The sequence below is a fragment of the Marmota monax genome, unplaced genomic scaffold, assembly GCF_021218885.2.
Source record: "Marmota monax isolate L192 unplaced genomic scaffold, Marmota_monax_Labrador192_F-V1.1 WCK01_AAM20220418_F8-fsc00050, whole genome shotgun sequence".
Lineage (NCBI taxonomy): Eukaryota > Metazoa > Chordata > Mammalia > Rodentia > Sciuridae > Marmota > Marmota monax.
The window spans coordinates 10,913,467-11,057,645 of NW_026694552.1; the positions used below are offsets into that span (position 1 = coordinate 10,913,467).

Sequence of the window (144,179 nt, forward strand, 5' to 3'; positions counted from 1 at the left end):
GTGTAAATGGATTGGGGACAAGTGGAAGGAAAACAATAACTTCATGCCTTCTAGTTTGGTGGTATCCATATTCCATAAGAAAACACTCAAAGCTAAACGTCAATGGGAAACCGAGTCATCTTTCACTCTTCTGTCCTTTGCATCTTCTTGGTAGGTGGTATCTCTCACCTTATGCCATCTCCCACATTTCCAAATTACAGTAGCTCATTATCATTTTCCTGCCTTTGTGTGGACCCCTTCCCCAAGTGAACTCCCAACCATCTCTTCCAATTCAATCCCACATATGTGTAAAGTCTATTTCAATTCTCTTCACCCCATGATTACTCTTTGGACCTATCTCAAGCTACAGGGATCCCTCATGCTTCTAAGTATCTGTGGCCCTGGAATGTACACCTTTGCATCCTTTTCATAGACTGCTCTTCCATCTTAATTGCTTTTATTTTTATTGTTTTAAGTGCACTTTCTTTTTAAATTTTAATTACTTTCATATTGATCCTAAATATGGAGTGATACAAAAGAGAAAAAATGGGCCATAATCTTCCCCCTCTAAATCTGTTGAATTTTTAATATAAAAGTAATATATGGAGAGATGGGGACTGGGGGAAATGTCCAAGGATACATGATTTCAGTTAGGAGCAATAAGTTCAAGAGATCAATTGTTCAATATGGTGACTACAGTTAATAACCATGTATTGTATCCTTGAAATTGCTAAGAGTGTATGTTTTAAGTGTTCTCACTACAAAAGTGGTATGTGAGTTAATGTATGTTAATTATCTCACTTTATTCGTTCCTTGATGGACACTTATTTCAAAATGTCATCAAGTTGTGTACCATTAATCTGTACAAGTTTATTTGTTAATTTAAAAATTTAAATAAACAAGTGGAATATACATGTAAGTTTAAAAAATCAAAGAATGGGAAGATACAAAATGAAAAACAAAAGCCTCTATCATCCCTAGTACCTTTCTCAGAGATTATTATAAATTATTTCATGTAGTATCATCAGATTAAATAAAAAATAACATAGACTTACATATACACATGGATCTATGGTAAACATAATCCCTTATCCCAAAACTTGGAGGATAGAGTGTGTTGGAATTCAACAGTTTAGGATTTTAACATAGTGACATAATACCTACAGCTTTCAATATATCATTTCCTGAAAGAGATTTGGGACAACAAAGACATAAATTATACATGTTCAGTATTAATGAAACACATTAAAATTTATGGAGCAAAGTGTTCAAAAACTCAATTTATGTGGATAAATGAAGATTACAAATAGCCACATGTCAGTTAATATGAGTTTTTCCCTGAACTAGTTTGTGCCACATTTAAGAAAATCTTTTAGGATTAAGAAAACTCAGCATGGGCATGGTGGTGCATGCCTGTTATCCCAGCGACTTGGGAGGCTGAGGCAAGAGCATCATGAGTTCAAGACCATCACCAGCAAACAAAGCCCAAGTAACTTAGAGAGACCCTGTCTCAAAATGAAAAGGTCTGGGGATGTGGTTTAGTGGTTTAGCACCCCTGGGTTCAATCTCTGGTAGAGAGAGAGAGAGAAGAAAATTGCAGATAAAGTTATTATCTTAAATTCATATTCTGTCTCTCTCTCATTATACACACATGCACATATGCACAAAGGGATGCAAAGAAGAGACACTGTTCTGCCCTTGCTTCTCTTTCCCCTGAATAATATATATAAGACATATTTTTGTATCCATTTATACAGATCTAACTTATTCTTTTCAATATTGCTCCTAACATTCCAGTTTCTGGCTGTACCAATATTTATTTAATGGACTCTATAGAGTGAGTGTTTTGACAATTTCTAGTTTTTTTAATTGTTGCATTATAATTATACATGATAGTGTTTAGGTTTGTATGTGTGTCTTTTGTCTTTTCTTTTCCTTTTTCTTTCCTATCACAAAGTTGCCCTGGATGTCCTTCATATCTCTGGTTGAAATACTGCAAGTATATCTTTAGAGGAAATTGTTACCAATAGAATTTAGTAATCTATTATTTCTTTGGGTCTTGTCTTTTTGGATAGACTGCAAGCTCCAAAGAACTGTTTGTATCTTTAAATTCTTTTAATCCATCTCAGAGATTTGACATATAGTAGGTGCTGGTAAATGCTGTTAAGTGAGTAAAAATAATGAAATAATAAAGGTAATTTTAAAATTGAGAATCCTTATGAAGGCCCTCATACAGATCTCAAAAAGCAAAGATAATTAGCAGGAACTTAAAAATATCATTCCATTTGCCCCTATAGTTCCACTTCTAGTGATATTTTTAAAGAAATCATATAAAATATAGATAAATTTATGAATAAAAATATCAGTTGGAACATCATTTATAATAGCAACACTTTCTAGAATGCCTGAATGGTCAAACTACTGGTGTTGGTGTGTGGGGTAGGAATAGGGGATTACATATGTACATATACATAACGTATACATAACTTGCAAAAAAGCACATTTGCAAAAATTTTTCATAATATGGAGAAATTTTTAAGATCAAGTAAAACATAAGCAAGCTAAAAATAACACTACACAGTTCTAAACTAAACAGAAATATTTTGAGGGCACTGGAATAAAACTGGACCAGAATATGAACAGCAGCTGCCTCTAGGTGATAGAATAATAAGAAATGTTTTTTATCGTCTATGTAACACTGTTCTATGCAATGTATGTTATATTTCTACTGTAAAAGTGTGTTATTTTGATAATCAGGATCAAAACATTTTTAAGTTAGCTATAAAAAAAAGGAGTCTCATTTCTCTCTCCCTGTAGAGATGAAGGGACATCTTTTGGTATCTGCTTATAACTTACACCATCTGATAGCCTTGTGGATTCTCTGACAAGGTCCCAGGATATATTGTTAGCCTTAAGGTGTGCTCTGTCATGTACTCATCTAAGAAACTCCAGTCTAGATCACATCATGCCTTTCCGTTCTTCCTCAGAAAGCCTCTTTCTCCCTTGCCCCTGCTCCATACGCAAAGACGTCAGTCTTTCTAATTCACTTCAGTCAGGTTGGCTACTTGATCATTTTAATAGCATTTTAATTCTTGAAATTGTCCCCATGAGAGTTGGCTGGTCTTCCTCTCAGGAGCTTGCTCATTTGAACCTGGGTAACAGTCATGCCATTTATCAGAAGGAGAAGAACCAATGAGTTACCTAGAGATTCTGCCTGTTTTGTGTCATCATTTGGAATTGGCTTTCTTTTGCTTGATTGGTTTCAGCTTGGTGTCTTTTTCTGGGTTCTTTCTTCTCCTTTTTTGGTTCTTTGGTAACAAATTTATTAAGATGGAATTCACATTCCATATAATTCATATATCATTCCATATAATTCATCCATTAAAAGTGCACAATTCACTATTTTTTGTTGTATTATATTCAGAGTTGTGCAATCATCACCACAATCAATTTTAAGGCATTTTTATAACCCCCAAAAGAAACTATGTATCTTTGGTCTTCATCTCCTAATCTCTCTATCTTCCCCATCCCTACCTTTGGAACTTCTATAGAAAGTAGAGGTTGTTTATAAAGCTGAGTCCTTTTATTATCCTGCCCCTCTCTTTTCAAACTGATGTCTTTCTTCAAAACAGTCTTGCCTTCCCATCCACCTCCAAGTCACCTAAGTCAGAAAGCAGGGAGTCATATTAGATTCCTTTCTCTACCTTTCCCCATCACAATTAATCACTCACTGTGTTCTGTGAATGCTGCTGCCTAATTACATCTGAAATCCATTCCCTCTTCTCCATTCCCATTGCTAATACTTGTCTTAGCTCAGGCACTCACTATTACTCATTGAAAAGGAAAGGGAAAACACTATTTATAACAACCGCTTCAAAGCTGATCTCTTTCAATCTATCCTCCAGGCTGCTACAAGACTGATTTTTCTAAAAAACAAAAACAAACAAACAAACAAACAAAAAAAACCCAAAGCTGTCCATGTCCCTCTCCTCATTTAGAACCTTCTACAATAACTCCCCAGTGCCAGTCTCAGTGGTACACACCTATAAGCCCAGCTACTGGGGGGCTGAAGCAAGAGGATCACAAATTTAAGGCAATTTAGCAAGACCCTGTCTCAAAATAAAAATAAAAAATAAAAAGGACTGGAGATACAGCTCAGTGGTAAAGCACTTCTGGATTCAATCCTCAATACCTAAAAAGTATAGAATAATTTCCCTGAGGGTAAAGTCTAAACCCATGTGGGGCAGGTAAGACTCTGACATGACATCTCAGTTTTGGACACTCCCAAGTACATTCTGTCTAAGACATCCCAAGCATTCTGCATTCCCCAACTCCAGATGCACCATGCTATTTCTCACCTTTGCCTGGAATGCCCTCCTTCACCACCACCCAAGTCCTATCATATGACCTTTCAGAACTTTGCCAGGTGACAATCTAGCTAAAGTAGCTAATATCTGAAAGATATTCATAATGAGATGTGTAATAGCTACATTTTATATATGAAAGAATAATACTAGTAACAACCAATATTTATATAATGCTAGCCATGTGACAGGCATTCTCTTGTTTTCTTATAGTAATCCATTTAATCCTCACAACAGCTCTGACATAGGTATTATTATCGTCTCTATTTAATAGATGGGAACACTGAATCACAATCACACAGCTAGTAAATGGGAGAGCAGATTCAAACGCAGGTATCTGACTCCAGATTGTGTGTTCTTACTCCATATTGTGGTATTGCCTTCATTGCGTCAACTCTTTGTGGAAGGCAATTTGGTTCAGAAGTTGAGAGTATGGCTCTTCAGGAAGAACTTGTTTCAAATCTAAACTTTGCTAATTACTAGATGTGTGAACTTGAATAAGCAAACTGATCTTTCTGATTCTTAGCCTTTTTTTTCTACAACGAAGATAGTTGTTACAAGGGTTAAATGAAATAAATGATATATATTAAGTGCATAGTACAGTAGCGGTACACATTTGGTCTTTCATAAATGCTACCATTGTTCATGTTATAGTGAATAAAAGTGATCACTCTGTAATGGTGGGGATTTCAGATACCAAAAGGAAAGGAATGTAAGAAAGTGATTAAGAAAAGGACTTTGACTCTTAGCTGTGTATCTTAATAGTTGAATTACTTAATATCTGTGTCTCAGTTTCTACACCTATACATGAAGATAATAATAGTATCTCTTTCTTAGGTTTACTTTGAGAATGAAATGAGTAAACAAAAGACAAACAAAGTATATTTCTTTGATTTCCTTGAGGACTTTTTGTCTTCTACCCTTGTATCTGCTCCACCCTAAAACCTGTGACAACCTTTTTTTTTAATATACTGGGGATTGAACCTAGGGGAACTTAACCACTGATCCATATCCCCAGCCCTTTTTTATTTTTGATTTAGAGACACAGTCTTGCTAAGTTGCTTAGGACCTGGCTATGTTCCTGAGGCTGACTTTGAACTTGCAATTCTTCTGCTTCAGCCTCCCCAGCCACTGGGAATACAGGTGTGCATCACCATACCAGTCTTACTGCTGCTTCTTGTTTTTAATCATTAGAGTCCCTAAAAATGAAGATTTGACTTCTTTATTATAATACCACAGCCAGTAGTCTGGAATGCAGTAGATAGATGAATGCATCCATGGATACATGGATGAATGAATGAATGGGTCTGGATCAAAATACAAAAAAACAGAAAGAAGGAAAAATTACTGAAGTTCTGTGGCTAGTATAACATCTGCCAGTGGGACCAATTTTCATAACCAAACAGAATGAAAACTCCCTTGTGAGAACTTATTAAATATTTGATAAATGACACTTTAAATATCAATAGGTGACTGGCATGGTGGTGCAAGTCTGTAATCCCAGCTACTTGGGAGCATGATGCAGGAGGATCACAAGTTCAAGGACAGACTCAGTAACTTAAAAAGAACCTGTCTCAAAATAAAATAAAAGAGCTGAATATGTAGCTCAGTGGTAAAATGACCCTGGGTTCAATCCCCAGTACTGCCTAAATAAATAAATAGGCAAATTGCATATTTATTTCATTTAGCTCAATGTACTACCTCACAGTTCTTCACCTGAGAGCAAGGACAACGGGTCGTTTATTTTTCTTACAAGCACCAGACTGAAACAGCTGCCTTTTCAAGCACCAGACTGAAACAGCTGCCTTTTTTCAAAACATGACAGCCTAAGGGGCTGGAGTTGATCTAGCTAAGGAAAGCTGAGGTGGGCTTTTGTGCCATTATGTCCACCTCTTAATTCTGCAGGCTCTCAAAAGCAAGCAAGGGTTTTCAACCCAGTTTGTGTGTCAGAATAATGTGGAAAGTTTGTTAAATATACAGATACCCAGATTACATATCAGATCCACTTAATCATATTTTATGAGAACAGAGGCCAAGGAATCTCTATTTTGAGGTACTGACCAAATGACTCCAAAGAAGTGCCCTAAAGATGCATGAGATTGGCCAGTAGATGTCACTGAATCCTTCCTAGCCTATACCACCCACCTGTCTTGTTGTCCTAACCTTTAAATACTTGAAAACAATGTCTGTAGAAAGTAGCTCTAATCATGTCCAAGAGGCATCCATAGCTCAGGTTACATGGACCATGAGAAAGAACAAGGGTCCTGTCATACATAGCATCTGGAAACCAAATGTTTTCCCAGGCAGCTTGGTGAAGAAAGGGTGGTAAGCAGTCTGGGCCTTGCAGGAAGTAGTCCCTAAGCCAGTGGTTTTTCATTCTGTCTTCTTGCATTGGCTTGTAAGGTGATACAGTCTGAAGGAGCCCTTGTTTCTCTGGATGCCTGGAAATAAATCTATTCAATAGAGCACCCACTAAGAAGTAGCAATCACAATACTTTAAAAGCAAAGTAAAGATTTATTTTTTTGTTTGTTTTCATTAGTGCATTATACTTTTAGACAATTGTGGGGCTCATTTTGACATATTTATAAATGCATATAACATACTGGGGATTAAAAAAAATTAAGTTTCAAACTGCCTTCAGTTTTAATTTACTTCCTGTTCTACAGAAGTAGCAGGGAAAAACATTCCAGAAGAAGATGCAGAAATAATCCCATCTGCTACAGAAGGCCTCCACAGAACTTGACCACTAAAAAAAGAAACAGACTGTTCTTGCTCTAGCAGCTCAGCTTCTCATGGCTTCATCTAGTCAGTCTTAGAGGTACAGAAGGATTCAGTAATTTGCTCAAAAATGTATCCTTATTTAAAATATAAAGGACTCCCTGCTAGAAAACAGTTGTTGATTCTGCCAACCCAATCCTGAATGTCAGCAGTCCTTACCTGGAGATACAAATACCCCTTGTTAACATATAACACGTGATTACTCCTGGTATTCAGGGTACTCAACTCAGGACTGGTTTATTTTCCCTTGACTTGTCCCATGGCTCCTGTGTTCAAGTCTGCATGTGCCTAAATGTGATGTGAAGTATCTTAGTCAGTTCTGGTTACCATAACAAATACTGTGGACTGGTGTGGGGGTGGATTGAACAACATACATTTATTTTCTCACCTTTTTAGAGGCTTGAAAGTCCAAGATCAAAGTTTTGCAGACAAGGTCTCCCTTCTCACTGTGTTGTTGGTGTATGTTTTGTGGAGAAAGAAATAAAGAGACTGGGTGATTTTCTACCTCTTAAAAGGTCTATCTCCAAATAGTTAGATTAGGAGTTAGGGCTTTAACATTTAGGGGAACACAATTCAATCCATAGCAGAAGTGTGAAGCAAGTTCACCATGTAGTGGTTACCAATTTCTCTGAGTCTGGTGAGGCAGAATACCCACAGATGCAGTAAGTCACAGGAAGCAGCTATATTATTTACTGATAGACAGCAAGTGACAACAGAGGCCAAGGATTCATTGTCGGTCATTCCTCTAAGGCTCAGAAAACCTTCTAGGGCAGATGGTGTCAAGAATGCTCCAATTTGCAGTATAGATGAGGAACTCCAGAAAGCATCATGCCCCGGGTTTTATACCTCAAGATCACAGGACTCACTGAGCTAAAATATTGAAGGACATCTTGTTATTAAAGGACATAGTGGGCCTTATGGGCAATACAATAATATGCAAACCTAGGTCCTTGATTTGAAGAATCAAATCAATGGTACACAAGCATAGGACCAAATAAATGTATATGAAGTAAGTGGAAGTAAAGTCGGTGCTATATTTTGAGGTGCTGTGTACCTAAGACCACTTTTGGTGCCTAGGAAGTGAATGTGGACCAGCACCTAGGATGTTCTAGTCAGCTCAACGTTTGTCTGAGGACATTACATTCCCAGTACATTCTAAAGTTATTCTTGAGAACTACAAGCCAGAAAGTAGAAAGTACTGGGTCAGTCGAAAGTCATCTATGATGTGAGTCTGGCAGGAAGGCAGTATAGGAAGACTGTGAACAGAAACCTAGGCTGCAAGCAACTTTTAGAAAGGCCCACCCAAGAAACAAAAACACATACCAGATATAAAGGAAAGAGTAAACTGCCAAAGTACCAATCAGTCTGCATTCACAACCCTTACCCTGCACCCCCACACCCACCCAGTTGCTATCCCCAATGGCCAGATGTACACCCTCTGCTGAAGGATGTCTGCTTTAGCCCACATTTTAACAGGCTCCCCAAACAGTAGATTCATGCAATTCAGGACTCAGTTGTCTTCCCTCCAGAGAGAAGGGAAATTGGATAAATTGGGGAGTAGTTATCAGCATCATCAGTAAGAACAAATGAATATTAGATATATATCACAAAATCAGAAACATAAAATGCTTGTGCAATGATGATCTAATGGCATTCGTAGAGCATGATTTACTTTGACTAACTATGTTCTAGTACATTACTTCCTTTGAACATAAAAGTAAACCAAGAGTTATTATTCCCATTTGACAGATGAAGAAACAAAATAGGCTATGACAGTGACCAAGGTCATACTATTGAAGTCAATGCTGAAGTCTTTTTTTCTTTTTCTTTTTTTTTTTTTTTTTTGTATTATGCATGCTAGGCAAGTACTATAAAACTGAGTTACACCCCCAATACATTTTTTAAAAATTTGAAACAGAGTCTCATTAAGATGCTGAGGCTGGCCTTGAACTCACAATCCTCCTGCCTCAGTCTCACAAATTACTGAGATTGTAGGTGTGTTCCACTGTGATCAGCTAATACTGATGTCTTAAAGAATGTTAGCAGTCATCAAAAGAGTAATAGGACCACATTGCCCCCAACCCTGGGCACAAGAAATGGTCTATGTACACAGAACTAAAAAATATAGCACCAAATTTACATCCAATTATTTCATATACAGTTGTTTAGTGTTCTTGAGTTGTTTCTCAAAATCAGGGACCTAGGCTTGTATATTATTGTATTGCTCATAAGGCCTATCATAGGACTGGGTTGCAGGGATGAACTCCCTGAAAACCTAATGTTGGTAATAGTACTCTTCAACTCGCAAAGTTCTTTGCATACTTTATTTCATTTTTATGGCAACCACAATGATAACATATTAGAAAAGTTTGCTTCATCTTCTTGTCCTCATGATGCTTAGTTTAATGCATTTATTTTATGACATATTTATTGAGAATTTACCATTATTTTTGCCACCAATCCACTAAACTGGTTAAGCACCTACTATGTACCAGGGATTATTTATTTGCAGTACTAGGATTGAACCCAGGTATGCTTTGCCACTGATCTACATCTCCAGACCTTTTAATTTTGAGACAAGGTCCCGCTAAGTTGCAGAGGCTGTCCTGGAATTTGTCATCCTCTTGTAGTAGGAATTAAATCAGCCATTGTAACAAATGCTGAGGATATGAAATAAGTGATGTGTGTTCCTGTGGATAGTTTTCTGAGGTTGATTTTGAGCTTGTTAACACTAGCATGGTGAGAGCAGCTATTTACAGCTGACGTGCTTTTTGATTGGTCAATGGCTGTGTTCTACCTATTGTTGCATGTTTTTATTGTGAATCCCAGGTTCCCAATTAAAAACTGCTTTCACTTTGAATTGGGAGATAAATGCTGTCTGTGAGTGAGGGTGGTGAATATTTACAGATGCGTGAAAAGAATACTGAGTGCAGTACAGATAGTCATGCATCACTTAATGATGTGGACGTGTTCTGATGAATGCATAGATTTTGTTGTTGTTGTTGTTGTTTGTTTTTGGTACTAGTGATTTAATCCAGGAGTGCTCAACCATTGAGCCACATCCCCAACCCTTTTTATGGGTCTCCCTAAGTTGCTTAGGGCCTTGCTAAGTTGCTGAGGCTGGCTTTGAACTTGCAATCCTCCTGTCTCAGCCTTCTGAGCCACTTGAATTACAGGAAGGCCTAGGCCTCAATGCAGTGTTAAGCAATTTCATTATTGTGCAAACATCAGTATGTACTTATATAAGTTAAGATAGCTACAAAGTCTCTGCATGACATAATCATATGGGATGACTATCATGTGTGTTGTCTATAATAAATCAAAATGTTTTATGTGGCACATGACTGAGGAGAATAACATGCTAGCTAAGGGCAAGTGTACAGAATGTTCCAGCTGAAATTGGAGCCCATGAATGTGTGGTGGCACTTATCTACACATCTTTCTCTAGCAACCACAATAACTCAGATACAGAAATAGGAAATGCAGCTTGCTAGATTTTCATTCATTCATTTATCCAAACAATGTTTATTGAGCATTTACTTGATACCAGGCATTATTCTAGACTTCAGAGATATAATAATGAGCAAAAATAGACAGGGTCACTTACTATATCAAAATGGTTGCATAAGTCAGCATTTTCCCTTTAATTTTCTAGAAATCATATAAGAACAATAAGAGGACTTGAAGAAAAATAAAACCCTACAAGCTCCATATAGCTATTAAGATAGATATGATCTACAGACTCAGAGATATCTGTCTTAGCTGCCAATGTGTATCTGTGATGGAAGAAAAGGGAATGGGAGGAAATGAAAGGAAGAATCATTGAGAGTATAGAAAGGACCACTCAGATCTTGGAAAGCATCTAAAAATATGTACTTCCTGAAGGTGAGTAATTCATAGAAGGTTTAATCTCTGTACCCTAGTTGCAACAACAGGTCTAGGAACTGGGGTGAGTAGAGCAGGGGCAGATGTTCTCCTGGCTAGGTTTGGTTTACAGAGCCTGAAGAGGTGGGATTAGACAAACACACACACACACACACACACACACACACACACACAGCCATATTTGTAGTAAGCCGTCAATCTCTCTGCTTGCAGGGGATAGCATTTTTATTCATGTTAGATAAAATTTATAAAAGAACATTGGTTTGGATTGAGCTCCTGAACTGGGCCTCAACAGACCAAAAGAAAATGGAATCACTCATGTTAAAGTTCTACACCAACAAACCAAATGAGAAACCAGGAATCAGAGGGAGAACGGCTAAATTCCCAAACAGGCTAGTTTTAGTAAACATGATAAGGACGTCTCCTGTGCTTTAACCTTTACAAAGAAAGTAACTTTTGGAATACTAGTCCACTTTCTGTTCCCTGTTCTTGCCTTCTTTGGTCTTTATCAATCTGTAGATACCTACTGCCCATGTTGCACAGTGGTGTTCTCCGAACCTCTTCTGGTTCCAATTGCTGCTCAATTTATGGGTTGTTTTTTGCTACATTAAGTTGTTGAATTTATTTTGTCTAAAGTTTTTATCAGGTTGTGAAGCATGGAAGTCTATCCTCGCCCATTTTCCATCACTGACACTTCCTACAAATAGCTGTGCCAGGACAAAACCAAATCATTCAAAGATGGATACTTAAAAAGGAACTGGCACAGTACTGATAAAAAGTGTACTATTTTTGAATAGACGGGAAAACACAACAAAAACCAAACACTAAAATCATTTTGTCCCTGAGTAGATGAAAAATGTGTCCAAACATTCCTCTATAAAATTAAAAATAATGAAGTATTCAACACTTCAAGTAAAGAACACAAAGCAAAGATTAATGGATCGTGGGGAATATGGTGATGCAACAGAAGAAAGTAAAATTTGAGCTGGTAGAACTGAGTAAAAATGGACGGACTCTTGGGGCTGGGGTTGTGGCTCAGTGGGCCTCTCATGTGCAATGCCCTGGGTTTGATCCTCAGCACCGCATTAAAAATAAATAAATAAAAAATAAAGGTATTGTGTCCAACTACAACTAAAAAATCAATTTAAAAAAATGGACGGACTCTTGGTATATTTTGAAGGTGGAATGGATGAAATTTGCTGGTAGATTGGATGTGGGATGTGAATTTCATAGGACCATCTTGATGTTTGGGAGGCTCCGTAAGAATAAGTTCAGATCGTTGTATGTTATTGTAAAATTGGAAAAAACAGGAGAACTCAATTTATTGGTTATAATTGGTTAAGATGACTGATTATTAACTTTATGTGCCAAATTTGCTAAACCATGATACTCAGTTGTTTGATCTGATAGCAGTCCATATGTTTTTATGAAGTTATTTTAGATGTGATTAACATTTAAATCAGTAAACTTTGTATAAAGAAGATCCTCCTTCATAATCTAGGTGGGGTCTGTGTGATTAGTTAAAGGCCCTAAGAGCAAAGACTAAGGTTTTCAAAAGGAAACGCCATTCTGTCTCAAGGTTGCAAGACCAACTCTTGCCTAAATTTCTAGCCTGTCAGCCTACTCTGGACTTACCAGCCACACCATCATGAGAGCCAGTTCCTTAAAATAAGTCAATCTCCCTCTCTCCCCCTGTAAACCCTGACATTCATTTTGATTTCCCTCCATAACATTTTCTCTCATGTTAGAGACCCAGCAAAGGACAACTCTAATTGGAGATGTATTTAGTTTGTATTTAATGAAATATATTTATGTGATTTTCTGTCAGCCCTGTGTATAGATAAATCATTACTGAATCATGCTGGTAAAGGAATGGATTCCAGAAATACCCCCACTGCTTACTCTGCTGACTTATCCGGCATGGCAATATAAAGGTGTAAAGCCAGAGGTCTTAACACTATATGAATGTGTCTTATGGCACTTGGCACTGAAAGCATGTGGTACTGGAGGACAAACAAAATTTGAAATATATTGATTAAGATGCTAGTTTGTAGAAAATTCCTTCACTCACCTAATGTGCAAAATGGTATGAAAAGTGTTCTGGTGTCAGTTATTAATGCTTAGTCACAGAAGAAGCTTTCATCTGTTAGAAATATACTTGATAATACAATATACACAAATGTGCACTGTACTTTTATCTATTCTGGGTAAGAATTATATAAAACATAATTTATCAGAATTCTTATGCTGTTAGACAATAAACCTAAATCAGTTCTACAAGCATTAAGAACATCAATATGTGAATTTGCAAATTTATTGTTCCAACTATCAACAATAATAATAAATTTGATCAATCACACAAGTGAAAAGACTAAGTTTTCTTTCTGTTCTCTTAGTAGAAAATGATATTGTAAAATCACAATGACGTGAAGCATCAAACAAATCATACAAAGCTGAAACTTTAGGGGAAAAGTGCTAAGGATATGTGTTTGGTAGTTCACTAAAATACTGTTAGTTGTTATTGTGATGTTAGAGGGATTTTAAAAATTTTGTCAACTTTTAAAAATTTGTGCTTAGTTGTGATTTCTCATTCTAAAGAAATATTTTAGTGTTTGGCTTTATGTTCATGATTTTTAAAATTATTTTTCCAGAGAGGCTTTCCAAATCATATAAACTTCAGGATTCAAAAAATGTGCATCTATCCCAGGGGTGTGAAAGAAAAAATAGTGTTGAAAGATGTGTACTCTTCTTTTCTTTTTCTTTTGGATCTTATAACTGTTGGGAAGAATACATAAGTTATGTTTATCACACAACTACTTTCTAATATCTGAGAGATCACAAAAGAGTTATTTCCCTTTCCTCTTTCCCCCTCTTGCTAGTATCATGGGTATCATGGTGGCTCAGCATCTGCCATACTTCTCTTGGTCATCTACTGCAACATATCACATACCTTGCATACTTTTCTTTTATTCTCCTTTGTTCCACTTTTCTCCTATAACTAGACAAATGCGAATTACATTACATTCACGTGTTCAAAGAAGTGTTAACTATCCTGTCTTCCCTCTGGTTTGAAGTCTCAGTTGCTTCTAGAAAATTTATTCTTGTGGACTTTTCTTCTTTGAAGAAATGACATGCATAGTGGGAGAATGGAGTAGGTATAGCCAAGATGGGAGAAGTGTGGACAGAACCTGAAGGAAGAAATTGAGATTTGGTAGATAGATGTGAAGGTCTGTAGAATTTTTCAGCATATGCACATTTAAAATGTCTTTTATCTGTGCCTCACAGTCAATTTTGGATCCATGTGAAAGAATGTATGATCTCAGAAGCAGTATTTAGTCTCATGGAATCATGGAGTATAAGAGCCAGAAGGGGCATTAGAGATCATAATCCAGTGACCTCATATTACAGAATGGTCATTGGAGCTAAGTGAACTGGCCAAAATCACAAATGTGGTGGTGTTGTTTCAAGGACTATAAACCAAAAACAAAAGTAACTAACAACATTCCGTGTTTGATCATAGCAGTAAATCCAAACACTTAGAGTCTTATCTGGTGAGAACAGGCAACCATTTCACCATAGGTACTAAAAGTGAAAGAAAATAAAATGGCTGACCACTGAAGTAAGGTACGTTAATACTCACAGTGGATTTATTCATTTAACCATATGCAACTGGGAGTCTATTATGTTACAGGGGAACTATTGAAGGGAAGCGAAGTAAGACAAATGTCAGGAAATCTTTGACAAGTGTTTCTCCAACTATGTAGTCTCAGGAGGAGCTAAAATGCAAATTAACGGGCCTGATTTTACTCTAGAACTACAGGATAAGCATCTTTAGGGACAAGGACAGGGACTGTGCATTGAATAAACACCTGAGGTGATTTTGAGACAGATGCTTAGAGAGGACTTCAAAATGCTGCTCTTGATCTCACTCATGTGGGATCATAAAATGATATCACAGAAGTTGAGAGTAGAATGGTAGCTTTCAGAGGCTATGGAGAGTAGCAGAGATGGAGGGATAGGGAAAGTTTGATCAATGGGTACCAAGTTACAGTTAGGAGTAAGAAGCTCTAGTGTATTATTGCACAAGAGGGTGACTACAGAAAACAACAATGTACTGTATAACTCAAAAATCTGGTAGAAAAAATATAGAATGTTTTCATTGTGAAATATAATTGATGATAGAGGAGATAGATATGTTTATCCTGTATCAAAAAATCACATTCATATGTACCCCATTAATCTGTATAAGTAATATGTTGGTTTTTATATTTTTGTGTACCAGTTTTAAAACATTTGAATTTTATTAAAAAAATAAAAAAAAAAAAATTGTGGTACTTGGGATTTAATCCAAGGGCACTTTAGCACTGAGATACATCCCTAGCCATTTTATAAAAATTTATTTTGTGATAGAGTATTGCCAAGTTGCTGAGGCTGCTCTTGAACTTGGGGTCCTCCTGCCTCAACCTCCCAAGTTGCTGGGATAACAGGTGTTTACTACTGTGTATGCTTTAAATAAATAAAATTTTAAAAACACTTCTCTAGGATATTTTCAGGAAAAAAAAATCATGATGCCATGTTAATTGTGTCCTTCAAGCATGAAAAAAAGAAGATAACTTAGAACAAAGCATAAGAACAGTTCTAATGGCTGGGTGCAGTGGTGCACATCTGTAATCCCAGGGGCTTGGGAGGCTGAGGCAGGAAGGTTGCAAATTCAAAGACTTAGCAAGACCCTGTCTCCAAAAAGAAAAAGAGCTGGGAATGTGGCTGGATGGTAAAGCACACCTAGGTTCAATCCCCAGTACAAAAAAATGATACTAATGGAACAGAGTCCAAGATACCAGTGTCCTAGTTCCAAATCTATCAGCTATAAAACCTTGGCTCAGTTGTTTTGCCTTTTGTAGTCCCATTTTATTTACATTGCAATGGGAAAAAGCAGGGGAATTATATGAAATACATTTTTTTTTTTGCTGAATAGACACTAGAATAAAAGAGTGGGTATAGCAGATCAATGGTTACGCTACTGAAATAGTCCAGACTGGTGGCTTTGAACAGGTTGTTGGCAGTAGAGTAGCAAAAAAGTAAATGGATTGGTTTTGAGATTTATTTTGATAGAATCAGTAATAGATTAGATATAAGCTATGAGGGAGAGTTTCTGACTTGTAATGAATAGTTGAGGCTTTAGGGGGTATAAATGAATTGAAGGTTTGGGTGATTAAGCATGAGGCCCACATCAGGTAGGTAAGGGCTGAAAGCCTGAAGAGAAACAGAGGTATCAAGGGACTTAATGGACAGATGGAGTCAGAGTAGAAGAACTGGGAGGATGGGACACTGGCCAGAGAGCAGGGCACTGGAGGACATGATGTGCACAGTGGAGCAGCGCTGAGTGATGACCAGCTCTGGGTTTGCTACGAACACAGAGGACTGAAGTGCAGTGGACGTGGAGGTCAGAGGAGATGGAGAGGCCAAGGAACTGGCAGAAAGGCCAGCATGCTGGCTGGGTCGTTTGGGGGTGGAGATATAACTGTGATCCATAGGCCAAAATCATCAGTGCACTTGGGACAGTGACCAAATCAGCAGATGAGTGTAAACAAGGAACAGCTGGATGACAGGAACATTAAAGGAGCCAGAGCTTTTTATATGAGTGGAGGAAGAATAATGACTTAGAAATTACATTGGGGAGCCTTTAAAGAAAATATACTGCCTTTTTGATATATGGATTAAGGGAGAATGAATCCTTGTTTTTGAGACCACTGGTTTTGGTTTAAGGCCTTAAGTTGAGGAATCAAACGAAGCTTTCTAAGTGGCAAACATAAACATGCTGTCAGTTTTGTTTGTTTAGTGAGTTGTTATTTTTGATGCCAGGTGTAGTTCTTAACATTTTTTTTTCATTAAAAATGTCACCTTACAAAGAATCCCACTTATGAATTACTATAATGCACCACTAAAATATGGGAAAAATTTCTTCTTTATACATACTAAAATATTTATGGATAAAATGTTTTGATGGGGGCTGGGGTTGTGGCTCAGCAGTAGAACACTTGCCTAGCATGTGTGAGGCCCTGGGTTCGATCCTCAGAACCACATAAAAATAAATAAATAAAATAAATGTATTGTGCCCAACTACAACTAAAAAATAAATATTAAAAAACATGCCTTGATGTCTGGGATGTGCTTCAAAATCATATAAGGTGAGGGGGTAGGGGAAATATACGAAGCAAGATTGGTAATTGTTGAAGCCCAGTAACAGGTTTATGGAGGTGCCCTAGCTATTCTGCTTTTTTATGTTTGTATTTTTCTTAACAAAACATCAAACCACATCTTCTTTATGGATTCAGCCCATTGTTTTGACTGCAATTTTTATATATATTATATACTGTCTCAAAAAGTGAGAGTCTCCTGCCCCCCTCTCCCTGAGGTCCACAGAAATACGTATTTATACCCATTGTACTGATAAACCTCTCTGATTCTGTTAGGGAACTTGTCCACAGGTAAATGTCTGTTAAGTGACTGATACAGGACTAGAACTCCATGCTCTGTTGATTTCTACACTAATACATTCCATAATCTGAATTTATAAGTGTTTATGAGGAGGTTGTTAAAATAAAGACCCTAGGGTGTTTCATCTTAGAACTGACAAAGTAAGATTGCCATTGCACATGCTGTCCCTCCTACATGTAATCTTCATCTCTGGTCCCTAGTTCATTAGATTAACATCTACACATCCTTTAAAGTTCAGGTTTGTTTCTCTTCATTCCCCCATGTGATCACAAAAATCATCCATTTTTCTCTCATGTGCACTGATTCTGTATCTTGTTCAAACTTTTGCCATTTGACAGATTGTAATGAACTCTGTGTGTGTGCGCACATGTGTGTGCATGCATGCATGCATGCGTGTTTTCTTTAATAAACCAGAATTAAGGGCTGTATTTTTAAAGTTTTGTATTCTAGGGATTATTTTCTACAATGGCAACATCTAGTAAGTAGTTATTCAGCAATTCTTGCACATGCTCTAATCCAATGGTAGGAGTGACTAGTAAATGACAAAACATGGGGAGCAAAATCGATATGCTGGGCTTCATTCAGTTGGTTCACCGAAGGAATGAGTACTTTGTGAGATGGTTTGACATTCTGGTATTGTGCATGATATTTTTCTTCTTGGAAAGGAAGTCCTGTCAGTGAAAACTCTTCATTCAAATACCAGTTGATGTAGAAAGTATTCTAAGACCAAACCATTTACATTCTTTTCCTCCAATAAATAGCTTCTTGTAGGGTAAGATGGAGGTGGAGGAGGTGGAAAGCAGGAAGTAATTTTCTGCAATAGTGCATCTCATAGAGGCTATGAACATCATTTTATCTCAATAAGAAAGCCTGCAGAGGGCTGGGGATGTGACTCAAGCGGTAGCGCGCTCGCCTGGCATGCGTGCGGCCCGGGTTCGATCCTCAGCACCACATACAAACAAAGATGTTGTGTCTGCCAAAAACTAAAAAATAAAATATTAAAATTCTCTGTCTCTCTCTCCTTACTCTCTCTTAAAAAAAAAAAAAAAAAAGAAAGCCTGCAGAAAGGAAGGTATAATAGCAGGCATGTACCAGATCAAATTTTCCTACTGAAAAATATTTAGAAATGCTCCTACAGTGTGATGTTGCAATTTTGAAGAAACACTTATTTTTTCTTTTCACAAGTGACTACTTGTTAATGACTGGACACAAGATGGTTCTGGAAGAAATGCCTTGCAAAGTTTTGTAAGGTGTGGTTCACTTAATACCATTTTCTATGTCCTGAAAAAAGAGGGGTGGGCTTTCATCCATAGAGTTTCCAAATACCTCACCATAAGTATGGAGGGGATGAAGCCCAACTTAGAAGAAATCAAATTTATAGTTGAATGAATTCTCTAGACCTGCTCCATCACCATCAGACCAACTTCACTATGAAAACATACCATTTCAAAGTCCTTAGAGGTTTTTTTTTTTCCCCATATAGGGTATTGAACCTATGGCCTTGCACATGCTAGGCAAGTGCTCTACCACTGAGGTATAACCCCAACCTTGTCTTTTGAGATCTTTTCCTCACCAGTCAGGTTTGGAACTCACTGGCAAACAGGAGGCCCAGAAAGGGCAGTGTAAAGGCAGCTTCAACATTTTCAGTAAAGAGCCAACTTGTTTGTGGTTTTGATGCGCTTTTAATAACAAGTTCCCTCAACCAAAACTGATGAATTGGCATAAGAACAAGGGTAAAAAAGGGCTATCAAGGGGCCTTCCAAAATGCTAACCAAAAATTGATTCTCTACATTGGGTGGCTATCATTTTATCCTTTGGAACTAGGAGATGAAAAGATGCAAAGCTTTTAATATATACTGCCTGATTATATAAAGAGACCAATTAAAGCATGTGGCCTGTGGTGTTGTCTTAATACTTTATAATCTATAATCATATCCCATCCTTCAAGAAAGTACAAATTCTACTGCATGCTGTCCTTGAAAGACAATTTCTCTGCAAACTGAATTGAAATTAATCACTTAATATAGCACAAAGAAATTTTCTGTCGGTAAACACCAAAGCATTTTCCACACGGTACTGCATGTTAAAACAGCTAACTTTATTGTCAGTGAAAAGATAGGCACAAAGTGGATTTAAACCTGCTTCACTTTATTGGAACTAGCTCCATTGATTACAGAATGGGATTACAATCATTATGGGATCACATACATTTAAAATCAAAAGCGATTCTTCTCTAGCCATCTGCCAACCCCAGCTATCCATTTTACAAACACATGCCATTAATCACAAGGGAGGCCAGAAGGAGGTTTGAGAGCTCCATGTAACCCATCGTTGCTACTGGAAGAAAATAAACAAACTCCCGACACTTGTCCTACTGATGATAGATGGCACTTGGAAGATATATTCCAAGGATCATGGAGGACTGAAATTGTTGGCAATTAGCCCACAGCTGATGCCTTCCCTTGAAAACACTTTCAGTAAGAAGGCACACATCTTAAGTAACATTCCATATATGAATGAGCATTTGAGATAACAGGAGATTGTATGGCTTATGGATGTGAGAATTAAATTTATCCAAGTTAGTATATATGCATAATATACTTCAAGCAGTCGAATGATTTAGGCTCTTCAGAAAAAGTAGTTTGCACAATCAATTTGTTCATTTCCTAATTGTTATACCCATCCAACAGTGTAACAACAAAAGGAAATCAGGATGGGTCTCTTGGTATATTTCCTATGCCAGATATTTCATGTTCCTGCTCTCCTGTCACCCTGAAGCTCAAAAGCAGCACTGGGATTAAATCCTTCATTAAGACAATAATCAAGATACATGAATTTAAAAGAAAGTTCAAGCTACTTTTCATTCCAGAACATTGTTAATAGGAATTTTAGATCAAGTAAAACTTGTTCTAATGAAGTTTTCCTGGACATGGGACATTGATGTACAATTGAAATCAAAGGTCCCCATAGACCACCAGGCAGTACAAGTTAAGACAACAAGGTCACCCTCTTGTTCTATGAGGTGCCAGTAAAATACATAGATCGGTGGATTCCAGAAAGATCCTTCAAATGTTATATCCACACAATGGTGAAAAGATGGCTAACTTGAGATCTCTCCCATAAACCTGAATTTTTGAAATGACACTTTCAGTAAAGACATTCTGAAAGGGTAGGGTCTATCTTTTGCATAAACAGGATACATCAACATGGTCTTATTTCATCTCTTAGATGTAAAATGTTATTTTAGCAAATTACCTAGGGCTGAAAACTGAGCAAAGAGGGACTGCCTCTATTGTGAAAGGGCAGAAAAGTTCTGGAAAGTTCAAAATAGTACTTAGGCAAGAACTTCCTCCTTTCCCCCAAACACACAAATCTAAAGAGATAGCTGCCACACAGTGTGATATGACATCTGTCGCCTTACAGAATGTGACTATAATCATGGCTCCCAGAGCCCCCAAAATTCAAGCAATGTGTTATAACCATGAAAGATTTATTATTTTTTAAATTTATTTGCTTGGATATAAAGTAGCTCTCCTGAAGTTTGTTATCTGTTGCTTCTACTATTTGAGGTTTGGGGCTCTTTTCTTAAATGGGTAGTATGAATGAGAATGGGCACAACTGCTCTTTCAATTTCTATTTGTCATTCACTTTATAATTGAGGACTAATGTGTAGGATGATTACTTTGTTACTGAAAATGTGAAAAGACTGGCTGAAAATCAAAATACCTTCCCTCTTGTCCATCCCTATCTCACACACACACACAGTAATTCCTTTGGAAGATAATTATGAACTACGAAAGAATACTGGTAAATACACCATTCCTATACTCACAGAGGAACCCTGTAAGATCACCCAAGATACCCAATGTCATAGAGAGAAAAAAAAGTGGAGTTGATTTCTTAAGGAGACATTTCACACAACTCAATATTGAAATGGGGATCAGGAAAGGGAAAATCTTATAGAAGGCACTGCAGGAGAGGCAAAAGAAAAATTCAGAACCCTGGACAAACTACTCAAACCAGGGATGCTTTAAAAATACATATATCCTGGACCATGAAGATGCCTTTTCTTAAAATAGGTTCTTCTTTTTTGAATAGGAGTTCCCAAAATAAGCATGGCAATTGGGAGAATGGACAGATGTGCTATCTGATCCTGAAAGAGTCACTGAACCTCTCCAAGTCTCATATTCCTCACCACTAAAATCAGGGGGTAGAGCTACATTGCTACAGTTCCTTCCCACCACTGTGGCTCATGACATAATACATCAGGCTACCCTTCTATTAGTCTGGATTTTAAGTAATACATCCCCAAACATCTACCCACCCCTACCCTTACCTAGCACCCTCCCACACCCCCTCACCCTCCCTATACCCTTGAAAACTGATCTTAATGACACTATCTGCAGATCTGTCACCTTAATGAAAGGCAGAAAGGTGACACAGGGCAGGGACCTGTGGAAATTGGCATCCCTCTGTGTCCCTGGAGGCAGCAATATGGCAAGGCCTCCTTTGGTTCCTGCCCACATGCACATTTCCCACTGCTTCCCAAAGGGATTCCAAGATGGAGTCACTGGCACTGAGAAGAGGTAGTTGAAGAGACTGCTGCAATCAACCTCTCCCCTGACTGCAGCATGGTACTTTGGACTTCTGATGCTATTCCCTTGGAGGTGACAGTCACATATGCCTATGCAGACATATGCTAACAATTTAGGAAAACAAAATGAACTATTCTAAAGTAGTCACCAGAAATTCAAAGCATTCAACCTGTCAACAAAAATGCTCCTAACTTTGCCCATGACTGGCAATTTGGAGACTGGTGACCCAACCAGTGAATCTGTGCTGTAGAAGAAATAAACACTAAGCCAATTGATTGTATGAAAGGTCAGTAAGCACTGTTCATGGCTACACCCAGACCACAGAAGTCTATGTGCAAAATCTCATGAAACTCTCCATCAAGGCACCTGATATAACTCCCTACAAGACAGGAAGTTGTGCATCACTCAGTTAATTTACTCTCCTAGCATCTGAAAGCAATATATTAATTATCCAAATGCATAAATAACTCCAGAGTACATATATGAATGCATGAACCTCCAGGAGGGAACCAAAAAAATCCACTTCCAAAGCACCACTGAAATGAAGATCAATACAATCTGCTGGGGCAGGGTAGCTGGGCAACTCGGAGACAGAATTAGCTCTAGCACCCTTTCATACCCCAATACTCCCTACCTTTTCTCCAGCTTACACAGCTACTAAAATTATTCCATTTCATGAGCCTGAATCGAGAGTTTTCTGTGGCTGCTGTTTAGAGAAGACAGCACACACTCAAGTTCTCTCTGGCTTCCCACTTACAAACTACATGTTCCACACTGTCTTCTACACATACTGTGCTCATCAATAAAAACTGATCTCAAATAGGGACATTTTAAGCAACTTTAAGCACATTGAAAACATGGATGTGTATCTACCTGTTAACAGTCCCAATATTTCTATAACTCCAAACAATAAACTTTAGAGCACATTCTGATCAATTTATCTTTTAGAAGTACTTCCTAGAGAATCAAGAATAGACTGGAGTTCATATGGTATGACTAAAGTACTACTTTGTTCCAATAAAAAGTCCCTTTAAAAAACATCCCCTCCCCCCAACCCTTGTATTCACCCTCAAAATAAGAACAAACAAATGAAGAAAATGATTAATTCATTCTTGCTGAGAAACTGCAGCTCTTGATTGGGCTATTTAGATGAGATATTCCACCATCTCTGTATCAGGCTCCTGGGTCAGGATCTGAATGGGAGCTTTTCTTTCCAGAGTATTGGAGTGGAAAGCAGGGCCATCTGTGTGGAAACAAGGGATCAGAGAACATTAGGGACAGGTAAAAAAAAAAAATTCTACAAACAGATAGCATTAGAACCTTCATGAAGCGATAGCAAGGAAATTTGTTTGGCAAGTTTCTCATTTACATTACTAGAACACTAGCACCTACTCATGCCTGCTCCCATCTCAAACATTCTTCTTTTCCCTCTTCTGATAAATTCCCTTTGGAACATGAAAAGCTCAATCCAAATGGCCACCTCTACCTACACAGCAGACACCAGCAAATAAATCTGTACTTGGGGACAGAACTCGAAACTATGTGGTATGCAGAATTATTACCTGTCTTGTCTGGATTGCAGGTCAAACTTGTTATAGACAAACGACGTGTTCCAGAACCGGTAGCTGGGCTTGCAGGAGCCTCAGCCTGAGCCAAAGCTGGAGTTGGAGCTGGAGCTGGAGCAGGAGCCGCAGACGGAGCTGGAGTTGGTGCCTGAGCCTGAGCCGGAGCAGAAGCCTGAGCCGCTGTTGGAGCTGGAACCGGAGCTGGAGCTGGAACCGGAGCCGAAGCAGCTGGAGCAACCTGAGCAGCAGCAGCAGCAGCAGCAGCAGCAGCAGCAGGAGCAGCAGCAGCAGCAACAGCAGATACAGCAGCTGGAAACTGAGCAGCAGCAGCTGGAGAAACAGCAGCAGAAATAGCAGCAGCAGTTGCTGGAGACTGGGCAGCAGCAACAGCAGCAGCAGATGGAGCAGCAGCAACAGCAACTGGAGCAGCAGCTACCATGGTGGTGGTGTTGGTGGCAGCAGTGGCGGTGTTGGTGGCAGCGGTGGCAGTGATGGCGGCAGCAGCGGTGGCAGCAGCAACTGGAGCAGGAACAGAGATGGGAGCAACAGCTGCAGTTTTGTTCGGTTCGGTTCCACGTTCAGTTTGGGTGCTGCAGTCTCGGCTGCCTGTCTTGGAGTGAGCCGAGAGCAGGGGAGTGGAGGGGGGCACAGGTGAAGGCGTGGATGGGACAGACTCGGCACGGTAGTCTCCACCCAGAAGAATGCCTACAAATGAAAAACAATACAAAAAATATAAACAAATAAGAAACAATTGGTGATTCCAACCCAGATGTTTGATTAGCTATTCTCTCTTGCATGAGTTCAGGAGAAATTTGAATGAGTCTAAATCCTTTATTTTTTGCCTCCAGTAAAGTCCCAAATTGAGCCACCTCCCACCTTGGTGAAAACTTGTCTTCTGCCTTGGAAGATCCTTTCTGGTCCTCATTATTCAACTCTCAGCACACTATATTAAGTGTCCTGTGAATCTGTTTTGGTTTATTTTTCAATGGTGATTAAGTTCCACCGATTTATCAAAATTTTACTTGGTTCCAGTTTTAACCAACACCACACACTACCAGAGAGCTGAAAAGGATGAGGGAGGGGAGAAGCCTGTAGACACACATGGGAGTGCTAACACTGTGATCTATGGTTCAGACCATGACTATGGTTCCTCAAATGTTTACTCTAGCCAAAGGACACTTCAAGGGTCAGAGGACCAAGGAAGATATTAAAAACAACAAGGAAAGATCAAATAAAATATATATATTAAGCATATATATAAAGTATATATATATATAAAATATATATTTACTATATTGTGTATAATACATATTATATGTATTATTTATAATATATTATAGATCACAATATATTGCATATATATCAGCAGTTGCTGCTGCTCCAGATGCTGCTACTATTGCCCAGGAATCTAATGAAAAAGTACATTCTATTCTCATATCAGAACATTCTGCTAACAAAAATCCTGTCACCCAGCTCCATTTAGCTTAATAAGGAGTCTGGATCTTCCAAGAAACACAGAAATGCTAAAATTTTTTGAAATTTTAAATGACACAAAGGCCACATGGGCTTTGGTTAAAGACAAAGGTCCCATGCAGCAAAGGCCAAATCTGAGAAACTTTAAGATGAACTCCAAATTATCTTCCTTCCTATCCAGATGAACTCAGGATTCATGTTTGCTAGGCTTTGGTCTCAATGTTTTCACTGTGAGAATTCAGAGTGTGGAGGAACTCCTGATACAGCTAGCCCCTCGGGAGGAGAAAACCCCAATCTACATCATCTTCCCCTCTAGAATGTGGATAGTGGCCCCTTTTCCTTGCTATGTGGGTCACTTAGTCAGGACTCTCTTGAAATGTGTCACTATTATCTTCCTTATTTGCTGTCTTTACCTAGGCTCCCCTTCCAGCTCTTATCATCCCGCTTTTCTTCCATGATGGGTGTACCAGTCAGGGTGGATGAGTGGGAGAGCAAGCCTGACCCAGCATTGGAAATAGACATCAGAGACTTTGCTGGCCGCATGGATGACAGCTGTTCTGTCTTACTCGGCTCCTTCCGGGAACGCTGCTGGAGTACCTTGATCATGGCATCCTTCTCAATAATCTGGGCATGGAGGGTTTTGATCCTAGAAGTCCAAGATAAAGAATGTATAAAATACATTGGAATGAATCTGACATAGGTTTCCATGACATAGTTTTTCCATGTACATATATGAAAACAACACAGTGAATACCTACCATGTGCATCCATAAGAATGGGACTCTAACTAGAATAAAATATATTTCATGCTTCTATAATTATATCAAAACAGATTCTGCTGTCATATAGAACTAAAAGGAACAAATAAAAAAAACAACCTTGTTGCTACCTCTGGGCTCTGATCTTGCTACCTATGTGTATTTGAGTTCCCATTATCTTTCTGACTAAGGGATAGCCTAGTCTAAGTTAGAAGACAAGGAATGGTGTGCCATAGGGTTTTCTAAAAAAGTCCTTCTGCACATCCAACTGGATACAACAGAATATTCAGGAACTATCTCTTACACCTTATAATCAAAGTAGAGTCTTGGCAAAAAAAAAAAAAAAAAAAAAAAAGCGGGATATGAGAAAAGCCATGTATTTGATGCTGTCTCAAAGAAGTTGAGTCAATGGAAACGTGTTCAGTGAGAAGTTGAAGACCTCTATGAATGAGCCACCATCTCAGGTAATAAGTAAATAACTCTGAAACAAGGCGTGGTGGTGTATGCCTGTAATCCCAGTGGCTTGGGAGGCTCAGGCAGGGGTATCATGAGTTCAAGGCCAGCCACTACAACTTAGTGAGGCTCTAATAAAATTAGGGAGACCCTGTCTAAAAATAAAATACAAAAAAGGGCTGGGTATGTGGCTCAGTGGTTAAACACCTGTGGGTTCAATCCTTGGTACCAAAAAAAAAAAAAAAAAAGTAAATGGAAGTGCTGGAAGTTTTTCAAGCCAAAAAATAGAGGATTTAAGAGGCATCAGGTGGCCTACATGACAGTTTGAATGGATATTCTTTTGCTGAGTAGTCTGCTGTGTAACAGGGTTGGGTTGTGGTGCTAGAAGAATAGCTCAGAGTGAAAATGTCAATAATTCAACTCTGGCAGAAGGCAGATGGCAACCAATTAGGAAGGCCAGGGGCCAGTTAGTGGGAATGGTCAGGGTCATCACATCTCAAACTCTAAGTAACAAGCTGTCAGGGAAGACAGCAGTATAGCAGGGTGGGTAAGGCTGCATAATCATCTTCTCCAGCCATGAATAAAGATGCTTACCATTCCCTACTGACCTATCTGGTCTCTACACCAACTTCTCAGATGCATTAGGGTCCAGATCAATATTTTACCTGCCCTCCATGTCCAGGCAACGCTTGTTGGCCATCAAGATTTCTTCCTCTTCCTTCTGGATACGAGCTTCTAGAGCTGTGTCATAGCTAGTGTTAGGAGAGTGGTTGATGACTGTTGTATCCCTAGGGAGGAAAATGGCAATAATTAAGACAAGCAGGCAACAAAATCAACAGATGTTATTTCCCTCCTAAGTTGAAGGAGGCTTTCCTAGAAAGCCTGAGTTGGAAATCAATCACATTAGGAACTGTTGGGTTCCCTGAGTGAGTTATTGTGTTAAGAGTCTCCAAAATAGGAAGCTTCAGCTTCAGAGTAGAAGAAGAGGTTGTTATTATGGACATGGCTGCAAGAGTTAGTGAGGAACTCTATGAAATGTGCGCATGCTTGCTTCCAGAACTGGAAAAGATGTCCTCCCCAAACCTAGCAGATAGCCCATTCAAGTTTTTAGATCATGACCAAGTAACAGGAATTTGTACATATTCTACTTTAGTCTCATGACAGCCAAGAAAAGGGAAGAGTTAGAGTATAAAGGAAATAGGAGGGTTACTAAGTGGCTTATTTTTGCTGATGAATATCAGTAAATACACCTGAATGAGTGCTAGAAACAAATAATAGGCACGTCAACAGCTAAGATCAGGTAGGATGTGTGAGTGGACTAAGAGGGCCTTTGACTCACTGCCACCCGGTTCCTTATCTAATCTACATCTGGAACATGCTAGCACCAAATCAATGACTCTACCCCATCAATGTGACTGTTCTCTTGCCAGAATTCCAACTGCATAAGGGACCATCATGTTCCATCTGAAAGTGTCTCAGCCATTTACTCAAAACCAATTAATGATGAAAAATGGATGCATTTGAGAGGGAAATAGAGAGGGACAGAGACCCAGAGACAGGGAAAAGGGAATGGGAGAGAGTGGGGAGAGGAAGAGAGGGGGAGAGAGAGAGAGTCCTGCATCGCTACATTTCCCACAACAATGAACAGCGGTTGGGAGAATTCTGGGCACATTTTCTGCTGGCAGCCAGCTATGTTCTCTTAACTTCCAGATTGTGACCAGTGCAGATGGGGGTGAAGTGGCAAGAGAATGAACAAGCAGAAAATTGACAAAAAGGTTGGGGAATTTTGGCAAGCCTCTGCAAAGCAACTGCTTGCATCTTATATATGAGGCTGAAACCACTTATTGGAATGGAGAGCAAAAAATAGGAGGAATGCAATGGCTCTCTCAACATTTGCTAAATTCAAAATATTTTAGCACCTCAGAATTCTATGCTTCCTCTGGTGCGATTCACCTGCTTGTAGCCCTACTGGATAGATAGAGGAAACAATGTTGGGTAGTGTTTGAGAACAGGATTCTGACTACAGATGACACTGGGATCAAGTCCCAGCTTCCCCAAGTACCCTACCACTGACAAGCCTAATGAGTTCAGAAAGTCAGTTACCAGCTCCATGTCCCAATCTCCTCATAGGCAAAATGGAAACCATAATTGTATCTTCATGTCACAGGGGATAAAATAAAACTATGCATGTAAAATCATAAAGCATCATTCACTGTAAAGGCACTCAACAAAGCTATTTATTATTAAGTGAGAAGTGCAAAGGTAAAAAAATAACATACAGGAGAGTATGGCTTGAAAAACTTCCAGCACTTGGTAAAATCCCAGAGGCTATTCCTGCACTGCAGAGTGCCAATGTGAACTGATGGCTGAGGCTTTAGAGCCAGGCCTCTCGAAAAGAGCATGGTATCTACGGACACTGGGGACTTGAACGTACGGTTTGTCACTGCAGGAACTAGTGCTGGCCTACTGCCACTTTCATTGCATAAAAGACCATTTTGGGTACACAGAGCCCTGCCAGCTAATTGACATGGACACTGTGAACTCCTCAGGAATGGAGACTGAAAATGTGGGGCACTTAAATGAATTCCTACAGGGCTGCCAGGACAGCCCTCAGCATCAATCTTCCTTCTAGAAGACTAGGACTAGTAAGCCAATGGCCCAGGAAAAAGCAGGCAAGCATAGTGTTTGAAGTAGCTACTTACAATACTCTGAGAACATCCTTAAAAACATCAGGACAGAGATGCTGACTACTTTCTCAAAACACAACCTGCAAACACATATCCCTGAACTTTATATAACCCATCTCAAATTCTTAAGTAAACAGTTCTTGTGAATACCCCATCCTAGTCATCTTCTCTCTCCTTCCTTTCTTCAAAGAAGTAATCCCAATCACATTACTCAAATTCCTCTCTAGAATGACACCTATGACCTCATGATTAAAATACTTAGTGATCATTTAAACTTCAAGTCCATCTTGCCCTATGGGCAGGATCCTTTTATTTACTTAATACATGGACTCTACCATAAGCAGATCAGTGTTTGAAGTTACTGGGAGGCTGCTGAGGGGAGAAATGTGGAAAAGACTAGGCTCTGACTTCAGGAAATTTTCAAGGCAAGACAAAGTAAATAATTAACCGCTCTAGGAATGAACTTGGACTTTATTCCAAGAAGCATTGAAAATTATTACAGCTTTTCTAAGGGAATGAACTGATGTGTGCCAAGCTTTAGGACACTAACATTATCTCTTGCTGAAGTGTGATGGAGGGATTAGAGGAGAGAGACACTGGAATCAGACAGACAATTTGGGAAGGTGATTGCAATAATCCCATTGAGAGAGAAGGAAAACATGAACTGGTGAAGTGGGAAGGGAAATGGAAATGGGCTATAGGAGGTAGAATTGGAAGAACTGTGAGACCATTTGGATGTGGGTGTTAGGGAGAGGGAAGAATGAATGAAAATTTTATTTCTAATTACAATATCTAGGAAAGATGACATACCATTTGCTGTCATAGGAAACTGAGAAGATGATGTCTGGAAAGTGCTGTGACAGCTTGCAATTTTAGGGACATTGGAGTGTAAATGTCTTGAGACTCTAACTTGAATCCTGGAGATGCCAGGGTTAGTTTTACAGAGTTAATACCACTGTTATTATTAGAGAGAAGCCACAGTTAAAAACAGGGATGACTAAGATAGAAGGTAGAATGAGAAGAAAGCAGAGGATGGTATCTGAGAGATGCTGACAAGAAGGAATAGGTCGCCATGTGGGACGTGTATGAGGAGCTTCTACCTCTGCTCTTCCTGCCCTTATTTCTTCCTTTCCTGAATTTACTTTACCCAAAATTCAAATGAAACACTGTAAGTTTAGAGAAAGGTAATGACCAGATTCAGTAAATGCATACTAAAATATTATATGGTCAATCAGGTATGTTATCTTGTTGCCATTTTTGCTGCTCTTTAGAAATAAATTCACTGCCTAGTGCAGTGGCACATGCCTGTAATCCCAGTGGCTCTGGAGGCTGAGGCAGGAGGATAGAGAGTTCAAAGCCTCGGCCTCAGCTAAAGCAACATGCTAAGCAACTCAGTGAGACCCTGTCTCTAAGTAAACTACAAAATAGGGCTGGGATGTGGCTCAATGGTTGACTGCCCTTGAGTTCAATCACCAGTACCAAAAAACAAAAGGAAAGAAATTCGCCATTTGTGAGCTGAAACTCAAAATCTGCATAATTGGGCTGGGGTTGTAGCTCAGTGGCAGAGCACTTGCCTAGCACATGTGAGGCACTGGATTGGATCTTCAGCACCGCATATAAAAATTAAGCAAATAAAATAAAGGCATGCTGTCCATCTACAACTACAAAAAACATTTTAAAAATTTGCATAGTCAAATAGGTCTTCTGGGGATGAAGAGAGAATTTTACTGGATCATAATTTCCCTTATCTATGTTAAGCATCTAGAGAGGAGCCTTGATATAGGCATTATTTTGATTGTTTATAATATTTCCAAGGGAGTAAATAATAAATCTCAAGCCAGGCATGAGAGCAAACACCTGTAATGCCAGTGACTCAAGAGGCTGAGGAAGGAGGATTCCAACTTCAAGACCAACCTCAGCAACTTAGTGAGACCCTGCCTCAAAATAAGAAAATAAAAAGGACTTGGAATTTACCTACGTAGTAAAGCACCTTGGAGTTCAGTCCCTAGTACCAAATAATAAGTCTCAAACTGTATTACTGAAGAGCTAATGATCCCAATTTCACCATCTTTGAGCTATACCCATATCTAGGAGGCAGTAGAGTACAGCAGGTAAGATAACAAAAATATAAATTTAAATTCTGGTTCTTGCACCTGTGAGTAGCTGTGTGTGATCTTGGGTAAGTTATTTAACCCCTTCCTCTGTGCCTCAGTTTCCTCCTTTTGTACAATGGACAATAGCACTTTCCCTAAAAGTATTCTGAGGATAAGAAATAAGAGTAAAATGCTCAGAAGAGCACCTTGTATAATAAGCATTAGACATTTTTATAAATAATATAAATCACCATTACTCATTTGAAGAAAAAAAATATTTAAGTATCAAATACTAATTTTAAATAAGCAAAAAATCATTGATTTACTCTTTTCTCCCCCCTCACTAGCCATCTTAACTTTTCATCAAGTACAATTCACCTACTCATATGACTGTCCAATATCACAGAGTTGGTAAATCTGGTATCTAGATACATCTCAGGATGAAGGGCAATACCAACACTCTCCATATGGGTTAAATGCCTTCTCCTGGACCCTTTAAGGCTAAACTTAGCTTTCATACCCTAGTCCTGTCTGAAATCATTTCGTTGACAGCTTTCCCTGTGACAAAAGGTATTCTACAGAATCAAAGTGCTGGGAAGGATATAAAAAGACTACCTAATATATGTCTTCTCATTTGAGAAAAGATCAATTTGTCTTTTCTTTATGTTAAAATGTCTTTTATTGGGACTGAGGCTGGGGCTGGGGCTGGGGCTCAGTGGTAGATGCTCACGTAGCATGGGCAAGGTGCTGGGTTTGATGATCCCCAGCACCATATAAAAATAAATAAATAAAATAAATATATTTTTTAAATGTCTTTTATTATTCACAATGTCCCCAAACTGGAAACAATCCAAATGTCCATCATCAAGTGAATAAATAAATAAGCTCTGGTACCATGACACGCTATTCCACAATAAAAAAGAATGAACTATTAATACATGCATCAACCTGGAAGGGCCTCAAAATAATTAATGCTGATCACAAAAATTCAAAAAGAAAGGGTAAACACAATGTAACTCCTTTTATATGACACTCTAGGAAAGAAAATTGCAAATTTATGACAAAAAGAAGATCAGTCATTGTCTGGAGAAAAGGGGATCAAATTCAAGGGGCACAAGGTCATTTCAGAATGTGTCCTGGTGGCAGCTACACTGTTGTATTCAATTACCAACATGAACCAAAATGTACAACTAAATTAGACTTTTTTAATGTGTAACTAATAATCTATTGAAAAAATATTCTATCTTCTACCACTACCACTGACACCATCTAAGTAAGATTTCCTAATTGTGAAACTCTTCATTTACCTATGAGTTATTAGGTTTGGAATATATTAAGTTTGAGACATTAGTAGCAAAAACAGAAACTAAGCAGTACACTAAAACAAGGACTTAAATTTATGGATATAAATTATACATTTAGAAATCATTTCCTTCACTTCCTTTCTCTTATTTTCTGTTTGTCTTTCTTTCCCTCCTTAAACAAATTTGGAGCACTTTCCATCTGCAACCAATATCATAGGCACTTAAAAATTATTTTGAAAGAAAGCAAATATAAGCTTTTACCACAGAAAGGGGCAGAAAGCAGAACCTTGCTGAGTACCTACATTTAAGTTGGGAGGAAGAAAAGGGAAACGAATGGAAAAGGAATGGGAAGAGATCTTGGCAAGACAGGCAGAGGAGCCCACAGGTTCAGAAATAAAGTTTTTGAATGTTCCTCCCAAATTTTTTTTTAGATATGAAAAATTGTGCTGTATATGTAAAATATGAATTATAATGCATTCTGCTGTCATACATAACAAATTAGAATTAAAGTAATAAAAAAATTAGTTTATCTTTATTACAGTCTCAGTTAATTTTTTCTTTACAATATCTTTATTTTTTTATTTTTGTTTCATTATTAGTTGTTCAAAACATTAAAAAGCTCTTGATATATCATATTTCATACATTTGATTCAAGCAGATTATGAACTCCCATTTTTACCCCGAATACATATTGCAGATTCACATCGGTTACACATCTACTTTTTACTTACTGCCATACTAGTGTCTGTTGTATTCTGCTGCCTTTCCTATCATGAAAAACAAAAGAGGAAAAGGAGACCAATCTCCACAGCAAAGCAGAAGAGGTACTACCTTTAGAAAAACAGTTTTTGGGCTGGGGCTATAGCTCAGTGGTAAAGCACTTGCCTCACACATGTGAGGTACTAGGTTCCATCCTAAGCACCACATAAAAATAAATACATAAAATGGCATTGTGTCCATTTACAACTAAAAAAAAGAAATATAGTTTAGTCCTAGAAATAGAAGGGTCTGGAGGAATCACCTCGTTCAATTCTCTCATTTCATAGGAATCTGAATACAATCTCAATCTTTCAGTCTCTCCCATGGCATGAAGGCCTGGTGTGGTGGTGCATGTTTTCGAGTCCAGAGACTCGGAAAGTTGAAGCAGGAGAACCTTAAGTTTGAGGCCAGCCTCAGAAACTTAGTGAGACTGACTCAAAAGTTTTTAAAAAGGGTTGAGGGTACAGCTCAGTGGTAGGGCACTTGCTTTCACAAAGCCCTGGGTTCATGGGTTCAATCTTCAGCACCACTGGGAAAAGAAGAAACAAAAAAAAAAAGAAAAGAAAAAGAAAGCACCATTCAAATCTGGAATGTTTGCCTGTGCAACTATCAGAAAATGTTCCTATTAAATGGGAACTGGCTGTGTTTTCTCATGCTAAATGATAAGCACATATTTTTCCAAAAACATTGATTACATGAAAACTTTCTACCTGATAATTTAAAGGAATTCAATTTTAATTAATTCTACCCTTTATGGGAGCCAACAAATCCTGGTCATCCATCTGAAAGGCAGTTCCCTTAATAATCAATGCTTTAAAAGGAGAAAGGAGGGTAGTGTTTATATATATATATATATATATATATATATCCCACCCCCCTGTGATAAGCCCTATCCAGCTTTCCTGTTTTTTTGACCTGGAATCAGCACCCTGCTTTTTAGTATTTTCTCACACTACACACACTTAGGAGTTGAATCTTTCTAAGATTCTGTCCAACCATGACAAAATTACCCTATGTTTCCCTACCTCCCAATAATAACTGTTTTCAGTGTCATGGTTTCATGAATAACCTCTGAACAAGTGCTGGGCACCAGTGTTTCATTGGAAGCTAGAGGTAAAATGATACTTAATTGTTCTTTGAATCTGCCTACAAACCTTACGACCATCTTCTGGCACAGCTGGGGTACCTGGAATGTACTGAGCAAGTCTTTCTCAAGAAACAAAGCCAGGGAATGTTAAAATCAAGCCATTGGTAGCTTCTATCTATTAAAGGTCTATATAGGGACTATCTGAAAGCAAGCTGGTTACATTAGAGAGACGTAAGGTATTTTCCTAGAGAATAAGGAGTGAGTTTGACAAAGCACCAGTACAATTCCTTAAGCACTGATGTCCTATCCCATCTGATCAGGCATGAGAAGTACTCAAAAATAAATGTATCCATTTTCCCATTCCACACATATATTGCAGCCCAAAGTCTGATGGGCATTTTTCTAGGCTCTATTGGCTTACCACATACTGAAGTGTTAAGAACACTGTGGCTTTTAAAAACTTTCTGGATAGAAATCTATCTAGGAGCAATATGCCATAGCACACCTTTGATACCCAACTCCAAATCAGGAGCTATTATCAACATGACCAAAATCATCACCTGAACTGAACCTGAACTGAGTTTTTGTTGTTCTTTCCTTCTTTTTCAACTGATGATAATGAAGAGCAGCAAGACAAACTATAAGTTGTTTATAAGAACAACTATTTCCTCCAAAGGCCAATAATTTAGTTTTTATAATATATAAAGGAGGACAAATAAAAAATTGAAACCAAAATCCTCCCGCCACTTTCTCCCTGGTACCAGATGGAATGGGACTGCTCACATGTGATGATCTTAAGCACACAGAGAATGTGGCCTTCAAATATAGACCTTCTCAAAGGGCAGGGATGGATTCATGTTCAGCACAGCCTTTAACATACCCAGGACGAACCAGAGCTATCAAATGGCAGCAGCCACTACTGAGTGACATTTAGCTTCTGAGTGGCATTTCTCTGAAGGGGGGTTTCATTCCAGCCCTAGGGCTAAACAGTGTGCACATGTGGCTGAGAGAAAGTGGCTCTGGGGAGGGAGGTGTACAAATATTTAGCCGATCCCATCTGTAATTTTCCTGGCTTCTGAGGCAAGTGCTACTATTATTCTAGTAAGTCCATAAAACTTTGATTTTCAAATTCCCGACCCTCTGTCCCCGAAGCCATTCAGTCCCTGCATAACCCCAGATGAAAAAAAAAAATCACACACTTCAGAAGAAAACTGGAGGAAAGACTAGAGTATCAGAGAAAATCATATACTGGAAAATGTATGAATTAGTTATCTGTCAGTTCTTAGCAATCACCCACTTCAAGCAGTGGCCCTCTCAACCACCTCCTCACCTCTGAGCAGCCACGGTTGCTGCTGCATCCAGAGCAAAATGTCTCATCACATTCTCCTCCAAATACTTCTGTTCCCACTTTGTCATATCAGCTTCCAGGGCCAGAATTCTCTCCTCCTTTTCCCGAAGGAGCTCCATCAGGGCAGTGGCATTGTATTCTGAAACATTGGTAGGCTGAGAGTTGCCCTGGCGCTGTTGAGGGAGATACCAAGACCCCTCAGATTAACAAGAGAAAGAAACACAGTGTCCAAGTTCCACTTGAAGAAAGGCTACTTCAAGCAACTTCAGCTTGAATTTCTTTTTCCTTTGGTTGTACAGGGGATTGAACCCAGGGCCTCGTGCATGCCAAGGAAGTGTTCTTACCCTGAGCTACATTCTCAGTTTCTAGTTTGGATTCTGATTCAGAAAGAAGAAAGGGGAATTCAGATCTTCTCTTCAGACCGTGGGATTTGGACTTGAATGTGAGACTCCTTTGGTCAGAAAAAGAGCCTGCCATGTATAAATGTCACGATACTCAAAAAGTGGATCAATAGGGTGAAAACTGCCATCCCAGCCAATTAGTTGGCAGGAATAGGGATTTCAAAAATCTAGGATTTAGTTGCTAACTTGCCCCTAACTTCTGTGATCTTTTGTGAGTCATACAATCTTTTCTGGATATTGATTTTTCTCTCCTCTAAAGTTGAGGCCAGGTGATTTCTGAAGACCATTTCTAATTCTAAAATGTCTCAGAGTCTATTTGTATAGTAGTTTCACTTCTTACAGGGCCTACTGTTTTGGTTCCTATGAAAAATAAAAGGTGCAAGATCATAAGAAGCATTAAGAATTTTGCTGGAGCCAGGCACGGTGGCTCATCCATGCAATCCCAGAGACTTGGGAGGCTGAGACAGAAGGATCACAAGCCTGAGGCCAACTTCAGCAACTTAGTGAGGACCTCAACAATTTAGCAAGTCCCTGCCCCAAAATTAAAAAAAAAAAAAATGAGAAGGTCTGAGGATGAAGCCCAGTGGAAAAGCACTTAAGTAGCATGCATGGGGTCCTGGATTCAATCCCTACTACTGGAGATGGTGGGGGATTGCTGGAATAGGAATAGGAAGCTAAGGAAGCAGGCATTCTATTTATAATGGGGAGGTAGCCTTCAGCGAGGTATGTGGGGCAAAAAACGTAAAGATGAGCAAATATTTGCTTTTTTGTTCATGCCAAATGCCAACTGAAAAATAACCACAAATCATCTATTTCCTTCTCCCTTTCTCCCTTTTCCCTCTCCCCCTGCACCCCATCTTTATTAGATTCTTCATACCTGCTGAATTCGGAGGGATTCCAGTTCCCTTTCCAGTCGTGTCCGGAGTCGGTGCTCCAGCTGCTCACGTTTCTCACATGCTGCCTGGAGCTGTACAAGGGCCTGCTGCATCTTCTCCACTTTATCTACATACACTTGCTTCTTTTTCAGCTGGAAATCCCAGATGGGGAGATTTGCAAGATGGAAGTAAAGAAGGCAACAAAGTCAGTTATGCAGATCCCTGCAGTGTTTAGCTCCCTTCCTGTCCTAGAATCCAGCTCTAAAAAGAAACGAATGATAAAGTCCTTTGTGATGTGCAGCAGGCTGATTTATATTTCTCATACAGAGAATACAAAAAGGGAATGGAATCAGGAGCCCCTCTTTAATCTCCTTCTCCTTCCCCATCTCTATGTCTTCCCTAAGTCTACTCCCTTAAGTACAGCATGTCTTGGCAAGTTTTTCAGGTACCCACTTAATGGATGTTCTTGCCTCTGCTCTTCTTCTTCACTCTCAACCAGAATGTTCTTGAGGAAGGTATAGCTTATTTTAGTTGTTAGTGTAAAGAAGTGCTAAAAAGGGAGTAGGGGGACTCTTTGGGAAGAAAGGTTTAATTTGGTATGAAAAGGAAACCCATCTCATTGTATACTGCTGTTCCATTTCTAGGTAAGAAAGTCTGCAACTATAAGGAGGCCAGAATTATCTTTTTGAAGTCTGTCTCTGATAAGTTCTCAATATAAGTTATCATCATCACTTTCCTAGAAAGTTTCTTCTGCTTCTCAAAAGGAAGCTACGAACCAATGGTTCAAGTTTTTAGTATCCCCATTGACCAGGACTACTCATTCTTTATTAAAGACCAAGATTATTTGAGATTTCTATCTCATGAGCCTGAATTGATGACTCTGTACTATAGCCTCTCAACTTTTTATTCTGGGACCTTCAAAGATTCCTAAAGATTCAAATCAATCAATCAAACTATGCCCAAGTCAAACACAGTTCTTCATTTTTGCAAGCCTATATTTCATATACAAAAGTAAAAGTAGAAACAAACTGGGAATAATAAAGTGAATTATTTGTACCCATGTAACTCATAAGTCAAATCATGGCTCCACAGGAATGAAGGAATGAGGAGGGCCTCACAGTTCTTTAAAAAGAACTCGACACCCAAGAAGATAGAGGAAAGAACAGCTTTGCCACCTTGTTTGCATAAGAACAGATTACACTTCTCAGAATACCTTTGTGATACCCCTCAATGCTAATAAATCAACTAGTAGACTCTTTCTAAAGAGGAAATTCTTCCAAGTGGGGCATCTCTGTCACCACTCTCATGGAAGCTAAAGTTAGGGAGATAGACCGTCACTGTTAAGACTTCAGTTGAAAATGTTATCAATAACCTGAATTAAATTCAGGAATTTAATTCTGACTTTTCAACAAGTTCCCCCAAGCCCTTGAGCTACCTAGGTAGATAATTGCAATGTAAGAAATTACCCACCCAACCAGCATTACCCGTGTCCATTTAGCTGGGGCCAAGGCAAAGGACCAATCTGAATCCCCCACTGCAGAGACCAGACAACTCCTTTGTGGTCATGATTCCAAACTGCCACTCCCTAGAATTTCCATTCAGACAATATTGATGTGGACTGGTGAGGACATGCTCCTTGTGTTATACCTGTCCCTTCCCCAAATTTAGAATTGCTGAACTTTCTGCAGGTGAAAAGAAACTTATCTTATATTTTCCTACCAGACCTGTGCTATGCTTTGCCCAGGTAACTGGAAAACAAAATTAATTTATTTTCCAGACTTTCTTGACATTCCCTTTGATTCTAGGCCTTGTTAAATCTAATCTTATAAACCAGTTGAAACAAATTCTAAGCCTAGATATTTTTTTATCCATTAGATTTTTTCCTAGGAAATAAAATAAACAAAATCATCATGCTCTTTCTCTCAGTAAGTTTAAACTTTTCTTTCTTGGGATACGTGACTACTTGTAACAACATTGACCAGGGCAACCAAAATTTTAAGGTCATGGATGCCTCTGCCTTCCTATTTGCTAAGCTTTGAATAATTGGACAGCAGGAAACATTCTCTATCCTTCACCTTTGGGGTTCTATAATCCTCGCGAGCTATTTAAAGTTGAATGCATTTATTTGTGAATCACTCTGAAAACCCTAAGGGAGCAGTGCAACATTAATGTGAAGAATGTTAACCATAATTATGAAGGCTTACAGCAGTTATACTTAAAGGCAATTAAACTTAGATAGCATGCAGTTCTTGCCTTGATGGCAAAGTACTGCAATGTAAGCTAAGAAAACTGAAAAACAAGCAATCTAGAGCCATGTGGATTTCTCATGTTCTTCCTTTCTTGAAAAAGGAAACCTAAATATTGTAACAAAAAAAAACCTTAATAAGAGAAGTCACTGAGCCAACCACATGGAAGGGTAAATCAATTAAGGCCCAGGGAGTTCTCTGAGTGCCCTGAAGATGGTCATGCAGGTCAGACAAATTCCATAGAACAGGCTAAGAAAAATCCCATTACAGTTTACCACTGGGATTATTCTTCACAAGGTACCAGGACCATTGTTACCAGCATAATTCTTACACCTCCTCTTTAGAAAAAGAAAAAGTATAGCTCACCCAAAAACTCCATGATCACCTCAGAAATACTTAATGCCTAGATATGTCAGGATAGAAAAGGACAATTCTATCTGGGTGTAATGGTGCATGCCTGTAATCCCAGCAGCTCAGGAGGCTGAGGCAGGAGAATTACAGGTTTGATACCAGCCTCAGCAACTTAGTGAGACTATAAGCATCCTAGTAAGATTCTACCTCAAAAATAAATTAAAAGGGCTGGGGATGTGGCTTACTGGTTAGGCACCCTTGGGTTCAATCTGTGGAACCAAAAAAAAAAAACAAAACAAAAAAGGACAACTCTTAGATTTACCAATGCAAGACCTTATAGATATATCCAACAAAGATCTATACTGTTTAACTCCGCTGCTATCCTCAACAACTTAGTGAGGCCCTAAGCAACTTAGCAAGACCCTGTCTAAATAAAATATAAAAAAGGCCTGGGGATGTGGCTCAGTGGTTAAGTGTCCCTGAGTTCAATCCCCGGTACCAAAAAGTAAATAAAATAATACACACACACACACACACCATATTCTTTCCAAAATAGCATTATGTGGGAGAAATACTTCCACTTCATGACAAAGAAAGTATTTAACTGTGGTCCATATAGACATACATAACAAAAATTTCTATTTGACAGCACAATGAAAGGAAAAGGTAACAAGGTGGCTCTCAGGTGACTTGGATTCTAGTCTTAGTTCTGCAATTAACAAAACTTGCTTCCCTGTTCTCAGCTTCAGAGTATCCACTTGTTAAAAGGAATGTAGGGGGTTTCAGGAGTCAGCAAACCAAAACAGCAAGCCAATTGAAGCTCTGGAGAATTGTAGGTTCCATACCAGCAAAATGAGTTACATTTTGTTGATGGCTGTCTTCCAGGAACAATGGCTGAACTGAGCAGTTGCAATTGAACAGAAACTGCATGGTCCATTAAATTGAAACTATTTACTATCTAGTTCTTTACAGAAAAATTTGCCACTTCCTAGAAAGGTTTTCAAACTGTATTTCAGAGTTTTAGTGTTTTGCTGAGGTGCTTAAGGGGCTACCATGGCAGATGGGTTGCATTCACTGGCTCCTCTATTATGTGTTGTATGTATTAGGTATTAGGGTTCTACCAACTTCATTTGAAAAGGACTGCCACAGCTGTGTGTGTATTCATGTTGATTCTTCTTGTGTGTTATCTGTCTTCCCTAGCGAATGGTCTTCCTACCTTACCTCGCTTCATCATCTTTTCATAATTGATACATCAGTATGGTTCCCAAATAACTTTTGCTGTTTCACCCCTCACTGCTTTGGGACATAACATTCTCTCCTTCAACCCCATGAGGTTTCAAGAAGTTAAAAAAAATAAAAATAAAACATAGCTTGATGAAGCATTATGAGGAATGGTGATGATCTCTGTTCAAACTATTGTCATCATACTTTCCCTGTAAGCATTTCTCAATAACACTTTCTCTCTCTCTCTCTCAAACACACACACACACACACACACACACACACAGGGTTACACAGATAATTCAACCCTCTAAAGGTCTTTGAACTCCTAAATGTTTTGTGTATCTAGGAGTCCCTTTGACACCCTCAACACTTACCACTATCCAAGAGGACAAGGCAAAGAGCATCCTAGAATTCTGTATAAGAACATTCTTGGAGGTAAAAACATAAGTTGTGCTTTAGTGTGTGTGTGTGTGTGTGTGTGTGTGTGTGTGTGTACACACACAAGACTCAGACCGTGTAATATGTATACTCTCCATAGGATCTTAGATGATTGATTTTTCTGTCTTCAGTGTTCAAGGAAGTAAAGGTTCATGTGAAAATTCCCAAAGCCATGGTAATGGCTCAGGCCTTCATGTGGAAAATGAGTTTTCAAAACCACAGATCAGTCACTCTGGGTTTCTAATCAAGACTTGTAACCATGAGCCCCTAGGAAAATTCCAAGTAAATCCATCATTTCAACCAAATTCCCCCATGGATATTCAGTGAGTGGTGGAAATCATTCATCCATTCAATTTTTTTAACCAAATGCCAATTTTCAAAAACTTGTTAAAAAGACTCCCTTCCCTTCCTTTCCCTAAATCTATGTTCTCTAAATATGATTCCTCAAACTATTCTTACTCTTTGTCTTGATTTTTAGATCCACCTTCTCCCCCAACCCACTGGCCCTACTCTTACTGTACTTCAAAGATCCAATCTAAGATAGTTTACTTTTTGTGTCTCTATACCAATGATTCTCAACTAGGGGTTGAGAATTTGTATAGTAGACATGGTAGAATTTTAAGGCAGTAAGAACCTAGAGCATCAACAAAGGCATTTTAAATGGCCATACCAAAGCTGGAAATGGGATAGTGTGACAGTAGACTGGGTAATGAATGTCCCCATTTGCAGGGGACATTAAGCAATGTATGGAGACATTTATGGTGGCCATAGCCATTTATGGTTGCTACTCATGGATAAAAACCGGGAGTGTTGATAAATATCTTATAATACTAAATAGTCCCTGCCTCTCGCTATCATCAAAGATTTATCCAGTCCCAAATGTCATTAATGCCAAGGTTGAGAAAATTTGCTCAACACTTTAGCACTACAGGACAGCTCCTTTATACCACACTTTTAACAAGAGATTATATTCATACTTTAATGTTCTCATAGTGTCTTTAGTCACAGATCCCTACCTGACTGCAAGAAGTCTCACTGTGAAAATTTAACATGCCCTAGGACTGCTTTCAACTTTCCCCCAAATATTATCCTTTTGATGGTTCAGTCAACATCATCACTTTACCCATTTTCCAGTTTCAGAATCTTAGAATTATTATTCTTCCCACTTTCTTTGACCACCATATCCAACTATCACTATGTCTTAATTCTAATCAACATCTCTTTTATTCTCATTTCCATAGCCAATATGAATAATTTAAATCTTTATTTCACAACTAAATTATTACAATACCAACTTAACAGTTCTTTCAGTTGCTCTCCCCATCTATACACTCATGTTTTGCACATTCAGTCAATGCATCTTATATACAGGTGCTATAAAAGACTTCCAGAAGTAGGATATCATGGTACTATCTTATTTAAGAATAAAAGCAATTACTGTTAGCACTTCCATTCCATTAGTATTAGGTATTTCCAATATCCAAAGTAACTTTACACCACCTCCTATACTTTTTAGACCAAAGCTGTTCTTTCTCTTTTATTTCTCAAATTGCTTAATGCATTTTGATTCATTACCCAGTCTACTGTCACACTATCCCATTTCAAGCTTTGGTATGGCCATTTAAAATGCCTTTGTTGATGCTCTAGGTTCTTACTGCCTTAAAATCGTACCGTGTCTACTATACAAATTATCAAACCTTATATTAGTCTGATCATTTCCTTATTCTTCCTCACAAAATCACTAAACTCTCCAAGAGTTCTTTGAAATAATCTTTCCTGACCTTGATTGCTGCTTTTCATGAAAGCTTTTCATCATGAATATACTTTCAGTCATTTTAAAATATTTTATTCATGTGTGGATTCATTTATTCACCAGAAATTTACCTGATGTTTATTATGTATCAGTCCCTAGTCTACCTTTGAGAGCAAAAGTAATGTAGTGGGAAGTAAGACAAAGTCCCTGCTACATTGGAGATCAGTATACCTTCAATCATATATAAGGGCAGGTCCCTACCATTTCCCTTGATAGCTCTCTTCTAGTTCTAGTTCACTGGTCTACATTCTTGGTGACCAGATAATATTAAATAACTGTTATAGAAAAGAACAAAAATGAGCATAGTCTAGATTAGCCACAACACTGCAAATATACAAATAATAAACACACACCTTCACAAATGTATTTACTTTGCTTGGCCAAGTCAAGATAAGTGTTTTAAATCTTTCCTATTCAGAGATAAGTTTTCAAAAGGGAATCGTAAAAAAGGAGAAAGAGCAGCTGGAAGGCAACCTATTAAAGAATAAGGCAAATAGTCTTGAGCTCAATCAATCATATTTTTCCATCACACTTCTGTAATAATTTGAACCTGTTCCCAAGCATTTGGCAGATTCCTTAACCTGCTTCTGACTCAGGAAAATCTGATCCCTGCAATGAATACCACGTGATGACATCCCTTTCCTCCTTCCAACAACTGTGGGTGTCTTTCAAACTTATTTTTTAAAGGATAGCTATATACAAAATCATGTCTAGGGCTCCTAAAGAGAACCATTTGTCTCAGCCATTTCCAAAGAAGTGACTTAATCATTAACTCTATCATTTATTCACTGGTGGACAAAGAACAGGATTAAGTATCTTGAGTTTTCCCCTAGATTTATCGCTAACTGTATGGTCTAATCTGTTTGTACTTTAATTTCCTAATCTGCTGAAAGATAACACTTGCAAGGTTCCTAGAGATATAAAGTAAAATATCTGTAAATATTTTTAAAGATTAAAAAATACAGATGGGCAAGTAGAGGGGACAAACTATTAATACTAGTTGGATAAACACCCACATATACAAACACTCCATCTGAAGGGCAGTGAGGCTAATAACACAGAACTAAATCCAGTGCCTTCATTATGGCTGATTTGCCTCTTCCCTTCTACTGCCTAATATTTACAGTTTCACCAGCATAACTGTACTTTCTATGTTACTCCACGACAGCCTTTGGTGATTTTAGTTTGATCTGATTTAGTCTTACCCTGGAGCCTTTGGCTCCAAGTAAGTTTTTACACTTAAGCAATTTGGTAACACTACCCTGTTGTTAGTATGCTGCCTCTGTTCATTGCCAAGAGGCTGTGGTCCTCGGGTGGATATTAAAAGAATTGAAGAGCAAAATGCCACCTCTAAAAACTTGTTCTATGGGGAACAGAACTCATGTTATAAAGAAGACTAAAGAAAAATCCATAAGATTTCCAACTTGGGAATTTAAAAAGCCAGAATCATAAGACTGAAAGAATTGATCTCAGAGAGGTCACTCCATCTCTATTGAAGATGGGGACATGATTTCTTGCTTGCTTATTTGCTAGCGTATTAGATGAAGTCATACCTACTACAAAACAAATACACTGTCATAAATATGAGACGTGACATCCTTCGATGAAGTGCCCATCAAATAAATCCACGATTCATCAGCAGAACACCCTGGAAGATGCCAGGGTGATACAAACTTCATCTGAATCCTATCAATACTCTAAATGCACATAGAATTCACACCGGCAGAACTTCCATCCAAATCTATAAGCCATTATGACCACTTGTAAATTTTACCTTCACCAACAATATCCTATTGTTTGAAAATTATTTTTTAGCATTAGACGTATAAATGTCTATGCTTAAGACATGTTTCCCTATTGGGAAGAAGACTAGGTATGGTACTAATAGGTAAGTCCAGTAGCAGAAACTTATGCATCTTTAATACTCCCACTCCCCAAAAGGAGAGGAAAAACACATAAAGTAGAATGGGACCTAGAAATAAGGAAGAAATATCAGCCTTAAGAATGGTGGAAATGGAGTAAAACAAGATTAGGAAGTTTGGGAGAACAGGGTGGAATGGCAAAGGGCTCTGGAAAATGTTCTCAGTACTCCAGCAAGAGCTACTGATGGGATGATCAAATCATCCAGCAGCTACTGGATGAAAAGGTTAACACTTGGGCCCCTTCTTCCTGAATCTCTATGGCTTTCATTCTAGTGTAAATCCAAAGAACAAGGCTCACTAGATTTTTCTGCCAGCCCTCCCACATTCTGCTGTATCCTTTCCTGTGCACTCTCTGCTCAGTAACCACCCTCCCCCAGCATCTTCCCTCTTTGATCTTGCCAAGGCCTTTTTCCCACCATCCCCAAAACAATTACCCAAGCGATGGCTTCAATTCTGGATTCTCATAAGACAGCAGCCAGCCAGAAGCCTGGGCTGCCTTTAGCCTTGTGAGAGTATATGCCAGGCATCCGTTGAAACTCTCCAATGAGGTTAAATTGGTAGGGGGTGGGGAGACTCTCTTTGAATGAGAGAATACCGTGGTTGCTGTAGGACACAGAGCTCTTTTGACTTGGAGTTTAATGAGCCTCCACTTCAATAGGACCTACGTGTTCCGAAAGATAAGGGTGAAGACGGAAAGGCACCATTTACCTCGTTTGGCAGCCTGCTGTACAGACTGTAGAATGGTGTCAAGGCCTGGTCACAGTGATGCACCAAAAAACAGGTATATCCCCTCCCCAGCAAAATACCTCCCTGGGTATCAGCAGAGCTGCATCCATGAAAGAATCTACACTGAACTCTGAAGAGAATGGAAGTTGTGTTTCCAAGAGAAAGGTTCTCTGTGAGCCTGAGACCACATTTCTGTATAGGGCTCGGTGATTGCAGAGAACCCCAGGCAAGTGACTTAATGGGATTAGAAGGATGGAATGAATTTCAGGGAAGGCATCTAAATGTGGTCTTTCTAGAGAGGAAAACATAAATGAACACAAGGACCCTTGAACCACTGAAGTAGCTATAATCTTTCCCTGACCATCTTGATGCAATGAGAACTAGTTATCTGAGTGACCCTGAGCTTGGAAAGCTGAGAAAACATCCCTCACACAAAAGGCCTACTTTGAGAAATTTTCATGGACTGAAGACATTCTCACTGGAAGAACTTTGAAGGCCTAAGAAAAAAGGAGAATTTGTGGTTGCCATTTGTGAGCCATAACTAAGTTGTGTGTTTACACTGGATATAGGCAGATCATCTAGCATATCTTTCTGCCTCCAAACATGGCTTTTCTTGAGCCATCTCCATCAGACAGAGAGATAAGTCTTGTACTCATGAATACCTTTCTTGTTTTAGAAATGTTCACTGATATTTTGTACAGGAACCACAATGAAGAACCCTTACCAGTTCTGTTCCAGAATACATACCTTAAATACCTCCCTAATATTCCATAGCTGGAAATTTTAACTCATAATGACTGAGACCTAAAGGTGATTGAGTCACAGAACAAAAGCAATACTTTGCTTAGCAGTTCATACATTTGAGGATGATAGAAAGGAAAATTTTCCTTTGAATATATGGGAAACACAGGACAAACACCACCCAGGAGCAAATTCAGCTCTGATAGGCTGCTAGAACAAAGCAAAAACACAAGAACTAGTCTAATTTTCTGAAACATGATTTTGAAAGCTTAGAGATATGATCTGGCTTTGTTTTGGAAGATGTTATGTGGCCTCTGAGATTCCACTGGATAGAAACAGGGCTGTGAGCCTACTCTCCCAGTCAAAAGTTCCACCTCTTTTAGCAACAGCAACTCAGAATTCCCCAACAATTAGACTCTATAGGAAAGTACAAGTTGGATGAAGACTAAAAAATTAACAATAATTAATGGGCTCATTTGAGGTATCTAGCCATTAGACAACATTCACTCAATCCCAGCCAATATTTAGAACTTAATTAAATTGTAAAACTACATATTTTGGGGCAAGTCCCTGGAAAACTACTAGAAATCTTTGCAACAAATGCCCAGAAAAGCCTCAGAAGTCTGAAGCCAGATATATATTTCAGGCAACTGTTTCCGCGAGGGCTGCTCAGTGAGAACTACAGATGAACATCTTCTTCCTACACACATATTATTTCCATGATTAACAACCAGTTCCCACTGTATCCTCAAACAATGAAAACCAAGAAGGTTGCAGTATTTTGTTCATGTATCTCCAACTGGATGAGTACCCTTCCCAGAAGGGTAGCAATGCTGTATGTATGTGTGTATATATATATATATATATATATATATATATATATCTCATAATGTCAAAGCAGTTTGGACAAATTCTGATGGTAAAGTGGTAGAGGCCAGGGAGGGTACTGGAGAGGCAGGGATAGGGTTAATGGGTACAAGGCCATAATCAGATAGGAAAAATAAATTCTAATGGTCCTTCACACAGAGGGTGAGTACAGTTAACAATAATGTATTGTATTGGTCTCATAACAAGGAAATGCTATGGGATAAGCTAAGCATCCTGAGCCAATCAATACACAATGCATAAAATGGTTCAAAACATCACACTTTACCTCCATAAAGATATACTATTATCTGTCAATAAAAAGGTAATTTTAAAAAGATGCAGAGGTTACTAAATCTGAACAAGTATCCACATTTTCTTTTTGGGAGTTGAACCAAAAGATGATTCAGACAAGGAGAGAGGCAGCAGGGTCTATGGAAGGAAGAGTCATGAGATACCAGTTTTATTCCTGGCTCTACCCAAGACCTGCCATGTGATCATTAGCAAGCTACTTCTCAGCAGGTCTCTTAGTTTGTCCTTCTCTAAAAGAATACAGTCTTACTCTGGCCTGTAATTTTCTCTGGAAATCCCTTGCCAAAAAAAAACAAGAGGAAAGGGAATATATGAGGTGTACTGAGGGCCAAAGGGTGTGTTAAGCTCCTTACACACAGATATTTGGCAAATGCAAGACTTCCTCACTTTTCATGAAGCAACTTAGCATATTTCTGAGCATATATTATATACTGATGGAGAAAGAGTTCAACTTTATTTTATTTTATTTTATCCTGAAGTTAACACTTAATCAATCAGATTAAAGGATATAATGGATTAGATGGCATTACCTTCTGGTAAAGTATGAGCCCATATCCCAATTGCAGCAAGCATTTTAATACCCAAAAAGGAAAGCAGAGGAAATCTGTAAGTCAGGAGATCTCCAGTAACTAGAACCATTCTTACTGGGGGACAGGAAGCAAACAATGAATGAAGGCAGGAAAGATACCTCACATACAATAGCCAGAATGGTATTTGGTCCCTAACACTTTAATTTTGTATCAAGTTTATAAAGCTTCTAGCTTATTATAATGAAGGCATTTTCCACTTAAAACAACATAAATTTTAGAATAGAATTGAGATATAAAATTTGTTTAACTAAGTTACTCTTTAGCATCAATGTTCACTGAAATATATCCATTCCCATAAGCGCAAAGCATCTGGGAGTTAGTAGTACTTTAGTGCAATGTCAACTGACATTTAAGATTAATCAATGGACAATCCAGCAGCAAAGTTCCCTCTATTTGACATGAACAGTTTAGTGTCGCAGGCAAGTAACATTTCCATCAAGACTGATCAGATACATGAATTGTATGCGTTATAGTTTTGGGGATCCATCCTGATAGCTGACAGATTCACCCCCATCACATAACTATGTGCTAAAAACTAATCATTAAGCCACAGCAAAGATCATGGTCAGTACTCCTGACATAAATTTAGTCTTATCCTATCCCAGATTTCCCAAGGCGGCTACTTTTGCCAAACCAATGTGCTAAGTCCAAAAGGTACAGCCACAAAGATATATTTTTGACCTAAGAGGGGGACTTAGGACTAAGAGGGGACTTATTTCCCATTAAATGTGAATAGATGAGGACCATTCTAATTTCAAGATCCATGGAATGCTTTAAAATATCTGGAATCAATTTCTGGTTCTTCCAAAATAAAGCTTTAAAGCACTCTAATATATATCTCACAAGCAGGGTTGAGTATATAGAACTTGGAGTAGGAGGGCAGTTTGGTTATTATATAAATGAGTAAATAGAAATTGCCCCCTGACTCTAGTGATTTCCTATTCTGTAGAAAAAGGGGAACTTGCAATAAAGAAAAGAATTCAAAGTCCACTTACATCAGCACAACTATAACTAGAAGCAGCACATTCCTGTTGGAAGACTGCTCAAGCTACCACTAAGATAGAAGCCCAGTGTTCTTGTTTTGCCATTTCTCCCACCCTCAGGCTCACATGCTACCTGAGCAAAACATACCTCTTCTTCCAGCTTCACCACCTTGGCCTGGGCATTGCTCAGAGCCTGGTCTCGGATTTCAATATGTCGCCTTTGGTCCTCATTGGTAGAACGGGCAGTGGCCAGCTCTGCTTCCAGCTTCTCCTTCTCCCGCTGGCTTTCTTTATCTGTCAGGACATGAAATATCATGACTTCCATCCCAGAGTTGGCTCAAAGCCTTATATAAGCAAAATTGACAAACTGGACACATTACTTGACATGCTATTATTCTAGCACAGAGCTTCAAGAACCAGGGTACCCAAGATGTAGACTATAACACTGGCTCTATCACAAACTTTCTGTGTAAATTTAGAAAAGTCACCTAATGGTCTTTGTGCAGAAACAGTGAGAAAGTAGATATAAAATGTCATGAAAAATATGAAGCGTTATACAAAGAAGGATAAATACATACACATATATATCAGAAGAGAAAATTAGTCATCTTTTCAATTTTATTTCTTCAAAATTTTCTTTTTTGAGAGAGAGAGAGAGAGAATTTTAATATTTATTTTTTTAGTTTTCGGCAGACACAACATCTTTATTTGTATGTAGTGCTGAGGATCAAACCCAGGCCGCACGCATGCCAGGCGAGCACACTACCACTTGAGCCACATCCCCAGCCCTATTTCTTCAAAATTTTCTTGCACTGAAAAATGATCAATTGAGCCCAACAAAATTGTTCCCATTGTTTCCTCATCACAGTGTATCAAGTAGATCTTAAAATGATATTCCATAGCCAGGTATGGTGGTACATGGGTGTAATCCCAGCAGCTTGGGAGACTGAGGCAGGAGGATTGCAAGTTCAAAACCAGCTTCAGCAATTTAGCAAGGCCCTAAGCTACTCAGCAAGATCCTCTCTCTAAATAAAATACAAAAAAGGTCTGGGGATGTGGCTCAGTGGTTGAGTGTCCCTGGGTTAAGTCCCCAGTAGCAAAAAAAAAAAAAAAAACCAAAACTGATATTTCATAACACGGATAAAATCTCAATCCTACCCTTTACACACTAACATTTTTTCTAACTGAGATGAAGTTTATTTGACAACATGTCCTCTCCAGGGAACTCCTAATCCAAAATCATCCCTAACATAGCTCACTTTATCTCAGAATCTGCTTCTCTCGGGAAGTCAATGTCTTTAAACAGTAAGATAAAACTAGAAGCCATGCTATGCTCTTTCCCATTCTTTCTCCTGAAGCCTAGACTGGGTGTGGAGGGACTGTCAGAACCAACAGGGAAAAGTTAGAGGGAAAACATTGGGATCAGAAACATGAGGATCAGAGGAATACAGGCAGACATTTCACCCCCTAAAAATCCTCTACTTGAGACTCTCCCTTTCTGATAAATTAGCAGAATTAAGTCTACCTATCAGAGTTTGAAAGTTTAGATTTCTTTAAAAATAAGATGATATACCTGTGTATTTATAATATATAGACACACACACCATGTATATATATGTATATACATATATATGTGTGTGCATGGTATGTGTATGTATGTGTAGACACGATCTTTGACTTTAGAATGAAAGACTTTAAGATTATGGCTATTTTCACATAAATGGTTGGAAATAGGGACTACCATGCTAAGTGAAATAAACCAAACTCAGAAATTCATAGGTTGAATGTTTTCTCTCATATATAGAAGCCAGAGTAAAATAAAGAAAATGGGGCGGGAAGGATAGGATAACTAAAGAACCAATCAAATACAAATTAATAGATGAGTAAAAGGAGAGGAAGGAGAATGGGAGAGGGGAGGGAGGATAGGAGGGAAAAGCAGGAGCGAAAGGGGGGGATCAGGAACTGAAATTGGTTTCCAAGCATGTATATGTTTGTCAGGGTGAGCCCACTACTATGTATAACTATAAAGCTCTAACAAAAATAACATTGAAAAAAAGAATGAAAGAGTTTAGTGGACCCATCATGATCCTTTTGGCTTGGAGGATGAATACAAGTTAGCATTCTAATAAATTTATATAGGTTTATATGTAGTCTCTAAACAAAATCCATACTTTGGTCCATATATTATTCTTATCTCAATCTGCCTTCTTATATTGGATGTTCCTTGTTCTAGTACCCATAGCTGATCAGAACTACTTCAATATTCCCCTGGAATTTACTCTCACTGAATCTCAATGAGGTAATTCTTTTTTAAAAATTAATTTATTCAATGAAGTAATTCTTTTTTTTAAAGAGAGAGTGAGAGAGAGAGAGAAAGAATTTTTAATATTTATTTTTTAGTTTTCGGCGGACACAACATCTTTGTTTGTATGTGGTGCTGAGGATCAAACCCGGGCCGCACGCATGCCAGGCGAGCGAGCTACCGCTTGAGCCACATCCCCAGCCCAATGAAGTAATTCTTATTCCTCCCAATAATCAGTTAAAGATTCCATTGTTTGGTCCTAATTTTAGATGTCTTATTCAGACGGGCTCCTGAAAATGTCAATGCTATTTGTTCAATTGTTAGTCACATTCAGGAGCAGATTAGTATACATAATATGCAACAGGTAAACCACTAAAGAGTCTCATCAAGAAGGATAAGTGAAAGATATGAGAATTGAATGGGATAAAGAGTCACAGAAGTAGAGAAAATTTAAAAAACCCTAAGAATATTCTTTGCAAAACTGCCCAAATAAAATTGAATATCTGGCTGAAGTGGTATGCTTTTTTTCTGAGAATAAATAATCTGCCAAAATTTGTACCAGGGAATGATGTAACAAAATGAAATGGTGTTTATCTTGGTCATGCAAGGATGGTTCAATAAATATCTCAGTCCTGAAAGTGTTCTGAGAAGTTTAAACAGGACCAAGATTCTAGCCCTTACCATTCCTTAACTTTATTGACTTGAACATGTCAGTTAATCGAACTGTCAACCATGTCCTGATTTCCCTTCTCTTAAAACAGAATAACAGGACCTCAGGTCTCTGTTGTGGTATAAAAGGAACTTAGAAGTCACCACTCCATCCTAACAATAATCAAAAAGCTCAATAAACTGAAATATCAATAACTTTACTTAGATCCTTCAGAGAAGTGAATTCAAAGGGCAAACTCTTGTCAAAATTGGAGAGACAGACAGGTAGACACAGAGAATCACAAGTTGCCAGATTAGAATCACAGGATTAGAAACCTCTGGAGGAACCAGTAGAGATTTAGGAAAATCTGAACTATAATTGATGAATTGCTGGAGGCTCAGTGTGAACAAACCTGAGAGACAACTCCAGGGATGCAGTCATAATAGAACTTCTGTGCTTTTGTGAGCTCTTACCTCCAGGAGATTGACCAGGTCACAGTGAAGATCAGAGAAAAATCCTCTTGTTTTATCAGCAGAGTGAGGGGAAGCAACCATTATGAAATATGGCACAGTATTCTGTTTTTCTTAACCAGGCTTACCCTTGAGAGAAACAATTTAGCCTTGCCTAACCTACTGGATTTTTTTTTCCAGATTCAACAACCTAGGATAAGATAATACCCAACTCCAGCCTGTTCAAGCCTTCTGCATGAGAGAAGGAAATACCCAACTCTAACCTCTCTGGCCATCCTGCAACCTTCTTAGGGAGGGAACAACTAAGAAGCACTCATGAGGTTCACAATTCAGAGGTATAGGCCTACTAAAAGACTGATACCTAATAATAGGACTAGAGAACATTTACCTTCCCCCTCCAACTTACCACCACATCAGAGAGGTGTACTGCCCTCAGAACAATCTTATAAGGCAGGTGTTATTCAAGCATCTATTTACCACAGTTCCTCTTATACCATACAGCCTCTTATACCATGCAGCATGTCTGCCATTCAATAATGACAACAAAAATGACAAGACGTGTTAAAAGGGAAAAGAGTTTGAAAGTATCAAAACCAGAGCCAGATAGGCAAGAATACTAGAATTATAAGATCCTGAATTTAAAACAACTACGATTCATATGCTAAGGGTTCTAATGGAAAAAGTAGACAGAATGTAAGTAGACAGAATGTAAGAATAGATGAGTAATGTGAGTGTGAAAATTCTAAGAAAGAATAAAAATTCTAGAGATTAAAACAGAGATAACAATGCCATCTTATTTAACCTCATGATATTTGTTAAGGATCAAAAGAGATAAGTTTATTTAAATGAAACAAGCATCCAAAGGCAAAAAAGAAACACCAGAGGAACTTCTTCTTCTATAAAGATAATCATCATGATCTCATAATGAAAGGAAATCTGCAGTTTCAAAATATACCCTTTGCCAGGAACAATGGCACACGCCTGCAATCCCAGCAACTGAGGATGCTGAGGCAGGAAGATTGCAGGTTCAAAGCCAGCCCCAGCAACTTAGCAAGGCCCTAAGTAACTTAGCAAGACTGTCTCAAAATAAAAAATAAAAAGAGCTAGGGATGTGTCACCGTGATTAAGTGCCACTCGGTTCAAGTCCCAGTATATATATATATATGTCTTTCATTTTATATTTATATATATATATATATATATATATATATATATATATATATATATATAATGAAAGGCATATATATGTATATATGTTTTTCATTGAGATGTGACAGATGCATTATACTAGTTTTCAGGTTGAGAGGTTGACATTTGTCTGATCTACATTTCTGAATCTAGGATTATATTATAGTTACATAATGACATATACATAAACTACTTATGATATAAGTAGTTATGCATTTCTAGGTCCCTCTCCTCGTAACTAGAACAGACCTCTCACCAAAAACTCAAATAAGTAGTTGGATTTGGATTTGGAGGTTGAATATTCTCTTCTCAAGACTTTGAACCTTAAAAGAAACTTCCACAGGACAGCCTCACTCTACCTTCCCACTGTGACTTTACATACATCTGTGTGAGCAGATGTACCTTGGAAAGAAATGTACATTGGTTGCTTACCAGGTATTGTACTGACTTAATCCTCAGAACAACCATACAAGACAGGTATTATTCTCTTCTCTATTGTGCATATAAGGAAACAGAGATTTGGAGAGCATGACTAACTAGCACAAGGACCCACAATTGGTAAATAAGGAGTGGAGCTCTTATTTAAGCCCAAGTTATTCTATTCTTTCTACTATGCCGGACTGCCTTCTGGATTGAGTTGGTTTGAACTCTGGGATTGCTGGAGTGCACACCCCAGGGAGGCTTTTCAAAAGGCCTTTCTTTCTTTCTGCCATAGTTCCAACCATGCAGGGCCCTCTTGGTATCCAAAGGCAAAAGAAATAAAGGAGGCCAAGAGTCATGCTCTCTTCCCTGTCTAGTTCTAGAGCTATCTGACAGTTTTTCACCCTGCTGTTAAGGTAGTTTGATCTAGTAAATTATCACATTCTATAAAACTGTAGCAGAGCTCCTAGGACACCTGAAATACCATCTCTACACAGAGAGGAGTACGAACTATCAGATCCAGGGCAAGAATCTATACGTTTTGTTTTGTTTTGCTTTGTTCTGGGAGGCTGCCACCCTCTCTCTGTCACTGAACTAGCTTCCAGGGCAACTGTGACACCACAAAACCAACTTCACAACAATTCACACTGGGCATCAATGCCACCAGAAAAACGATATTCCTTGATCTAAGACTACTGACAAAGGAACAGGGGGCAGAAAGAAAAAGAGGAAGAAATACTCTGTTCTGAAGCCAGAGCACAACAGAGCAACCCAGGCAGGGAGGGGAACTTTGTAAGTGAAGATCAAACAAACTTGTAAAAGCTGACTGGAAGCTGCATAGAATGACTTGAAAGGGTCATTGGGAGGCCCAGCAAAGATGGAAGATTGACAAGTCCCTACCAAGCGCAAGTACAGCAGGGGCTGCACTGAGGTGGGCTGGGGAGGGGGGAAACCAAGTTTGGGCATCTGCAGAAATGAGGGCAGTTCATCTGTTTCCTCCCAGTTTACTCTCCCTGTGGACTCAATCTATTATGAAGTTTTTATTGCTGCCTTTATTATAGCAATTGGAAAGAATTAGGCATTGTGTAGCTGGGTGGAGTTCATTAGAGAACGATAAAGAAGAGGATTAATTCATCGTTAGGGTCCTAGGAGTATTTTCAGACAAAGGAAACACTATTCTAAGGAAGATGGAGTTCTGCCTGCCCTACACCCTTCAATTCTGCAACAGGAGTCACTAGTTCAGGCCATGGCCTCTAGCTACCCTTGCAAACTGTCAAAGTGTGATAGGATATGATACTAAGTGTTTAACTAAGGGAGTCCCAGCAGCAGGTTAGCTATTTCAGACACTAATCAATCTTTCATGTTAATACCATCCCTACCAGAGACAGCATATAGAACCTTCTAAGAACATCCCTTCAACATTAAGGGACCCCATGCTCATTGAGGTCCTCTCTTCAGCTAGCCATAACAATGGCAGGGATTCCAAGAAGTTCCTATGGTTTAATACAGAGGAAGCCATTTGATATGATTAGATGTTGTGTCAAGCTGACTTCTTGGCCTAGAAGGAATAGAATAGAATCTTCCAATTTCATGCTTCACCAGGAAAAAGAATCCCTAGATGACATTCGCTGTATCCTGGCTGTTCTTGAAAGCTAAGGAGAACCAGGCAACCATTTCACACACCTTGCTCCCATCCACCCACTCACACCGGCTTCTGAAGCTTTCAGACTTACTTTTTGCGAAGAGCTGAGAGATGGTTTTCCTGGTATCCTCGGATCCCTCATACTCCTTTTCCGCAAGTTGCTTGTTGGCTGTCTCTAGACGCTCTGGAATTTGGAGATAATCAACAGGGCCCCAAATATAAATTACCAAGCACATGTTGTTTGCCCTCTTAACTACTGACCTTCGGCAAAACAAGTTTGCATCTTCTCATCACGTAGTAGGAATGGATGACACGCACAGAGATTAACAAACAGGAATTCCAAAACAATAGCAGGGAAGAAGGGAATAAGGACTTAACTCTTTCACTCCTCATGACCTTTTGGTATAGATGTAGAATTGTACATTTCAATGAAATACTCCATCCTCAAATTTATAAAGATGACTTTCATTAACCAGAAAAAAAGAACATCACAGTTCTTGTGAAGTTCTCAAAATCATATAATGTTAAAGCTAGAAATGGCCCATGACAACATCTAGTTGAGTCCCTTGATTTTACAGATAACTGAAATCCAAAGACAGAAAATAACATCCCCAAGGGCAGCAGTTTTAAAGGTGTTGATGGTGATTTAAAGTAGAAACATTTGCCAGCATCTTCAATATCATCAGGTGAAGATAAAAATAAAAGAAAGGAGTGAGCCCCTAGCAAACAGCAAAGGGAATCACTATTTCAAGCTTGTACAGCCCAAAGACATACCTGTGCAAGACCTACAAAGGAAGAGAGGCTGTACCAATCGTAGGGGTGAGCTAGGTGGGTCTAGAATATCAGGAAGAATTGTTGCCCAATTAATTGACCGGAAGGCCAGTCAGATATTATCTCCCCACTAAGCAAGCTTGAGACCAAATACTTTTCCAGACACACACACACACACACACACCTTTAGCCTGGCAGAGTCTCTGCAACTTACCATTGACCACACCAAGAGGTTGGATGATCCTGAAGAGCTTGATCAGATCCTTGTCAGCCCTTCCCAGCATCACCTTGCAGCTGCCCCCACAAACACAAAAGTAGGCCCACCGGTTTGCTCACCTCTCAAATCCCTGTTGAAGTCATGCATCCTCCGAATCTCGCCCTCCAACTTGTTCCTCATGGCTTTCTCCAGAGCCTCTCTTTTGGAGGATGACTTCACTAGGTTCTCATATGCCTCTGAGACCCGCTGGATTTCTGTCTCCACCTTAACATAAAAAGCAAGAAAGGTGGTAATGATAAGAGGTTGATGGGGAAGATGGTCTGAAAACACATATGCAAAACCTCAGTGACAGTTTCTCCCAGATGGCCATGAGGCAATAAGAACACAGCCACAAGAGAAAATTTTCAAGGAAAACATTCCAAGTTCAATGGTAAGTTTGGTAAGTATATATTTCAAAAGACTTCCTGAGGTTATAAACAACATATGTATATATGACTTCTACCTTCATAAAAGGTGATAGGATAGAATGAACTTCATAAAAAGGGTTATAAATTTCAATTTCTGAATAAATATTTCCTTGATTTTGAAAATATTAATAATAAAGTATATAATATGAGGACATCTTAATTTCATAGCATATAAAGGGCTTTCACATGTTTACTTCAATTTATCCTGTTATCTACCTAGTGGAATAAACAGGCCCTAAAAATCTGAAACTTCAGTATTATTTTTAACAAACATTTAAGCAAGGGTCAAACAGTAATCAGAACTGGTTAAAGCACTGTGGTGTGTGAATATGAATGAGAACATTCTCTTTGTCCTCAAGGAGCTTCCAATCTAATCAAGTCAAAGAATATAGGGCAACATCCACTTTTAGGAAAAAGGTGGCACACTCTTTAATCCAAGAGACTCAGGAGGCTGGAGCAGGAGGATTACATGCTTGAGGTCAGCTTGAGCAACTTTGGTGAGACCCTGTACCAAAATAAAAAGGGCTAGGGATGTGGCCCAGTGGTAGATTGCTTGTCTGGCATGCACAAGGCCCTAGCACCAGAGAGAGAGGAGAAAAAGAGAAGTGCTATAAAATACAGAGAAGGAAGAAATAAATTATTCCTGGTGGGGGGAGGAGAACAATTTCAGGGAGTAGGTGGCATTTAGAGTCAGATCCTCAAAGCTGGGTCAGATTTCAATGGGCAGAGGTGAGGGGAAGGGTATTCTATTCTGAGTGAGCAAATGCATTCCCAGAATGACCAGTAGCCTCATTTGGCTGGACACTGTGGGGTACACAGAGGGAAGCTGGCAAGATATGGCTGTGAAGATAGATTGGAGTCAGATCATAAAAGGCTTTTAATGCCAGGCATTTGGACTTTATCCCATAGTCAGTGGGAAACCAGTACAGATTTTTGAACAGAAATTCATGATTAGAGTTGTATTTTATGACACCCCTGCAAATCTCGTAAAATGAAAGAAAAAAAGGAAAAAAAAAAGCCCACAAAGACAAAAGGTCTTGTCCTGAATCCACCAGAATCAGGAAGAAAACAAGAAATTAGACTCCAGAGTCTTTCTTTAACCAGGATAGCTCCACTGCACATGTAATAACCACAGAAATTATTTGCATATGATTTGTATAAGACAAATAAACCCCACGGCCTATTAGTCAATTTTCAAATTAAGTCTAATTCCTGAAACCATTCTGTGTTCCTTCTCAGTTTTCCACTAAACTCCTTAACAAAGCTCAGGGTGCTTTATGGGGAGAAATATCAGGGCCCCAGTGGGAGAGTGGGGAGAAAGGTAGGGCTACCAAACAACTCAATTCAACCTGCCCCCATCTCCAAAATCCTGCCTGAGACAGGACTGCCTACAAACAAATGAGGCTTATACCACTGAAAAGAGCAGACTTGAAAGTGCTTTTCTCCTTGCAGATGGCACCGAGATAGCAGCACAGAAGGTGAAAGCTGGTGAATGGCATTTAGAGACAAGATCTGTAAGGCCTGTGTCTGATGAAGCTTTTGCATGAAATTCAAGTGCTGGATACAGAAAATAAACATTTCCATTTGAAAGACCAGGCTTGGTACTGGCCTGCTCTGGACAGTCTGGAGGGAGGGAGGGAGGCTTCCAGGTTCTCACAGTATGCAACACTTGGAAGGCATTGGTAACTTCACTCAAGGTGTTTAGACTGCTGTTGCTGGTTCTGGTACTAATCCCTCCCCCAAGCCCTGTGGAGATATTGTACTCTTCATGCATTAATCATCTTTTCATTGCTGTGACCAAAATACCCCCAAAAGGCAACTTAGAAAACTTAAAGTTTATTTGGGGCTCAGTTTCATAGATTTATTCCATGGTGGGCCAACTCCATTGCTCTGGGCCTAAGGGAGGCAGCAGATCATGAGAGAAGGGCCCAGGAAAGGAAAGTTCCTCAGCTCCTGGCAGGGTCAGGAAGCAGAAAGAGAGCTCTGCTCACCAAGGAGATATACACCCCAATGTCACACCCCCAGTAACCCATCTCCTCTAGCCTTAACCCACCTGCCTACAGTTACCACTCCTCAGTCCATTCAAACTAGAATGGACTGATTAGGCTATAGCTCTCACAGTCCATTAATTTCACCTCTGAATATTCCTACACCAACACACGAACTTACGGGGGTTTTCTCATATCCAAATCATAACACTTCACAAGGGCAAGGCAAGTTTCCCATCAGTCAATAGGGTCTTCCATGACACAATTCACAGAAGGGCACATCCACTGACATGGTCAGGGGGATAGTGGGGACAGGGGGAAGTGAGGGTGATAGTGAGTTTCCAGACTTTGTCTACTTATTACCCTCATAAGCTTCTGCTTTCTTATTTTTTCCAGCACCATCTGGTATCTACCTTATTTCCCCCACTTTCCTTTTCCTCTTCTCCCCCCTCTTGTCCCTGTCCTTCACCTTAGTACTAGTTTGGCCTCCATTTCTCCTGATACTCAGGCTATGCCAATTACACTTATTTGAAATATATTTTCATATCCAGAGAAGCAAACAACAATAAAAACCAACAAAAATTCTTCTTTCTTGTCATCCAACCCAACCCCCCCCCCCAAATTACCATAAATCCTGTGGCAAGAGGGCTTATAGAAGATCTGGGTTCATCTTTTAGTGATGGGGCTGGGGTCACCTTGAATGGAGAGTGTGGGGAGGGGTGTCAACTATTAACCTAATCATCCAAACTGTGTATCTAGTGTATGATAGAATTAATTTATTGCATCAAAGTGATGGAGGAAGAGACACAGTTAAAATGAGAAGAGGGAAAAAGTACAAAACCAGGGACAAGTCAGAGAGAAAGAGGTCTCACTCCACTTTTCAGCAGGCCCCATTCAGGTTTAAGGAAACTGGAGGAGGGAGAGCTTTTTTAGCTGCATAAAAATGCTTAGCTGAAGATAAGCCTTCCTCTACTTTAGGACCCAGACCTGTTTGCAAATTCTCAGCCTCATCCAGGCCCCTGAAATTTCCTCCTGGTGTCTCCTAAGGACAGAGTTGCTCAACAATACAAGACAATGTCCCCTCCCTCCCTCCCTCCCTCACCTTTAGTTTCACCTCCCTCAAAAGTGCAGAAGATAGGGAAATCAAGCCACAAGAGCTCCACAATGACAAAACTGCAAGTGGCTGCCAAGGACATAAAACTCTATTCACCAACAGCCACTGGAGGCCAAGAACTAAGATTCCTAGCTTGGAGCACTCAAGAGCTAAAGTCCCGGCTGCAGGAGATAGGAGGGGCCCAGGGAAGAATGTGAACTGGGGACACACACTCCTTTTTCTAGTTCCTCAGCCTAGAACTGTCACCTGTCGCCCAGCTGTGGTGCTAAGCAGCTCCTGCCCCCCCACCACACACACACACACACACACCAGACAAAGAGAACAGATGTTGAATCTGAGTTCAGGGAAGAACCAAAGCAAAATAGGGGAGGGGGGTCAGTGTTGAAAAAAAATGATTAGGAGAACTCCCACTAGGAAGAATACTCTCAACCTTTTCCAGAACAAGGCAGGGCAGGCTTTAATTTCAGCTGGTGAGAATTTTTTGAGGAACTGTGAACTATGGTTTTATATTTAAGATTCAAATCCATATTGGCAAAAATAATCAAGACCAAAAGCCTTCAAGTGCTGGCAAGTTCTCTACTGACACAGGGATCCTGGCCTTATGAAGAGGTATCCCTGTTCACTTTGGAATTCTAGAGCAATTAAGTTTTCTTTAGGGCCATGACATCTGGAAAAATTATATACTTTTTTTCCTCCTAGTATAAATGTAAACTGTTACTTCTCTGACATAGAGAGGCAAAAGGCTTATGCCAAAGTTTGACCCATATCTGACCTTCAGACACAAAAATTCTGAACACTTGCCTGTCTTCAGACACTCACAAGTAGAAACTTTTAAGATTTTTGGGGGGGATACAAGGGACTGAACGCTGGGGTGCTTTACCACCCCTAAATTCCCATTTATTTATTTGTTGTAGATGTACACATACCTTTATTTTATTTATTTATTTTTATGCAGTGCTGTGGATCGAAACCAGCACCTCACACATGCTAGGCAAGTGCTCTACCACTGAGCTACAACCCCAGCCCCCTTTTTATTTCTTTTTTATATTGACACAGGGTCTCACTAAGTTGCCAAAGCTGGCCTCAAACTTGAGATCCTCCTGCCTCAGCCTCCTGAGTTGCTGGGAATACAAGTATGTACCATCACAATGGCTTCCTACTAGTAAGATTAAAATGGAGACCCTAATATCCCCCAATGGGAACCTTACCTTCTGCAACCTGGCCACCTTTTCATAGCACCCTTCCAACTCCTGCCGCAAGTTTCGGTTCTCATCCGAGAGGATCTCAACCATCTGCTGGGCTCTGGAAACAATGGCAAAAGGATCGGCTGGCATGGGCTGATAAGAAGCTGACTGCTGAGCACGAGGCATAGCTGAATAGGCTTCTCCTGACTGCTGCTGCTGCTGCTGTTGCTGATGGTGATGCTGCTGCTGCTGCTGCTGTTGCTGCTGACTCAGCCCAGGTTGGGAGAGACGGTAATGATCGCCCTGGTGAACCTGATTAGGAAGGAAATGCTGCTGTGGCCTAGGAAGGTGAGTTGAGTGGTCACCTTGGTTTGGAACCAAGGGATGTTGGGCTGGAGACAATCTGGTAGATGGTGGAGACTGCAGCAAGGGCAAGGAACCTCCAGATGTCAGGGAAGAAGTAGGGCTGTGAGGCTGAGAGTTCCTGGCCGACAATGGCAAGGAGATGTCCTGCGTTGGCCTGGAAAACACAAAAGGGAGCCTGTGGTTAAGTTCTCTCTGGAAGCACTGAAGAAAAAGGGAACAAGAAAGTAACATGAGGTGGGGTGCAGTGGCACACACCTGTAATCCCAGCAACCCAGGAGGCTGAAGCAAGACGATCTCAAATTCAAGGCCAGCCTGGGAAACTTAGCAAGACCTTGTCTTAAAATAAAACAATAAAAAGGGTTGGGGATATAACTCAGTAGTAGAGCACCCCTGAGTTAAATCCCCAGTAGGGCAAAAAAAAGTGATAGGAGGAGGCTTCTGGAGCCCCCAAGACACCTGCAAAATGAGAAGCAGGCAGAGTCAGACTATAGGATCCCTGCAGAAACCTCTACAGTTCTTTCGTGGCTCAACCTGTGAGCCAGACAGATACAGGTAAGATCACATGGATAATAGAACCAGATGACCTCCAAAGTCATTGTGAAAATCTAAGGAATGTACAAGTCTGATAAGTATTTTAAATGATCTTCTACAAGGTAATTTTTAAGTTATTATTTTAAACTAAACCTAATGTTAGAAATAACATTATGTATGTGGTCTAGCACACATAAAGATTCAAATTTAGAAAACATGTCTCACTTGTTTTGGAGACAACAGCCACCAAAACTTCCCTTCATCTTCCTACCTGGACCTGGCTTAGAGAATTCATACTTATCAAAAAAAAAAAAAAAAACACTCAAAAATATGTAGAATTTTACACTAAAAACACCAAATAATTCTTATTTATTCATTTCAGTTGTTGATAACTTAATGATGTCCATTAGTAGTAACAGTACCAAGACTTGGAGGAGGTTACAGGCAACATCATCATACTATTTTTGATGTACTGAATCACAAAATATAAGAGCCAGAAATGTCTTAAAGCAATTATTTCATGCAGCTCCATCCCTGGACACATGAAAAACAAGAGACGTGCTAAGTTCAGAGTGAGTTAGTGGTAGTGTCAAGGCAGAGCACTTCTTTCCTTATTCATATTTCCTGGCTATTTCTACTGCCATAATGCATTGATATGTATGTACTGATGTTCAGATCTACAGCTTATTGCTTATAGTTTCAGAAAGACAATTTTGGTACATTGTTTAATGTGGCTTTCCCAACTTTTGCATCTAATTACTAGGTACAAAATACTAATACCCAGGTACAAATAATTTGTACCTAATGACTATTAGCACTAAGAAAAACAATCAAGAGTTTGTAGATGGAACACTTCCAACCAAACACCACTACCAGAAAGAATATCTGTTGGTGTGCACCAAAGACAAAAAGCTTGTTCACCCTCCTTGCAGCACATGCCCAACTAACCTCATGTGCTCCCACGTCCTGGGGACGCTTGTCCTACAGTTGATACTTGTCAATCCAAGGAAGACAGATGGCTAAGAGCATGGAATTTGGATCCCAACAGGAAGAGTTTAGAGACCTTGCCTACTCCTTGTTTAAATTATTTTTTTTTTCAAATTACTTAATCTGTCTGAGTCCATTTCTTTCCTGAGATTCCAAATGAACTGCAAAAATACTGAGGAATTCATATTTTTTAGCTCAATAGAAATGACAGTCTCTTATCCAGCTCCCAATTTTGATGGGGTGACCTTGTTAACATAGCACTTATAAGCTACCCATTTAATCTTTGCATTACTATGCATAAAATTTATGATGGAACTGAGACAAATCACTGGGAGCCATTAACTTTTATTTCTTTTTTTCTTTCCAGTACTGGGGATCTAACCCAGGGCCTGATGCATGCTAGGCAAGTGCTCTACCACTGAGCCACATCCCAGCCCAGCAATTAACTTTTAACTGGCATTCCAGATGCTAAAGCACATGCCTCCCACACACACTCCAGTTACCACTATTGTTCATTTATCTATCCCTACAAGAGCTCCTCACTATAAGAGTTTTTTACAGCTACCAAATCATTCCAAACACTTGCTTGTGGATGTCAAATAATCTTGATGTTCACAAAAGCCCTCAAAACTGCTCAAACCCTGGTTCTTTCCCTTAGCTCCATATGCATCTGGTACATCCATATTCTTCCAATTTCATGTGTGTGCGCGCTCGTGTGTGTGTGTGTGTGTGTGTCACTATACTTGCTGAATATTAAAGAGGGCACACAATATACTTGGGCACAAACAACTGATATGATTGGTACTCAAGATCACAACCAGAAAGTTGATGCCAAACAGAATCTTTCTTTCCAAGAGCTGAAGATACTCTTTTCAACAAAAGCCTGGGCACCATTTATAAACTTATTTGGCAAAGAGTTTCCATTTTCTATTCTATGGACTTTCAGTTTCAACATAGGTAAAATGAAAAATGTCCTCTCTTTCTTCTTTGAGTAAGTGATGTTATAATGTGTATGTGTTCCTAGAGTTAAGATACAATGTCCTAGGATTTGCTGGGGGCCTTTGCATCTCTTGGGCAGAAGAGAGGGACTAAAATTTTACAATTTTAATTTCATAATTTTTGAAATTTAAGGGAAAAATCACTACATTAACTTTTGTCCTGGTTTCCAGGATTTGAAAGCCTGACCCCTGGGAGGTGTTCTCTTTTAAAGACTTACTGCCTAGTTCTGAACTGGGTTTACTCCCCACAGCTCCCCTGGGCACCATCAAGCAAATCAGGCCTTTATTTCAAATAGACTCAGCCATCGGCCTCCCTTCTGCCTGGAGGCTAGAAGGCTCTTCCAGGCCCTAGACAGTACACAGCCACCACCGGGAGCTCGGAAAGGAGGAGGCCACAAGGTTTCCTGGAAGGAGGTCTCCAGGGTCAGATAAGCCCAGGATGAAGATAAACAGAGAAAGGTGGCTGCCCCTCAGTTCCCCCTGGCTGGGAAAGGAAACATATCTCAGCACACTGTGATGGTGGGAAAACTAAGGTAGTCCGTCATTGGCAAACAAGCAAAGTCTTGGACAGTCTCAAAGGATCTGAGAAAGCCCTCCAGCAAAAAAATTCCATCTGGGCACCAGCAGTCCACCCACCACCAAAAAGCAGGACAGTATTAATATGGGGATGAGAAGAGGAAAAGTCGGGGGTGGAGGAGAAATATGGGCAATGTCATAGGAAGCAAAATACACTGAAGATTAAATAATAATAAGAGCAATAATAATAATAATAATAATAATAATAATAAAAGTGGCAACCACATGAGAGACACACTCTCCAGGTCCTTCCACCCCACAGCAGCTGGAATTGCTCCCTGCTGACACATTAACCAGGAACAACAAGCCACCCAGCAGACAATAGAATCACATGACCCTGTGGAAGACCTGGCCTGCCTCCCTGCCACTTCCCTCCTCCTTCATCCTGCTCCTTCCTAAAACTATCTGGGACTCTGGGCTCTACAGAAAAGGGGACACAGCCATTCAAGCAGGACAGAGGCCACCAACTAAAACTAGAGTCCTCCCCAAAGCCAGGGGCTGGGAGTGGTTCACCCGCTCCCCCCACCCCAAGAAACAGCTTGTGAGGACACAAAGGAAAAGTAAAAGACATTCCACCCATCTGATATAGTACCTTCCACCCTGCCACCTCCATGACTGAAGAGTCCCCACCCTTCCCAGACACACAAGTATGCATGTCCACACACACCTGCCCACACATCAAGCCCATCCCCCCCCCCCCCACACACACACACTGTTATCAGAGCAGGTGCCACCAACAGCCTGCAGTACAACTTATCCTCACCACCTGAATGATGCCTCTCCTGGGCTCTGTAATGGTGAATCTGTGAGTCCCGGAGCAGGCTGAGAATTCCGGATGGTTCTGCTTGCACAACCAGCTCTACTCTGAACTACAGTGTTAGGTCACCCTGAGATTCCACTCAACAAAGATTTCAAGAAACATCAGATCTGGGCATGATTTCAACAATTGAAAGGAGGTGGCTACTTTTGTAAACAGAAATGATTTAATTTTTAAAAGCAGTTGATAAATATAGAAACCCAGGATGTAGAAAAGGCTCAGAGCACTTAGAAACAAAAAGATTCAAAAATTGTAAAATGCTTCAGATGGCTTGGCCTTGTTTCCCATCTGGAGATTTGGGCATTCAAGATATTTATTTTCTAAGTAGGGAGGAGGACATAGGGAAGATGAAGTAATCAAAAGATTGTTTATAACATTTTGTTCATTTTTACAGCAAATCTTCAGCATTTCATTGCACCTCTAAAGGCAAACAAAAAAGTTTTGGGTTTTTTTAACAGCAATTTGTTCAAAAAGCTTTGCATACTGATCTCTAATTTGTGGATTAAGAACTAAGAATTTAGTCCTCTAAGGTTTGGTGCTAGCAGCAATTACTTGGAAAGGTACTCACAAACAATAAAGCTAGCTGGTTAAAGGAAATAAAGGAGGAAAAATATGTCACCACCTAACAGCAGTGTGCTTCTGGAAAGCCGTTCAACTACCTCCTCTTGCCAGGAATCTGTCAATAAGTGCCACTCCCTCACACAGGGTCAGTATAGAGCTTGCAGCCAGAACTTGCCTGATGCCCAACCAAATTTCACATAGGGGATCCTCTGACTTGGGTTGTTTTAGGTTTGATTATTCACCAAGCATATTAATCACTCTGCCCCTGTGCCATTGAGAAATGAATGTTAGAAAAACACTGCTCACGATGGGCTGTATATTGGGGATGTGGCTAAATGATAGCATGCTTAGTGTGAAGGCTTTGAGTTTCATCCCCAGGCCATAAGAAAGAGGAAAAGAAAGGGAAGAAAAAAAAAGAGAGGACATGTCAGCGTAGTATTTTTTGCTTGGGGGATAGTGAGAGTCACAGTCAATTTAGGAGGTAGGAGAAAAGATAGGCATCATTCTATAAGATCCATGGAGCTAAATTTCTCTGGTGGTTTAATCAGTATGGAAAGGAAAAAAAAAAACTTCTTTGTCTCATTATTTATTTAGGCAGATCAAAGGGCTTTTCCATCTAGCTTCAAACACTGTGGGCGTCATTTCAGATCACAAACAATACTGGTGAATGAGTTCTGAAAATAGCTTTCCTGGGAAGGCGGGCCATGTGCTGAGTGGGGCTTTGGCTTCTGCTCCACACCCACAACGCAGCGTCAGCCCATCCACAGACTGGAGGGAGTCCCACAGACTCTTCCATACTGATGGGAACAGCAAAACAAAAACTGCCAGCTTCATTGACATTTTTCTGGCTTGAATGGGTTTCCACCAAGCTCTGCAGTCCAACAGAACAGTCCCTCCCTGGGTCTTATGTTTCACTGGGCAGGTGAGAATTGGGTTCTTGCTTTGGTTTCAAGATGAATGGACTTGTCCTTACCCCATTTCCTGTTCTAAGACACTTATCAGAACTTAGGCCTCTACCCTTTGAAAGCTACAAAGGCTTTAGGAAATCAACCAGGGTTAATGGGGGGAATATCCTAAACTGGAAAAGTTAGGGGTGGAGCTCAAAGTAAATTGCCTCTGGTTAAAAAAAAAAAACAGGATGCAGAGGGGGAGAAAAGGAAATATCAGGAAATGCCAGGTACCTTCTTCTTACTTCTACTCTATTCTACCCCCTGAGTGAGTGTCTTCTCTCCTGAGTCACCCAGTGAACTTCAAGCCAAGAGGGTTTTAGGAGGGAAAGAGGTAGACATGAGAGAAATCACAGATCTAGTCTGTGGGTCACCTATGGAAGAGGGTCAACCTAGGGTCAGGACTTTTAACTTATGGCCACCCATCATTACCCATGTTCCTGACCTGTGCAGGAATAGCACACAGAACTGCCAATATTGTTGCCCACCACTTAAACTTTTGCCTGCTGCATATACTGAAATATGGATATCAATATCAGCAACATGGCCCAAAGACTAACAATAAGAACAATGAAGAAAACCATGAAATCATAAAATCTGGTGGATAAAGACATGGGGCAACTGGCTGGATATATAAGAGGTACATTTAGGGAGAACCAAATTTATAAAACAGAAATCATAGGAACATTTCTCTTTGTGCATTTTAGCATCTGGCAAACTTCTACAAGATATGATGTGAATTTAACTTAGATGTTTAAAAACACAACAAGCAACTAACAAACACTCTACAGAAAAAAATACAAAGCAGACAAAACTTCATGAGCTACAAAGTATATTCTGAACCTGAACATGTATATAGCTCCCCTCGCCATAATATCTGACTGTTTATTCAATGTCCAAAAGAATCATAGCAATTCTATGGAAAATGTACAACTAATGGAAAACAGATTTGTTCACAAAAATAAATGATGAGAGTTTTACGGATGGGAATGTGTGGAAGTGATAGGATGTTGCAAAGTAAAGTCCAAGACCATTTGCTTCTGCTTCTCAAAGAAGAGCTTAATAATGCACAAGAAGAGAAACATTGACCCTTCCTTCAGGATCCTAGGAGATAGGGCAGCAAAGAGCTACTGAAATCAAGACTTATGCTCCTCTTCATCCACTATGCGGTCAAGTCCATGCCCAACCTATAAGTCAAGGAAATGTCAATACAGTGCTAATTATGGTTCAAGAGACTAAAATTCTGGTTAACAGGCAATTTACTGAGCCACAGGTAAGCCATGCATTGCTATTGGAGTTCCTTACACCTGCGCATTCCTTCCCTTAATATTTCCAACACTCAGCAGAAGGGCTGGCTAGGGATGAGGTCAGGAAATGACAGAAAGGGAACTCTCTTACCTGGCTGCTCCATACTCAGGGGGATGCTGATACCTCATCAGTTGCCCCTCTGTTCTCCCTGGCTGGTTCAGGCGATGCTCACTATAGAAGTGCCCTGGCTCTTGGGGCTTGCACACTACAGACTGGGGTGGCATGCCCTTGAAAGGATATTCTGGTGGGGGGCCTCGGTGTTCCATGCCCTTCAGACTATGCTGGTTGGGAGGTGGCCCTTGGGCCTTGTAGAATTCACTGGAAGTTGTGGGATTCTTGTAGAGTTCATTGGGTTGTGGTGGGGAGAGGGGAGCACTGGTAACAGGTGGATGTGCCTTAACCCCACTGGTGGCTAGTGACATCTGCATTAGTCGTTCACTCAAGGAGCGGACATGTCCTTGCTTGAGGTCTCTTAGTCCTTCATCTTGGTGCATCTTCCCAGGATTGAGCCGCTGGACTGATGGACGTCCCTCGGTTCTCATCTTCTGGTTAGTGACTCCAGTGACATAGAAGGCAGCTCCAACACTGGCATGCTGTTGGCCTCGAAAGTATTGGGACTGGACCTTGGCCTCTTCATAGGTCGGGAGTTCTTCATTATTCTGCATTCGAGGAGATAACTGCTTCTCCATGATAATATTTTCTGATTGGATTTCCTGGCCCTGGGGTTCCTGCCGAGCGGCATGTGCCACAAGCTGTTGGTGGTGGTCTTGGGGACTCAACACATCATTCTGAGGGCCTGGGTTCCCACTGCCAGCGGGGAAAGGAGGGCCATTCCCTGTGGCTTGCTGATGTATGGCAAGCAGATTGCGATTCTCATTAGGATTGCCATAGCGAAGCTGCTCTTGTAGCAGACGCTGCAATACTGTGGTTCCTCCGCTTGGCTGTTCCTCAGAATTTCTCATCTCTATCGCTGGTGGTGCCTTGTGAAGAGAGAGAGAAATTGGGCACCTGGGCTGCCCTTGACCTGGGAAGGGGAAACAGGAAGCTTAACACCCAGTTGTTGGATAAATCAGTCCGCTAAAGGGGAAGAACATGGATATTTGGGGGTGAGGATTCCATTGCAGAAACAAAGTAGAAAAATTGAATTTAGAAATAACAACGTAATTGCTGGGTTTCCTGGCTCTAGCACTGATATGATGAGGGACGTGGAGGCAAAAGAGCTCTGTTTCCACTTTCACATCTAGCATGATTTAAGTATTCAATCTTGACTTAATTCCTGAAAGACGGGGGTGACCTGGAGTAGTCAAGCAGGGTGATGAGAGGGAGCAATTTTCCAAGGCCCTCATTCACAGGCTTCATCTCTCTGTGCTCTATTTAAATTAAAAATCCAAGTCTTATGGCTGTGGAGGTGGAGACAGAAGAATGGGAAGAGCTATCCCATAGCTGGGATTTGTAAAGCAGTTCAATGTGTGACAGGAGCTATAATATGCTAAATAAGAACTAAAATAAATTTAAGGTTAAGAGATCTTGGCTAGCACCAGACAGGTATGATCTCTGCCCTGATGCAAATCTTTTTTTCTCAATCTCTAAGACTTTGCAATGTATCTTTTTAAAAAAATACTTTTTTATAGTAAGCTGTATTTATTTTGCATATTTCTTTTTTTAAAGATGATCATTCAGATTTGTATTTTTTAATTGATGTATTATACATAAAAGTGGAGTTCATTGTGATATGTTAATGCACGGACATGACATAGTTTAGTTAACTTCATTCTGCTGTTCTGCCCCTTTCCCATCTCTCCCCTCCACCTCCAATTCATTCCCATTTCTCTACTCCAAAAAAATATCTTTTCCTGTATTGTCCACTTTTGATGCTCCATGGTGTAAAGAATGACTTGGTAAAATCATTACTGACAAAGTTTGTCTTTTACCCATCCAGGAATTGTCACTGAGATTTTTGTTGTTGAGTTGGAGTGTAAAAGAGAAGCACCTCTTTGATTTAAGTGAGCCTCTGTCAACATTAAAGACTTAAAAAATGAAAAGGTCATCCTTCTGGAAAGGATAAGATTACCGTCTCCCTCTCTACCACCACCAGTTCTTCTAAGGAATTATTATGGGTTGAGTAAAATGGGTAACCATAATAACACAACTTGAGATTCAAATTCTAATCATATTATTGGTCTAGAGGGGAACCTAAGTAAGTGATTTCTTATTTCTTTTGCCATTTGTTTCCTCATCTGAAAAACGAGTGGCAGGTGACACACAGCCCTTCTTTTCTTTTTCTCAGCACTATATAGTGTATACAAATGCATTACTTCAAAATTCTTTGGAGAAAATTAGTCTGTCATATTAAATATTGTAGTTAAATACTGATGCTAAGTAATGAAACTTTCATTCTAAAGATCTGAAATAATTTGTAACAATGGACACAATGTCACATGGAAAGTCATAATAAAGGTCAGCCTCAGGTTTCTGGATAAAAACTCTGAAATCCTGATTCCTAGGCCTTTTATTATAGCAGATTAAGCAACTTCCAGTATCTCTGGAAACATCAACCCCTGCCCTTAGTTGGTGGAGGGAATGATCCAGAATATATGTCTGGCAATGGACATGGTCATCTCTCCCTTACTTCCTAATGATTATCATTACTTGATTTCAAATTTTTCTACACAGCAATTTGCTCCACCCCCCCCCCCCCTTAAGTCCCATTTATCATTTTCTTTTGGGAAGTGCACACCAATCACCAACAGGCTTAGAACCTTGCTCTCTAGTCCTTTCCTTACCTCCCAGTGACCGTCTAGGACTCTCATGTTTGAATTATCAAATTGGGATTTTTCTAATAGGCTGGCAAGCATAACATAAAATAAATCTCTTTTGGTGCCTGAAACTGGAGAGATGACTACTGAACTATTTTTCTTCTTGCAAGGAAAAAGAAAAAAGGAATCAAATCAAGGCTGGGGTGTAGCTCTGCACAGTAGAGAAATGTAGACATTGCATTGTCCCAGACCCAGAAGAGTATGCCACCCCCTCCCATGCAACACCCACCCCAACCTGCACAAACACGTAGGCACATGCCTGCACATATACACACATATACACACACCAATGTCCATACCTATTTCTGCTTTCTTTTAGGCTTAAAGCCTTGATCAGGATAGGGAATTCTTGCTTATGAGCAGCTCCAGAAACCGCACCGGCAGATTCCCTCTCCCCTAAAACTCAGGTTCAGGGTAAGCGCCGCCAAGAGTCCAACCACTGGTCACTCTGAAATGTTCAGGAGGGGAAGGGAGGGAGAAATAAAAATGTCGTTTCTATATTGCCACCAACAGCCAGCAGTTAACTAAACCACTCCTTCCAAGGGAATGACTTGTTTTCCCACGGTGCTTGGCTTTTAAACGAGTGGCCAAAATCCATCTCCACTAGGAAAAGCAACCTCACTGTCCAGCAGCTGTTATTGAGGTCATGCTTGTCTCCAAGTGACAGAAATGTTCAGGTCTGACATTGAAAAGTATTGCCCCATCCTAACCTCATGGCCTAGGAAAGTCATCCCAGTTGGGATGCTGGATGACGACAAAAACCATAACCACTTTCACCCTAAGGTACAAGGTGAAATTGCTGTCAGTACAGCGGGGCAGGTTCATGAAGTTCATGGCCCCACATCCCAGAAAGGAAGATGGTCATCATAAGGCAGATTTGGGATCAAAAGAAAGAACATTTGTCATGTTCCCAATTTGACTTTCTCAGCCTCAGATGGGCAGAAGGAAAATGAAAACTTCTTTTCAGCCAAGTCATTTAGTATTTATTGCATATTGACCATTCCAGATATTTGTCAGCCTGCCCTCGTGGAGCTTACAATCTTTTTTTGTCTGGTTGGTACTGGAGATCTAAATCAGGTCCTTGCACATACTAGGCAGTGCTGAGCTATACCCGCAGATGCTCATGAAGTTCATAATCAGATCACCTGATCAATGGCTCATCCCTTCTTCTTGTTGTTCTTCTTCTTCTCTTTTGATGTTGTTGTGGTGGTGCTGGTTCTAGGAATTGAACCCAGGGGTGCTGTACCACTGAGTTATATCCCAGCCCTTTTTTTAATTTTTATTTTGAGACAGGGTCTCACTAAGTTGTGGAGGTTGGCCTCAAACTTATGATCCTCCTGCCTCAGCCTCCCCAGTAGCTGGGATTACAGGCACACACCACCATGCCTGGAGGCCCATTCATTCTTGTTCCAGTAGGAGAGATGATGGCCCTTCTAAACCTAGTACAGCAACTCTTCTCCAAGCAGAATGTTTTTTCAACACTTTCTCTGCCCCAGTGTCTCAGCAAATGGAGTCTACCAGACTCATCTTATAGAGATGAGATGCAAACATCCCGCAGATGTGGATTTGAGACAATCCTCATTTATAATTTCTGCTTTGACCTTCTGAAGATACCACCAGGTCCACTCAAAATGGTTATAAGCCTTAGGAGTTTGTGTTTAGGTGAGATGCACATGAACCACATGCTGACCTAGCCATGATTCATTCATATCATTTAAAGGAAAAGCTTTAATTCATATCACAGGTTCTGTTTGCAAAGCAAAGCAATTCAAGGAAAGCACAAAAGCATCTCTGTATTTTGGGAACATGTCCAAAATGTAAATTTTCTTTCTAAAAATCCACAAAAACCACACGGTGATTAATTTAACATTATTTCCTTGCAATATTGCCAAAAATAAAGTAAGCAGATATAGAGTGAACAAACATGGAAATTTGTCTTTCCATCTTGTTTTGGCCCAATGTATAATCACAGTTGAAAGAAGAATCATCTCCAATCTTCAAAATAATTATTTTAGGGTGTCTCCCCAAATTTCAAAGCAGAGAAACAACCTTTAATTGGAATCAAAGCTGGACTGTTAACAGAGCTATGGTAAATAACCACCGAGATTCTATTGTCAGATTCTGAACAAAACATTTGTCTTTTTTTCAACGGAAACATCAGAAAACAGCCCACAGCTTTTAAACCTGAGCCCCTGGAGAGAAACCAGCATACAATTCTTTTCCAGAACTACTTAGGTTCCTCATGCCCATTGTGACTGGCTTTCTTCTGACTCTCAGCTCCTCAGTGGGAAAACTACACTTGTCCAAAATCTCACTTTGGTCCCTTAATTTTGTCCTCTCTCCTCCACACCCTTTTCAAAACCCAAATCACTTTCTGTGAACTGGACACAGATTGTTCCCCCACCCACATCCCAGGCCTTTTTGGTTTGTGTTTAACAGAAAAAGAAATCAGCCTGAGAGCAAAACTTTGCAGAGTCCTCTCCAGTTTATCAATTTTTTTAAAAAAGAATTTATGTTCATCTATATTTCAAGAGTCACATAGTCTCACAAGAAGAAAAACACTACACCATTTATTTATTAGAGAAAAGAAAGAGAAAGATTTCTTGTCCCGTGCACAAAACTAAAATAGTATGAACTCTGCAACTTTTAATTTGCCCACAGCTTTCATCATGCCACTGCCAGGGTCTGACATCATCTTCAATCAATAAAATAACCTTGTTCCTTCTGGACACAGACTGTCCCTGAGGATACTGGAAAGAAGAAAGCATATTCATAGTTCTTTTTTTCAAAAAGTGTAGGATCAATCTTTACATCCACTTCTTCTATAACATGATAGCAAAGCAAACTAAATTCTTACTTCATTTGCATTCACTGGCCCCTCCCAGTATACCTGGGAGACTGAGCCAAAACACCTTAGTGAGAGCCCAGATGTTTTTCAAGCCAAGTCACAGAAAAATCAACATTACAAGGTGGCCAGGATAAACCTAATTTTCCCCCTTCACAAACATTTTGCAATATGCCTATAAGAACTTCCTCTCTATCCCTTGTTCTGCCTCCGTTACTCGTTCTGGCCCCTCACTCCACCAACCAGGATGGTGAATCTAAATCCAGAAAACCTGTTTCTCTGTAAAATCATAGTTAACCTGTTTTATACAATTATACTCCCAGCCAAATGGAAATGAGCCAGTTCAAAGTTTTCCCTGAAACAATGTCCATATATTTGATCATAAAATATACACTACAGACATACACACATACTCTACAACCTCTCACAGAAAGCAAGAGGCACCAGTGAATTCTCATATCCTTTCAGATTGGTCCATACTGAGTACCAAAATGTCCTACAGAAAATACCTTTCCCAATGATCTTGAAACCCAGGATACAAATTCATTTCCTTTGGGAGATAAGAAAGAATAGCCTTTTTGCAGGTTATCCCTAAAGGTTCAACAGGCAGTAGAAGCACTATGGTTAAGTGGTCTAGAGTCATACTGCCCACGTTCAAATCCTGGATCTCTGGCTCACTAACTACCTCTTGACATTCCCAAGTCCAATTTCATCATCTGCAAAACAGGGATAATAGTTCTCATACCTCATAGGGAATCTATGTGTCTAGAACACAGTAATGCCTCAACAAAAGTTAGCTATTTCCTGTAATTATTATTACAAAATAGCCTTTTCTAAAATGCAGTAGCAATTCTCTGAAGTTAAAAAAAAAGCCTTTACTTGCAACTCAGTCTTTGGTGTAGCAGTCCCTAGATCAAAGTCATGGAAAGACTCTTAGGAGATCACTTAATGGCCCACCTACCTCTTTCTATGAAATGATGATGCTAAAGAGGTCAGAACCAAAACCAGAAAGCAGTTTTTTATTTGTTTTTTCTTTTGTTTGGGAGAGGGTACTGGGGACTGAACTCAGAGGCACTTGACCACTGAGCCACATCCCCGGCCCTATTTTGTATTTTTTATTTAGAAACAGGGTCTCAATGGGTTGCTAAGCATCTCACTTTTGCTGAGGCTGGCTTTGAACTTGCAATCTTCTTGTCAAGGCCTCCTGAGCAGTTAGGACAAAATGCTAAGGTAAGAGCCCTTTCACTACAATATATTATCTGGTATTATTAGCTAGTACAGAGAAGATTCCTAATAAATATTTATTAAATTGAATATACTCTGGTTTAAGAGATTATAAATCTGGCTTAACATCACCACTAATTTTCCCAGTTCTGTGGGAAGTAAAACATTAATAACAAGAGAAGAAATTTTAAAAGGTAAGAGGAAAGTGTTTAGCTAGAATTATGGCAGAAGTTCCTTGCAAAATCTCTCTTCTTGAGACTTAGATATGTACATAAATCCCCACTGATCAATGCTCCCAGGTTCTTGTTCTAGATCTTGTAACCATAATACTATATTGGCATTTGCTCTTACTTAACTCTGCATTAGCTTAAGAAAAGGTTTAAGGAAAGAGTTGGCCCCAACTCTTTGCTCCTACCTCTACCTTTTCCTAGATTAGGCTGAAAAATTATCTTTAAACCACAGCTAGGGCTCGATATTTCCAAATCTTACTGAGGATCAGTGTGAGAGATCTGTTTCTAAGATGGTAACTCAAAAGCTTGGTCAATTTGGGGTCCTGGTTATACTTTACTGTGCTCTGAAGCAGTTAACTTGAACAAGTTAATAGGCAATGAAGGTGATCAACCCTAAAGTGGAAATGAGCCATGAAATACTGGGTTGCAGGGAGAATCCTGTTGCCACTCCCCCTCCATCCCCAACACCCACATCCATTTCAGAGGACTCAACCATGCTATCACATCCCATTCCTTATCACCTCAGAAAAAGTGTAAGGGGCCCAAAAAATCAAATTGAACATAAAATGAGAAAAGTTCAGGAATTCACCTAGAAAATGCCTTCTTTACCAATCTCTTGCCTCTGATGGCATACTACACACTTTTATTCTTATTTATACTTTCTTTTACAAGTAAAAGAAGCACAGTATGTAAATATTATAATAGAGAAAATAAATCATTTATTAACCCCAGCACCTCAATCCAAGCATAACATCATAGAATATTCCCTTCAGTTCTTCTTATATAGTTTTTAATTTTTTTTTAGTTGTTGATGGACCTTATTTTATTCATTCATTTATATGTGCTTCTGAGAATTGAACCCAGTGCCTCACATGTGCAAGGCAAGAGCTCTACCACTGAGCCACAACCCATGAATCTATGAAATACTAATGTACACAATATCTTGGATCCTTCGTTTCACTTTATCATAAGCATTGTAGCATAGACTTCATAACAAACATTGTAATGGCTGTGTAATAATTCATTAAATGAGTGCATCAAGATTCACTTACCCATTCTCCAATTATTAAGACATGAATGGCTTCCAGTCTTGTGTGATAGTCTAAATAATGTTACAAAAACAACTTTGTGATTTGTCTTTTTTGATATTTTGGATTGTTTCCTAACAATAGAATCCCAGAAGTGAAATTAATAGGTCAAGATGTATGAATGTTTTAGACAACCCACTAAAAAAACTACAACCAGTATATACCAAAGCCCCATAAAATCTCTAGCTCACTTAATGAAAAGTTCTCCTGCTCCCATTTCTCCAAAAGGGCAGAGCAGGGCTCTGTGGAGGGAGAGAGGCCAAGAGAAGCAGTGTAGTATCCCAGCAGCTTGCGAAATGGCAGAGTGGAATTTGGGCTCCCCTGGGAATCCAGCTTGCATGCACTTGCCCCAAATTGCCACTCAGCCAAGAAGCTAATTAGTAAAAGCATCAGGTGGGTGAGAACAGGTTCATGGCCTGTAATGGCTTATATCATCTTTCATTTTTGCCCTTGGAAAGATCTGACAGTCAGCTTGAAGACATTCAGTTCTAGTGAGACAGCCTGCTACATTCTGAAAATGGAATTTGTTAGTTTTTAGATCCCAATTTTCAATATATCCTAAAGGACATTTTACTGGATAGAACTAAACATACATGAGCCAGGCACCGTGGCCCACACCTGTAATCCCAGCGACTCAGGAGACTGATGCAGGAGGATCACAACATCAAGACCACCCTGGGCCTGGCTACTTAATGAGAATATGTCTCAAAATGAAATATTAAAAGGGATGAGGGTGTAGCTCACGAGTAGAGCACCCCTGGGTTCAATTTTCAGTGCCAACAAAAAAAAAAAAAAGAAGAAACTAAACATTTAATGACCAATAACTCTATTCACAGCCTCAGTTAAGGTAGCACTTTTAAGGTCAGCTCTATTTAATATTAAATGACTAAATGGCACCTGTATTAAATAGTCAATATGTTTTAGACAGAGGTTTATTTGTAGACTCAATCATAAAATTTATCCAGTACTAAGGCAGAGGAGGCAACAGGCCAGAGATGGCCCTGGCTTAGGGAGAGCAGCCATAACGGGCATTTTTTTTTCTTTCACTTCTTTGCCAGAACTCTCAGAAAAGGGTATTTTGCTTTCTACCATCTCTGTGTACCCCCTGTCCCAATTCTGCTCAATATGGAAAACTGATTACCTCTTCTCTAGGATCCTACTGGCTTTTGTATACATGATCATTACAGTACTGATCACAGTGTTATTTTCCATAGGCATTGAGGGAGCACTTAACTATAGCCATACCTGGTGTTATATAGGCCCCAGGGTGGGAAAAAAAGAGAAAGAAAACGGAACCCAGTCCTCAAGGAGCTCCCAGCAAGAAGAGGAGTCATAATGCAATGGAAAACAGAGGTATGAACAAACAGCTCTGACAATGTGGAGGACTCTGCACTCCCTTGAAAGCTTCCCTGAGGGGAAAACTTCCATGAACTGAGTACAAGACATGGAATGTGGGGACTAACTAGATTTCAAAGACAAGCTGAGATATATCTTTGGGAGTCATTAGCATATGAGTAATAGCTAAGATCCTAAGAAAAGGTTTGGACCATACAGAGTAGAAATGGAAGAGACTCAAAGATGAAACTGAGGATGGACCCTAGAAAAATTTATCATTCGAGGATTATACACTTTGCAAATGTGCAAGTGAGAGAAATTCCTTTATTTACTCCATGTTTCCCCCCTCCATATACCTTATTCTTTTTTTTATTTTTGGCAGTCCTGGTTTGCACACACTAGGTGAAAAGCCATTAAGCTACATCCCCACCCCTTTTATGTTATTTTGAATGGGGTCTTGCTAAGATGCCCAGGCTGGTCTCAAACTTGTGATCCTCCTGCCTCAGCCTCCAAAATAGCTGGGATTATGGGACTGAGTCACCAAGCCTAGCCACCATATACTTTCAATCTAAACATTGAAATAACACATTGCTCTAAGGATGGAAGCCCTCGGCTTCACACAGAGAGAAAAATAAAAGTTAATTCTCTCCATTTATGCTTCTAAGTGTCCAGGCAGAAATCACAGCAATGTATTGAGCTGGAAATGGAAATGAAAATGGATGGACTGGACTGTGAGATATTAGAGGACACAGACTAGGTGTGTGGTTTTTTTCACTGTATGTGCACAAACACCTAAAACTATATATATATATATATATATATATATATATATATATATTCCTTAATAATTGCATATTGAGTAAATAACAACTTCCTTCCTGAAGATTTTGCTAGAGGCAACAGCAAGAGAAGAAAAGATATGAAAGACATGGAATATATTATTATTACCTTTAGTTCTTCAGTCTTCCTTCTAAGAAGTCAAACACTCTTTCACTTCTGTTATCCTTCTCAGCAGCTCTGTGCAGAAATAAAGGCATATACAATTAATTCCATTTTACAGCTGGAGAAACTCAAGTTCAGAACAAATAGCTAATGATAACTAATTTGGCCAGGATGAGAAGCCAGGTCTGACTTTCGGCCCTATGTTCAATTATAAGACAAAATCCTCCACAGACTGCTTTCTGGTTCTTAAGAGGAGAGTTCACAAGAAAAATCCACTCAAAAAGCAAACTCCTTTAGCACTCCAACAATATCTTGAGCAAGTGAGTGAGCTGCACCCAGCAGAAAATATATAAGATGTCTGTGCAAACCAACACTGGGATGGCTAAATGTAATTCCCAGGGGAGCTCCCTGTTTTGCTGAACCTTTTCAAAGGGAGTCCCCTCCTCCTATGGTATGGTTTTTGTGTCTGAGTGGGTCTCAGGTGTGTAGTGCAGGTGTGGCATCCAGCAGGTGCATGGACAGGGGCCAGCATTTCGTATCTTCATGCCAAAGGGCCTGAGTCACTCTCCCAAGGCAGGAGCAGCCCCTCCTCCTGCTACTGGCCTGCAAGCACTAGCAACCTGGTTTGACTGAGCTGCCACCGCAAAACTAAATCTAGACTCTTCCTTCCCAAGGAGGACTATGGAGTGATGAGTTAAATGACAAATCACATAACCCAGACAACTTGCCCACTTGCAAACACTAGTGCAAACATATACCCTGGGGATAGCATCAGGGAACATATGTACAGAATGACTGGCCCCTACAAGTTATGGGACAAAGGAAAACCACAACAGACCCAAATTATATATTCTACTATAGAGCATCTACTGTACTGCAAATGGCCCTGAAACCTGAGAGGCCAGTACTCATTCCCCTAAAAAAGATGGAGTATAGTAGAAAGAATTTGCTAGGCTGGGCTGGGGATGTAACTTAGTGGTAGAGCACTAGCTTATCATGGGAGAAGCCCTGGGTTCCATCACTAGAATGGCGAGGGTAGGGGACTGCTAGCAATCTTGCCTTCCTATTGTCACCATAACCCCTCTCCTTCAGGCTATCAAGAGAGAAGTGCTTAGTCTGGTCCCAGAAAGCACCAGGTCAGAAAACTCATCACATTCCCCTAACCAAAGCCTAACTGGCAGCCTGAGGCAGACAGAATGCTCTTGGGGGTAAAGGGGGTCATCAATATTTTCTTAGCTCCCAAAATTGTTTGCTTTTAAAAAACAATCTGCCTCCCCCAGTCCCTCCCTCCCTTCTCCCTCTCTCTCTCAACACACACACAGAGCAGAGAGAAAGTAATTGTAGAAGGAAAGAAAATCAAATATTACCTTAATAAAATGGTTTATTATGATTAGTTGTCTTTCTCCAATTCACATGGGAAACTCAAATGAATACACTTTGGTTTACAGCCCATGATCCAGAAAGTTAAACTGGCTACTAAACTAAAATGTGATCACTGCATATAAACAGAGTAAAACAAAAATCTAAACTGAAAACCTAAATGTAATAAAGAGGAAATTCAATTTCTTTAAAATAGGCAATTTAAATAATTTTCCCCATCTGTGATTTTTATCTTAGTTTGCTATCACATGGAAAAAAGTCACTAACTCAATGTAAATCCATGCCCCTTAAAAAGAACCAAAATGAGTAAGGGATGCACTAATTAGCTTCCTAATGGGGAAGGTTTTAATTGAACTATTCTATAACAACCTTCATCAAAGTTTCCAGGACAACTTCGTAAAAGGATGTCAAACCTGGCCCATATTTCTATACCCTTAAAAATAATTCTCAATACACAGAAACACAGAAAGCTGATTTCTCTTCAATGCTGTTAACACTCAGGCCACTACATTTTCTGATGTCAGCAATCCCCTTCCCACAAATATTCCAAGTATGCACCACCGTCATTCTCCTTTCAATTATGTGGTTTCTCTGCTCCTTTACTGATTGAGTCCAGGCCTCTTGGATAATGAGAAGCATGTGCAGTGGGGGGGGGGGGGGGGGGGGGGGAGAAATATGCTCTTAAAAAACACATACATCAGTTTCATCTGCATTATAAAGGGGGGAGCAAATCATTTGTCCATATTAAAAGGATCACAATGTGAAGTTTGTTATTGGATATTATAAGGGAAAAATGAATCAGTATCCATGCCTAACGGGGGGGGGGGAGTTGGTGCGATCTGTACCAACACCATTAAAAATAAGGGAGAGCCCCCCAAATTCACCCTTTCTAGCTTGGCCACATTTATATTTAATGTTATCTTAATGTTGCCTTGGGGGGTATTTAAGTTCTGACATACACATGGAAATGAGCCACGAATTGTACAGCAAGCATAAATATTCCATCATTAATAAAAACCAGCTGTACAAAAAACACTACAATGGCTGGATTTCAGTTACTGGCTATCGTCAGTATTTGTCACAAGCAAATATTACTCAAAACTTTCTCCCTTAAAGCACGGACATGAAGAGATTTGCTTTACTCTAACATTTTGGAGGAGCTTTGAAGAACTCACTGATCACTATGGCACATTCCAACAAATGTCTCTTTTTGAAGCTATTCTTCATCAATCCAGCAGTGGCTGGAGTTCTTATTGGGTCCTCAATTTACCTCAGAGTCTGAAAATGTTTCATTGTTTTTCAAAAAGCTGAGAAGGTCAATAATACAAATGTAGGGTCAATCTTAATTATAGTCAGTAAGGCAATGGGGCACCAAAGGGCACTGTATGTTATAAGAGAGCAAAGCTCATTAAAAGTGAACACCTGCTCAGGACCCTATAATAAGCCTGCTCTGCCACCATCATGCAAACACCTTTCATCCAATGACCTCAAAGCATGCACCCAATATGAAGCATGCCTAAACACCTCTGTGAAGTATTAATATCCCTGCTTCCCAGAAGGGTAACTGAAGCTTAGAGCAGCTAATTCATCTACCCTTGGTCACATGGCAAGTCAGAAAGGACTGGGCAGAGAAACCCAGATCCTGGCTTCAAGTCACACAGGCTAATGCCATTTCATGGAGTTGGGGCAAGAGTGAAAGTGACTTTACAAATGTCAAGCAAGCCCACAGAGTTTTTTTTTTTTTTTTTTTTTTTTAAGTAGATTTTTTTTAAGAGTTGCTTTAGGAAATATTAGCAAATAGATCCATCTGAATTTTTCCCTGTGAGCACATATTACAAAAAATATTCTTGTACTTCACTTGGTACCTCATAAATATGAAAGATCCATACCTTGTTTTTCTATTTTAGAGAAAGTTCATTATTGACCCCATCAAAAATTGGAGATTTCATGTTGGCTATAACTTTGTTATCAAAGGAAAATTAAAGGTCCACATAACTGAACTTTCACTACATGGTGAAGAACCCATTGTGTGTGAGCCACTTCATTGCACCTACATATCTTTTATTTAAATGCCTTTAGTCCTTAGTTTTCTTGCTATTTTTTTCAGGCTGATTTAAACATATTTTTTTCAAAGCTATAAAACTAGCTTATCTGTGCTGGCCAGCTTCTTTCTCATTCCAGAGATTTCATAGTCTACCCAAATTTGTACCGTTTTAATGGGATATCATAATACAGTGCTTTAAGAATCATTGTCAATGATTTAGATAAAATAAAATGTGGTTCCTGGTTTTTGTTTGTGAGTTTTGTTTGTGTCTGTTTTGTTACTTTAAAAGAATGGGGGAAGGTAACAAGCAGTCATAAGAATAGAAGTAAAAGCCTTGTTAGATTTATCAACAACCCCCAAATCACAGAAAATTGTTTAGTGATTACTTATTAAAACAGAAACAAAACGTATGTGATGCTTCATGTGTACTCGGTCAGGTTCCAACTTCATTCCTCTACACAGGTTTACAAAGCAAGGACTTAGGACTTAGGTAAACTCTTATTTTAAAACAACATTGTCTATTTCTTTGACTTATAATTATGTAAAATTCACTTTAGTACAGGCATAAGGACTTGAAAAGAACCAGGAAAAATGAATGCAGGTGATCTGTTAGGATGCTGGGATTTCTGATAAAGTTTAGCTTTTCAATTTGATGTTGTTAAACTATAAAACAATGTTTTTATATTGATACATCTTTACAGGCTCTTTAAAAAAAAAACAGGATGACTGCATGATTGAATTTCTAACAAAGCACCTCATGTATTTCTAGAAAGCACCTCATTCTAGTAGCAATCATTCACATTTGCATCTAATAATGAAGGCTAGAGAGAGAACCAAAAATTTCTGAGAACTGGCTCTCAAAATCACACGGCCTGACCTCTGCAATTTACAGTGGAGGATGATTGCCAAGGGTGGTAAACCAAGTTATAGTTGGGCCTACAGCCCAGGTCATTCACAGCAATAGGCTCACAGGAGAACTTACCATAGATTCTCAGATTTAAAATGGCATCAGTTACCATTAGTTACTAGAAATGTTTTTCTAGATCCTTGTGTTAGTCAAATACAATAATTAAGAATAAAATCTATTACTGAAATGAAGTAGACATCCCATGCTTAGACTTGTTCAAAATCCATGAAATACAATTTATTTCCAGAAAGTAATCTTAGCTCCCTTCTCCAAACAGTTGTGGGCCGGAGCTAACATGGCCAGCATTATTACAAGTCAGAATGATTTAAACAATTAACTCCAACCAACATAACAAAAAAAAAAAAAAAAAAAACTTTCAAAGCCAAATAATGACCTCGTTTAATTCAAGCAATAATCATTACAACAATTTCTAATGTATTTCTTTATGCAATAAATATGTTCCTGAGAATATCCAGTTATAGTAATTTTTATGTATATATCAAGTTACCGTTTAAAGGCACTAAGTACGAAAGTTAGTTCTTTCAAAGAAAGCTGTTGGATTCTTCTATAAAGAAAAAGACCTATTTTCTTTCTTTCTTTTTTTTAAGATTGTGTGTTGTGTATGGAAGGGGCAACTTCTCTCCTTTCCCCGGCCTAAAAAGGGTCAGAAGCCCAGTATAGGGGAGGTAATGCAGTATGGCCAGCATGTTTAATGCCCCCTTAGTTCCTTGGACCAAATTGTAACCTCTGACTTGGGGGTGGGACCCTCGATTTTGGACCAAAGTCCACAAAAGGCAGCAAGGAATGAAAAGTAAGAAAGACTAAAGACAACACATCATAGTAAAACACCAACAAAAATTCCTGGGGACAGGAAATCAATGGATCACAATTCTAAACAAATTGGTTTAGTCTCCAGCTAATTAACTTGTCAAGCAGATCTCTAAATCCACTGAATCCATGGGATAAAGAGGTGATGTAATAGGAGATTTGGAAACATCTACCCATTTACCATCCTAAAAGGCTCTGCCACGACCACACACACCTCTCTCCACTCCTTTCAGTGGGTTTAAGCTGGGCTTAATGGGTGCAAAGGACAATTTCTACCAGACAGTCCCTAAGAATAGACTGTTCTCATGCATTCCAAATGCTCAGTCTCCATGGAGGAGACTACCTGGCCACAAGCATTTTCCAAGAGGGAATATATCCTCTGTTCTTCTTCATTGGTAACATCCCCCACACCCTGCTGCCCCAAACAAAACAATTTCAAACCATCCTGAGAACTTCAGGGGACTTTTCTGGGGTAAAGGAAAAGAAAACTTAAGAGGGGAGCAGGAGAGTGTGAGAAACTCCTCTTGTCTTCAAATGGGGAAAAAAGGCCTTAAAAAGCTGGATCAAAGGAAGAAAGGGGGATGGGGGAGAATGGCTGCTTAATTACAAAGACACCCTTTTAAAGAAGGCACAGGCCCTGGGAGAGGGCTCTTGGGAGAGGCCCAGAAGCAGATGTACCCACTTAGGATTCTGGCACTCAATGGGACCTCAAAGTCAGAGCATCCATCCCTCTGCCGTCCCATTAGAAGGTTCTTAAAACATTCTAGAAAGAATCTGCTTCATTCTTTATAAAACTTCAGAAAAGGCAACTCCACAGAATGCCCTAGTTATGCATCAGTCTAATAAATCCTACTTCATAAACCAGAAATGAGATTTTAAGTTCCAAATCCCAAACGGTATTGAATATGAATTTTTTAAATTCCCTTTCTAAAACCTTTTAAAATAGGTAAGCAGCCCCACAACATTCACGTGAAAGTTACTGTACATACAACTGTGGTCCCACGTTTACTTCTCGTCCAGGCTGTGAAGTTTAAAAAAAAAAAAAAAAAATTCTTGCAATTTTACAGAGCCACAAACTTTTCCAAAGAAAGAAGTAACCTCAAATGAAGTATGATGTCTTGCCAGAAAGTGTCTGTAAATGACACCGGATAAACCCATAGAGAATAGCTGGAACCTGAGTTATCCTCTGTAAATAGATGCAACTACTCTACAACCACCTGGCTATTAAAATGTCCCAGGCCAGTTACAAAATGTAGTTTGGTCAGGCCAACTTTTCCCTCCCAGCTGATCCGAAACCTGATAGCCTTTAAAACTGTCGCCATGTAACTTTCCTTCTCTACCTTCCTGCTTTCCTTTCCCCCACTAAAATCAACCAAAGGAATTATTTTAAATATAATAGCTTGCTCCCAAATAAGCAACAGGCCACGGATATCTCAGTAACAGGTTTTTAAACACCACCATTCTTAAGACCTTAATGTCCTTGTCCATTTGAAGATAGGTGGAAGATAGGTGAAAATTTATCCCATGTCCAAAACGGCACTACAGACTATTCATAGTTACTAAATGGGGGTACTGAAAGGTCTAACTGAGGAGGCTTCACAAAAGCTGGCCTGAGAAAGAACTTTTCACAAAGCCTAGCTCAAGGACACTTAAATATCCTTAGCCCTTCATCATTGAAGATTATGGTGACTAATTATCTTCCTTTTGAATGGGAGAAGGTTATATTCATAAAAGTTTTAAATCACCTCCCAATGTCCACTCCTTGTGGTAGGAAGAGGGAGAACTGAACAAATCAACTCAAGGTGTGGGAAAACTTTTGCTAAATGATACTAGAGACTGAAAAACACTCTCACATAAGCTTTCCCTTTTCCTCTACCATTAATTTGTAATGAGTCACTTAATTTATCAGGGACCCCTCACAGTTTATAAAGACTGTCATTTTCCCTCTCACTTTTCCTACTCATCATTTTCATATACCAAGAAGTCCATTTTACTGTTGAAGCACCAGGCTTGGAAACTCAAGGCACCTGCTTGACAGTGCAAAATTACTTACTGCCATCTTCAGATCTTATAAAGCTGGGAAAGGCAACCCCCTCCTCACCATGAACACCAGCACCAAAACCCACAAGCACACACACAAGAGGTTGTAGATTACTCCCAGCCTTTAAAACTTCAAGAATTCACAGCCCGGGGGTCAGGGAGGGTGTGCCCCCACCCCAAACCTAGAAAGCCCTCTAGTTATCTGAGATAAGCACGAGTATTCATGCTGGATGTTAAGGTAGACCTCAGCTTCCCTTAGGTCTTTAGTTCCTTAAACGATTAATTACCTAGAGACCTACAAGATACACAGGAGGCAAGGAAGTAAAAGTACCATCAAGTAGTGGTACCCTCTAGCATCTCCTCGCCAAAGTAGGACGGGAGAGGAGTGCGCACTCTTCAATTTAACTCGCTGTACATCCCAGAAAACTCATGGCCAGCTGCAAAAAAAGTAGAACATTCGGGTATCCCCACACACATCTAGACCAACTCACTCACGCCGAGGGCACAATCAAGTTCACGCCACCATGGATTTCGGTCCCAGTTCCCCGCGAAAAGTAACCACGCGTCTCCTACCCCTGAAGGCAATGAAGATGACGACTCTCTGCTAGCTGAAGTGGCTTCGGTCGCGGGCCAGAGGCCAGGGATGGGCAGGGGGGAAGCCCCAACTCCTGGCTGCTCCCCTCCTCGCTGCTCCGTCCGGGATCTCCTTGGCGGCAGTGGACAGGCAGGATACCGGGCCGGAGGGTGGAGCAGCGGATGGTGGGAAGCTAGACAGACTGGAGGTGGTGGCAGTGTGGGGGAGGCGGTAGGAACTAAGAGGAGAGGAGGCAAAAGAGAAGAGATGGAGGAGTAATTCAGGGGTCTACCAGTTTAGGCAGCCAGAAAGCTCCTCGGAAGGAAGGGGCGTGACTGCGATGAAGGCAGCTCCTGGGCAAAGGATGGGAGGTTAGGGGAGGGGGAGGAATGGGTGGCTTTTCTTCTTTCGGTGAGCGGCTAGGACCGCCCAGGAGCGAGGAGGGTGGACTACGGAGGAGGGCGGAGTAGAGGGCGGGGAAATAAGGGCCAGAGCCTGCCCGGACCCTGGAAGGCGGGGGGACGGGCACGCAAGAGAGGCGGGGCCGGGGGGCGGGGAAGTTTCAAACAATTGAACGGCGGGGTCCTGGAGCTCGGGTGAAAGCAGGGGTCCTTCGCTTTCCTCTCACCAGCGGGACACGACTTGGTTACGGAAACCCTATGTGTGTACACGCAGGGACTAACCAGGAGGAAGGAAAGGGGTTTGAGGAGACTACAGTAAAAATCCGCAGCAACAGCGCATCAGAGTCGCGTGGGAGAGTCAGTGCAGCTCCCCGCCTCGCAGGGGGAGGAAGAAAAACAACAGAAATGCTGAAAAGCAGCTTCTACCAAACCTATTTAAAATAATGCAGGAAGGAGCAATACTCCTTCGTTTTCCTTTCCCTATTGCTTCTTATTACCAGCAGGCTCCCACCCAGATCACAGCTCTGAGAGACACCCTCCTTTCTTCCTTCACTACCCACGGCCTCCCACTCCCCGCCCCCCCTCTCCCGGCTGCGGTTCCTTGGCAGGCGGGGGGCCCTAACCCCCCTCCTGGTGGCAGGCCGAGCGGGCAGGTTGGGGGGAGGCGTGGGCGGGCCTTTGCAGAGGCTCCACCTGTGGGGCGGGCTGGGAGCACAGGCCTGGGCGGAGCAAGCCCTATATGTAAGTCCCACCCACCATTCTTTTGCAGCTACCTATTGGCCAGTTCTGGACTGGGATTGCTTGTGATTGGTCTTTTCAATCGCCAATCCGATTCTTTCGTCCCACCCGCCCTCAAAATTAATAAAACTACACAAGAGGCTATTGTCTGGCTCTGTGTTCTCTCCCAGTTACTGCTGGGAATAGAAAGATGAGACGTTTGTTTCTTAGTCTCATAAAAGAGTGTGACAGTGTGTCGGCTGACTCCAGTACACTTTTATGTTTATGGCACTGTCCAACCCTTTGGGAATAGGTAACTTTCCCTCTTAATTCATTAAGAGAGTAAATTAAGTGTCAATGTGGTGTTCAAAAACTGAGGAAAATTGATATTGCCTAAGAATACAAAGGGTTAAGTGCAATAGCATCCTGGGAGATGGAAAATCTACCATTTTACATCTGGGAAAACGAAAGCACGAAGAAACAGTTTAGGGATAGCAAAATAACATGGAATTTAGAACCAAAGGAAGAATTCATCGTGGGCTCTAGCGTTTATTAGCTAGTTGTATGACTTTTAAGTGGCTTAGCTTCTGAACCTTAATTTTCCTATCTAAATAAATGCTATAAGATATGCCCTATTAATTTAATGGCACTGGTGTAAAAATAAAATGAAATGTATGTGAAAACTCTGTACACCACAAAGCATTCCACACATGTATGTGTTCTACTTGGAGAGTCTCACGTGTGCTTGAGATTCAAGTATTCTGCTCATCTGTTTTAAGTGTTTATTCCAAGATTGTGTAGGTTTTATGGCTTAAAAAGTCAATTCTTTTCCTACAATTTTGGGAGTGGGTACTAAGTTGACTCCTTGCAGTTAGAATAATAAATTATGCATTTTCTAACCAGAGTGGGTGAGATTTCTTTCTTAAACAATTCTGGAATTGTGATACAACCTAAATCTATTGTGGTGCTGGTACTGCACTGAAAGAGGAAATCATGCTGTGTATCTCTGAATTGAACTTGAGAAAAAAATATGAGGGAACATTTGCCATGGAAACCACCATTCTTTACACATCCATATTTCCTAGAAAATGTTTCAAGTAGGAAGCAAATCTAAATGTAAAGGCCTTGAAAACACAGAGTCATGGTAATGAACTCATACCAATGAAAGAGTGGCATCCAATTCAAGTCTGCCTAATGGGAGCCTTCTGAAGGACCATGGATCAAGGCATGCAAGAGAAGTGAGCTCAAGGTAAACACTATCTCACCATGAACACCGTCTCAGAATATCCTTCTGAGTACAGGAAGAGTTGGGAGCAGATGGCATGTCATGGAGTGTGCGGTCAGGCTTGTGCTAGGAATTGTTGATATTGACTCCGAAGCAGGAAAACTGGCAAAGTGGGTGCTTGGTATGATTCAGTTTGTGTGTGAAAGGAGGTTATTTGGATGATTTTTCATGAAGAAGGTGATTTTTGAGTATTTAAAACATGGAGACATCTGGTTTTTGAGGCAAGATTATTCTAACTTGTTACTTAAAGGTGTGGACAAGAAAACTAGATAGGGAGGGAATATGCTGGAAGACCACTACTGATAACAATGGCAACAGAATACCTGTTAAAATTGCTGACTCTGCTGGGTGTGATGGTACACACCTTTAATTCCAGTGACTTGGGAGACTGAGAAAGGAGGATTGCAAATTTAAAGCCAACCTCAGCAACATATCTAGGCCCTAAGCAACTTAGCAAGACCCTGTCTCTAAACAAAAATATAAAAGATGAACTGGGGTTGTGGCTCAGGGGTTGAGCGCTTCTGTGTTCAATTCTGGGTTCCAAAACAAATTCCTATGCTGTTAAAGTGGAAAAAATAAAATTTGCACATGGCAAAATGAAAGTAAAACCACCCTGAAGGAGCACAGTGAAAAGTTCCTCTCTATCACTTTGCTTTCCATTGTATCCCTTAAAAGTGGGATTAGCACTTGAAACATACCTTGAGTTTCTTTACTCAGCAATGTATCATCTTGAATACCCTTCCATCTCAGAATAGCTACCTTTACTTCATTCTGTTTCATGATAACTCAATATTTTATTACAAATTGTACAAAAATTATTTTACCCACTACCCTATTAAGATGGGATTTAGACCGTTTTCCATCTTGTCACTAGAGAAGTTGCTAGGGGGAAAAAAAAAAAAAAGTTCTGGTAGCAAAGGCCTGACAGCCAAATTTGTAATATGCCTGCCCCAAACCTTTAAGTTGCCCTGAAAAGACTTTTCCAACATGCCTTCCCCACAGCTACTGAAGCTTTCATACATTGGAAACCCCTAAAACATGACTATTTCAACATCCCCTTTTCAACACTGCCTTGAGCATGACTCTTCTTCAAATTCCAATTTTGATGGAGTAGAGTTAGCAGAGCTCTGAACTTAAAGGTGAATCAGGCCCTGTGTGAGTCACTTCTAGCCTGTGGCAAACAACAGGTTTTTGGGTACCTCTGCTTTACCTGGGTCTTCCAAGGGTCTTAGGTGTTCCTTCTCTCCTGCACGCAAGAGTTCCTTTGTGTTTTTACCATGAAAACCTTTCAGTTTGTTTAAACTGAGTTTGAATTTAAAGCTATGGGTTGTCTGCTCTACTTAAAAGGGGGTGGGGGGAGGCCAACATCAACAAACATCAATTGAACTGCTATTATGGACAGGACTGTAAAAACAAAGAGGTATGAGACTTGGCTCCTGCCTTCCAGGATATATACATAAAAAGATAACTAACAAGCATATGCTAAGTGCTAAATGAATGGTATTGACAGTAAAAGCTGTGGAAGTTAAGAGCAGGGAATAAAAACTAGTTCCAGAAAGTGAGTTTATACAGCAAACTGTGCCACACACATTTAACTAATCCCCACAGCATCCCTATGTCTTCATATCCTGACTGTAAAATATGGAAAGCCCTCTGGGGGATACCAGGAGAATTAACCACTAGCTGTAAAACACCTGTGTAAAGACACTGAGTTGCTTGAGTACTACATGTTACAAAATCCATATAGTAATATGGAAAAAAGGAGAATCATTTTAATCTCAAAATTCATGATTTTCCATCCCAAACTATTTGCCCTGTTTGACCTTCTTTTTTTTTTTTTTTTTTTTTTTTGGTCCACAAAATGCAGCTCCTCTATTGTGCAATAAAACACAATATCTATGCTCTAATCATTAACATCTATACTTTGAAAAACTAAAGTCTGCCTTGAAAACATTAGGTGAGTTCAAATCAACCAGGCACAAAGGACAAATGTTTTCTTTCACTTATATGAGGAACTTAGAATAGCAAATTCACAGAAACAAAGTCTAGTAGAGATGATCAGAGTCTGGGAGAAGGGAAATGAGAGAATGGCGTCTGATGCAGACCATTTCTGTCTGGGATGATGAAGAGGATTGGGCATAGTGTGCCAGGTGTGGTGGTGCACACCTGTAATCACAGTGACAGGGAAGGCTGAGGTGGGAGGATTGCAAGTTCAAACCCAGCCTCAGCAACTTAGTGAGACCCTTTCTCAAAATAAAACATTAAAAAAGGGGCTGGGGATGTGGCTCCATGGTAAAGTGACACTAGATTAAATCCCCAGTTCCTCCCCTCTCAGGAAGGAAGGAAGGAAGGAAGGAAGGAAGGAAGGAAGGAAGGAAGGAAGGAAGGAAGGAAAGAAAAGAAATACTAGTGATAGGGACTGCCAAGAAACCAAAAGTAGGACTCATATGAAGAGGTAGCCTAATCGCCACTACAGGGCAATGCAGGTCCACATAGCCAGGAATTATGGTTTTCAAAAGGAAACCAGAAGTCAAAAGCATATAAAGTAAAATATCCCTATTTTTTTTTTATTCTGGCAAAATAAGTATCTTAACAAAAAAAAAATCTCTACCTTTTGCATTCAAAATTTTTGCCCAATATAAGTAAGGAGAATGTGGCTTACAGTCTATTCTCCAATCCCTGACTAGATTCTTCTTGAAGGAAAGACCATAAAACCATAGCGCTTTGCATTGCATGACATTCTCCCTCACCCACCAGGTCCATTGTGAGTGTGAAATGAGCACATCTTCCTCTAATTGCCTGGTGAACAACTAAATCATTTAAATGCATTTAGGATCAAAAGCAGAAGCAAGCACATACACTAGGGAAAATAAATCCCAAGGATTTATGTCTCTACACATAACTGTCCCCTTCTCCCCCCCCAAAAAAAAAAAACACCGTGCAGATATATCAGACAAACACTGAAAAGCTGCCTTCTCCCAGACACCTCCTAAAATCAGGCTCCTATTTATTCCTAGCCCTGTACATGCAGAAGCAGCTAATCAGAAAAGAACAGCTTTATATGAACAGAAAAAGAACAACGGGACACATGCAATATAAGCATTCAGTTAAATGTTCTTCCTTTGGGATCCCCTTCCTTCCCTATCTACCCTTTCCAAGCACACAAACACACGCACATGCACAATCCAGACACAGAAGTTTGAAGCTTGATTCATGTGTGAAAAACAGTAATGTGGGAATTCAGGAAACAGCATCAGAATTGTGCTCCGAGGCCAATACCTGATCCAGCATTTGGGAGCCAAGTTACTCGTGGGGTACTTGTGGGCTCTAGCATTTGGGAAGTAAATCGGCTGTAGAAAAATAAAGCTGCTTGCAAGTCTATTCCCCAAGCATCTCTCAGGGTCCTGTTTAAGTAACCTGGGTTTGTCTTTTTATGATTTATGCAGGGCTTCACTTTAGCTTAACTAAATACCATATCTCCTTCAGCAGCTTGAGTTTCTGGAAAGGCCCAGGCTGGTGATACTTCTCGGTAGGTTTGTTTGAAAAGTCCTAGTTTAGCTGGACCAAAAAGGTAGGGGAGGCTGAGGAACACACATCAAAGTCTGTGCTCTAAAAGGTGATGAGCTGAGAGGGAGAATATAATTTAATCAATGATACAAACAAATCTTCTAAGGCAAGTCAGAGAAAAATCAAATTCCTAAGCCTGTAAGCACGCTAAATGTACAGAGTTAGCAGGATTTAAAGGAAGTTCATCCCCTGACATTACCCTTTGCAAATAAACCCTTGATTGATTCCCCGCTCTCTTTGTTTCTGTAGTTGCCTGAGTGTCTGAGAGTTGTTATCCCAGTTGGAGGAGAAGAAGGCTGTGACTGGAGTAGAGATTTATCTTCCCTGGCTCACTGCCCCACTTTCAGAACTCTAGGGAGAAGGCAGGTCAATGCCATTCTGGTGTGATTTAAGGCAGGCCCACCTTGCGGACCCCTTCTGTTCAGGTCCACCACTGTCCTGTGAAATATGCATAGGAAAGACCCTCACTAAAGGGCAAATACCTAATCTGGGTAGGGTTAAATAGTAAGCCATCATTAGTGTGCTCTAGTGGGAATGGTATGGGCTTCTGGAGATGCTCAAGCCTGGATTCCAGTCGCAACTCCACAATTTACCAACAAGGTAAATTACTTCAGCATCCTGGACAGTAGTTCCCTCATCTGTAAAATGGGGAGAATTTCTGCACCATAAAGGGTTGCTGTGAAGATTAAGTGAAATAACATTGTTGGAGGTCTTATCATGATGCTTGGCATATAGTAGTCACTTGGCACCATTTATTTCTTTATCTCCCTGCCCCAATCTTAGGGTATATCAGGAGGTAGGATGCTGGGTTTGCTTAGTGGCTCACAGAGATTTAAAGTACCAAGAAGTAAGGCCTTCCTAGTCACTCTTTTCTTCTGACTCTGATCAGCAAGGCAGTGTGGTGCTGAGCATATCAACTTTAGCACCTGAAGGACCTAGATCTCCAATTTTTGTTTTGTTCCTCGCTATCAGACGAGATTGGGCGCATTCAGGGTGGTATGGCCATAGACTTGTTCCTCACTATCTATGTGACTTTAGGCAAATCTTGAGTCTCAGTTTCCTTGTTTGTAAAATAAGAATCATAATAGCACCTAGAGCTAAAATGACAACCATATACAGATATCAGCTGGTAATATTGTTTGTAATATTCTGTACCTCAGGCTGGCTAGAGTTTACTTTTTCTACCAAGTAGTTTCTAATCTAAAGCAGTGAATGGTTTCAGTAACTGTTGAAAATCCTTAAGCAAATGCTGGATGTGTGTTCCTGGCTTCCTGATTTTAGCTATGAAATTTGGAGTGGTGCTGGGACAGCTGTAGAGATCTCTGTTCCCATTGTTACACCTCCCGCCCCCCCCCCATTCTCACAGTGTTTTGGCAGGATACAAGTGGATTGGTGGACACATAGGAGGTGCTGCAAGAGATACTCTCAAAATAGAACATATATAGAACATAACAGAGCATTGGCCTGGGACACTTGGACCTCTGACTTTGAATTCTATACTTTTTCCCTGCCTCAGAACCTCTATTCTTTCTGCCTATGGCACTGCCCATGAACCTCTCCTTTAGCCTTCCCAATCCTCTCACTCTTTTTTTTCCCCTTGTATTGGAGATTGAACCCAGAGGTGCTTAACCACTTAGCTACACCACCAGCCCTTTTGTTTTTTAATTTTGAGACACAATCTCCTTAAGTTGCTTAGAGCCTCACTAAGTTGCTAAGACTAGTCATGAACTTGTAATACTCCTGCCTCAGCCTCCCTAGCTGCTGGGATTATAGATGTGTGCCTGGCTTTCCATATTTTTTTCTTTTTCTTTCTTTTTTTTTTTTTTTTTTGTACCAGGAATTGAACCTAGGGGTGCTTAATCACTGAGCCACATTCCCTGCCCTTTTCATTTTGTATTTTGATACAGCATCTCACTAGGTTGCTTAAAGACTTGTTATCTTCCCACTCTTCATGTCACTAACTCAATCACATTTCTCAGGTCTCAGGTGTTTTTTTTCTTTGGTGGGGGGAGGGTTGTACTGAGGATAAATCCAGGGCCTCACCCATGCTAGGTAAGCACTTTACCACTAAGGTACATTCTCAGCCCTTTTAAAATTTTATTTTGAGACAGGGTCTTGCTGAGTTGCCCAAGCTGGCCTCAAATTACTACTACTTCCACCTCTTCCTCCCTCCTCTTCCTCCTCCTCCTCCTCTTCTTCTCTTTTCTCCTATTCCTCTTCTTCCTCCTCCTCCTCTTCCTTCTCCTCCTCCTCTTCTTCTTCTTCATACTGGGGATTGAATCCAGGGATGTTTTACCACTGAGTCACATTTCCAGCTTTTTTTTAATTTTAAATTTTGAGACAGGTTCTTGCTAAGTTGCTGAGCCTGGCTTTGAAGTTGCAATCCTCCTGACTCAGCCTCCCAAGCTGCTAGAAATGCAGGCATGCACCACCACACCTGGCTGACCTTGAACTTTTGATCCATACCTTAACCTCCCCTAAGTAGCTGGGATTACAGTAGTGTGGCATCTCGCCTGGCTCAGGTCTCAGTTTAAATATCATTTTTTAGGAAATTACTCCCTAAAAAGTGACTGCCCTGCCTACCCTCATCTCCAGTTCCTCTTTAAACATTCATGTGAGTTATATATTCCAATAAAGCATATTAGAAGAGGTTGTAATATAAAATAACATTTAAAACACTTAAAGGGAAATTATTTGTCTCCTGTAGCTTTGTGCACACTCTGGCATCCTCTTGCCCACCCTTTAGAGATGCCTGTAAGCTGATCCAATTTAGTGACTTTTTAAGAGCTATTCCTGCAATACTAGGTGGGAGTTTTGGACTATAGGATCTTTAAGGTTCCTTGTGACTGTTAACTACTGATGCTTGTCAGAAAGTTGACAAATCTTCTGAATACTGGAATAAAAAGTTACATCAAAATTATCATCCACATCCTAATTCTTTGATCTTGGTGTATAATGGAGAGTTTTTGTTTTTTGGTTGGTTGGTTTTGGTACCAGGGATTGAACTCAGGGGTGTTTAACCACTGAGCCACATCACCAGCTGTTTTTTACTTTTTATTTTGAGTCAGGGTCACACTGAGTTGCTCAGGGCCTTGCTAAGAAAGTTTTGAAGTATACCTATAAAATATTGGCATTACCTCCTGAAGCAGAAGGTAAAATGAGTGCTAGGGATGAGAGTGTGACTGGCTATTCAATGTCTTTGATGGCAAGAAGACAATTTCAGATGACTTAATGGGTAGTGTCCCTTCCTGTACCACCATGGGAACTGTATACAAGAAATAGAGAAAAATTAAAAAAGCAAGAAATAGAGCTTCCAAGAAGCAGCCTAATATAGTTGAAGAAACAAAGAGATTTTGAACCAGATAGAACTGGATTGAAATCCCCATATTTGACTGGTTGTGTGACCTTGAATAAGTTGCTTAACATCTCAAGTTTCCATTTGTTAACCTATTGGTTGAATGAATGTATACTGAGAATCCACTGGGTGTTAAACACTATTCTAAGCACTTAGAACACCTTTGTAGAAAACAATATGCAAAATCCCTGCCTTTATGGAATTTATATTTTAGATATATATGGGAATTTTGGGTAGTACTTAAGGATATTTGAGGATTCATGTTGTCCTTATAGTATTATAACACAGTACATACTCAATAAATAGTAGTTATTATGAGGAGGAGGAGGAGTGTATTTTAGTAAAGCAATCACCACCTTGTTAAAACTTAGTTGACAAAGCCTGGTAATCTCTAGAGTTTGGGGATGTAGCTCTGTGGTAGAGCACTTCCCTAGCATGTGGCAGGCCTTGGGTTTGATCTCCAGCCCTGCGCCCTCCCCCCACAAAAAAACAAGCCATGTACAAAGGACAATAAGTGGCTTAAACAAAGTACTTAAGATTCTTGCAGTGTAGCAATAAGGGGGGGGGGGTTGTGTGGATTTTTCCATCCTGAAGGATAATGTTGTTTTTTCTACTATAGCTTCCTCAGTAGCAGTTCCTTCTATGGTAAAATTTAGCCCAGGGTGGCCCTGAGCTGTAGGTTTATCCGCCTCTGTTTGGATAAACTTTCCTCCTTTATTATCTCTAGATCAAAGAGCATGAATGTGGAATCCTGACATTCCCCTAAAATGGCTCCTGTCATGTGCTTAGCCAGGTGACATGAACCAACAGAACATTTAACAAAAGTTGAATGCCCCATCCCTTTAGTTTCATAGTCTTTTTTTCCAGAAGCATAGTTATATCCAAATGGGAAGAGAGAGAGATGCCGTTCCTAGTTTTTCACAATTCATAGTTTCTAGTTTGATTTTTTTTCATTGTGATTTTTACTTTATTGCAGAACAACAGAACTCTGACTTTCATTTCACATGTTGTGTGGTTAATTTCACCAAGAATCATATTTCATGTACTATCACATTGCTAGCATTTCAGTTACCTCAAGGGTAAAGCAGGCATTAGGTCAGGGTGTTCAGTATGGCAGGGTATGCTGTGGGCCCTGCACACCTCCTCCCAAGCTTCCTCCCTTTCTCTAAGCTTCAGTTCTCCTCCTAGTCCCTGTCTCTGTCAAATTCCTTATCATGTTGTTTTGTAGCAATCTATTTTCTGTATTGCCAACTAGACTGTAGGTTCCTTGGAGTTTGTGGACAGTGTCTAACCACTACTATACCCCTGCACCAAACTGTAGCTGGAGTGTAGTAAATGCTCAGTAGATGCTTGTTGGGTAAAGCAAAAGTATTTCATGAAGACACTGTGTGTGTAAATGAGTCCTTTATAATCCTTTTGGATGCTCCCATCATACTTTGCATCTAAATCCAAAATCAAAGCTATTTTTATCGGCATCTACAGTCAACTGAGTAGGCAAGGTCATTGCTCCAGAGTATTCCTCTATCTTAAAGGAAACCCCTTTGAAGCCATTCTAACTCTACTTCAGTGGCTTTCCTAGGTTATCCTCAAAGCTGGTTTTTAAACTCAGCTCCCTGTTTCCCTGCAACATTTAACTGTTTCAATTAAAAAGTCTTTTTGACTCACAGACCTCCAGAATTATTAAGTTTTTCCTAATATCATGATCCTTATCTTCCAATTTTTCATTTGGATTCCACCCCTCGGAGCCCTCAACTGGGTCACCTCTGCAAAGAATGTTTTTTGTTAGCAGTCATTTCCCACCTTGGTAAAATAGTATAGGATTTGTAGTCTGGGGAGAGGATATTCAACAGGTACAAAGTTACAGTCAGATAAGAAGAATAAATTCAGGTATTCTTTTGCACAGTAGGGTGATGATATTCAGTATTGCATTGAATATTGCAAAACAGAACAGATTTTAAATGTTCTCACCACATGAAATGATAAATATATGAGATACAAATATACTAAATAGGATTCCACCTCTTGGGTCCCCTTCTTCCTCCGGGAGAAGTCTTTTCTGCTGTCCTTTAATAAACTTCTAATTTCTACTCTGAAAAAAAAAAACAAATATACTAAATATTCTCATGGGATTATTACACAATATATGTATAGAAACATCATATCACATAAACATGTACAATTATTATGTGTCAATTAAAAACAAAACTGAAGCTGGGCACGTTGGCGAATGCCTGTAATCCCGGTGGCTCTGGAGGCTGAGGTAGGAGGATTGAAAGTTCAAAGCTAGCCTCAGCAATCTGCCTCAAAATAAAAAATAAGGGTTGGGGTTGTGGCTCAGTTGTAGAGCACTTGCCTTACACATGTGAGGCGCTGGATTCGATCCTCAGCACCACATAAAAAAATTCAACAAAAAATAAATTATACAAAAATCAAATTAAAAAGGGCTGGGGATGTGTCTGGGTGGTTAAACACCCCTGGGTTCAATCCCTGGTGCCAAACAAAACAAAAGTAAAAGGAGAGGTTTGACTGAGGTGCTACTACTTACAAGCTATACAAACTTGGGTAAGTAGCTTAACCCTTAAAAATGGAGAGAATAATCACTGTCACATCTTAGTCCCACACAGGCTGGAGGGGAGCTTCAGATTAAACAATGGTTATGAAAACACCTTGGAAATTGAAATATATGGATGTTTTTAGGACACCTAGGGTTACCACCCAAAGTAACCCTCTCCCCCTCCCAATTAGGCACCAAGCATTGATTCAGTCTTAAACCCTCTAGCCCTGGGCCATTGCTGGGTGGTGGAAGCATTGTTCTTCCTATCTTGACAGGTTGATCTTGGCTTAAGACTTGTTGCCCTGGGGTCTTTTCAGTCAGCATCTGGGGGTGGGAGGAGTACCTCCCTTGGTTTCTCAAAAGCTTATTATCAAGTGCTGTTTAGATATTATGTAGCTTCTACCTTCCAGCTAGCTTTGTGGCCTCCCTCCCTAGTTCAACAAGTTTCTTGTGGGGGAAGGGGAAAGGGCACTTTTCCAACCTTTTCCTCCTCCAGTACCAGAACTCCCAGAGTCCCTAGACTCCAATTTTTCAGGCATAATTTCTTGACATCCATCAGGGTCGGCCCTATGAGGTATTTTAGATGGATCCCAGGCAGGTAAGTTACATTTTGCAGAGATTTCATTTATTCCCAAAGTACAGTCTCAGCTCCTAGGTAATTACAAAACCCATGACTTCCCTTGCCTTTGTGGTCAAAAAACACCCTCAGCGTTTGCCTCTCCTTGACCCCAGCTTCCAGCCTGTATTTGGGTCTGCTCTCAACGCTCCTGAGGGAGTTACCCAGCTTTAATTTGGCCAGATGCTCAGTGTCCTGCTCAGATCCCATGCCCCGTTTTTCCTCTCCACTTTGAATAGCTTTTGCACAAACCCTTAGATTCACTGAAGCTTGCCCCCCTCTCCAGCAAGTTTTTCCTGCTGAGAGTAATTGCCTTTTGGTAGCCCTGCTTAGTTAGTGCCAAGGTTAGCCTTTTCTTCACTCTGAATCCTTTTAACTTTTGCTTTTGCATAATTGAACTCACCACAGTAGGCATTCAACCTTTTCTTTTTAGCAGTGCTAAGGATCTGAACCTAGAATCTTATGCATAGTAGGCAAGTGCTCTACCACTGAACCATATCCTGAGCCCCTAATACCTAAGTTCAGTAAATCTTCTTCAGCTTGCAAGTGAATTGAAATTGACACACTTCTTAAGCAAAGGTGAACAAAGGATTGTCTACCAGTGGCTAGTTTTCTGCAACCTCAGCTAAGATTGATTTATTTACTTTATGTTTTAGTAAAGTATATGTGACAGAGACTATAGAAACACAACTAACAAACCTAAAATATTGACTGTGGTCCTTCACAGAGAAAGTTGGTTGACTCCTAGAGTTTTTAATATCCAAAATCAGGGTTACTATTTTGACTGTATCACCTTCTGTTTCCAAGGTTACAGGAAATTTCTGACTTATTTATCACCCCATTTTACCGTCTCATCTATCCCTTCCATTCAATTTCTAGTCTAGCCATGAAAAGTTGAAAAGGTTTCTGTTCTGCCTCCTGAACTCACATTTCATTTCTTTCCCAAGAAATACACTCACTTCCATCTGCAAGACAGCTCCCTGCTCCCTCTCCTTCTGCCTCTAATTAATATCCCTCTGGCTTTGGTGGACACTTTGGAAAGTGAGAGCTCCTTGCTCATTTTCACAGTCTCAGAAAAATGCTCAGGGTAATTTGAAGACAGAGCAGATGGTAAGTATGAGGAGATTTTGTGGAGGGCTAAACCTTGGAGACACTTAAAATCCCCCTGCAAATGGAGACTAACTCTGTTTCACCCACAAGGTGATTTATTTCCATAGTTCTTTGGAAGAAGGTAGGATCAGTTTACTAGGGTTCAGCTTACTCAGCAGAAGGGCTAATCTCCTCTGTTAAAATGTATTTTCTGCTGAATTTAATCTTCTCTCATTGGTTTTCCTTTTGCACTACCTACATACTTCCTGAGGGTGGGCCAAACCTAAAGAATGTAGCCAAACTCAAACAAAGGACATTAGCCCTTAGTCCAAACACAAATACTTACTGAAGGACCATTAGATATCTAGCATGTGATTGGTGCCATGAAGTCTAAACTTGGACCCAGGCTCCCCTAGACTCCAGGGTAGCTAGAGGGACAAAATAACTAAGTACACACAGGTTTTCTGATGCAATTCAGATGAGTGAATGGCCTGGGTTTCAAATATATCTTCTGATTGTCCCACAGCACATATGTATTTTTCAAACTGTCATTTTTTTCCTTAAATTACTTCAAGATCACTGTAACTGTGCTTCCTATACTAAGAAAGAGAAGGGAAATATCTGTATGAACTTTTATTAGCAAAGAATGTACATAGTCGGTGTTCAATAAAGTTCCTTGGATAACTATAGATGCAATGGTTAGAGGAAGGCATTCCCAGAACTTGGAAATGATACCCCACAAAATATGGCACTTTGGTATGCTGAGTACTTTGAAGTGAAGGAGGCTAGACGCCAAACTTCTTCCTGACCTTCTCTTGTCCTCCTGTCTCCCCAACCTCTTTCTCTCCCTAAAGTGAGTCATGGAAACTAGACCCCCTCTCCTCCAAAGCAAGCCAAAAAAATCCTAGAAAGGTTGCTTTCTCCCTTCTCCCTTCTCTTTTTTCCCTTGAAGACTCTCATTCCAGAAACGTCAAGACCTATCCCAGAAGGAAGGAATGCTATACAGAGAGGCCATGAGGAATCTAAACACACTGGCCTTGGCTGGCTTTCCCAATTACTTTTCAATCACATACTTTCTTGCAATTGCATTTCTACAGGTATGCCCATTCTTCATTTAACTGAAGCATAAAAATAGTTTTCTCTGAGTATTTGTGTGTGTGTGTATGGGGAGGTACCAGGTATTAAACCCAGGGACCCTTTACCACTGAGCCATATCCCCATCCCTTTTTTATATTTTATTTTGAGACAGGATCTTGCTGCATTGCTTAGGGTCTCCCTAAATTGCTGAGGCTGGCTTTGAACTCCTGCCTCACAACCTCTCCAGTCACTGGGATTCTAGGCATGAGCCACCATGCCTGGCCTACCTTGGATATTTGAGTCTTCACTTCTGAAGGGTCCTGCTTGCATAAAACTTTGATCCAATTAATTTGTTATGGCTTTCATTCTCTAACCCATCTCGCTATAGAAGTGCCAGCTGGGTATGATGGGTGAGGTAAGGTATCACACCTTTCCACTCCTACAAACAATAGCATTAGCAAAGCTTTATAATTGAAACAAGTTTGATTCATTTGCAGTACAACCAAATGGACTAGCCTGATTGGAGAAGTCAGTTTGTGCGGAGGTTTGGAAAAGTCAGGTCTGACTATGTAAGATAAGACCAAATTGGAACTTGTTCTTTTGGAGGTTTTGGAGATGGTGCAGTCCTCCGTGGTACATATGTGTTATTTGGCTAGGGAACAAGACTTACAAATACCAAATTTGACTTTCCTGGATCTTTGGCCTTAACTGCTACCTATATCTCATTTTGCAACCAAAGCCACATACCTATGCTGGTTTAACAGTAGCTAGACTAGACGGAAACAACACATTTAGCCATTGGCCAAGACAAGACTGTGAAAGTGTTTCAAGGGTATCTCACAGTTGTTTCCCCTTAAAACATGCCTCTTGGGCTGGGGATGTGGCTCAAGCGGTAGCGCGCTCGCCTGGCATGCGTGCGGCCCGGGTTCGATCCTCAGCACCACATACAAACAAAGATGTTGTGTCCACCGAAAACTAAAAAATAAATAAAATATTAAAATTCTAAAACAAAAACAAAAACAAAAACAAAAAAAAAAACATGCTTCTTCCAGGCTGAGGTAGGAGCTCAGTGGTAGAGCACTTGCCTAGCATGTGTGAGACACTGGGTTCAATTCTCTGCACCAAATATAAATAAATAAATTAAACAAAGGCCTATAAACTACTAAAAAACATATTTTAAAAAGATATGCCTCTTCCAGCTGTTCTGGAAAATTCCAAAGCCAAAGATTTTTTATTGATCTAAAGAATGACAAGTAAGGGCTGGTGTTGTGACTCAGTGGTAGAGCATTTGCATGGCATGTGTGAGGCCCTGGGTTCAATCCTCAGCACCACATATAAATAAATAAATAAATTAAATAAAAGATCCACTGATGACTAAAATGCATATATGTGTGTGTATATATATATAAAATGACAAGCGAGCACATTGAATGATGATTCCAAAATCTACCCTTTGCAAGATCTTTTATAAGCTCCATGTATCAAATTGCCTGCTAGAACTCCCTGCTGGAACACTAGAATTAATAACACAAAATATCATCAGCCTTCATGTCTACCCATTATTCTCATCTACCTTTGCCCTTATCCCCCATCTCCACGAATGACAATACCATCTACCCAACTGCATAATTAGCCAAGCCAGAATCACAGGGTATCTACAAAGATCTTCCCTCTCCCTCACCACCCATATACAACCATTAAAATATCTCTAGTTCCTAGTCCATTCCTACTGTCACTGTCTAACTCTGAGACCCTCATCAGTTCTGGCTTTCCCTATTCTGCATCTTTGTTCCATCCCACCCTCATGACCCTCATGCACACTACTGAAAGCACGATCTTGTTAAAAATCTGATCTTGCAACTGTAGGGGTGGAAAAGAGTGGTAGCTTTCCTCACCCATCATAAAGGTCACTGCAGGACAGGTTAAGGAGAGAAAGGCATAACAGATTGATTGAATCAAATTTATATGCGACATAAGAACTTTCAGATACGAAGACCCCAATATCCAGGGAAAATTTTGGGCTTAGTTTTGATGAAGAATGAGCAGCTCTGTGTAAATGTGACTTGATAAGGGGATAAGATCTATGGTAATAGACAAGGGAAGCCAGCAAGGCCTGTCTTTTCAGATTCCTCTTGGCCTTTCTGTGTAGCACTCTTCTCCTGGTTATAGAGCACGACCCCTCTGGAATGAGCCTTTAAGGGAGAATAGATAAAATGACCTTCTTAGCTTTTGTGTCTTGCTTTGAGGGAGAAGGGTTTTAGTTCCTATGACCCATCCTGAGGGAGAGGAATTCTGATTTCTGTGACTCACTTTGGGGAACAAAGAAAGGAAGAAAACTGGAGGATAGAAAGAGGTCAGAGAGAGAACTGAATTTTGAAGCTCTTTCAATCTCCTTTAATTGAAAGTACTCAGTGTGCTAGAGTACCATACTTTTGGTGTATCATTTTTCTGAACTCCAACACCACTGTTCTATTTGCAAGTCTTCAGTAGTGTCCCATATTCCTTTCAAGATAAAACCCAAACTTAGGTTGACCCCAAAACCTAGCTTATCTCACTCTCCTCCCCAACTCATTTCTTGTGTTCTGTTCACACAGAATTTTCTTTCCTTAAATGCCTGTTTATGCCCCAGTATCTTTGCACGAATTAGACTCTCACTCTCTGGAAATCCTTCTTCTTTTTCTGCTTCTTTATTTTCTACTTGTCATTCAAGATAGCTTAGCCATTACCTCTGAAAAACACTTCAAGTCTCCTAATGTGAATTAGATTTTCCTCTGTGATCCTTATGGTACTCTGCTCATAGTTTGAAAACAAAGCAAATCATTTTCTACAATATTGTAATGTTATGGTCTATCCATGTGTATCTCAATAGACAATGAACTCCTTGAGGGAAAGAGCTGATGTCTCTTTTCATTAAACAATATCTACATGCACTAAATCCTTCAAAGTGTGTGAATGAAATGGATAGATAGAGTATAGTCACAGTGAAGTATAAAGGGCTAATATATAATCCTTTCTGGAAAGTCTGTTGTTTTTCTGTTTGTTTTTTGGCAGTAGTGAGATTGAACCTAGGAACATTCTACCATTGAGCTACATCCCCAGCCCTTTTTATTTTAATTTCTACAAGGATCTTACTAAGTTGCTGAGGCTGACCTTGAGCCTGTGATCCTTCGGCTTCAGCATCCCCAGATGCTAGGATTATAGGCATGTGTCATCATGCCCAGTTGGAGAGCCTGTTTGATAGATACAGAACAAGGAAAATATGAAAGTTGCAGAGGATCTAAAGTATGAGGAAGATACTGCTATGTGAAACGTTAGGGGATGATATGACCAGAGTAAAAGTCACAGTGAAGTTCCTACAGAAACTGTCCATCATTGAAGAAAGCAAGCCCTGGCAATACAAGAATGTGTATTTCAACAGAGAAATAGTTCACTCTAATGAAGAGAAGCAGCTCAGTTTCTGAGAAACCAGGTAAAAAAAGGTAATGAAGATTAATGAGAAGCTATTACTTACCCAGGGAAAAAATAGAAATTATTTACTGAAGGAAAAAGATTTTCAGATTTTTCAGTCACAAGAAAACATCTAAATAAAAAGATCATCAAGCTCCTTCCCCTTCTAGCCAGCTTTGTGTGACCTTCCAACTCAGACCTCCCTGAGACCTGAGTAAAATAGCCTATGTGATAGTTTGGTGATGCAGGCTGGCCTTGAGGCACTGGCTGCATGATATGATTTGATAGGAACGGATATTAAGTTCCTAGAGGGTATCCACATGCTATATGTTAGTTGTCCCTTACCTGTAATTTTGCTTTCCATGATTTCGGTCACTCATGGTTAAATGAGGTCCAAAAATATTAATGTAAATTTTCATTAATAAAAATTGATGTTTTAAATTGTGCAATTTTGAGTAGTGTGATTCAATTTCATGTTGTTATATGCTGTACTGCCTGGGACATGAATCCCATGCCTTTGGCCCATGTATCCATGCTGTATATGCTACCCACTTATTAGTAGCTTTGTGGTCATCTTGGTTGTCGGATCAACTGTTGCAGCATCACGGTGCTTGTGTCCAATTAGCCTGTATTTTATTTAATAATGGCACCAAAGTGTACAAACGGTTATGTTAGGTATTTTATATTATTTAGTATATTGCTATAATTCTTCTATTTTATTGATAATTACTCCTGTTAGTGTCTTAGTATGCCTAATTTATAAGTTAAACTTTATTACATATGTATATATAAAAGAAAACATAGAACAGATAGGGTTTGGTACTATTTGTGCTTTCAGGCAACCACTGGAGATATTGGAATGTATCCCTGAGGGTAAGAGGGAACTACTAACTTCTGCATCATCTGTCTCAAGGCAGAATCTTGCACACAGGAGGCATTCCTTGTATCTGTAATATGTCATATGAGGCAGTGTGATGTGGAAGAATGAGTATTCAACTGGGAATCCAAAAAACCTAAGACTTTGACACATTCCTGCTGTCTGCCCAGGGATAAGTCATTATAGTTCTCTGGGCCTCAGTTTCCTTTACCTTAAAATTAAGATTTAAATATCTACTTTGCAATATCGTGGAGAACACAATGAACTGTGTGAAAGAAAATGTGTGACAGATTGGTTAATGAGTACATGGTCAACATGTGTCATTTGGAACTGAATAAGTGAACATGAAAGGGCTCAGTACCCCTGCCCCAAATGATTCACCCACTATATGACAGTCCATCATCAGAGCTAGATACTACTTGGTTTTGAAGTTGCTTTGAGCTCTAATGTATTTATTCCCACTTTTTTTGCAGTTCTGGGGATTAAACCCAGGGGTTTGCAAGGCAAGCACTCCACCACTGACATCCCTAGCTTTTTTTTTTAAATTAGAGTTTTATAGTTATACATAGAAGTTGGGATTCCTAAGCCAAAGACATTTTATTGACCAAAGAATGACAAGTGAACACATTGAATGATGATTCCAAAATCTATCCTCTGCCAGATCTCTTATAAGATCCATGTATCAAATTGCCTGCTGGAACACCTGCTGGAACATTAGAATGAATAGCATGAAACACCATCTGCCTCCATGTCTACCCATCATTCTCATCTACCTTTGCCCTTATCCTCCATCTCCACGAATGATACCATCATTTATCCAATTGCATAACTAGTCAAGCCAGAATCAGCCCTTTTTATTTTTTTATTTTGAGACAGGGTCTCTAAACTGCCCAGACTGACCTGGAATTTGCAATCCTGCTGCCTCAGCCTCCCAAGTAGCTGGGATAACAGGTGTGGACCATCACACGTGGTCAATACACCCCCCTTTAAATAGAACAAACTACTATTCTGAGGAGTTGTACCTCAAGCTGACTTCTTGTTATTAGTCAGTACCTTGGTAGGCTGTTATCATGGATAGTCAAACAAGAATGTGACAATATCTGAAGGTAAGAAGCAGCTTACTGCAGGTGGGAAGGTGGAAGAAGATAAAGCATGATAGAAAATAGGATATTGGGCTGGGGGTGAGCTTGCCTAGCATGTATGAGGCCCTGGGTTCTATCCCTAACACTGAGGCAAAAAAGAAGAAAGTAAGAAAGTGGGCTTTTTTTAAAGAAAAAAAAAATTTGTACTGAGGATTGAACTCAGGGGCACTCGACCACTGAGCCACATCCCCAGCTCTATTTTGTAATTTATTTAGAGACAGAGTCTCACTGAGTTGCTTAGCACCTCACTTTTTACTGAGGCTGACTTTGAACTTGGGATCATTCTGCCTCAGCTGGGGTTAAAGGCTTGTGCCATCATGCCTGGCAAAAGTGGGATCTTTAAACATGACTATAAGCATAAAATAAAGACAAATACATCCTACTTCATCAATTTAACAAGGGCTTACCGTGATGGCAACAAGGACCTAAGATATGAGACCTAGGCTCTGTTATGTGGTTGACTTTGTGTGTGGGGGCGTGGGGGCTACTAGGGTTGAACTTGGGCATTTGTGCATATTAGGCCAGTGTTCTGCCACTAAGTTACATCCCCAGCCCTGAGTTAATGTTAAATTGACCTTCCATAGGCTTCCCGTACACACACCAGAACTGATGAAGTGAAGGTCTCTTATTGTGACATAAAATGATCTGTGCATTTTATTCAATTCTAGGAATGAAACAGTGCCACAGTGTGGTTCCTGCATAGAGTTTCATAAAGTGTATGAGGAGCTCCTCATTTTAGAGCAGGGAAGATGTTGTCAGGAATACAAATTAATTCATCAGAAAAGATAAGGGCAGAAAAGAGTGAAAGCCACACAAGATCCTTTCTCCTTTCCCTTCCTGCTCCCCCTCCTTTGGCCATCCTAGAGAAGAAAGAACTATGTGAATGTCTACGTTTTTGAATAAATGGAATACTCAGAAATGCCAGAAGAAATCTGGTCTCCAGAGCATCTGTATACTCTACACACATGAGCTAACAGTACAAAAAACTGATGAGGTTTCTAGGTGACAGGGGAGGGAAAGTATTTGCAATGGTGTAATCCATCATAGAAAACTGAAATATTCTTTAAACTAAGGAGATAATCTGTCTTATCCTGTATTTTCCTGGGGCCTTGCATAGTGCCTGATACATAGTGGTTGCTCTGTAAACTTCTTGTAGATACCAAATAGAGGCCTGCATTTGCTTTCCAGGGCTGCCATAACAATGTAATGGAACCAAGTGGCTTAAAATAATAGAAACCTATTCTCTTATGGTTTTGGAAACCAGAAGTCTGAAGTCAAGGAGTTGGTAGGACCAGACTCCCTTCATAACTTCCAGGGGAGGATCTTTCTTTCCTCTTCTGGCTTCCGGTAATCCCAGGTGTTCTTTGACTTATGACACCATACCACCAATTTCTGCCTCTATGTTCACAGGACTGTCTTCCTTCTGTGTGCTGTAGGCCTCTGTGTCTTCACATGGTATTATCTTCTCTATGTCTCTTTTTTTAAGTACTGGGGATTGAACCCAGAGACACTTTACCACTGAGCTGTATCCCCAGCTCCTTATTTTTGGTAGGGGCTGGAGGCGGGGTTACCAGGGATTGAACTCAGGGGCACTCAACCACTGAGCCACATCCCCAGCCCTATTTTGTATTTTATTTAGAGACAGGGTCTCACTGAGTTGCTTAGTGCCACGCTAAATTGCTGAAGCTGGCTTTTAACTCAGATCCTCTTGCCTCAGCCTCTCCAGCTGCTGGGATTAGAGGTCTGTGCCACAAGCCCAGCCCCCAGCTCTTTTTATTTTTTATTTTGAGACAGGATCTCACTAAGTTGCCCAGGCTGTCCTTGAGCTTGTGATCCTCCTGCCTCTGCTTCCCAAATGGGTGAGATTACAGTCATGTGCCATTGTACCTGGTTTCTCTCTGCCCCTTCTTTGAAGGACACCAGCCTTATTTAGATTAGGGCTCATTCCAATTACCTCACCTTAATTCTACTTTATTGGCAAAGACCCAAATAAGGTCACATCACAGGTACTGGGGATTAGGATTCAATGTATCTTTTTAGAGACACAACATGAACCTTACACCATTTCCTGGATTTTAAGTTTGAGGAGCATAAGCTTTCTGCAGACATAGTTTCAGGCTTGATCTCTACATGGTCTTGCTCTCACTTTTTCTTCTTCTTTATTTTTTTTTAGGCAGGAAAAGATGTTTGTACAATCATTTTTTTTGAACGGTCATGTTTTCAATCACTTAATTGACTTGGACAAATGGTATGCCCACCCCCATTGTGTAAGGTCTGCTTACTTTCATTTTTAAAGTGCTTTTTGTTCAAATTCTTTCAGTGTGACTATGTTTATTTTCACTAGTTTGCAAATATCAGGGGTGGGAAGAAGGAGGGCTCTTGAGAAGGCAGGAGGGACTGACTTGCAGATGGAGTATAGGGGAAAGTTTCAGCCTAGTACCTTGACTTGCTAGGCCCAGCTAATATGGCTGTGTTTATTGCGATTCAGCTGTATCTCAGCCTATGCTAGGGTCTTTTGGGTTGCCACGATTTGCCCTCCCACACCCAATTCATTACCTAGCTGTGGGTCAACCTGAATCTCTGGCTCCTGCTAAGTAAATGATGAAATTGGATAAAAGTACATTTTTCTCAACCTGGAATTTGCAGACTGAAATCTACAACATTGTGAGTGAACATGTTTGTTTGTATTTGCTTACTGTGGCTCCTATAACAATTTACTATCAAGTTGGTGACTTAAAACAACAGATATATATTCTCTGACAGGTCTGGATGCAAGGAATCCTAAACATGGTATAAACGGGGTCAGGCTTCTCCTGGGGGGCTCCAGGGATGCTCTGGTCTGTTCCTTGCCCCTTCTACCTTCTGGTGGCTTCCAGCATTTATTGACTTGTACTCTAATTTCTTCTTTCATCTTCATTGCCTCCTTCTTTTCTGCCTGTGATTTTTTGCTTTCTTTTCTTTTTTTTTCTTTTTTTTTCTTTTTGGTACCAAGGATTGAACCCTGGGGTACTCTATCACTGAGCTGCATCCCCAGGCCTTATTTTTTATTTTGAAACAGGGTCTCACTAAGTTGCTGAGGCCTTTAATTTGAGATTCTCTTTTCTTAGCCTCCCTAGTCACTGAAATTATAGACATGTGCTTCTACAGCTAGCCAGCTACTCTATTTCTTATAAAAATACTTGCCTTTTATTTAGGGCCTACCTACATAATCCAGGATGATCTATTCATCTCAAGGTCTTGAATTTAGTCACATCTGCAAAGAATTGTTTTTTTAATTAAGGTCATGTTCATAGGTTGTGAGGATTAGGACATGAAAATAACTTTTTGGGAAGTACCACTCATATTTTTATTTGTGCATTATAATTATGCATAAATGGTGGGATTCATTGTTACATATTCATCCATGAACACAGTATAAAAATATAATTTGTCCAATATCATCCCCCAGTATTTACTTTTCCTCCCCTCCATCTTCCTCCTGGTCCGTTTCTTCTACTCTATTGGTCTCTCTTAAATTTTCATTAGATTCCCCCTCTCTTTCTTTTCCTTTTTAGCTTCCATATATGAGAGAAAACAGATGATCCTTAATTTTCTGAGTTTGACTTATTTTACTTAACGTTCTCAAGTTCCATTCATTTTCCTGAAAATGCCATAATGTCATTCTTCTTTAAGACTGAATAAAGAAAAACTCCATTGTGTATATATACACCACATTTTCTTTATCCATTCATCCATTGATGGAAACATAGATTGATTCCATAACTTGGCTATTGTGAATTATGCTGCTGTAAACATGGGTAGACATGTATCACTCTAGTACGCTGACTTTAGTTCTTCAGGATAAATATTGAGGAATGTTATAGCTGGGTCACCTGGTGGAGAATCAATGATCTTTAATCCCTTTTTAAGTCTAAAATTCTATGACTCTCGTCTTGATAAATATACTTGGTACATAAAAGGCAGTCAGTAAATTTTGTTCTTTTAATTTGACATTGGGATTATAATTATAACAGTATTAATGTCTAATATTATTGAGCTCTTACCATATACTAAATATTGTTTCAAATGTTTTGTGTATCAATACATTTCATCCTTACAACAATATTATGAAATAGGATTATCAATCCTATTTTGTGTGGGAAAGCTAAGACACAGAGACTTTAAGTAACTCCACTAAAATCACACAGTTAATTAGTGGCAGAGCTAGGATTCTAATACAGCCAGTCTGGCTTCAGAGCCTATGTTCTTCACTGCTATATTTTGCAAAAGAATCTTTTCCCAATTTTAAAATTGAAGGGACATCTATTATCATAAGAAACAAAGAACTGCTGTGGAAATATTCCAGATTGAATGAGCTAAAGAGACATGGCAATTAAATGAACTACCTCATCCTAGCCTGGATCCTGAATGGGAAGGAGACAATATGCTATTGGGCCAATTAACAAAACTAGAAAACAGATGGTAGCTTAGATAAAATATTGTACCGATGTTGGCATTATTGAAGTTAACTGTACTGAGGTATGTAAGGGAATATTCTTCTAGCTAAGAAATACACACCAATGCATTTAGGGACAATGGACCATGTGCATACAACTTACTCTCAAATCATTTAAGAATTTAGATAGATGGGTTAAAATGGTAGAGCAAATGGGTTACAATGTTAATAACAGGATCTGGTTAAAGAGCATGTGGGCATTTTTTTGTGCAGCTTTATTCTTGTAATTATTCTAAGTTTGAAATTATTTCCAGATAAAAAACTAATTTTTAATTTCATTCTTTTTTGGTTCTGGGGATTGAACACAGGACTTTGTGTGTCTTAAGTACATGCTCGACCACTGACCAACACTCCCAACTCTTAAAAAGCTAATTTTTTCTCTTTCTTACCCTGCCTTCAACCTTTTTTGGAAAGTACTGGAGATTGTACTATTGGGGCACTAGACCACTGAGCCACATCCCAGCCCTATTTTGTATTTTATTTAGAGACAGGACCTCACTGAATTGCTTAGTGTCTCGCCTTGGTCTCCTGAGCCACTGGGCACCTTTTTTTTTTTTTTTTCAGTACTGGAGATCAAACCCAAGACCTTGAGCATGATGGGCAAGTGCTCCCCAGACCAAAACATTAATTTTTTAAAAAATGTCTGAAACATTCTTTTAGAAGCTGGATGGTTGCCTTTTGTTTAAAGTTTTGCATTTTGTGCTAAATATGCAAATAATATTTTAACATTGTTATTCAAACCTGCTACCATTTGTTGTCTGCTATGTGTTAGAGACCATCACATATACATCTTACTTAATAATCTCCCAAACACCATACTGTTTATTACTGATCCCATTTTACCAGTGAAGAAACAGATCCAAAGAGGCTCAGTGACTTGCTTAATGTTAAAGGGCTATGTAGTGACAGAACCCAGCTCCTCTGACTCCTAGGTCTATTGCTCTTTAGACAACTCCACAGCTGCCTCCAGTTATAAATGGCCTATTTCAACATTTCTGAACATAGAAATCTTTATTAGAAGCCTGACTTTCTGACCAGTGGGCAGAAGGTCAGTGGGAAGGTTTTTTCCCCTTCTCTGGTTCCTCTAGTGATTACAGTCCTGAGCCCTGAGGAGGCTGAAAGGGAAGATCAGACTAAAGGGATAACGTTTCTATCTTTGATACATGGAATTAGCATTCACACGAACAGAAAAGGTGGGAATGTTAATAACCTCCGTTGTGTTTATTTTTTTAGTTTTTACTCTTCGTAGTGGGGATTGATCCCAGGGTGCTTAACCACTAAGCCACATCTGAAGACCTTTTCATATTCTATTTTAAGACAGGGTCTTGCTAAGTTGCTTTGGGTCTTGCTAAGTTTCTGAGACTGGCTTCAAACTTTCAATCTCCTGCCACAGCCTCCCAGCGAATTACAAGCATATAGCACTGTGCCTGGCCCTTGTGTTTATTGTATACAGTATATGTACTTGCCTTGGCTACACTGAAAAGGTATTCAAGACAAGCAGCCTTATCTGAAAATGGTGTCTCATTTTCTGTCAATCAGCCTCCTGACAAGAGTAGAGAAGATTAAGCATATTGAATAATTTTATTATAACACGAAAAACTTATAAAGTTTGTTACATGTTGATTGAAATCTCCTTTTTGATAGGATGGACAGCAATCAATCAATATATTTATTGGATTTTTTTTTCTTTGAAGAGATGGTGTCTCACTATGTTGCCTGGTCTGGCCTTGAACTCCTGGGCTCAAGCAATCATCTTGCCTCGGCTTCCTGAAGCAGCATGTGCTGCCATATCAGGCCCTGAATGTCTTTAATGTTCATAGCACTCTAATAGGTACAGTGGGGCATATATTAGATATAGAGTAGGTCCCCAAGGACATACAAACTTATTTGGAAAATATGAAATATTAATTTGGGAAATGACATAGACTTAAGAGCAGAAAATATTACTACAATACAAGGCAATTGTTAGGAAATGATATATATGCAAAAAGGGCTATTGATGCCCAGATGGTAGAAAATCACTATGGTTTATATTCCTTAGGGAAAGCTTCCTAAATGAACTGGAACTTGAAGAATGAGTAAGATTTGGATAGGCAGGAGAAAGGCATTCTAGCAGATGGTAATGGAAGCGGGAAGGCACAGGTTTCATGAGGCACTATTGAATCAGATTGTAAAGAGTCTTGAAGTTGCTCAGTAGAAGGATATTAAAGGTTTTTGAGCCAATAAGTTACATAATGCAGGGAGTGTCTGTAGATGTCCCAGTAGCAGTGAGTGGATGGAATAAACATGGGTTGGTTCTCAAACTTGCCTGCACATTAAAATCATCTGGGCAACTTTACAAAATGTTGATGTCTGTCTCCTAACTCTGGACATTCTTATTTAGTGGTGTGGGATAAAGCCTGAGCCTTAAGATTTTAAAAGATCCCCAAATATTCCTAATATGAAAGTTTGAGAACCACCGCAAGGGAAGAAGGAGAAATAAGTAGCCTGGGGACCAGCTCAGAGGCTATACTAACATAAGCCCAAGATTTCCAATCCTGGGACTGTTGGAGTGATTGGCAGAGGGAATAGAGAAGACGGTTTTAATGTTTCAAAGGAAGAACTTACTGAACTTCAGGATGTACTGAGCACAGAAAATGAGAGAGGAGATTTATCAATGATAGCAAAATTTGTGAACTCAATATCTCATTCATGGCAAACACCCAATCAACATTTTATGAAATAAACTGAACTAATGATATCAATTTGGAGACTTGTCCTACATTGGTAGAAATCTTGATTTCAGGGAGGAAAAGTCAGTTTGGGAATTAGAGGAGGATTTTGTTCTTATGTCAAGTATGAGATGGCAGCAAAATATGCAAGTGGTTAGTCAGTTATGAGAAGTGGGACTGAGATTCAGAAGCAAAATCAGCACTGGAGGCTATCTTTACAGTTGATGGTTGAAATCCTTTTTTTTTTTTTTTTTTGGTACTGGAGATTGAACTCAAGGGCACTTAACCACTGAGCCACATTCTAACTCCACAGCTGCCTCCAATTACAAATGGCCTATTTCAACATTATTCTATTTTTTATTTGAGACAGAATTTCACTAAGTTGCTTATAGCCTTGCTAAGTCGCTAAGGCTGGCTTTGAACTTGTGATCCTCCTGCCTTAGTCTTCGGAGCCGCTGGGATTATAGGCATGCACCACCGCACTCAGCTGATGGGTGAAATCTTGAGAGTAGATGATACCACCTAGGAAAAGGAACATAGTAATAGGAAGGTCAATGATGAAACTTTAGCGAAGGCAGAATTATGATTTTGTTGTTATGATTTTTACCTGTCAGAAGGTCCTGAGAGAATTGAAACATCAAGCAGGAGCAGGAAAAGAAGGGATGCTCAGATAACCCAAGAAATAAAGGACAAAGCTGGGTGTGGTGATGCAGTTTATAATCCCTGCTACCCTGGAGGCTGAGGCAAGAGAATGGCAAGTTAGAGGCCAACCTAGGAAATTTGTCAAGACCCTGTGTCAAAACAAAAACTAGGGTTGGGGATATAGCTCAGTTGGTAGAGTGCTTGCCTCACATGCACAAGGTCCTGGGTTCAATATCCCCCCCAACAAATCTAAAAATGACTCCCCAGTAATTCAATGATGCAGTGACCTGGGTTCAATTCCCAGAAATAAGAAAAGAAAAAAAATAGAGAACAAGGTCTTTCTTCAAGTAAACTATAATCCAGTTAGACAGATAAATTGTGATACTAGCTGTGTCAGTCTGTAGAACTGCATCCGTGCTAAATGTGACAGTAAGTGTTCAAAATGTTCATAGAAATGACAGCAAGGTTGAGATTGGTCAGTAAGTGGACAGTCTTGTTTTGATATTGGAGGGAAGGATGAAAGAATGGATTAAGAGGTAGGACAAATTTAGCCCATCTTTAAAAAGCAGGGCTCAAGCCTTAGGTCTTCTCAGTGACCTTCTCTGAACACCTTAGCCATTACCCACTCCTACTCTCCATAGACCCCTTAATGTATGGCTTCCTTTGAATTCAGTCCTGCTCCGAGTCATCAAACAATTTCCAAACAAGAGCAATCCCCTTAAATGGCCAATAACCTAAGAAACTCATGGGGTAACACTTAAGAAAATATTACTGACATTTGAGTGGTTGATTGTTTTAAATTAGGGTAAATAAGATGGTTAAAATAGGAAAAAGGTGAATTTATTCCATCTCAGAAAGACCTGAGAGTCTGTCTTTAGGTTTCATTCATTTAAATATTTAGCAAATGAATGTGTTCAGCATGTTCTATATGGTTTACTGAGATTAGATGTGGGATGGTGGCTCAGACAGTTCTTCAGCATCCTGGTGGTGCCATGGGGCAGGTTTCGCTGTGTCTTTCAGAACAATTTCAAGTTACTAAGCTATGGTGTAGGCACAACCTATGACATGCCACAGCTTACTGAATCAGCTCATTATTTGTTTAGTGCCCTACCATTTGTTTGACATTATGTAGTCACAAGGCTCTATTGAGTTTGGGGAGAGTGTGTTAGCTGGTAGGGTCATAACTGGGGCCTTGGAATTACAATCCAAACAACCTGTCACACATTTCAGTCACACATAACAGCAATATAATTCTGTTGCTTTGGAAATAGTTAAAAGCTAGTTTTACAATAAGAAGACAAGCTCTTGAAAACAGGGAGGGCTGGGTTTGGGGTGTGATTGACAAACTGTCATTAGTATTTGACAGATATTCATGATTGTTTTTCTAACAGGAAAATGGGTGATTCTTAAAAGCAGTTTTAGATACTTCTACTTCTATTTTTTTTTTTTTTTAAAGAAAGCCTCTTTCTTCAGCTTCTCTGGGTAGTGTCAGTAAATGAACTGTTGCCTCTGAAATCATGCATATGGCCTTGCAGCCTTCAACTGCAGTAGTAATATATCACAACCATTTGAATGTGGGAAGGAGAATGACCAGAAATAATCATTTAGGTCATATGGGTTTTCAGATGCATCTGTTTATATGTAGAGGGTCCTGCAGAAGACTGTTTTATTTCAAGGACTATTTTATTCTGATGACAAATTGTAAGCCAGTGAGTCATTTTCATAGTCTGACATTTTGCTGTAAAACTGCTTGAGAGAGGATGCGTCACTTTAACAGGCTGCTTGTGTCCTGAAGCAAGTTGCAGGCATCTTGTGTGACCCATCATAGGGTATATTGGATGATGGACCTTTATGAGACTAGCTTAAAATGGAAACTTGCATTTTTCAACTTCACTTTAATTGCTTGTTATAAAATTTAATGCTAGTCCCAATAATGGGTAATTTGAGCATTGCAGAATGAGATTGCTATAATCTAATCATAATGCCTGTAAGAGCTAAATATTGCCATAGTCAATTTCTCCTAATCAAAACTTTTTTTAATAAACCTTTAGATACCCATGGATAATACTTGATATACTTTCAAAAAGAGTTAGGGAAGTTCTCAAGTTAAATTCCAAAGTTTTTTTTTTTTTTTTTTTTTTAACTCAGAAACAATTTTCCCATATAAACAATGTTATAAATAATGGGCATATTCCCAAACAAGTCCACCCAAGGCTATTTAACCCACAATGTGCTTTAAGTAAAGTATTGCACATCATATATAACATTAGCATGAAAAACAAAGTTCAGGTTTTTTTAACTTTCTTTTTTTTATATCTTTATTTTGTTTATTTATTGTTATGTAGTGCTGAGGGCCTTGCACATGCTAGACGAGCACTCTACCGCTGAGCCACAATCCCAGCCCACAAAGTTCAGTTTTAATATGGGACTACCCAAATAAATTCCCCTTTCCTGTATGACTTTCTTCCAGTACTGCCTCATGCTCAAACACTCAGTTTTTTAAGACAGTGTGTTAGGTTTCAAGACAGAAGTCTTCAGGGACAGGAAAAGGAAGGAAGTCAAAGACTTTTAGGCATTTAGTCCTGGCCACCTCCTTTCCCCCAACACGATTAGGTAGTGGTCTGCTTGCTTCTCTGGCAACATGGAGCTTCTTTAAGGATCTTTTCTTCTTCTTTTTTTTTTTTTTGCATCTTTTAAAGTAATCATTTAAACTCATATTAATTGTACAGATTAATGGGTTTCTCTGTGATATTTCCTTACATGCAAATCTACCTTCTCTTGCCCCCTCATATCCCCTTCTCTTTCCCTGCTAGTCTCTCTCTTATTTTCAGGTCTTTTTTTATGTTGTTTTTTTTTTTTTTTGGATTTCATATATGACAGAAAATATGGGATGATTGTGTTTCTAGGTCTGGCTTATTTTGCTTAACATTATTTCATCTATTTTCCTGCAAATTATATGATTTCTTCCTTCTTTATGGCCAAATAATATGCCATTGTGTGTATATATCATATGTTCTTTATACCTTCATCTGTTTTATGGGCACTGGGGCTACTACCATATCTTGGCAATCATGAATATTGTCACAATAAACATGAGTATGCAGGTATATCTCTTTTGTATGCTGACTTTGTTTCCTTTGAGTATATACCCCAGAGTGGTAAGCTTTAAAAAAAATCAGAACTTTTATTGATAGCAGCAGTGGAGATAGGATAAAATTCTCTGGTCTGTGCTTCTACTACCACCACTACCACCACTACTACTACTACAACTACTTATCCTCTTCCTCTTCATTCTCTTCTTCTTCCTCTTCCTCTTCTTCTCTTTCTTCTTCTTTTTTGGTACTGAAGACCTCTGAGCTATATCCTCAGCCATTTATATTTTTCAAAACAGGGTCTCACTAAGTTTCTGAGGCTGGCTTTGAACTTGTGATCCTCTTACCTCAGCTTCCTGAGTTTCTGAGATTACAGGCATGTGCCACTGTGCCCAGCTGCACTTCCACATCTATATGTTCATTCACTCATTCAACAAACACACACTGATCAATTCCTAGGTAGTAGGCACTGAACCCTGGAGATATAAACATTATTGAGGCCTTGAGGGCCTCCAAGTCTACTGAGGGACACAGACATAAAACAATCATTGCAATGCAGCATGCTACCTGCAGGAATAAGACTGTTCTACCCAGTAGAGTGGTCAGACTAAAGAGCAGTGTTCTGCATGGCCAAGAAAGCTCCACAGAGCAGATAGTAAGCCTAGTCCTGAAGGATAATGTGTTCAGCAGGCAGACAAGGTACTCTGACAGAGCATTTAGACAGGGACAAGAATCATGAAATAGCATATTTTGAAAACATAAGAACTGGGCTGGGATTGTGGTTCAGTGGCAGAGTGCATGCCTAGCACATGTGAGGCACTAGGTTCTATCCTCAGCACCACAAAATAAATAAATAAATAAAGATATTGTGCCCACATACAACTAAAAGAAATATTTAAAAAATAAGAGCAATTTAGTATGAGTTGCAAAGGTAGGCTATGGGTCAGTGTTAGGAGGTGGGTGTAGGAGGGGATTTACGTGAAGACCCTTGCATATCAGGCTGAAGGCTTTGCATTTTATCCTCCAGTAATTAATAGGAAATGCTGTGTTCAGAATCGCCAGTCTCCTTGAAGTATGGAAAATAGATTTAAAGGAAGACAAAGGGAGGCAGAGATTTTTCAGAAGGACAAGAGAAAAATGTTTTCATTTTGTTCTTTTAATTAAACAAAATATGTTTTTTTCTGGTTCTGGGAATTGAACCCAGGAGCACTTAACCACTAAGCCATATCCCCAGATCTTTTTATTTTTATTTAGAAACAGGGTCTCACTAAATTGTTTAGGACTATAAATTGTGCTAAACTACATATACCACCAAATTTGCCATTTTAAGAATTTTTAAGTATGCAGTTCAATAAAGTTAGGTATATTTACATTGTTGTGCAACCAACCTCCAGAACACTTTTCATCTTACAAAGCTGAAACTCTGTACCTATTAAATGCTGACTTCCCACTTCCTCCTCTCCACTTCGCCTGGCAACCACCATTCTACTTCCTGTCTCTATGCCTATCTAGGTACCTCATATGAGTGGAAGTACTGGTTTCTTTGTGGCTGGCTGATTTAGTTACTTTCACTTTTACAATAAAGGCAATTCATGTTTGTGGTTTTAAAAAAAACTCCAAATAACACTAAAATGAAAAGTAAAAGCATAGAAAGATGGCAGATTTTGTTAAAGAAGTTTTTTTTAATTTTTATTGTTGGTTGTTCAAAACATTACATAGTTCTTGACATATCATATTTCACACTTTGATTCAAGTGGGTTATGAACTCCCAATTTTACCCCAAATACAGATTGCAGAATCACATCGGTTACACATCCACATTTTTACATAATGCCCTATTAGTAACTGTTGTATTCTGCTACCTTTCCTATCCTCTACCATCCCCCCTCCCTTCCCCTCCCATCTTCTCTCTCTACCCATCTACTGTAATTCATTTCTCTCCTTGTTTATTTTCCCCTTCCCCTCACAACCTCTTATATGTAGTTTTGTATAACAATGAGGGTCTCCCTCCATTACCATGCAATTTCCCTTTTCTCTCCCTTTCCATCCCACCTCATGTATCTGTTTAATGTTAATCTTTTCTTCCTGCTCTTCCTCCCTGCTCTGTTCTTAGTTGCTCTCATTATATCAAAGAAGACATTTGGCATTTGTTTTTTAGGGATTGGCTAGCTTCACTTAGCATAATCTGCTCTAATGCCATCCATTTCCCTGCAAATTCCATGATTTTGTCATTTTTTAATGCAGAGTAATACTCCATTGTGTATAAATGCCACATTTTTTTTTTATCCATTCATCTATTGAAGGGCATCTAGGTTGGTTCCACAGTCTAGCTATTGTGAATTGTGTTGCTATGATAAAGAAGTTTTTGATAGCTAATTGGGACTAACATTTGCCAAGTGTATGCCAAAGACACTGAATCATGTGTACTCTACAAATTTAATTTATTGCTTAAAAGATAAATGTGTCCATTAACTCATCACATTTTATCATTTAATCATTGATGGTCCCCAGGGAGAGGGATATGATAAAAATTAGAAAAGAGGTCAGGGTTAATGCCTTAACACTAGAATATAAAGAAGAGTTCCAGAGTCAGTGAAAGGATAGGAGTGTACTCCAAGAACCAAGGAAGCCCAGCCTCAGCCACTAGAAGAGGCAGAGCAAAGCAGTGGGAGGGTAGGTAGCCCACATGGACCCAGAGATCACAGAACCCTGCTCAGACACCCTGCTTCTTGAGCTTGAAAGGCTTTGTCAGACATGCTCCCTGGAGAGGAAAAGCACTCTTCTCAAGCTTTCTGTGGTTAATTTAGGAATGTGTGAGTTGACTGCCAGAAACTTCTGACAGTGCCTTGGTTCTCCAGTATGGATACCAATTGACTTGTGTCATACCTATTCCTGTGCTAACCCAGACCAATGTTCTCTGGTTTTCTATACTGGTTTTCATACTAGTTTTCTATAAGAAACTGGTATGTAGTCATCAAAAAGAAACAATAAAGAATCCCTGGTCAAATGGATTTGGATCCAGTTCATTCTACAGGCTTCTCCTAAAGATTCATAGCACAGCTGGGCAGTGGTGCATGCTTATAATTCCAGTGAGTCAGGGGGCTGAGGCAGGAGAATCACAGGTCGCAGGACAGCCTATGCAACTTAGTGAGGTTCTGTATCAAAATGAAATATAAAGAGCAGGAGATACAGCTCAATGGGTCAGTGGGAAAGCATCCCTGGGTCCCCAGATTCAATCCTCAGTACACCCCCCCCAAAGATTCATAGCACATATGAGCTTAAAAAAAAAAAACTCTAGGAGGTTCATCATAAATAATAACTGTTGAACATTCAAACCACTTTTCCCCAGATATTTTGAACATTATATATATATGTATATATTTTTTTCTCCCTAGCAATATTTATGTATGTGTACTGGGACCCAAGTGTTCTATGGAGCACAGAAGTGCCATGAATAGGCATCCTGTCTATATCAACCATCTAGGAATCAACAAAAATTGCCTGGGAGGCAGCAACCCAGCAATGCAACATTCAAAACTGGACTTTAATAAGCATAAAGTCAAGGAGATGTCCTCATCTTTAAGTGCAGTTAGACTATCTCCAAGATGCCTGGAGTGGTGATTTCTATCAAAAGATTTAATGAAATTCAAGTTCTTCAAGACCACCTGCACAGAACCAGTTCTGTAATTATTATTGAGAATTCAGTTCCATCACTGTCCAGGATCAACAACCGATACCCCTCCCCTCTTATTGAGGTGGAGTGCTGGGGATTGAACCCAGATGTGCTTTACCACTGAGCTACATTCCCAGCCATTTCTTTTTTCAATTTTGAGACAGGGTCTAGCTAAGTTGCTTAGGTCCTAACTAAATTGCTGAGGCTATCCTCAAACTTGCAATCTTCCTTGCCTCAGCCTCCCAAGTGCACCACCACACCTATGGATAACTGATACCTCTTATTCAAAACTTCCTAAACCATGTTTTCTCTTGCCTGAGTCTCTGAAAGATATACAAATGATATAAATTTGGAAGAAAGAAGAGTAGAATAATACCTTTCAGACTGAGAAGACACAATGGGAACACCAATTCAAACACTTAACTGTTTCTAACAACCCTGAATTCTTTCATAGATTTATTGTATTTCATGAAGGACTGGAACAGCATGGGATTACCAGTCTACTTAGAAATAATGTGATGTACTGCAATGTTTTTGCTTGGTTGAATAGAACACTTCATTCTGTACAGATCGAAGGTCAGCATCAATTCAATTCAGAAATATCAATTTGAACTTCTGAAAGTCAGATTTCTAATATTGTAAAGAATCCGGATGTTCACTATGAAGGGTCACAGCACGATCACCAAAAACATACCATATATTGCCTACTCTTTTTAGGCTTCATAGGACATCATCAACATTCAGTATGAAGCCTCAGCCCTAATGGTAAGAACACAAACTTCAGAATCAGATAAACCTAGGTTTAAATTCCATCTCTGGGCTTGACAGTTTCTGTTATCTTAGCAAATTATTTAAGATAGGTTGTTAATATCTACCTAAATATGTTATTGTCACATGCGTATGAAATACCTGGAATTATATGATGTACATAGTAATATTAACGATAGAGCCATTAACTGGATATTTAATATGTGCTCATTGTGTTAAGCTCTTGATAGGCATTAGATAATTCAATATATCCATCATTGTTTTGTGCATGAAGCATCATAATTCTATATTTGATCATAAATCTGTCACAGATTTGGAGCTTGAAACTGGATTCTCTAAAAAATTGATTATGCAAATATGCATTCTTAGGCAAATGTCTTGCTTACTATATTTCCTTGACTATTAAATCTTCAATTGTGCCCCAAATTCATCTCCTGGATGTGGAAAGTCTATATTTGGCATTTTACTGATTACTTCTCTTCTGCACATGATTTACAGAGTTTTGAGCCATTACTCCATTTCTATACCTGCTATAGCAAAATATGCAAATAGCCTTACTGCTATCATTGGATATTTCTTACATGGATACGTACTAAACATCATTCAAAATACTCCATTCTATATCAAATGTGTTTTTTTTTTTTTTGCTTTTGTATCTTCCAATCCCAACTATGCCTATTGCTGTCTTTGTTTAGATGACTGTGTAACAAAGGTTCTAACAGCATAAATACCCTTCAATAAGCAATATCCCAGAATAAGCTTAGTTTCAATTTATAGCAATCCCTGAAGAACATCTGAAAATATGTCTGAATCTGTACCTTTTTGCTCAGAAAATAAGATCACAAGTGCATGGATCCTATAGTTGATAACATCTTGGTTTTTCTGCTCAGCACTCTGATTTCTTCTGGGAACTTCTCCTTCTGTTTAGTCATGATTCTGGTGAAACAGTTGCAAATCAAAGTGCCCCACCTCACTGGCCCAGGGCTTCTGATCCAGGGCCCTCCAAATATAAAACTTTATTCCTCTAACTACACTGATTATTCTGGATTAATCATGTGAGCAAGTTTAGCCAATCACAGTCCTCTTTTGAGAATTTTAATTTTGAGTTAGAGAAAAATGCCTTGCTTATTAGGTCATAAACCTAGAAGAAGAGTTAGAGTGCTGGTGCATGCCTACAATCTCGGTGACTTGAGAGGCTGAGGCGGGAGGATTGCAAGTTGCTTTAGCAACTTAGCAAGGCCCAAAGCAACTTAGAGAGAACCTGTCTCCAAATAAAATAAAAAGTGCTGGGGATGTGGCTCAGTGGTAAATTGCCCCTGGGTTTAATCCCAGTACCAAAAATAAATAAATAATAAATAAATCTAGAAGAAGAAAGGAAGCCACAGGAAATCATCATTCATGCCATATGAAAAATAAACGGCCTTAGAAGAGAATGAGGCCAACAACAAAGAAAAGTGAAGGCAAAAGAGGTACAGAGATATTATTTTGAAATTTTTATTCATTTATTTATTTTTATTGTGGTGCTGGGGAGGGAACCCAGGACCTTGTGTAGGCTAGATAAGCAATCTACTACTGAGTCATACATTCATCCCTGGACACAGATATTTTTAATAGTATTATTTGAATGTCTGGTATAGATTTTCCAGATTGACCTTGGAGTTCCTAGTTACATAATCCAATAATTGCCTTTTTTTTCTTCAAGTGATTTTTATTTGGGTTTCTGTCATTTGCAAATGTGTTTTTCATAACTGCCATTGTCAAGCTGGTCACCTTCCATCTGGTTACCTGGATCGCTCTATAACTCAGAGATAGTCTGTGTTCCAGTAACTTCTACTTTTGTGTAAACAGGACCCTACTGCTGGTTCTTTGTGGCCCACTAACCACTGAGCACCAATCTAGCAGTATTAGTTCCCAAGTGATATTGGAGCAGAAATTTTGAAAATAGGCACCCAGTGAAGGAATTGGTCTTCAACATGAGAGTAATGTGAAGTAAGAACAGAGAGGGTTTACAATGAAATAAAGGGGCACTTTGAGACATATAAGGAGGTCCAGAGGTGGGTGTTGTTGGCAAAATGAGAATAAAGAATTAAAGTTGAGAGGAAAGCATTTTTCAGCCTCTGGGTTTCCTTTAAATTTTTAAGCTATCTATTTCCTTTAACTTTTAAAGTTAACTATTTGCCAGTTTACCACCAGTATGGTTAGTTATTTAAATAAGAAATAAGACACTAGTATTAAGGAATATGTGATTCTAATTTTTAGGCTAACTCCTATTATTCTAATTGTCTCTAGTAATCTAGCTATCGGTTAGCTTGATATTAGTTAACTAGTTATATAATGTTTTTTATTTTCTATAGTCCTCGTTTGCTATTCTAACAATAAATAAGAAGTTAAAATTGAAGTCGGCACTCTGGCACAAATCTGTAATACTAGTTATTAGGAGGATTGCAATTTCAACTTCCAGGCTAGTCTCAGCAACTTAGAAAGACTCTGTCTCAAAACAAAAATAAAAATAAGGCTAGGGCCCAGCATGGGGTTGTGCACACCTGTAATCCCAGTGACTCAGGATACTGCCGTAGGAGGATCCCAAGTTAGAGTCCAGTTTTAGCAATTTAGTAAGACCCTGTCTCAAAAATAAAATTAAAAATGCCTGGGATTGCAGCTCAGTGGTAAGGGGTCCTTGGGTGGTATCCTGTACCAAAAAAAGAAAAAGAAAAAACAAAAATGCACACACATAAAACAGAAAAAAAATAAGCAAAAAAACCCACAAAAAACAAAAAACAAAAACAAAACCAAAACCTAGGACTGGGGATGTAATTCATTGGTAGAACAATTACTTAGCATGTGCCATACCCTGGGCTCAAACAAGTTAGATTTGACAGGAATGAAATTTTTAGTGGTTTAGTTTATTCTAGCTTATATCTAGTTAACTAGTTATCTAATCACCACCAGCTATACCTAGTTATCAATAGTTATTAAAGTGAGAAATGAAAATTTAGAGTTGAAATACAAATGTTCTGATCCTTTTGGCTTATGCCAGTTATTCTAATTATCTAGTTAGCTGGTTATGTATTAACTATATCCTCTATTTTTTTCTACTTTTCCATAGTTGTCACCCATGATTCTAACATAAACTAAGTAAAATTTGACAGAATTTTAACAATTTGATTCTTGGCTTTCTCTACTTATCTCTAGTTACCTAGTTACCACAGGTTACATATAACTAGCAATAGTTGTTTACAGAGTCTGTTTTCTTTTCTTAGGGACGCAGGCTGAACTATGTTTTCCAGTTTTCCTTTACTTAAGTGGGGTCATCTGACTGGTTCTCCCTTATAGAATGTGAGCAGAAGTAATGAGTCTCTTTGGGTTGAGGTAGGTAAGAGTGGCTGTTTTTCCTCCACATACTTTCCCCTCCATAATGATTTTAGAGATCATGAATTAAAGTCTGTGGCATTATAAGAATGAAGGAATTTGGGTTCCTGAATGACTGGCTTGAGCAGAGGTGCCTCTGACTCCTCTTGACCACATTGGACTTTGACTTGAGTGAAAAACACAAAAAATTTTACTGGCTTCAGGCACTGAAATCTTGAGGTTTGTTACAGCATTTAGCCTGTCCTGACAAACACACCCTATCCTAGTACTTATCATAATCTGTTGTACATTGCATGTTTATTTCTCTGTCTCTTTCATTTGACTATGACTTTCTTGAGGGTGAGTTTAGTGTACAATTTATCTGTCCCTAGCAGTTAGCACAGTGTTTGGCACACAGCCATTATAGTAATGGATATTTTGCATGAAGACTATAAATGGATTCATGTGCACTAAAAGAATCCTCCTTATTGTTTCACCAGTAAGGGCCACCCTTCATTAAAGAGAAGACCTTCATTCTTCACTAATGGAGATTTCCTTGTTGCTTCTTCCTTCAGTTTTGATGTAGGTAGGGAGAAGAGTTTTGTTATGATTTTGACTTAAGTGATAAGGTTCAAAGATCAACTAGTAGCTCACACATAATAGATCAAGGGACTCTAAGTCTACATAGTTGAGATGCATTTTAAGTTGCTTATAAGCAGCCAAAACAATTTTTTCTAAAAAACTGAATTTCTCTTATGGAGTCCATAGATGTCAGTATAACATAGAACAAATACACTGAAAACTAGCTCCATGTTGATACAAAGTGTGCATAGCAAAGATGTTTTGAAATTCATATATATGCGATCTATGAAATGGCACTTTGATTAGTCATTTGGGATGAAAGTCCAACCAACCAAATAAATACAATTAGCCAAACTAGCATTTGGCAATACATGGCCAAAAACTAATCTGGTTATTCAAGAAAATTCTTTACTTTAGCAGGTTGAGCAATCACATATACAAATGAGCCAGAGTTTTAAAAATGAGTGTTTATAATCATCAAGCAAATTTAACAAAAATCTCAATGGTTTCTAGCATGCATTTTAAAATGCAGCAGGCTTGTTTCTAAGCTGGTGGGAAGGAGAAACTTGCAGTGTTAGATGAAAACATTTTTCAATGAATCTCAGAAAAGGTCACTGAAGAGATTTCTAGAAACTTCTAGAACATTCAGACTATGCCACTTCCTGAATTGGTTTGTCCAGTTCAAAAAGAAGCTGAATTCAACAACAACAACAAAATCCTTGAGGTTTTCTCAAAGTCTACTTGGTGCCAAATAACCATTTTGGTTTTGTTTGTCATTTTTCAACTGTCCTCTTGGCTTTGTTGATGAAACCTGCGTATCTGCAATATTACAGAGTGCTACAGGGCTCTAACAGACTCTGCTGTAATTCAATACACTGAATATACTTGTTTTTACTACTGTACACATACTCCTATAACAGATCTTCTAAGGAAAGTACAGAGTGACAGGCAGTTATTGTGCTACAAAAAGACAATGAGATAAGGTTGCAATTTTCAAAATGAAAGTTTTTAGTTATAATTGCACGTGGTGCACTCCTTAACCCACTTACATAGGAGACATTCCCAATTACCTCTTAGAGTCAAAAAGGGACAATTAAGTTCATATTCATATGCTAATAAGCATTGCATTATTTAAACCTGTTTTTCTTTTTAAGCTGTGAAAATGAGAATTGAGCAGTGGCGATGGAAACATATAAAAGTAGTAATTACCTTCTTCAGGGTGCAGCTTTTCACATAAACACATTTCAGCTAGCAGGTTTAGTAGCTATTTTTCAATAATAAAATTTCGTGAATAGATCTTTTCCCCATAGAAATAGCCTTTAAAATACTGAATATTAAATTACCTTAAAATAGCTCTAAGGAATGCAAAGTTTTGCTAAAAATGCTGTGAACTTCCCGTTTCCTTTTTTTGAAAGACCACCTTCATGGAATATGTTCTGACCTCCATTTCTGTTTTTCTTTTTTTGCTTTTAAAACAATTCTGTAGGAAGGGGATCTGGAAGCATCCCTGTGCTCTTGATAATTGGTATTGTTAGACATCAGGGAAACTGGAGAACATGGCTATTTCAGATCCTGGAAATTATTCCTAATAGATATTGCAGGATATCTAATGTTTGAGATTTAGCTCTCACATAAGAATATTCAATAACGGGCTACTCTTCAATATTTTTTAGGTGGTCTGGTTGATGGTTAATAAAAAGCTGTAAGAAAATTATTCCCCGAGTTACTTAAGGGGCAGATTTTTATTTCATTTTTTATTTTACTTATTGTTTTGAGACAGGGTTTTGCAACACTTGTTCAGTCTGGCCTCAAACTTGTGATCCTTCTGCTTAAGTCTCTTGAGCAGCTGGGACTACATACGCACAGCACCAGGTCTGGCTTAAGGGGCAGGTTTTAATTTACTAAATTGATCAGGAAAAATCATGATATCCAAGTGAATTCACACTGTGTGCTTTGTGGTTCTTGGGTCACACTGCACATTGATTATGTGGCAGATCATGCCGAGCATTAGTTCATTATTGAACATTACCTGTTACATTTGTATCTTGCCAGTTGCACTGAGCAACCCGCATGTGTGTTGCTTCTGCAAACACTAGTTGAAATAAAGATGAGAATCCTCCACACTGCTGTGAGATTCTCTTCACAATGAGGACTCATAGAGGACAGAATCGTGAGCTCTTCAGATATCACCATTCCTCATTTATCTGGTACAAAAGTCAACTGATTCTTATGCATACCAAGTCACAGTATATCCTGGGGTAAGTCACTTAACATTTCTGTGCCAAGAATTTCTGCATTTGTCAAATGCCTATATTAAGGCTATCCCACAGGGTTGGTGGCAGTGGCAAATGAGATAATGGTTGTAAAAAGACTTTGTAAAATATAAGGTGCTATACAAGTATGATGTGTTATAATCACAGTAACAATCTGTTTAAAAAATGGATGTGGTTTTTGTTTTTGCTGCTGCCTTTTTACATCCCAAGCTAAACATTTACCCTTTGAAAAACATCAGAGATTCTGAATCAGTCTATCTTCCTATTCTGTGTTTATGAAATTTTTCTAAAGTGAATTGCTGTTTAGCAAATTGCACAAGCAGTAACCTCTGGTTCAGACCAGAAATAAGCTGGAAGGTATGTTGTGCTCCGCAGCATTTGAAGTCTGTTAAAAGTTCTCTCTGTACAAGACAGGATAACATGGTCAGAGAACTACACACACAGGTTCTGTTTAATGGTGTCATATAAGCAGTAAACCAAACAAAGAAACAATCACATTTTGAACATAATAAACAGTGCAAGTAAATGGAAGAGGGCTACTTTTCATCTGTGATTTTCCCCATGACATAATTCTGAATATTTATAATTGTGTAATGAAACCCAGAGCTAGGATATAAATCCTTTCTGGGCTGGATACAGTAGCATGAACTGATAGTTCCATCCACTTGGGAGGCTGAGGTAGGAGGACTGGAAATTTGGGGTCAGCCTGGGCAACTTTAGAGCTTATCTCAGAAAAAGAAAAACAGAACAAACAAACAAACAAACAAAAAACAAAACAAACAAATGAACAAAAAAATTAAAAAAAAAAAGAAAGGAAAAGAAATTCCTGATGAAGGAAAGGGTGAACAATAGCATATAAATAGCTTTGTAAACCCCAAAACCTCAGCATAAAATATATTAACAGGTCTCATGAAAATATGCTTTGGAAAACTGATCTTATGATTGATCTAAATGCTATGATTTCACAAGTGTCAGGTGAGCTTGCTGCCCTTGGCAATGTATGTCTCTGTGAATTGATTGCAATCGGAATGTTCACTTTTAGTTGCAGCTTTGTTACAGAATCTTAAAATATGTATGCTGCGTGCAGTGGTGCATGCCTGTAATCCCCACAATTCAGGGGGCCAAGGCAAGAGGATTGGAAGTTCAAGACAGGCCTGGACAAATTAGTGAGACTCTGTCTCAGAAAATAAAAAGGGCTGGGGATGTAGGTCAGTTATAAAGCACCCTAGAGTTCAAACCTTAGTACAAAAAAAAAAAAAAAAAGAATTTTCTTCTTCTCATTAACATATTCCAAATATTTGTGTGTTATTTATGTTATTTACAATTATAACAAAACAGACCTGTTGTTATTTACAACTGAAAGTATAAAAATAATTGAGATGATTCCTTGATTCCTAAGAAGTAATTCTTTAGATTGTTAAAGGGCTTTGAATCCTTCTTTAGAACAGAGTTTGGAAGTGAAAAAGCTTATGGGGAATGGGAGCCTGAGGTTAGTGAGTCCCCTGGGAAGGGGATTAAAGTTGGGGAACTTTTGGAGAGGCCTCACCTGCTTCAGCCTTTTCCCTTTGGAGACATTCAAAAGGGACATTTTAGGACTGCAGTGACCTTGGAAAATCAGGATTGCACCACAGACACACACCTGCTACAGTGGCAGTCTTTAGAAGTTGGCTTCTATCTGGCATCTGGCTAGCTTGAAAGAATTTTAATCAGGAAGAGGCTTATGAAGTAACATCACTCAGGCTCAGTCCTCTCTGAAGCCCTTTTCCTACCAAGCACAGGGTGTTCAGTCAATCAGTTGCTTATCAGACCTATCTTAATTAGGCCTCGGAAATCAGTATGCAAAGTAAATTGTCGTTAAGCGGTTACTACACTCTCTTAGCAAGTGTGCACTCTGTTCATTTCTGAAAGGAGATTTTCTTCATTTTGAGAGTCACAGCTGGAGTAGAACTAAAACCTAACACCAGCCAGGAAGCCTCCTGCTGGGGGCAGTTTCCTAGCTTTCAGCATAATTATGCAAATCCATCTTTGACATTAGAGAAAGGCCAATGACAATGTCAAGCAAATGTTATCCAATTTTCACTTAGTCCCATTTTAGGTATTCACAGAGCTGATGTTCAAGCACTGAAATATGTGAGTCATTTAAATGTCTAAGGGAATTGCAGTTTGGTTCCTGTTACTGGAGTGGTTTAATTCAAAGAAGAAAATCACAGACTACACAGAGGCCTCTGCTTCTAGCTTCTCAACAGCAATGGTGCTTTCAGCTTACCTGTGATTCTTACAGTATTCACAGGCCATTTCCACTGACTCCTGTCAATCTGCTTTTTTTTTTTTTTTTTGAAATTAGCTGTGTCTGAATGTAAAACACAAGCACCTGCAGCCAGCCTTTTATTCTGTTTGGTTTCATTTATCTGTTTGTTTTCAAATAGCTCTACCTAGCACTGTCACAGTATTTAGGAAACCAAAAATATTATATGAATGTTCAAGTCGAATAAAATGGGTACAGAAATCTAATTAGTTACAGAGGCTACAGAGATGGACTTGTGGACCCTGTGAGCTGGAAACAACCAGAGCATGGCCTAAAATGGCCTGTACATGTGTATGAGTTACCTGAAGCCTATTGGAAATGACTTGTCCGGAGTCTATAAGTAAATCAACAGCATAGCAAGGGGGGCAATCCAGTGTTTGTCTTACTACATTTCATTGTTTCCAGGACATGTTTGAGGATCTGGAAGCAGTCTTCCACAGAGGCAATGTGGGCATCTTCTTATGCTGTGAAATTTGAGAGGTTTTCAAATCCTCTTTGTGAGGACCAGAAACTGAAGCCTTATACCTCCCAAAGCAGGAAGCTTGAATGTTTGTTCAAAAACAGTGGCAATCCTGAAGAACAAATGACCCAGAAAATGATGTTTTTAGAAAGCTACTGAAGAAAATTCCTACATTCCAGAGAAGATGAGTGGCTTTGGGAGACTCTGATGACAGCAGGTTTCTCTGGTTTTGCAAGCTGGGCTCTCTGATAGCTGCAATAGCTTTGGGATCCAGGAAATATGGAAAATGTGCACAGTTCATTAAGTATACTATGGGAATGATAAAATTTAAAAAAGGAAAATAAATATATTATAGATATTGGGGTTGAGGCTCAGTGGTACAGTGCTTGTCTTGTATGTGTGAGGCCCTGGCTTCATCTTTAGCACTGCAAAAAATGTATTATGTGTCTTATTGTAGAATGACTTTGGAGATTACCAGTGGGGATTACCAGGGTTTTAAAGGATATGGCTAATGGACAAAGAAGGGAGCCAAGGGAGAGATGGAATGGGAAAATGAAAGCAATATGGAAGAGAGAATAATAGGATAAAAGAGAAAGCTATAAGGGCAGGAATTCAAAGAAAGGAGGCAAGGATCCTATCTTAGTTTCCATAATGGGGCTGTGGTCCAGTTGTACTCTTACTGTTGAGGTAGAAATAACAAAGCCAGATGGGCATGACCTGTGACTATTATATACAGGAAATAGCATGCCAAAGATGGAATATATTGTCAAATTAGAGTTATTGATGAACTAAGCTCTGACAGCCAATTCAAGAAACTGTATTTCCAAGTCTGAGAAATAGAAAAAAAAAACAGAGTTGAAAGGACAAATCTGATATTAAAAACTAATAAAGTGGAGCCAGCACACTTATCTCCTGACCAGTCTGTAGTGTTCTGTGTGATTGTGATAGACTGAATGTTTGTGTGCCCTCCCAGCAAATTCTTCTGTTGAAATTCTACCACCCAGTGTGTTGGTATTAAGAGGTGGGGCCTTCAGGAGGTAGTTGGATAATGAAGTTGGTGTCCTCATGATGGGTTTAGTATTCCAGTAAGAAGACACACAAGAGCTTGCTTGCTTTATATCTCTCTCTCCTTTGTGAGCATACAATGAGGAAAAGATGGTTACTTATAATCCAGTGCATATGGTCACGGCTTTCGGTAGAATCTGGCTATGCTGGAACTTTATTTTTTCTGATGCTATAGAACCAGGGCCTTGGACATGCTAGGCAAGCACTCTGCCACTGATTTCTACCTCCCCCCACCCAAGGCCCCATGATTGACTTTGACCTTGGACTTCCAGACTCCAGAATTGTGAAAAATAAGCACTTGTTGTTGAAACCACCCAACCTATGGCATTCTGCTATACGAAACACAAACTGATGAAGATAGTGGTGGAGCAAGCCCCAATTAAAGAATGCACTTTATGTTTTTGCAAACAATTGTATATCCAACACCTAACACAGTGCCTAGCACATATTAGGGGTTTAATAAATGCTTTTTAAATGAAAGGATGAATGATTATGATAGACACACTTTAAAAAACTTTCTGCATTGGGTGATTGGCCATAAGTACAGAAAGAAATATACATCTAAAGGATACAGAGAATGAGAAGAAAATGACAAAAGGATGTAGGGGTGGCATTTAAGGATATAAGTTGGGTGGCCTGGCTGGATGCCTAAAGGACAGACTTCTCTTGCCAAAAGCAAGCTTTGTTTTTCATTTTGTATAAAATGAAATGATGTCTCTGTGAACATACTTTGAAGTCTGGAGTGTCAATGTAATATGAATTATCATCATTGTACACCTCAGTTGAGCCAAGATGGGTTTTTTCCCTCCCTGATCTGTTCCCTTGGGGCTTTTGTTGGTACAGAATGGGTGTGGTATATACACAGATTGTGTAAATCTCAATGTATTTCTTCTCTTCCCCATACGAAACGGACTAAAGTGTTCACATTTCTTGTTAGGCTCATATATCACTACATGTATAGACATAAAAAGTGAGACTTTAATGCCCTTATGGTCAAAGAGTACAAGCAGAGTTAGTGAATTGCCATGCCGAAGTATTTACTGGCCGTGGAAATGCAAAAGCTCCCATGGAGAGTTCATAAAAGAGTCCCCCAACCCCCCAATTGTTTGTTTCTGTGTGTGTGTGTGTGTATGTGTGTGTGGTGCTGGGGACTGAACCCAGGGCCTTGTGCATGCGATGCAAGCACTCTACCAACTGAGCTATATCCCCAGCCCCTTTTCTCTATATTTTTTTGGCAAAATGCAGAATGACCTCAAATTTAGGCTCATAGTAACAACTTGAACAAATGGAAAGTAAACAATTGAATGAATGGAGATGTTTAGATGTCTCATTGGTACCCATTAAAGAAAGAAAATAAGTATAACTTTCCTTCCCCTACTCAACTTCCTATAACCCTAGCTGCTGGATCATGATGTCCTTGGCATTTAGTAGGAAGGACAGTTGGAAAAATGAATCATTACAAAGCATTAATATTTGAAAATTTCAAATTTCTGCTGCTTGGATGAGTAGGCCTTAACAGTTTAACCTAGTGTGTTTCAGTTTGAAGCCTGCCCCCCCTCATTTACTTGATGTTAACTTTGTTTATTTTCATGTCTCAGTTTCCTGTTCTGTAAAATTTGGACAATAATGATGTCCCTTTTGGAAGGTCATTATGAGGTATTGTGACATTAACTGCAAGTAATTTTGCAATAGTACTTGGTACATAGAAAGTACTCAATGATTGCTTTTGTTACTACTCTTTTTAAAAAGTTTATTAGTGAATAAATTGAAGTCTGAAAAAAGAGCTGCTGCTTTGTTGTGTCTTTTTTTTTTGTATTTTTAAATTGTTGGTGGATCTTTATTTTATTTATTAATTTATTTGTATGTGGTGCTGAGAATCAAACCCAGTGCCTCACACATGCTAGACAAGCACTCTACCACTGAGCCACTGTTATTTTCTTTTATTATTTATTGTTGGGTCGTTTTTTGACAGGTCAAGTTTATGATCAAGAAACATCCTATGATGTTATCTCACAATTTGATTTTAAATTTTTTATTGAGACATAATATTTGTATATCTTTATGGGGTATATTATAATAATTCTATACATGTATACAATGTGCAATAATCAAATCAAGGCAATAAGCATTTCCATTTCTTCCACCATTAATCATTTTTACATGTTGGTTATTTTGTACTTTTCTCTCTAGTCATTTTGAAATACATCATAGATTGTTTTAACCAATAATTACCCTACTGTGCTATTACAAAAAACAGAACTAATTTCTCCTCTCTAATTGTGTTTTGGTGTCCCTTACCAGCAATTTGTTTTAAATGTATGATGGTCTCTTAGGATGGTAACTGAATTGTAGAGAAGAGGCTAAGGAGAAAGCTGAAGCTAAAACAGGAACGAGACCACTGTGGGAGAGAGTTCAGAAAGCGAAAAGAATTGTAGGCCTGAACTTTGGAGAAAACTCACATTATAGAGTTAGAGGAGGAGTTAGCAATGCCATAGAGGGTCGGAGAAGTAGAACTGGAATATCTCTAAAAGAGGAAAGGAAGGAGACATCTTTTAGCTTGAGATGTGTATTCATTTTTGTCAAATTGCGGCTTTATGGTAGAGACTTAATTTTATCGATGTTGCTCTCATATTCTCAGCATAGTGCCTGACTCATGGAAGGTGGTCAATATATATTTGTTCAATGAATGAACAAAAAGTATATCGGAAAGAGGAATTTCCATGGACTTTTTGTGACAAAAATCAGATTGCAAAAGGTAAAAATGAGAAGAAGATGGAGGTACCAGTTGATAAATGTTCATGCAGAGGTGGAAGAATTAGGATGGCAAATGAAGGAAGATACAGGGTAAATAATAGGAGTTTTTAAAATGTGAGAGTGAAGGAAGAACTGGGCATGTCTATATGTGGAGAGAAAAGAAATTGAAGATGATTTAAGAGAATGAGTGAATAATAGAACAGGGATGGGTAGTTAAACAACATGGTAAGATGCTGGGACCTCATTCTATGAGAGGCAGGAAGAGAGGATGAATAGTGTTGAGCTGAAATTAATTGGTTCAAACCAGCATGTGCACTTGTAACATGGGTTTGGCCCAAAGGGGAATTATTGTGTAGTAAACTATAACCCAGCTTAATATGTGAGAAGGTGTAGTCTAATCAAGGTATATATTTATAACTAAGCAATTCAGCCTCAACCAATCACAGTAGCCAATTCCTAGCTGAAGGCTCCCAAATTATGTCCACATAAGGCAAAGTCCAAGTTTTACTAAATAGGTTCTTTCTGTATGACACTTCCTTTTCTGTGACTATAAATATAACCTGTACATGTAATAGACTGGGTCATTCAATTCAAAACAATCTTTGGTCTGGAATACTACCTGGTTCCAGAATTTAATTTTTTTTTCTTTTGCTCAAGTAGACTTTATTATATTGAACTGGTCCCAATTTTTCTTTTAATAATGGCAATATGAAAATACTGTGGTTTAAGAAGGGAAGATATGGCAAAAGTGAAGTTTAGAGATAGAGATAAGTGGAATATGAAAGAGCTTACTTCAGGTGTTTGAAAAGAACAAGAGAATTGCCATGGGCAGGGAGGGGCATTTGAACAGGAAACCTTGGGACCAATTCTAGAGTGCTCTATCCCTGATCTATAGGGTGGAGGGATTTCCCAATTGATAGTGCCCCTTGCATTCTAAAATGATTTTCTAGGATCATTTCATATAATTTTAGTAAGTATATTTAAGTTATTAATATTAAAACTTGAGGAAGTGTAGATAAGTGTTTTAGGATCTAAGCAGCACTTTTTAAAGTAGATGTAAAGACTGTATTCTCATAATTCTTTCCTGCCCTTAGTGAAGTTATAACTGATCAAGCTTTGTTCTTCATTTTCATCAGTGGATAGCTTTAAATAAAATCCTAAGCACATTTATGTATGACCGTAAGTATACACTTGTAGTCACTGATCTTATTGTTTCTCATTTGCTGTTTCTTTAAAGTACTTGCTTTTACCATTTAAATATGAGCTTATAACCTCAAGTTGTTTTGTTGATAAGTAAATACATGTAACTGGTGCCCCTACCATTATACTTCCAATTTTTTGATGACACTTTGAGAAATGTATTATCCCTCCTATGACCACTACGTCTACAGATGTGAATGTTTTCTGGGTCACTTCCTAAGAGGTTACTATACCACACTCTTACTGTTAAAAGTGCAAACACCTCTGTGGAGGAGTCACACTGCATGTACTAGTGAAGCTCTTCAGCCACATGAACTCTGTTATTTTTACTGCTGAAGGCACAAGAAGCTTGGAAGGATGGTCCTTTGAAAGAGCTGTGCAATGTGTCTTAACAACATAAGGCATGTCACCTTACACTCAAATGCTGAGAGCCATGGCCAAGTCTGTATGGCCCCTGGCATTTTGCCAACAGTATTGATTGACAGGCGAGGCATTACTATCCGACTTGGCTGCTACTTTGGAGTTCTCGTGGGGATTCCCGGGGATTCCCCGGGAGTTCCCATTGGTTGGAGAAGTGCAGGAGGAGGGATTTCAGGAGGAGATATTTCCGGTGGCTGGTTCCTGGACGAGCCACGTGGCATTCGGGAGGAGTTGCTGGTGGAGTTCAAAAATAAAGTTTGTTCCTGCTTCAGTGGCTCGTGATTTGTGCCCAGCCAGACTGTGGCACTCAAAACCACTGTTTCATGCTGCTGTTAAATACTGCAGCATTTAGAAGCATCTTGCTGTCTACTCTCTGAATATGCTACAACTCTCTCTATTACCTTGAAGTACAAATGCTTATATAAAGAAAAGTAATGTAGGATAATGTGATACTGCTAGGACATTTTTTAAAATGGATTTTTGATGGCAAACTCTCTAAACATGGTCCTTTCTTTTAGATGAGCTGTATTCTATGAACATGAGTCAGTTAACAAAATGCTAAAATATCCTTCCAAAGTCATAATGGGTATTTGACCTATAGAGTTTGGGGGAAGTGCCACTTGTATTCTGTTGAATTGGTCAGGATGGTTTCTCTGCATATTTTGGGTAGGATTAATATTGGCATCTGCTCTTTTGATTTAGTAAACATTGATCCATACTGTTTCAGCATTCAGAATCCTTTCTTAGAGGGGGCATTAAAATGTCAGAGTTGGAAGAGGTGGTGCACACCTGTATCCCAGCAACTTGGGAGGCTGACACAGAAAGATTGCAGCCTCAGCCTGCCGCAGTCCGGCTGCAGCAAAATAGCCAGGGGTGGGGGGTGACGAGCAACTTGTGTACATTGATACAGCAGGAGTGGGAGCCGTTCATTTTAGGACAGGAGGGGTATTTATACATTCCACACAGCTTATCTTAATTAACATAAACTAGATACAGCAGTCAACCAATAAGAAATCTCCACACTTAATGGCTCACTGGTGCCACCTCACAAACCACTCCCCCTGGCAAAATGCCAGGCGCCATCCTGACTTGTTTACAGACTCTAACATCAGCCTTAGTAAGATCCTCAGCAAATTAGTGAGACCCTGTCTTAAAATAAGTAAAACTCAGAAGTACAGGGGATGTAATTCAGTGGTAAATTTTCACTAAGTCCAATCGTTAGAACCACCACCACGACCACCACCACCACCAATAATAATAATAATAATAATAATAATAATAATAATAATAATAAGGCTAGAAAAAGAAACAATGTCAGAATACAGTCAAGAGTTTCATTATAACCAGGTGTGATGGTGCTTAAGCATCCCCGTGTTCAATCTCCCATACAAAAAAAAAAAAGTTTCATCATATCTTCCATATATATACAATATATAATGTGAGAAACCATTGAGCAATATTGACTCTACTGGTGTACCTTGAAGTTGAAAGCACTGACTGAGAGGTGTAGATTAGGATTTTAATACTTTCATCTCTGAACTAAGGATAGAAATGTGCATTTTTAGTGGTTTGAAAATTTAGCTCGGGATGTCTGTTAGCCTTTTATTGCTGTGACAAAAATACCTGAGAAAATCAATTTAATAGAAGAAAGGTTTATTTTGGCTTATGGGTTCAGAGATTTTAGTCCATTGTCACTTGTTGTTAATGCTGAGGGCCTGTGGGGAGGCAGAATACTATGGTGGTAGTATATGGTAGAGGAAAACTGCTCACTACATTGTGGGCAGGAAGCAGGGAAGGGGGTACTGGGGACAAGATAATAGCTTTCAAGGGCATGCCCCCAGTGACCTGCTTTCTCTCACTAGGCCTTACTTCCTACAGTTTCTACCATCTCCCAATAGCCCATTAAATTTTGACTCCATCAATGTATCAATCCATTGATGAGGTTAAAGTCTTCATGATCCAATCACTTCTCCAAAGCCCCACCTCTAAAAACTGCTCCCTTGGGGACAAAGCTTTCAATATATGAGTTTTGAGAGGACATTTTAAACTCAAACCATAACAATGATGATCTTAGGAGAAGTTAATAAGGCAAGAGAGATTAAAATGGCATATGTTTAGGACCCACATATGGTCAAAAACACTCACTGCCTTAGTCTATCTGGCACTTAAAATCTCTATTTCCAGATCAAATGAAATATCTTGGTACACTAACCTAGCATCAGAGTGTCATCTATACATCGTCTCCCGGCCCCTAATTATACAAAACACTGCCTTGCTTACTGTAAGAGGAAAATTTAGTAGACCCTGAAGCTAGAAGTTTCTTTTTAGCCAGTAGTCTAGATTTGATGCTATTAAGGCCCAAGTGACGGAGTAGGCTCATGGGGAAAAAAGTGTTAATCTGGGCTGGACTGATAAAGATTGGGTACTAGGTGTCAGCAAAATTTGAAATTTCTTCTGGGGTTAGGGTGGATCTCTCACATCATATGCTGTTTTAGACTGTGATTCTGACCTCTCTTTACTAATTTTTTGGGGGAGATGGGTACCAGGGATTGAACTCAGGGGCACTCAACTACTGAGCCACATACCCAGTCCTATTTTGTATTTTATTTAGAGACAGGGTCTCACTGAGTTGCTTAGTGCCTTGCCATTGCTGAGGCTGGCTTTGAACTCACAATCCTCCTGCCTCAGCCTCCTGAGCTGCTGGGATTACAGGCATGCATCACCGTGCCCAGGGTCTCTTCACATTCTTAATTGTTGGTTATGCAAACAATTTTTAATTTGATACCATCCCATTTATTAACACTTGGCATTATTTCCTGAGCTTTAGGTGTCCTATTGAGAAAGTTGTTATCTGTGCTTATGTGCTGGTGTGTTGAACCTACGTTTTCTTCTAGGAGTCACAGTTTCTGGTTTAATACCTAGGTCTGATTCATTTTGAGTGACTTTTATGCACTGTAAGAAAACATGTTTAAAGTGAAAATATTCCTAAGAGAGATATTAAAAATATTTAACAACCAGAAGACAGTGAACACCAGTAGTTGAAGGTGATTTAGCAATCCCTGAATCTTGGAAGGCTGAAACTGCATATCAATTGAGTACTGGTATTGACACCTCTGTCAGATGATTTCTAAAGCAGATTGTAATCACAGCCCTTTATTCATTCATTTGTTCATTCTTCCAATATTTATTGTAAACCTACTATGTGCTACACATTGTGAAAAATATTGGTTATATAAAGACCTATGACTTAAAGGGATTTAAAATTGAGTCCTAGAATTGCATAAGATTTGGAAACTACCTTCAATTTCTCCTTCAATCTAGAAAGATAACTACTCTGTTCTGATAAGAAACCCTGATCTTAATGATTTGGACAATATAAAAAATGGTAAGCACTGGGTTGTGCTTTGTATAAAATCATCAGGAGAAGGACTTAGGAACCATTTACTTTATTCTGGAGCCCCAAAGAAGTGAACAGAAAGAACTGAATAAAAAAAAGAAAAGAGCAAATATCATTTGCCTCACCACAAGGAAGAGAAGCCTTCATACCATCTGTGGATTTGTGTATTTTTCTTAAATTATGGAACACTTATTTCAAATGGCATTATGTTGAATGTCTTTACATGCTTTGGTAGTCAGTAAGCAGCTGAAACTAAAGATAGCAGGTGAGACAGAAAGGAGAAGAGACATCCAAGGTGAGCTCTGAGATGATTTTGCATCCTAATGATAAACAATTATCCAGGAATCTGTGTGTGTGTGTGTGTGTGTGTGTGTGTGTGTGTGTGTGTGGAGAGGGGGGTGAGGTGGCTCCCACCAGGCTGGGGCCAATTATCCAGATGTTTTGGATGGACTGGATGTGGGAGGTTTGCTCTGCAGGAAATGAGCTTGATGAATGTTACTTTTCTTCAACATGTGGCACACTGAACACATAGTCCTCTTAGGATTTTATTTTTACAGCAAAGCCAAAAAGAAGTATGAGTCTAATGCCTTTTTCCCCCTTCAAATTAGCATTTACTTTGGATGTCTTCTGAATAAATGAAACATGTACTAAAATCTCAGGCACTAAGGAACTCTTGTGGAAAAAATTACTTCTAAAAACTTTCCGGTTGTTATAAGGTCTTTGAATATCTTAGAGAACCTGAAATTTTCTGCATTCTGATTTGTCTCCAAACCATCTCAAGATCCCAGTTGAAATAGCAGGCAAATAGGAAGCTTCTCAAACATGATGCTGGATGCCTGAGATAACATGTGCGTGGGTTGCAGTAATGCAGAAGTACATGGGAGTGGGTAGGGATGTTGCCGACTTTGTTTTTGGTTCCCCTTAAAGACAGAAAATTTGAGAACTGCTGTTTTTATCATCATGTTCTACATAGACACTAAACTCCATTAAGTTTTCAGACATTTAACAAGTCATCACTTTTTTATTGAAGGCAGAAACAATTTTGGTAATTATATTTTTGTCATAAAATTCTCTTTCCCTTTAACCTCTCCTCTTCAGTGATGGAGAAAAGTATATGAATTATTTTGTCTGGTTTCTTCCCTGGGTAGGCACCATATTTATCAGTGGTAACCCCACTGAAGGCTAGGTCAGTGTATAAGGGAAGGTACAAACAACTCTGCCAATGCAAAGGGAATGTTACTTCATAATTGCTTAGACCACTTTAGTTGCCTTGATCATGCCTTTAAAAGCTTATCCATGAGTGTGGTGTCGTGGCCCACACATGTAATCACAGGACCTTGGGAGGCTAAGATAGGAGGATCACGATTTCAAAGCCAGCCTCAGCAAAACACGAGGCACTAAGCAATTAAGTGAGACTCTATCTCTAAATAAAATACAAAATAGGACTGGGATGTGGCTCAGTGATGGAGTAACCCTGAGTTCAATCCCCAGTAACCCCCCCCCCCCAAAAAAAAAATGCTTATCCATGGAGTAAATTATCCTTCTTGGTGTAGCTGTGGTTACACAATTCAACTATTGAAGTACTTTGTCTTTTTATTTTTTATTAGTACTTTTTATTTTTATTTACCATGGAGCCACATCCCCAGGCCTTTTTTTTTTTTTTTTTTTTAAATTTTGAGACACAGTCTTGTTAAATTAATGAGGCTGGGCTTGAATTTGCAATCCTCCTGCCTCAGTTTCCTAAGATGCTGGGATTATAGTTATGTGCCACCACACCCAGCTATTGAAGTACTTTGTCTTTATAGTCTCTTCTATCATGAATTAAAAGCTTCCTCAAAGAAAGAAAGATTTTAGCAAATACTTTAATTATGAATTATGTGCTTAGTTTACTGGTAGAAAAATCCCTTCAGACATTTAATCAAGAAAAATACAATAAATTGAAGCATATCTCATTGTTAACAATTGCATTAATACTTTTGATGAGCTTTATGAATGATAGAAAATTATTTACTTGATAATCATACAGAGAAATACCATAAATTTTAAAAACATAAATGTTCTAAAAAAGACACAAATGCAGTGGTAACCTTTACACTTTTTCTAATTCAGATCATGTCTATACAATGTTAATCCTGAACAAATTATGTGCTTTAGTCCCAGGTGAATCTCCCTGAGAAAACTGAAGCATGAGCCCACCTACATACTCAAACTGTCATACTGTCCAGGGATAATGAATTACATCTTTATATGTTTGGTATCCACAAAATGCTTGCAATGACTGGACCTCATCTGAGCCTGTCTACAAAGTTCTCCCTTTTTTTCCTTGAACAAGTATTCAGTTGTGTCTGCTTTGGAACTTATTTTAAATGCCTGGGAAATCAAAGTGGCTAAACTTTCTTGATTGTGAATCTTCAGGGAAGGGATTAAAATTAATTTAATCACTGTTTTTATTTTTTTTTCAAGCACCAACTAAATGTTCAGTATTATGCCAGGTACTCCATCTGGAAGGGGGAGATAAATGAAGTAGAGTGCTACTCTGTTTATTTGGCACCTGCAAATGTCTAGAATATTTGCAAACTGAAGTAAATAAAGAAGCCTCCAAGTGAAACCATTCTTTCCCAAAATAACCGAGAAAATGCAATGTGTTTGGCTAATTTCCCAAGCAGAATAAAGGAATGTTCTGTTTGACTGGTAATGATATACACAAGTCAAGTCAAACCCTAATAGTGACAATTTCATAAAATGAAAACTAAAAATTATGAAAATAAAGTTTAAGATGTACCAAAGCTTGGGCAAAACTTAGAGATTTGCATTTGTTTTTACAATAAAATGTTCAAAGGGCTAAAACACTCAAAGACTTCATTAATTTCTCCAAGGACTTCTTCTAGTCCTTTAATAATCAAACAAATTCCTTTTGATGTATCTATTTCTATACAATTTTTGTTAATTTTCTTTTCTTCATTTGCTAGCTGATTTTTCTCTACAAGATGTTCAGTTTTCAATGACAGTACATGTAATCAGAGTTGTTCTTCAGCATCACTTTCATCAACTTCATGCAGTCCAAAATGTTTTGCAAGATTTGCAATTTCTCTTAGAACCTGGTTTGTTTTGCATTGTCTGACTTTATCAAAATATCAGTCAGATACACATCATTACCCTAGGTACATTTATGACTGCACATGTACAGAGAAATGAAAAGTTGTGCTGCAATTATGCACAATGAATCAAAATGCATTCTGCTGTCATATATACTTAATTAAAATAAATACATAAATTTTAAAAAATCAGTTAGAAACTGGCCAACATGGGCTCATATTAAGCAGGAAGAGATGTTTAAATAGAGGCTAATTTTGAAGTGACGAGTTCATTAGTAAATAATTTGTGCTATGATGACATCTGCTTCCATTCACAGCCTCTTAATTTTTGGGACTTGGATAATGGGTACTTGGATAATAAAGACCACCTGTCCTTGTGTTTCCTATAAGCCAAAGCAAATTCAGAGCCTATAAATGAGATCAACACTACTTAAGTGTCCTAAATTCAAACATTTTCCATGTTACTTCATTATTAAAAATAACATACTAATTTATTAAACCTTGAGTAAATACTTTTATTGTACTCACTATTGAATGTGAATAAGTTCTTTCTCCCCTAAATAGTTGTGAACTTCTTGAGGGTAGTTTGTCTAGTGGCAAACCACATAAAATATCCAGCATGATGGGAGAGTATGTTTTGAGGTAGGACTCAGCCTAGAAGTTGTTCTTTTCCTTATCAAAACCCAAACCCCACTCCCCAAAAATATAATCCAAGGCCAACTATAACAGTGTCTCCCAAACTATGCCTTTTGATATTCTTATTTTCCCTGAAATACTGATAAATATTCCAAGGGAAAAAGCTTCCATGTTCAAAATCAATTTGGGAAAGAAATGTAAAATGGCAGAGTCACTATAGAAAGTGGAATAGAGTTTCCTCAAAAAATTAAAATGGAACTGCCAGAT

General features: G+C 39.3%; 1 protein-coding gene across 5 annotated transcripts; it reads right to left on the reverse strand.

Moving 5' to 3' along the window:
* Positions 1-19,582: 19,582 nt before the first annotated feature.
* Positions 19,583-87,300, reverse strand: Amot (angiomotin). 5 transcript variants are annotated; one of them, XM_046420844.2, is made up of 14 exons: positions 86,869-87,300; positions 79,103-79,171; positions 71,732-71,880; positions 68,707-69,640; positions 61,550-62,045; positions 56,892-57,036; positions 55,876-55,968; positions 49,262-49,407; positions 36,906-37,055; positions 35,610-35,800; positions 27,015-27,137; positions 25,552-25,784; positions 23,663-24,370; positions 19,583-23,343 (listed from the first exon to the last, which is right to left on the reverse strand). In XM_046420844.2, exons 4-14 carry the CDS (start codon positions 69,576-69,578, stop codon positions 23,246-23,248), a joined length of 3,255 nt encoding a protein of 1,084 aa, XP_046276800.1. In that variant the 5' UTR covers positions 69,579-69,640; positions 71,732-71,880; positions 79,103-79,171; positions 86,869-87,300; the 3' UTR covers positions 19,583-23,245. The 5 variants fall into 5 exon arrangements, with proteins under 5 accessions (XP_046276800.1, XP_058427644.1, XP_046276801.1 ...); XM_058571661.1 differs by lacking the exon at positions 71,732-71,880; XM_046420845.1 differs by lacking the exons at positions 68,707-69,640; positions 71,732-71,880; positions 79,103-79,171; positions 86,869-87,300 and adding an exon at positions 65,747-65,847.
* Positions 87,301-144,179: the final 56,879 nt, after the last annotated feature.

Excerpts from the sequence above, each read along its gene's own strand:
- Amot (XM_058571661.1), bottom strand. The coding sequence starts at position 69,578 with ATGAGAAATTCTGAGGAACAGCCAAGCGGAGGAACCACAGTATTGCAG. Across the intron at positions 57,037-61,549 it reads AGGTGGCCAGGTTGCAGAAG|GTGGAGACAGAAATCCAGCG; the intron begins GTAAGGTTCCCA and ends TTTTATGTTAAG. Across the intron at positions 35,801-36,905 it reads AATCCCTCCGAATTCAGCAG|CGCCAGGGCAACTCTCAGCC; the intron begins GTATGAAGAATC and ends CTCCCTCAACAG.